At 42.1% G+C, this 144,179-nt stretch overlaps 4 protein-coding genes and 2 pseudogenes across 8 annotated transcripts in view; 2 read left to right on the forward strand and 4 right to left on the reverse strand.

The window, feature by feature from the left end:
• The window catches only part of IFIT3 (interferon induced protein with tetratricopeptide repeats 3), a 10,123-nt gene extending 7,457 nt beyond the window's left edge, over positions 1–2,666 (reverse strand). The window contains exon 1 of the mRNA XM_043476966.1: positions 2,507–2,666. The gene's annotated coding sequence lies outside the window, so the exon portion shown is untranslated. The remainder of the gene's footprint in view (positions 1–2,506) is intronic.
• A 7,896-nt stretch (positions 2,667–10,562) lies between these two features.
• On the reverse strand, positions 10,563–18,015 carry IFIT2 (interferon induced protein with tetratricopeptide repeats 2). The gene is made up of 2 exons (XM_043477104.1): positions 17,795–18,015; positions 10,563–13,035 (listed from the first exon to the last, which is right to left on the reverse strand). The coding sequence occupies exons 1-2, from the start codon at positions 17,797–17,799 to the stop codon at positions 11,667–11,669; spliced, it is 1,374 nt and encodes a 457-aa protein (XP_043333039.1). The 5' UTR covers positions 17,800–18,015; the 3' UTR covers positions 10,563–11,666.
• A 7,170-nt stretch (positions 18,016–25,185) lies between these two features.
• On the reverse strand, positions 25,186–34,607 carry LOC122446783 (annotated as a pseudogene).
• A 16,064-nt stretch (positions 34,608–50,671) lies between these two features.
• Positions 50,672–88,797, forward strand: LIPA (lipase A, lysosomal acid type). 4 transcript variants are annotated; one of them, XM_043476062.1, is made up of 10 exons: positions 50,672–50,877; positions 54,592–54,703; positions 57,651–57,768; positions 71,072–71,270; positions 72,423–72,532; positions 75,080–75,216; positions 77,306–77,452; positions 78,319–78,390; positions 86,360–86,431; positions 87,299–88,797. In XM_043476062.1, the coding sequence occupies exons 2-10, from the start codon at positions 54,593–54,595 to the stop codon at positions 87,530–87,532; spliced, it is 1,200 nt and encodes a 399-aa protein (XP_043331997.1). In that variant the 5' UTR covers positions 50,672–50,877; position 54,592; the 3' UTR covers positions 87,533–88,797. The 4 variants fall into 4 exon arrangements, with proteins under 4 accessions (XP_043331997.1, XP_043332000.1, XP_043331999.1 ...); XM_043476064.1 differs by lacking the exon at positions 50,672–50,877 and adding an exon at positions 51,209–51,231; XM_043476063.1 differs by lacking the exon at positions 50,672–50,877 and adding an exon at positions 53,971–54,221.
• On the reverse strand, positions 53,415–54,089 carry LOC122446178 (annotated as a pseudogene).
• A 5,570-nt stretch (positions 88,798–94,367) lies between the features above and the next one.
• Positions 94,368–96,824, forward strand: CH25H (cholesterol 25-hydroxylase). Of its 2 annotated transcripts, none has more exons than XM_043476068.1 (2): positions 94,368–94,922; positions 95,336–96,824. In XM_043476068.1, exon 2 carries the CDS (start codon positions 95,453–95,455, stop codon positions 96,263–96,265), a length of 813 nt encoding a protein of 270 aa, XP_043332003.1. In that variant the 5' UTR covers positions 94,368–94,922; positions 95,336–95,452; the 3' UTR covers positions 96,266–96,824. The 2 variants fall into 2 exon arrangements, with proteins under 2 accessions (XP_043332003.1, XP_043332001.1); XM_043476066.1 differs by having other exon boundaries at positions 94,368–94,849.
• Positions 96,825–144,179: the final 47,355 nt, after the last annotated feature.

The raw sequence follows: 144,179 nt of genomic DNA on the forward strand, positions 1-144,179 counted from the left end.
ACCAGCTGCTGGCTCTGCTGGGAGGACGTCCTCAGCACCTGACTCTGTAGATCAGAAAGAGCCACAGAAATGAAAATGCATGAACTGGTAAGATGGATTTATTATCAAATTAAGAAATGCATATTTAATCTATTAGCAAACACCGAATCAGCATAATTATAATTTATTCCAGGCCATTTTAGAAGATATCTTCTAAATGACCTTTTTTTTCTCTTGCAACCAAATGATAGGAGACCGTGCCCTAGGGAGATCCACTTTTACTTTTATCTAAGGCATGGTTCTGAGCACTCAAAAGAATAGTCCTCCCTCTCCAACTAGTGACCCCAAGGGCCTAGACCTTCCAGTCTCTGCCCTTCCTCTCTTACATAAACATGATGAAGACATTTTGCCCTGTTGACCAGAGTCAGAAGATGCTTAGCACTGGAGTGTGGCTCCTGAATAATGACCATGCTCTGACACCTACTTTTTATGTGACCTTTTGGCCAAGTAATTTGCCCTTTGAGACCCATTTTTCTCATCTACAAAATGAGGCTAGTGAAAAATAATAGGGTTCCCTTCCTGGGGTATTGGTAGGATGATATAAGGCGTGTAGACCTCTTGACAACCACTGATCACATTAAAACTGTTACTGCCATGGTCACTGGCATATCAGTGTTTGTTATCATTTTAAGTGAATTCTGCGTGTGCAAGGGGGCCCACAGTTCCACAGTGGATTGGGCAGACGAAGGCACTCATCAGTCAGGCCACAGGTATGAGGTGTTTCCCCAGGTGGCTTCCCAGTTTGGCAATTTTTATCACAGCCTCTGGGAACAGGGTTTCCCTGGTGGCTCAGTGGTAAAGAACCCACCTGCCAAGCAAGAGACCCAGGTTCCATCCTTGGGTCGGGAAGATCCCCTGGAGAAGAAAATGACAACCCACTCCAGTATTCTTGCCTGGGAAAATTCCACAGACAGAGGAGTTTACAGGCTATAGTCTATAGTCCATGGGTCACAAAAGAGTCAGACATGACAGCAATTAAACGACAACAACTGGGAGCAGGCACGCTGATGTGGGCTTCAGTTCACCATAGTCCAGAGAGCCTCTCTCAGAATTCCTTGGGTCAGTGACTTTGGACACACCCAAGCACAGGTCACTGCCAAATTTCTCAGGCAGACAGGATACCAAGGCACAGGGCAGGGCTAGGTTTTTCTGGTCAACTCACTTATGCAGACACCGTTCACATACTCATAACTGGGAGCCCATCATGTAGGAAAGGTGATCTGGGGCATTTGGCGGTAAATTCCTCTAACCACCCATCCCCAGATATAAGCCTGCAGAGCGTCTGGGAGCCCTTGGGGCTGCTTGTACTCGCTCCCTGAATGGTCACTAGGATGCCCCCTCCCCAGTCAATCGGTTTCTCAATTCCTTCCCATTGGTGCTTGATGGGAAAGTTTTCCCTTTTTTCCGGCTCTATCTGATGGTAGAACTCAGGCAGATCTATGCATATCTTTTAAAATCAAGTTTACCAAGATTATACTTCACATATACTAAAATGTACCCACTTAAAGTGTAGTTTGATGAATTCTGACAAATGAATATACCCATGTAACCACCACCACTACCTTCTTGTAGGCTATTTGTATCATCCCTGCTGTGCCCTGCTAGTCAAGCCCAATCCCACCCTCCACCATCCCCAGGCAATCATTGCTCTGCTTTCATTCATTAGAAATTAGATCAGTACTAGGAAAGAAACTGGGAGACCTGGGTTCAATCCCTGAGTTGGGAAGAGGCCCTGGAGAAGGACATGGCAACCCACTTTAGTATTCTTGCCTGGAGAATCCCCATGGACAGAGGAGCCTGGTGGGCTATGGACATGGACACAACTGAGTGACTAAGCACACACACACAGGAAAGCAATTACGTCCTTATGTTTTGAAGAAAAATTATTTTCTGTTGCTCACAAGCTCTCATTACAGCAATAAAAATAAACTCTAAGCTTCGGGTTTGTTTTCATATAAGAAATGGAAAAAAAAGTCCATCTGTAAGGATTATTTTTCCCACTTCCCATCTTGAAGTGATCAAATTTTCAGGGTAGAATTCCCAATATGACTTGGTTTTGTACTACCAACTTCATCTTTAATAACATCTGCTGAAAAGAAATGCTTCCTTTTAGAATGACAAAAAAGAAAGCCTCTTCGTTCTTTTAAAGAAAACAACAGAAAAGCCCCCGAAAGAGTTAATTTGCTTAGATCTAAATTTGAATCTGCAAACTTAGTGCCTGACTGGATCTAATCACTCCTGCCAAGCCTCCCTCTCATCCAGCTCCCCGCTCCCAGCCCATCCCCGTGAAGCTTAGGGAGTCTGAGTGCACACACCAGAAAAAGTCACGGAAATAAAAGGTGCCCATACTGATACAGGAACTTTAGTCCACAAGCACAGGACAAACTCTGGAACCTGCCTGCACTCGAGAAGCTCGGCTTACAATTTGCATTCAACATCGAGGCTGCCTGCATCTTATCTCACTGACCTCATGATGGCGATCTGCTCTCTGTTGTTCTGAATAGCTGGGGTCCAAGCTGATTTGCTCTTCAGAAGTCTTCTGAGTCTGCCTCAAGTAAAGACTGAAGGAGCTATTAAAAGGGAAGTGGGGTGGGGAGAATGCATCAGCTGATGCTTTCTCTCAGTTTCTGAGTGACTGCCTTTATGAAACAGAAGAAGAAATGGAAAGTGAAGCTGTGTTGAAATCAAGGGGAAGAAAAGGAAACAAAGCTGAAATCTATCAAGACTCAGTAGAAGCAAATCCTTTAAAATCATGACTGAGAACTTTCCTGGCAGTCTGGTGGTTAAGACTCCCCCCTTCCACTTGGGGGAACAGAGCATCGTGGGGGTGGGGTGGTGCAGGTTCCATACCTGGTGGGGGACCTAAGACCTCACAAGCGGTGTGTTGCTGCTGCTGCTGCTGCTAAGTCACTTCAGTCATGTCCGACTCTGTGCGACCCCATAGACGGCAGCCCACCAGGCTCCGCCGTCCCTGGGATTCTCCAGGCAAGAACACTGGAGTGGGTTGCCATTTCCTTCTCCAATGCATGAAAATGAAAAGTGAAAGTAAAGTCGCTCAGTCGTGCCCGACTCTTAGCAACCCCATGGACTGCAGCCTATCAGGCTCCTCCATCCATGGGATTTTCCAGGCAAGAGTACTGGAGTGGGGTGCCATTGCCTTCTCCGCAAGCAGTGTGTAGTGGCAAATAAATAAATAAATAAAGCTCGCGATTTCAGGAATCTAACCCGAATGCTAGGGTGCGTCCCAGGAAACTGCATTATTTAATAGTATGTAGGAGAAGGGAAGGCTTCATTGGTAGCTCAACTGGTACACAATCCTCCAGCAATGCAGGGGACTCCGGCTTCATTCCAGGGTCAGGAAGATCCCCTGGAGAAGGGAATGGCAACCCACTCCAGTATTCTTGCCTGGAGAATTCCATGGACAAAGGAGTCTGGCAGGCTACAGTTCATGGTGTTGCAAAGAGTGGGACAGGACTGAGTGACTAACACTTTCACTTTTTTGGGGGAGATTCTTTTTTTTTAAGTTTTTTATTTTTTTCCATTTATTTTTATTAGTTGGAGGCTAATTACAATATTGTAGTGGTTTTTGCCATACATTGACATGGATCAGCCATGGATTTACATGTGTTCCCCATCCTGAACCCCCCTCCCACCTCCCTCCCCATCCCATACCTTTGGGTCATCCCAGTGTACCAGCCCCGAGCACTTGTCTCATGCATCCAACCTGGACTGGAGATTCTTACATAAGGGTTTCTGGAAGCACATGATGTGAAAGACTGCTCAAGAAATACTGTTGTAAAAAGTAGCTTAGACAAGTCATCTTACTTGTGGGAGCCAATTTGCACCTTGATGTGTGTGGCTCAGGCCCCACTATGGTTAGTCTCTCAGTCATGTTCGGCTCTTTGTCACCCCATGAACCATAGTCCACCAGACTCCTCTGTCCATAAGAATTCTCCAGGCAAGAATACTAGAGTGGGTTGCCATTCCCTTCTCCAGGGGATTTTCCCCACTCTTGGATCGAACCCAGGTCTCTTGCATTGCATGCAAATTCTTTATCATCTGAGCCACCTGGATTTAATTGTGTTATTTACTATCTCTGGAATTATCCGTGAATCAAATCACTGAGCCTGAGTTTTTTTGCCCCCATGCTAAATATAAGAAGCCAAGCCCTGGAATAAACGCTGGGCACTTAGGATCTCTGAAATCCAAAGCAATCATTCAGTTTTCCCAGCTATAAACTGGGAAATAGTAACACATGTAATATTGTTGGGTGAGCTGCCTAGCTGATAAATTTAGGTATTTATGCTTTGCGTTCTGAAGGAGTGATAATACCCTGAGAGATTTTTTTTAAAAATAGAATTTCCTATGATGTAAATATCCATGAAAATAGAGGGAGGATAGTTCTCAAGGCTGATTTGAAGATCAAGGAATGTCAGTTGCCTAGGAGAAAGACTCCGTCTATTCTGAAGCTGCAGAAAGCAAACAAGACTGACACTTGTTTGTTTTTTCCCAACAAAGGGAGCATCATAGAATACTTCAAGTTCAGAGATTGTATTATGTTCAGCGAAAGTAACCTGTACCTGGGAAAGTATGTAATTTTGTTGGTTGTCTTACTTAACAATATGTTACACTGGTAGTGATAAAGTAACATACCTTTATATCTTTTACAGTGTTATCCAGGTAAAAGGGGCTCCTGCATTTGGCCCCACACACCACAGACACATAAAATGTAAATTTTTATTTATTTGCTTTTTTGACTGCCCCACATAACTGGAGTCCTAACCACTGGACCGCCAGGAATTCCCAACAAAATGTACATTTCAAAAATAACACATGGCATCTCTGTTACTGAGAATCTGGTGCTTAATCCTGGCATAGCCAGACATGAAACCCTAAACATCCAGCCCAGGGAAAATGTGTCTCTATCTTTTGCCTTCTTTGCTCAGAGAGAAAGGAAGTTGTGTCATGACTGTTTCTGTGTTATGAGGGTGCTGATTTTAGGGATAGACACTATTTTGAAAGGCAGAAGTGATCAGAAGTGGTTAGATCAGAGAAAAGGCAATTTTATTGAACTGGCCGTAGGCTTCCTCTCATCCCAACTGCAATCTTACAGTATGAAGTTATTTTCCAGAGCAGTTGCACCAGCTGCCCATTTCTTGTTTCTCTTCTTGTTCTTATCCCTGGCTTATAAAGTGCTCATGAATAAGCATGGTATTTGCAACAGCTGCATATAGTAGTTAAATAACATTATGCCTGTTAACAAATTCATAGTGTGCTTAGATTTGTACACCTGTAGATTTAGACTTACACATTGAGTCAGATTTTCTTCTGCTTTTAAACTCTTCCTTTGTGCCAACTTGCTGATGAATGGTTCCTGAGAATGGGTGTTTAAAAATAAAATCAAGTGGGACCAGATTTTCATATCCACACCCTATCTAGAAAATAGAATATAGAATTTCTCCAACATATCTCTTGAGTGCAAAAGTAATGATGGTAGTTAAAATTCAAATAATAAGAAGGGCATGACACAGCGCCAACAAATTTAAAAATAGGTTAAAAATAGAAGGTGTTGAAAGAAAAGCTTGCCTTCCTTATGTACATTTATAACAAGGATGGCTTCCCTAGGGGCTCAGATGGTAAAAGGATCTGCCTGCAATGCAGGAGACTTGAGTTCAATCCTTGGTTTGGGAAAATCCCCTGGAGAAGGGAATGGTTACCTACTCCAGTATTATTGCCTGGAGAATCCCATGGACAGAGGAACCTGGTGGTCTACAGTCCATGGGGTCAGAAAAGAATCGGACACGACTGAGTGACTAACATTAATACTAACTAACAACAAGGATACTCATTCTTTTTTTAAACAGTCACATTGAAATATAATTCACATACCATACAATTCACCCATTTTGGAGAAGACTCTTGAGAGTCCCTTGAACTGCAAGGAGATCCAACCAGTCCATCCTAAAGGAAATCAGTCCTGGATATTCATTGGAAGGACTGATACCGAAGCTGAAACTCCCATACTTTGGCCATCTGATGTGAAGAACTGACTTATTTGAAAAGACCCTCATGCTGGGAAAGACTGAAGGCAGGAGGAGAAGGAGACAACGGAGGATAAGATGGTTGGATGGCATCACTGACTCAATGGACATGAGGTTGAGTAGACTCCGGGAGTTGGCAATGGACAGGGAGGCCTGGTGTTCTGCAGTCTCCTGGGGTTCCAAAGAGTCGGACACGACTGAGAGACTGAACTGAACTGAAACTATACAATTCAGTATTTCACAGAGCTGTACAACCACCACCATAGTCAGTTTTAGAGCATTCTCATTACCCCCAAAGGAGACCTACACTTCCTTGCTATCACCTCCAGTCCTCTTGGGCTTCCCTGATAGCTCAGATGGTAAAGACTCCACCTGCAATGTGGGATACCTGGGTTCGATCCCTGGGTTGGGAAGATCTCCTGGAGGAGGGCATTCTTGATTTCTTGCCTGGAGAATTTCCATGGACAGAGGAGACTGGTAGGCTACAGTGCATGGGGTCCCAAAGAGTCAGACATGACTGAGTGACAAAGCATAACAACCAGTCCTCCTATTCCTCGACAACCACTGATCTACTTTCTATCTCATAAATTTGCCGACTCTGGTCATTTCATATAAATGGAATCATACAATATATGACCTTTTGTGACTGGCTTCTTTCATGTTCAAATTTCATCTATGTTGTAGCATGTACAGTACTTTATTTTTTATTGATGAATAATATTTCACTGTAAAGATATACTTTACTTAATACATCAGTTCATCAGTTGATGGATCCATCAGGTGAATAACACTGATATAAACATTCATGTTCAGGTTTATGTATGAATGTATGTTTTCATTTTTTTATATACCTAGGAATAAAATGGCTAGGTCAGGTGGTGACTCTATGTTTAACCAACTGAGGGACTACTAAGCGGTTTTTCCAAAGGCACTGCACCATTTTTACAGTAAAGGTTTTAGTCAGTCCCCCTCTCTGTTGCCTCCTAAGAAGGTGTAGACTACCAGTCATGAGGCAGCTGTGCTGTAAATCATAAGGAAAATTTGCAATTAGACAAATCGAGTTACCTCCTTTCCCAAAAGAGATGATGGGAGAAGTGGTGGAGGAAGGGAGAAAACAGGAGCATATGGTCTCTAGTTGGAACCCACATTTTTCAGGTTGGCATCCCAGGTTGACTGTGCGTATAGTAGGGATCCTGACACAGTCCTGTTTGTGTTTATCTTCAGGATTCTCACACTCTGACGCTTGCAGTTGCACTGGACACACATTGTGCAGGTCAGAGGACGTGATGGGGAAAGAAAGAGGAAAGCTCTGTGAAAACGGGGGGCTGGGGACAGAGGCTGATAGATCTTTTGCTGAGAAGTAATTGGCATTACTAAGAACCCAGACCAGGATAAGAGACATTCTCCTCACTCCTTGGTATTGGAGGGGAGGGAGATACACCGAGAGATGTGGTCAAGAGCCAGGAAATTAAAGTAATTCCAATTAATGTGTTTCTGTTTCTTATTCCTGGATAGTGAGATTTCAGGAAACATGAATTATATACGTAATTTTCTTGATTGTTTTCCAATCATTTCTGTCAGCTTTAAGTCCTCAAATAAATATTAAGTGTAACATGACATATGTCTCTTCTCTACCCTTTCTTCCTTTTTTCTTTTGGGGTTTCTGTTCTAGCAAAGGTTTTGGTGGCATGACTTGCAAGGACGAGGTTACAGATACCCGGTGTGCCTTCTTTAGTACTCTACAGGTGCCAGGGTTCCTCTCTCAGGGTCAATGTGCCTGCCCTCTTACCTTCCACTAAGTACACTCCCAATTTTTCTCCCCAGGCATCAGATCTGATAATAAGTTACTCAGGCCAAGTACGCTAAAACCTTCTTTTGAAATGGATGCTTGTCCAGTCAGTAGAATGGAATGAGTTTACCTTTGCAGCTGATGTGAATTGTATTTTCCATCAGAAGCCTCTTGACAAAGAAAGACTTCACAGCTTCATGTTTCTTTCTATTCTTTACTTAACAGGAAAAATTTTCCCACATGTGTTTAGATTGCCTCCAGGATGGGGCCTAAAACAGAACTGTAGATACTTCCTCATTTCTCCTAATGAACATCAGAAAAGGAGAGAGAACATGGATGGAAGCACAAGATGTAACAAGATCTGCTTCTGTGGAGGGCAGGGGTAGGGTGTTTATGTACACAGAGGTACCTGGTGGTGGTATCAGGATGTAAGATAAAGCCCTGGACTCTGAAAGCTGTAGAAAAAAATGTTTATTCTGTTCAGTGAAAAGGTTGTTGAAAGGTTGCTGCTGGGAGCTGTGCATTACTCTGGGATTTGTGACCTCCAGAGGATTTCAATCTGGGTTCAGAGATGTGGCTTGCTACTTTGTGTAGCAAAGTTTTATTAAAATATAATAGAGCTAGGGAAAGCTTCTGACATAGACATCAGAGGGGGAAAGAAAGCGTGCCCCTTTGCTAGTTTTTAGCAAGGTGTTTTATGTCTGTTGCTGCTAAGTCACTTCAGTCGTGTCCGACTCTATGCAACCCCATGGACTGCAGCCCAGCAGGCTCCTCCATCCATGGGATTTTCCAGGCAAGAGCACTGGAGTGCAGTGCCATCGCCTTCTCCGTTTATGTCTGTTAGGGAACTATTAATCAGATAAGAGACATCAAGGCTGAGGGAGTCTCACCAGGCCCCTCTCCCCCATAATGCACTTTGAGATAGGATGTCACAGGTGTGTATCCCCTGGCCATAAAACAATTGACAGGAATACTGGTTTGCTGAGCTATTATCAGCCCAAGGTTTGAGAAGAGAAAAAAAGTCAGTCTTAGGTGGAACCATTTTGAAGAAAGGCAAATTCCAAAACAAACACATGGTTTTATTAACATAGTTTAAGAAAAACCTTTCCATAAGAAAAACGCATTGGTTAGCTCAAGGCAGAACCAAGTGTTGTCAACACAGAATTAAAACAGGCTGTGTGTGTGTGTGTGTGTGTGTGTGTGTGTGTGTGTGTGTGTGTGTGTGTGTGTGTGTGTGTGTGTGTGTGTGTGTGTGTGTGTGTGTGTGTGTGTGTGTGTGTGTGTGTGTGTGAAGGTAGCTTGCAGTTTATTTCCTCCTGTCGCTTGGCGACCTCTGGTCTTCCTGCCTGTTATCCTCTCAATGCTAGGCCAGTCTGTGTTATTTGGAACCAGTTTATGCCCAGTGTAACATTGCATTTTTCAGTAGCTGAGTCTGGAAGATTTAAGGTACAGCAAAATTTCAGAAAAACCAGAACACATATTTATGTTTGATCACATCTAAGTTATTTATTAATTAATGACTTTTTCAGGCATCCACGCTATGTATACTGATGATCTCAAATGCACACTACACTATTTTTAATACAAAAGATATTCACTATTCTGTGCATAAAATCTCCAAGTCTTATTTATCTACCTGTTTTAAGTTTATACCCTTAAACTACATCCCTCCTATTCCCCCACATCCCAGCCCCTGATAACTACCATCTGAATTTAATTCCAAGAGGCAATCATTTTGCAACCCAGAGGGTGATTGATGGTCTCTTGCTGGGTCACCTGACTGTTTTGGTTCACACAAACCTTGATATCTGTCCCTGGTCATTCAGTATTTACCCAGAAAATCCTAACTGCCCCAGGCATACCATGCCTTTTATGGTTTCCCTGAAGACTTTCAGGATTAAATGAAGTTTTATATCACCTAATACACAATATTTCTAAAGGGGGGAAACCTCCATTATTGATGACATTTCCCAGAAACGTGCACTAGGTCCTTAATGACCAAATAATTCCCCTGTCCTGCTGCTTTCCTATCATATTGAATCTGGGCTCATCAAAGCAACTGAGTTCATCAAACCGGTCTTCTCCATATAAGATTATAATCTACAATGACAAAGCGGCATTCTTCTCTCCTTCCCTTTCGCCTACTCTTTCCCTCTCCCTACTGGTAAGACGTCTTTCCATACACATTTTTTCCCCCTTTCTTTTTATTCAAACCCCCATGGGCAAATTTAAGAGTCAGAATTTTTTCTCTTTTTTATTTTATTAATTATGAAAGTATGATAACACATTTACAGGAGATTTGGAAAACATAGAACATTACATACAGAAATTACATATAGTTCCACTATATATTACAATTATTTTTCAAGCAGATAAATTAAGATATTTTTTTGGTTGGAGTGTCAATATCAAATTCTCAAAAATTAAAAGAATGAATATACAGAGAAGTAGAAGGATATAGTAGACCTGAAAAGCACTATAAACCAATTCAAGATATTTTAAAGAAAAGCATATATAACGTACAGAATCTACCTTTTTACTCTCACTTGCTGTGTTGTGGTTACAGGGAGGACAGAGAAGAGATGAAACCTCCCCACCTGCTTCCTGAAATGCTTGTACTGTGGTCACCTGACCCCACTTCTTCTAGCTATATTCCTTCCAGATTTGACCTGGTCTCTCTTTTTGTGTGTGTGTGTGTGTGTGTGTGTGTGTTTTTAAAAAACCTCTTTCCTCCCTTCAGTTAATGGGACGCTTGAACTCATGTTGTATAGAGCTTGTATAAACAGTCCTAGATTAAGACTTGTCTGGGGAGGTGGGGCAGAAGGCAGAAGGGAGGGAGGGAGGACCCCCAGGCCTCCCTAGTCTTCTATCCCCCAGCCTTTGGACGGACACAGCACATTAGTGTCTGTGCAGGGTGTTAGGAAGGGGAAATTTCTGCTTACCCTTCAGGGTTCTTCTGGCTGGTCTAATAATTAAATCGATGCAAGACAAATTAACAGGAGAAAATCTAAGTTAATTTCATACATATGCAGGTCTCCTAGTATACAGCCTAAGAAGTGACCAAAGCTGGCAGCTTTTATACCTTTTAGACAAAGAAATAATAAATTCATGAGGAACTGGCAAGGCAAAGAAACTTGGGCTTGGGTACTAATTAGTGGAGAGTCTAAGCAGAGCTGGTTTATGTAGCCTTCCCAGCCCTCAATTCCCTACCTACAGTGACAAGGACGTCTCTCTGCCTCCTGGCATAGTGAGGGTACTTTTCTCATGGGAGATTTATTTCCTGCTCTGAGAGGAGGGTCAGAGTGTTCTCCTTGCACTGGCTGTTTTCTCAAGTAATAACTTCAAAATAATCAAAATGCCATTTTGGCATATTTGAGGGAAGACTGCCCTGCACTGTATCACAGGACCAACCTGTACAGGATCTAAAATGACTCCAAAGATGGAAAAACATTGCTGAAAGGGACCACAGTGTTACAGGTGTGAGATATCGGACTACTTTATAGAAACATAGCCATGACATCACCCCACAGAGGGAATGCCAGCTGTTCCCAAGAGGTCAGTTGGGAAATAGCCCCTTTACTGAGCCCCTGGACCTGCCCCCAGTTCAGTCCCCCTCCCAGAACTCAATTTAGATCTTAACACTGGCCCAGCAGAGTTCCTCCCTAACCTTGATCAAGTACTATGTGGCCAGGGTCTAAGTCCACGCCTGTGCCAATTGTTAAGTATTTTGAATACCAACTTGGAGGGGTTTCAGCTCCCTTCTAGCAGTAGCCCTATGGGTACCACATTCCAGTTCCTCATTCCTCAGCTAAAGATGCTAAAGGGATGAGGTTTTCAGAGTTTTCCTCTGCTGGCTGCATGTCTTCATCCAGTTCCTGAAGAAACGCCAAGAGATGCAAAGCCTTAGGATCCGCTCTGTTTTTTGAGAGCTTGATTTTGGCAAATCTTTGCAGTTTGTTTTTCATTTTTTCTCCCTCCTTTGATCCCTGGTTTATTTTCACACCCTCTATGAAATGGTGGATGGCCTTGTCTTCATGTTTCCTCTGGTACAGCTGAAAGTTGCCGTATCGCAGGTGGAGCAGTTGTCTGGCTACAGGAGGAAGCTCTTTGCTGAATTCTTTTTGAAAGTAACACTCTGCTTCTTCATACTGACCGATTCGTGCATGGAGGCAGGCAAGATAGGAGCTGATACGGAAGAAATTTCCATTACTCTCATCAGCTTTCTTTAAATGATCTATAGCATGTCTTATTAGCTCCTGTAATTCCTCTCTCTCCCCACCCATTTTCTCTACTTCCAGGACTTTGGCCTTATAACAGCACCCAATATGGCAATGCAGGTAGATGTTGTTGGGCATGCATTTTAGAGCCTTTCTCAGGAGTTCTATAGCTTGGTCCAAGTCACCTTTTCTTCGATACAGCTTTGCTGCCCCTCGAATCACATCTGTGGCCAATGGGGCTTTTTCCAAAGCTTCTTCAACTAATCTCTCTCCTTCATCATTTTTATTCATCTTTTGAAGTTTCAGGGCCAGGAGGACTTTGACATACTGGTCGTCAGGATTCAGCCGAATGGCTTGCCTCAAAGGGTTAATGGGATTCTGAGATGGTGGCTGGTTATCCAGCTGGTAGCTCGCGATGGCCAGTCCAGAGGTGAACTCTGGGTTCTTGGGGTTCTTCTCCAGAGCCTTCTCAAAACACACCTTGGCCCTTTCGTTTTGGTTTCCTCCACACTTCAACCGTGTCCACCCTTCCTCACAGTCCAGCTCAGGACTCTCAATTCTGTAAGGGCTGGAAAACTTCTGGCAGACTTGTTTCACCTTGTCAACATAAAGCTGAGCTTCTGCGAATCTTCCCAGGTGATAGTAGACCCAGGCGTAGTTTCCCCAGGTGACCAGGCTTCTGACCTCTGCCTGGTCAGCGTGCTCTCGCTGGATGAGCTCTTCGGCTTGCTGTAAGCATCCGAGGGCTGCCTCATGTTGGCCTCTGCGGAGTTTTATGTAGGCCAGTATATTGCACATTGTGGCTTTGAATTCACTGTTCTGAAACTCATTCTGGTTACACACTTTGTCTTCAAAATCATCCAAAGAATGTTCTCCCTCTACCAAGTTCCAGGTGAAATGGCTCTTGAGCTGCTGTAGACTATGCTCCAAGGAGTTCTTGGTGGTCTCACTGTGAAGGAAAAACAGAAATGAACACTCTAAGACATAGCACAGGTTCACCCACGAGAAAAGGGGAGCATGACAAGTAGGATTCTCCCTCTCCTTAACAGTGTTAACTCCAATAAAAAAAAAAAAAAGAGTACCCTTTCCTTGGACTTCACTGGTGGTCCAGTGGTAAGACTCCACACTTCTATTGCAGGGGGCATCTGCAGCTAGATCCCTGGTCAGGGAACTAATCCCATGTTGTGTGTAGTGCATCCAAAAAAAAAAAAGAATATTCTTTCCTTTTTTTTTTCAGTCTTGGTATATGTGTTAAATACACAGGGAAGCAGAAATGGGGTGATCACGGGCAGCAGAAAAATTAGGAAGGGACTTCCCCAGTGGTGCAGTGGTTAAGAATCTGCCTTCCAATGCAAGGGACACAGGTTTGATCCCTGATCAGGGAACTAAGATCCCATGTACCCTGGGGCAACACAGAGCCCTCAGGTCACAATTAGAGAGAAGTCTGCTTGCTGCAGGAAGAGCCCTCCCAACACAGTCAACAGTAACATAAATAAATATTTAAAAGAAGAATTAGGGAGAGGGCAGTGGGCAGGCATCTGAGCCTGAGTCTAGTCTTTCCTGAATAAGGGAATCTTTGTTAGGAATGCTGGCTCTTGGCTTTCTGCGAGGGTCTCTATGTGCATGTGTGCATGCTAAGTCACTTTGACTCTTTGTGACCCTATGGGCCATACAGCTCACCAGACTTCTCTGTCCATGGGATTCTCAAGAAACTGGAGTGGGTTGCCATGCCCTCCTCAAGGGCATCTTCCCGACCCAGGGATTGAACCTGTGTCTATTACATCTCTTGCATTGGCAGGCAGGTTCTTTACCACTAGTGACATCTGGGAAGCCCAAGGGTCTCTACAGGAGCAGCCAGATCCTTGGTAACTGATTTCAGGTTTGATTTTTATGTAGTTTTAAAGAAGTAATGGTCAAAATAGAAAACTTCGGAAAAAGAATATAGACTGTCAAAATGATAAAAAAAAGCCAAACAAAACCAATTTGCTAAAAGCTCCAAAAGTTTGGCTAGACAAAGAAAATCAGTTAAGGATTTATGACAAGCTCACGTAATTAGACAGGAAACATGAAGTAATAAAAATAAAAAAAGACAAAGTAGGGAGAACTAAAGAATGTAAAACATCAAAGAGAAAATAGAGTTGAAGTTCAGAAGCACAATAAGGATGTCCTTATTAAAACAGTATAAAATTATACAGTTGAAATTTCAAAATACAAAAGTAAATGCTAGGTAAGAAGGAAATACAGAAACGAAGAGCCATTCAATGTGTTATTTCTTTGGCAATTCCTTTTCTTAACATGTTTCACTGAATTGATCTATTAATAATTTTGTACTTGTTTTAATTTTCCTTTGAAATTTAACTTTGACCCTCCTATGGTTTGCTTTTGAAGGAGTTTAGAACAAGTCTTCCCAAAATGTGTCATTTTGGCAAGTGGATTGTTTTGAGTGGAAAGCAGTCAAGACCCAGTAGATTCAGTGCAGGAAACATAAGAGACACAGGTTCGATCCCTGGGTCAGGAAGATCCCCTGAATGAGAGCATGGGAACCCACTCTGATATTCTTGCTTGGAGAATCCCATCATGGACAGAGGAGCCTGGTGGGTTACAGTCCACAGGATCGCGAAGAGTCAGACACTACTGAAGCAACTATGCACAGACACACACTTTCATAAAAGAGAGCAAGCAAGGGGCTAAAGGGCAGCTAACATCTTTCATTATGAGAAATGCTCTTTCTCCTTGAGGGTGCCTTTGCAACTCTTCTGGAAAGATTTTTTTTTTATTCCTTTGTGTTAGTCCACTAAATAAACAAACAAGTAAATAAATAAGCAAAAACCAATCAACAGAAAAGCAATCAAATAAAACCCCTATCTTGAATAAATTTGGTAAAGAGTAGGTTAAAAATCATTCATTACCTAAAATTGTTTTCAATATTGTCTATGTATTAGGGTCCCTTAAATGTTGTTTATTCTCACTTAAAATTTTTTTCCATGATATACATTAATCAGTTTTCTTATCAGAAGCTGATATTCTATATATTATGGATTCTGACATAGACAACCAGTAGAAGTCTGGTAAGTCTTGTTATGTGGCAAGGATCACTTTTGAAATAATTGTCTAAATGGAAGATTATATTCCTTCATTTTTTCCTACTCTCTATCTTTCACTCTTTATACCTCCCCTCAATTTGATTAGACCAGGGCCAGGTACCCAGATTCAAGTGGAAGCTGGAAATGGAACTGAGAGGGAGTCAGTGAGTCTTCATGAGTCTTCATATGCTAAGAAGAGTGCTGTGCCCGCTGGGGTTAGATGGTGGACATGTCCTGTCTGACCTGCTGCAGAGAGAGTGACCCAGATACACATGGAGAAGACTCAGTGACTGGGTCCCCCAAGCTCACCAGTGTCCTGTTCTAGTCCTCCTGGGGTCATCAGCATCCTGTGCAGGAGTTCTGTGGGACATTCTAGGAGCTTTAAATCAGTTCCTGCTCATTTCTGTTACTTGTAACAAATGGAGCTATAATTACCCAAGTAGAATAAACAAAAAATAGGAGGGAAAATGGGTAGGGGTTTCTGCTTAGGGAAAAACTCTTCTCTTTTCAAAGCCTTCTGTCCATGGGTTTCTCCAGGCAAGAATACTGGAGTAGGTTGCCATGCCCTCCTCCAGGGGATCTTCTCGAACCACGGATCAGGAAGATCTGAATGAAGATCAAGGTTGTCTGAGGCTCTTGACGTAACACAGAGGATGTGGGCCAGGAGAGAGCCTCACTTTTGCTATCTGACCTTGTAATGACACCAGCCTCTCCTTGAAAAGTTTATGTCCAGTCTGGTCTCTCTTCCTTCTTAGTGAGGTTATGGGAAGATTCTCTTACTTAGCTCATGGGTTCTTTAGCTCCTTTCTGATTGTGTACAAGAGCAGAGACAGTGAATACAGTTGAGATTATCTCTCACATACAATACATATAGTCAACTCTACATTTGCAAGATAAGTACATTTAATATATACATGTATGTTAAATTCTTTTGAGTAGTTATTCAAAAGGCTTCCAATTTTACTGTGTGGTTTTGAGTTTTTATTTCTACTGGTAAATCAGAAGCTGGTCCCAGATCCTTGCGTCCTGAACTTAGACTTGTGAGATTTGTGCTCCTGATGCCCCTAGAAATTCCAAGTATTTACACAGCAAACAATTTCTCCCCTTGCTTCTTGTCTGGATGAAAGCCACAATCCCACTGTCTGCCAGGCTCAGAGCCAGTGCTGCCCCCGCATTGTCTTAGAGCAGTACCAGCACCACCAGGGTGGGGTTGGGGGTGGGGGAGCCTATTAGAAATGCACAGGCTTGGATCCCAAGCCAGACCTACCAAATCAGTCTTGAGATTTGGGGAGGTTAGTATTTGAGCTCAAATATCAGTCTTTAACAAGCTCTCTGTGACTCTTACTGAAGTTTGAGGACCATTCTCTTAGGCCACAGGAGCAATGCCCAATGACAATCCCTATAGCTAAAGAATCAAAGGAAATGAGAAGATGAACTGGTGGGTCAGTATTATTATGGGAAAGATTCTAAGAGAAGGACATGCTAAAATTCTAAGAAACAGGAAGGTTTCTAAAGATTCTGAGTTACTATAGAAACAGACATCTGGAGGTATCTCAAATTATTATTTTCTTCCTATCAGGCAGAGGTGCAAACTAGCAGAAAAAATATATTATATTTCCTCTAGGAAGTAAGTACCAGGGGTGGTATTCCTAGATTCTGGAGCTCCTAGGACTGAGGCTTAGCTATATAGTCTGACTTCTTGACCCTTAAACTGGAGAAAATAGAATAGAAAGCTTTCTTCCTATTCATTGCGTGAACTCTTCCTCCCCAGGGAAATCTGATGTTTCTGGGATATGAGAAGATTTTAGAGGTGGGGACTGTTTTCTCCAAGCAGTTCATCTCCAGTTCTTATGTCAGGTAGGAGGATGCTAGCCAGTCAGTAGAATTTGGGGGTGAAAATATTTGTTATTTTGCCAGCCTTAATGCAAATCTGAGATGCATGAACACATTAAAAATGTTCCACCTTAGCATGACGTGAGGTTGCTACCCTGAGTACATTTTTAACAACATCTGCTAAAAAGAGACATGTCTCACTGTGGTTATATATATTTTTTCTTTTCCCTTATATGTCTTCTGATTTTTGCTGCATGTATCTTTGTTTCTTTATTGTTAGGTGTCTAATGGTTTATGATTATCTATCTTCTTTGTGAATTGTACCTTTTATCATTAAAAATATTCATTTTTGTTTCATTTAAAATAAATGAAAAATATTTAGATCATAAAAAAACTATTATTAAAAGCCCCTCACTTATTCCTTTGGATAAGAAACCCAGGGCAGTCTACAGGAGCAATGTCTCTAGATCCACCTTTAAGTGAAGCACCTGCCTGCTTTAATCTCTCCCCTTCTGCCCCTCCCTTCCTGCCTCATTGTTCTCCAGCCTCAATTCTCAGCTTCCCGTGAGAGATCCCTGTAGGAAACGACAGTGTGAGGCAGAAATAACTTAGGAGTAAACAAGCCAAAATCCTAAAGACCTACAGAAGATAGATGAGTCATAAGGCTATAATCAAACACTAAAGCAAAACAACCTAGAAATTTGCCTTTTAGGGGCATGGCTATTGACAATTCAGTTTCCACAACAAGAAGGATTAGGCCTTTTCAACCACAGTCAGAGAAGAGTCTTTTACCTCATGATCGCCGTGCACTTCTCAGCTGTTCTGAAAGGCTGCAGTTCGGGCTACTGCGCTCTTCAGAAATCTTCCTCCTCTGCCTCAGTGGAGTGCTGAGAGACCTATATATGAACGCATCACCAGATTCCTTTGCCTAAGTAGACTTCAGGAAAGAGAAAATGAAACTGGAAACTGAAATTGACAGGACTCGCAGAGGAAATGAATCTTGAGTGCTAAGTGAGAGCCAAACTGGTAGGGTGCCTTCCTCCCCCTCCCGCTACAGTGAGTCAGTTCTTTGTGAATTGTTTTGATGTCTTAACATCAGCTGCCATCAACGGAGCCCAGCTCCGGGAAGGATACAGTTACCAAGCTCTCTGCCTCATTGTTGGAATGTTAACCCATCTTCACTCTGTCCACTATTAACAGCAAGATGACCTGCTGGCCCCTGTGCATGCTGGGTGTGTGCTAAGTCGTTTCAGCTGACTCTTTGCAACCCCATGGACTATAGCCCGCCAGGCTCCTCTGTCTATGGGGATTCTTCAGGCAAGAATACTGGAGTGGCTTGCCATGCCCTCCTCTAGGACATCTTCCCGACCCAGGGACCAAACCCGTGTCTCTTATGTCTCCTGCACTGACAGGAGGGTTCTTTACCACTAGCGCCACTTGGGAAGTCCTGCTGTCCCTGTGATGAACAGTTATGTTACTTGCACAGGGGAGGGGTTTCCTTCTGTTTTACTCAGTACTGAATCTCCGGTTCCTCCAGTCACACCTGGCACATGGCAGGCATTCACAAAGTAGTAGCTGAATGAATGAATATGTGATTGGAACTGTGGGCTCTGATGTCAAGTCTATCTGCATTGGAAACCAGGCTTCATTTATATGTGGTGACACTGGAAATTACTGAATGTCTCTGTGCTTTAGTTTCTTCTCCTGTGAAATGAAGATACTACCACTACCTTGTGGTGTTTGTTGTGAGGATCAAATGGCTTAATACATTAGAATAATGCCTGGAACATAATAAGTAAGTGTCAGTGTTTATTATAATTAATAACTAAACTCATGAACCAAAGAGACCAGCAAGGAAACTTCTGATGTTTGCCTTTTCCAGAGCCTCAGTTTGACATTCCACGATCCATCATGGAGTGAATCATTAACCAAAGAAAAACAATTCCTAGCATCTCTACACATTCTTGGCTTTCCTGAGCTCCACATTTTGAATCCCTGTGAGTCATCTTAGAATTTAGCATCTGCACACTACAATTTGCAGCCAGAGTGGTTTGTTATAACAGAGGAAATGTGCTTTATCCTTATGCCTATCCCTAATCATAAAGGAATTACGATGTACATAGACCCAAGAGGGAAAAGGTAACCACACCAACTGTCTTTGAGGTCAGTAAATTACACAGAGAACAGGTGAAACATTCCCAGTGAAACTGAGGTTGCTGAGGCAGGTTTTTCAGTTTTGGGGAAAGCATTATTTATAGTGGATTTTTCTGCCTAGGGTAAGGTAGAAGCAGAACCTATGCTTCTTGGAAATTCCCTACCATTTCATTAGGATTACAGCTAAGCTGGTAACCCTTACTTGTAGGTCTCACTCAAGAGTTACAAGTTCTAGTTCTATGTACAAGTTCTATGATGTATTTCTAGAAATGCAGGTCAGATGTACAAGAAATGCTGATTAGGGAACTAGAACACTATGGCTTTTTTTTTGGTTTTTGAATTTGCATTCAAGAAAACTATAGGATAGAAATGTGTAAGTCTTGTTAATAAAGGCCCTGGTTGGGGAGAGGCACAGAGAAAGTAAATGTTCATTGTGTTTCAAAGTGTAGAGGTGCTGGTTTATTCTTTAGAAATCTGTGTGGCCAGTGCCTGTGTATAATGCTTTCACAATAGGAATGCATCAGGGGCTGTATCAGCTACAAAGTGGTGTAATGCCTTAGTTTGAACACTGTCATCAACCACCAGCTGTATCAGCATCACCTGGGGCCCTGCTAGAAATGCGAATTCTCAGGCTCCAGTCCAGACCAAATGAATCAGAAATTCTCAGGTGGAATTCATGGACCAGCAATTCGGTGACCAATTAAATGTAAGGGAACGCTAGAAAAATGTAGTTTCAAACTGGGGACCGCTTTTACCAGTGACAACTTCATACTGGGCAAGTAGGAGCCCTAATTTGGGTGGACCATGAGTATCTTGCTCTGGTCCTAAATACCCAAGATGTATCCTTCTTTCCAAACATACTCAGACCTTTCCAAGGGAGTCAGCCCTTGGGAATCAAGGCAGTCATTGCACCCAGCTCATGATCAGGGATCTGTGGGTGATTTCCTGTTCTCCCCAATGATCTGGGTGTGACTCCTTTCAGTCTGATGATTAAAAAACCCAAAAGACTAGATAAGATTAGATAATTCATGTGTACCACATGCAATGGTGGGGCATGGTAACTGTAATAAATACTCTCAGTTGAAAAAAGGGAACATGGAGAAATCTCAGAAGGCGGAAGTCTATAGCAATGATGACATTCTGATGGGTAAGTATTCTGAAGATCCTCTATCCTGGCAGTGGTGGAAGTTTCTTAGTTAGACCCTGATTCTGCTCTCTGATAGGAACAATTTTGCCATTGTTCTGCATATCCCTGACTCCAACCTCTGGGAGTTCATTCATTTTCTCTGTTATTCTCACCTCTCCTGTCTGACCTAGACACCTCTCCTGTCTGTTTTCACTTTGTTGGTCCCAGAGACTCCTATACTCACACAAAACTTTTGTTGATAGCTTTCCAAAGGAGAACATTTATTCATAATATCAATACTCTCAAAGAATGCCTCAGATATTTGTCAATGTTTGGTTCTGAGCATAAAGAGAGTTTGAAAAATACATAATCTCATGGTAGCATTGGTAGGTAAAAGAGAGATGAAAAAGACCACTTAAAGGTACAAGAGACAGCGAGAGTAATCAGAGGAAATGTGTGGATTGAGTGTCCTCTGCGTGGATATGAATTCTTGAAGAAAGTTTTTGAAATTAGTGGCAGGAGCAGTTTGACCTCTCTTGCCAGCTGCCTCCCCCAGTCTGGGCAAAGCTTCAGGGGTCCTTCACAGATTCCAGCCCATCTGTGCACCTACTTTTAGACTCCTTTTGTGCTTACTGCAGCGCTGTAGGCAGAGACCCCAAGATTCACGTGAGGCCCAAGCAATACCAGCTAAAATTGCCCCTCAAAGTCAGGGAAGGTAAGTATCACTATGAAATAAAAAGCCTGGTTCCTGCCTTTCTGGAGTTTACAATCTGATTGCAAGATGAAACTTTCACACATCTGATGACAGAGAGGTGAGCCCTTCAAAACCGAAAAGCATATGGAATGGACGAAGCTAATATTGGGAAATAACATTAGCATTCTGTACACACTTTTCTGCACTTTCACTTTCTTATTTTTTAAATATATCTTAGCTATAATGTTCTGTATTATTATATTTAGAACTCTTTTCTTAAAAATATGGACATGCTGTTTCATGTTATGCAATGTTAATATTGAATAAGTAAGGCCCCTAATGATGGTAGTTATTTTCAGTCCTTTGTTATTATAAACAAAGCTTCATGAACATCCATGTACACATCTTTGCACACATATGCAAATACAGAGTAAATTATTGAGTGAAATTGCTGCGGAAAGATCCACAAACACTTAATAACCATCAACAAATTCCCTCTACCTATACAATTTCTAATCTCAATGGCAGTGCATGATACAGCCTGTATCCAAGTCCTTTTTAGCATACGCTTAGGAAAGGCGTTTTCTTTGTTGACCTGAGACAGTCTCCCTTGTAGTGTTGGTGTACTTTGCTCTTAACAAAAGTGATAGTGATATCATTTTACATGTTTACAAGCTTTCTTCATTTCCTGTCTGTTCCTGACCTTTGTTCATTTTCCCACTGAGTTTTTCCTTATTGATTAACAGAAACTATTTCAGCATTAAGGAAATTAGTCCTTTACCTAGTTATGTGTTGAGATAGTATTTTTGTTTGTTGTTTATCTTTTGACTTTCTGAAGGTATCTCTTCTATGAAATGTTTTTAATGTATATGTATTAATATTTTATGCCCTTTTGTGTTTTTTCATACTTATACCTTCTAGACCCCATGATTACAAATATCTCAAGCACTTTGGTAGTAATTTTATGATTTCTATTTTTTAAACATTTAAAACTTTGATGTACATGGAATTTATTTTGGAGTTTAAAGAGTGAGGAAAGAGGACCAGCCTAGAGTGATGTTCTAGTCACTCATTCAGTCAGCGAATGTTGAGTGTATGCTGTGTGTCAGGCCATGTGCAAGTCACTGAGTGAGTGAGAGCTGGGAAATCCGGATGACACAAACAGAATAAGCTGGGATCATATAGTCCAAAGCAAGTCCTTTCCCTCAAAGCAGCATTTGTTCAAAATATCTGTGAAAGTGAAAGTGTTAGTTGCCCAGTCATATCTGACTCTTTGCACCCTATGAACTGTAGCCAGCCAGGCTCCTCTGTTCATGGAATTCTCCAGGCAAGAGTACTGGGATGGGTTTCCATTCCCTTCTCCAGGGGATCTTCCCGACCCAGGGATTGAACCTGGGTCTCCCGCGTTGCAGGCAGATTCTCTATCTTCTGAGCCACCAGAGAAGCCCCCAAAATATCTATATAGCAGAGGAAATGTGATTCCAAATTTCCAGATTTGGATGAGAGAATTTTCAGAACCAGGAAAAAGCAACAGCGAAATGAAATGTCCCGTCATTCAGCTGCACTCCTGTGAGGTTTCGGATTCTCTGTCTCCCCTATTAACCTCCCCTTCGTGCCCACCATGCCAGGCCTCTCTTGCTCTCCCTGCTCTCTCTGTGAAGCCCAGAGGCACGTTTATGGCCTCTCTAGGGCTTCTTGCTTTTCTGAATCGTGGGCCCACCTGCACCCTCTACCATTTCCTTGCTGCCCTTCTCAGTCAGAGATGAGAAGACAAATCTGCCAGGGTTGGAGGCTGGATGGTCCAACAGCCATCAGCTCTTGGGTGCCCTTTTCTAGTCACTTCAGGAAGGAATCTGGAGACTCGCCAGCCCACAATGTCTGAGGCGTTTTCAGAGTCTAGCAAGTCTTCTTAGGTCTAGGATCAGTTTTTCCTTCTCAGTTTTAACTTGCTGTTGTGGTGCAGCCCTCTGGGTAACGGCAGATGGTGGTGTCTTTGCACATCTGCTGGCCTCTGAGAGTGGTCATGGTGCAGGTGAGCACTTGTCTCTCCACTGGAGAGAGATCCTTACTGGATTCTTTTGGGAAGCAATACTCTGCCTCACCATACCGATCTGATGTGTAGAGGCAGGCAAGGTCTGAGCAGGTACAGGGGGGTTAATATTCAACTGAACAACTTTCTTAAAATGATTCACAGCGCTTTTCCTAATTTCCTGTGGTTCTCCATCCTAATTTGTTGAACATTTATTTGGTTTCTGTATTCATCTGATTTTTGCTCTGTAGCAGCATCCAACCTAGAGATGTTAATCAATGCTGTTTGGCACTGATTCTAAGGCCCTTTTAAGTATCAGTGATTCTATGACTGTGTCCAGAGTGCCTTTATTTCAGTATATTGGGCTGCACTGCAGAGTATGTCTGTTGGGCTTGGTGTTTTCATCTACTAGGTTGTCTCCTGCTTCTTTCTTGATCGGTTGAAGAGTCAGAGCCAGGAGAATGTTAGGTACCAGTTATCTGGCTCCAGCTTGGTGGCCTGCCTCAGAAGGTGAATGGTGTTCTCTGCTGGCGCTTTGTCATGCAGACGATACAGTGTGATGAGCAGTCCCAGGGAGAATTCTGGGTTGCTGGGTTTCTTTTCCAGAGCCTCTCAAAACATTGCATAGCCTGTTCATAGTACTTTTCTCCCCATTTTAGAAGTGCCTCTCCCTCTTCACCGTCAGTCTCAGGGCATTCAATTCTATAGGAATTTGTGCACTTCTTGCAAAGATTTCCCACCCTATGAATGTGTCTCCAGTATTCTTGCCTGGAGAATTCCTTGGATAGAGGAGCCTAGTGTGCTACAGTCCATAGGGTCACAAAGAGTCAGACATGACTGAAGTGACTTACCATGCACGCATGCACAGAAGTAAGCGTGTGCTTCTAGAAGCCTTCCCAGGTGATAGAAGACCCAGGCATAGTTTCCCCAGGTGACCAGATGTCCAGTTTTGCCTTGGTGATCCCGTCTGTGCATGATAAAGTCCTCTGCTTGTTCTAAGTATTCCAGAGCCACCTGGTGTTGGCCTCTGCAGTGTTTAATACAGGCAAACAGATTGTATGTGATTGCTTTGAATTCTGTGTTTAGAAACTCTACCTGATCATATCCTCTGTCTTCTAAATCATCTAAGGAGCTTTCTTCACCACATACATTCCAGGTAAAATGGCATTTCAGTTGTAGAAAGATATTTTCTAAGGAATGTGTGGTGATTTCACAGTAGCTAAGGAAAGTGAACATTTAGGAATGTGAGTAAGCAGATGTACAAAGTAACAGGTTTAAGGTGTAGGCATTGGGCCACTTCTGAGAAGAGGTTAAATATACAGAAGATGTACCAGTTGATAGTCTTTTAGCTACCTTCACACAGTAGTAAGGTGAACCATGCACCTTGTGGTTTCTTTTGCAGGCTGTTTCAACTTGTCTTGGAGGAGACAGTGTTAAGGTATTACCCGATACACCAGACATGGAAGAAGGATAAATTCTTGTACTAATTAGGGAGCTGGCATTCATTTCAGACAACAGTGGCTAAAAATTAGCTCAACAGTCCTTCCCAGATCAATCCATGTGCGAGAGACCATTTTATTCACCAAGATTTGATTCATTCCTAGATTTGATTGAATTCTTTCCATTAGTCTTTCTAAATGCATGCATGTCAGTCTGGGGACAAGAGAGAGAAAGAGAGAGAAAGGAAGACAAACTCATATCTACAGAGTCAGGAAGAGGGGAAGCAAAGGGGGAGAGGGGGAGAGAAAAGCGTTTGCTTTGTCAAGTGACCATCCAAGGGAGACAAGCACATTTTTTTTTTTTGACAAGCACATTTATCAGGAAAGAGGACAAGCTTACAAATTCACTCTGTGCCCAAAGAATGATCTTTATTTTGAATGTTATGGTGGTGGCTTAGTTGCTAAGTCATGTCCAACTCTTGCGACCCCATGGACAGAGAAGCCTGACAGGCTACAGTTCATGGGATTCTCCAGGCAAGAATACTGGAGTGGGTTGCCATTTCCTTCTCCAGGGGATCTTCCCAACCCAGGAACTGAACCCAGGTCTCCTGCATTGTAGGCAGATTCTTTACTAACTGAGCTACAAGGGAAGCTTTGCACATAATAGTAGGTAAATTGGCAGCTATGAGTCAGGGTTTGCAGAGGTGAAAAAACCCCGATACAAGTGTCTCCCTGCAAAGGTCAGGGTCCCTGGTGCTCGTCCACTTCCAGATCCTCACTAGATAAACTCAGCTCTGGGGCAGGTTTCTCCTTCGGTGTTAAGAGGATCTGGGTTGCAGGTGTAACTTCAGAGGAGCTCTCTCTAACACCCGTGTCAACCACGTCCCTCTTGTCCCTGAGATCAGCTCTGGACTCTTGCTGCTTCAACAAGATGCCACTTTCCTTCTCCAAAGCCTGGAGATAAAGTTCCAGGAGCTGCGTGGACTGACAGGCTTCCTCTTTCTGGTCAAGCACCTGCTGGAAGGTGTTCTGGAGCCCCTGGACTGCCACTTGACTTTGGCTGAGTTCCTGAGTCAGCTCTAAACACAGGACATTAATGGGCATCTGGAGCTCCTCCTCTGACAGCAGGATGATGCTGGATAGGTCTTCCTTCAGCTGCCTGGCCACGTTCTTCCACTTCAACCCTGCCCTCCTGTCTATTTCATCTCTGTTGAAGGACTCTTGGGTAATCCAAGCTGTGCCTCCATCTGAATTGTGTGTCCACTTCTCACTCCCAGCCAAGCCACAAACTTAGTATTGGCAGGAAGACACAGGAAGTAATCATCATCATCCACTATGGTGATATTCTCTGCCAGGCAGGGTGACTTGTGCCAGGGACTTATCAATGGCCAGAATGTCACAAGCCTTGTTCCTTAGCTCCTCGAGGCAAGAGGCTGCCACGCCGTGCTGTTCCTGGCTGTTGTTGCGGCGCAGCAGACACTGCTTTAAAGAGCCTGGATTTTTAATGTTATACTCAAATCTAATTTATTTTATACTGATTTTGAATTCTTTCACCTCCTAAAGTTTCACAGTGTACCTTCTTCACACCAAGACAGGTGGCGTTTCAAGAATATTAAACATGCAGACGTGCATTAACTGGTGTGAGGAAATGGTCAAAGTCCATGACTAAAACAAATGCAGGATATCATGTGTTCTATTGTATGTAAAATATAATAGAACTTTGAGAAAGAAGATAGATAATGATAACGAAAATAAGAGCTAACATCTGTTGATCACTAATTATATGCCAGGTACTGTTCTAGGGACTTCACTTGTATTAATTCATGTAATCCTCAGAACTCTGTAGGGAAGGAGCTACTATCTACAGATGGGGCATTAAATAACTTGTTCAAGGTCATATAGTTTATTAACTGGTAGAGGTAGAATTTGATCTAGGCAGTCTAGCTTGAAAGACCACGTTTTTGGGGGGTAATTAATATTGTGTTAGTTACAGGTATACAGCAAAGGGATTCAGTTATATATATAATATATGTATATATGATATTATTTTTCATTAATAGGTTATTGCAAGATACTGAATATAGTTCCCTATGTTATATGGTAACATCAGATAATCAGGATGGTGTGATCACTCACCTAGAGCCAGACATCCTGGAATGTGAAGTCAAGTGGGCCTTAGGAAGCATCACTACGAACAAAGCTAGTGGAGATGATGGAATTCCAGTTGAGCTACCTCAAATCCTAAAAGATGATGCTGTGAAAGTGCTGCACTCAATATGCCAGGAAATTTGGAAAACTCATCAGTGGCCACGGGACTGGAAATGGTCAGTTTTCATTCCAGTCCCAAAGAAAGGCAATGCCAAAGTATGCTCAAACTACCACACAATTGCACTTATCTCACATGCTAGTAAAGTAATGCTCAAAATTCTCCAAGCCAGGCTTCAACAATACGTGGACTGTGAACTTCCAGATGTTCAAGCTGGTTTTAGAAAAGGCAGAGGAACCAGAGATCAAATTGCCAACATCCGCTGGATCATCGAAAAGCAAGAGAGTTCCAGAAAAACATCTATTTCTGCTTTATTGACTATGCCAAAGCCTTTGACTGTGTGGATCACAATAAACTGTGGAGAATTCTGAAAGAGATGGGAATACCAGACCACCTGACCTGCCTCCTGAGAAACCTGTATGCAGGTCAGGAAGCAACAGTTAGAACTGGACATGGAACAACAGACTGGTTCCAAATAGGAAAAGGAGTACGTCAAGGCTGTATATTGTCACCCTGCTTGTTTAACTTCTATGCAGAGTACATCATGAGAAATGCTGGGCTGGATGAAGCACAAGCTGGAATCAAGATTGCAGGGAGAAATATCAATAACCTCAGATATGCAGATGATACCACCCTTATGGCAGAAAGTGAAGAAGAACTAAAGAGCCTCTTGGTGAAAGTGAAAGAGGAGAGTGAAAAAGTTGGCTTAAAGCTCAACATTTAGAAAACTAAGATGATGGCATCTTGTCCCATCACTTCATGGCAAATAGATGGGGAAACAATGGAAACAGTGGCAGGCTTTATTTTTGGGGGCTCCAAAATCACTACAGATGGTGACTGGAGCCATGAAATTAAAAGACACTTACTTCTTGGGAGAAAAGTTATGACCAACCTAGACAGCATACTAAAAAGCAGAGATGCTACTTTGTCAACAAAGGTTCATCTAGTCTAGGTTATGGTCTTTCCAGTAGTCATGTATAGATGTGAGAGTTGGACTACAAAGAATGTTGAGCCCTGAAGAATTAATGCTTTTGAACTGTGGTGTTGGAGAAGACTCTTGAGAGTCCCTTGGACTGCAAAGACATCCAACCAGTCTATCCTAGAGGAAATCAGTCCTGAATATTCATTGGAAGGACTGATGTTGAAGCTGAAATTCCAATACTTTGGCCACCTGATGTGAAGAGCTGACTCATTGGAAGAGACCCTGATGCTAGGAAAGATTGAGGGCAAGAGGAGAAGGGGATGGCAGAGGATGAGATGGTTGGATGGCATCACTGACTCAATGGACATGAGTTTGAGTAAACTCTGGGAGTTGGTGATGGACAGGGAGGCCTGGCGTGCTGCAGTCCATGGGGTCGCAAAGAGTCAGACATGACTGAGCGACTGAGCTGAACTGAACTGATGTTATATGGTATAAGGTAAAAAGAGAAATTGGGATTATAGTGAGTTTTTGACCTGGGTAACTTGATGGGCCCTTATAACATTGAGATGAAGACAACAGGAATAGCAGATTTATGGGAGAAGAGTAGACTTTGGGAGTAGATTTTAGAGTTCTGTTTTGAAATCATCAAATTGAGATGTCTAGTGGATATCCAAGTGGAACTATTAAGGCAATAGCTAGATATTTGAGAGAAGTCTTCAAAGGTCCAGGCTGGAGTGATAAATCTGGAATTCCTGAGCATGTGGGTACTTCTGAAAGCCTTGGGTCTGCAAGCCATTACCTATAGAAAGACTGTAGAGGTAGAGGAGAGGGCTGGCCCAGATGGAGACTTGGTACACAGTGACAGTCAGAGAAATTGGATAGAGGATGAAAAACTGCAGAAGAGGTAAGGAGTGGCCAGTGAAGAGGGAAGAAAACCTGAAGGTGATGCTGCTGTAAGAACCAGTTTAAGAAAAGAAGTTCCAAAGAGAAAGTTTCAGAATTAGTTCTTGAGAAAGAACCACAACAAGGACAGAAAGGTGGCATCACATTGGTCATTGGTAAATCAAGAGTGATGAAGCAAATGCTTGTTTGGAATGAGTAAATGAGAAAACAAGAAGTAAGGAGACAATTCTAAGTTTCACTGTAAAAGCAGAAACTTGGGTGGGTAAAACTGGAGAGGACTTGAGGGGAGATTGTTTTTGAATTGGGTGATACTAATGAATGTATATGTGCTGATCAGAGAGATGGAAAACTGGGATACCAAAGAGCTGATAATTGCTGGAGAGGAGTCCTTAAGTAGGTGAAATGGGATGTGAACTAGAACAAAATTATGATGCTTGACTTAAAAAAAAACACCAGGGATAATTCATCCAAATTATGAAAGGGAAGGCAGGCTGAAGGCACAGATTTACACAGGCAGAAGATTTGATGGTGATACATGAGGGTGATTCTCTAAGTCTGCTTCTTAGAGAAGGTCTACACCAAAATGCTCCCTGGTGATTCAACTGATAAAGAATCTGCCTGCAGTGCTGGAGACCTGGGTTCAATCCCTCGGTTGGGAAGATCCCCTGGAGAAGACAACAGCTACCCACTCCAGTATTCTGGCCTGGAGAATTCCATGGACATGGGGTTGCAAAGGGTCGGACATGAGTGAGTGACTTTCACTTCACACCAAAATATACTTTTGGTGAAATACTTTGATGAAAGTATTTGATGAAGATACTTTTCATCTTTATTTACTTCACTGTGTTTTTCTCCTCCACCTTTAAGTTTTTGCTTTTAAGTATGCATTTCTGAAAACTAAGTAATGTAGGTCTCATGAGTCCATGGAATTGGAACATGATAGTTTCTACTTGCCCCTACAGCTCCACTCTGCATCCTTCTCCACCTGACTGTCACCGTCAGACAAGGAGCTCTACGGTCTCTGGCTTCCCAATGGGTTTGGCCAAAGGGAGGCACAACAAGATCTCAGAGAGAGGGAATGGTATCCTCGAGTGTTTACTTCTGGGGCTTCCACACTGCAGAACTTTCCTCTCCTGAAGCCCACAGATGACATCAGTTTACAATTCTCTTTTTCAGTTCAGTTCAGCCATTCAGTTGTGTCTGGCTCTTTGAAACCCCATGGACTGCAGCACGCCAGGCCTCCCTGTCCATCACCAACTCCCAGAGTTTACTGGGAGTTGAAAACGTCTTTCAATTTCAACCCACTGAGTTGGTGATGCCATCCAACCATTTCATCCTCTGTCATCCCCTTCTCCTCCTGCCTTCAATCTTTCCCAGCATCAGGGTCTTTTCAAAGAGTCAGCTCTTCACATCAGGTCGCCAAAGTATTGGAATTTCAGCTTCAACATCAGTCCTTCCAATGAATATTCAGGACTGGTTTCCTCTAGGATAGACTGGTTGGATCTCCTTGCAGTCCAAGGGACTCTCAAGAGTCTTCTCCAACACCACAGTTTAAAAGCATCAATTCTTCGGGGCTCAACTTTCTTTATAGTCCAACCCTCACATCCATACATGACTACTGGAAAAACCATAACCTAGACTAGATGAACCTTTGTTGGCAAAGTAATGTCTCTGCTTTTTAGTATGCTATCTAGGTTGGTCATAACTTTTCTCCCAAGGAGTAAATGTCTTTTAATTTCATGGCTCCAGTCACCATCTGTAGTGATTTTGGAGCCCCCAAAAATAAAGCCTGCCACTGTTTCCACTGTTTCCCCATCTATTTGCCATGAAATGATGGGACAAGATGCCATCATCTTAGTTTTCTAAATGTTGAGCTTTAAGCCAACTTTTTCACTCTCCTCTTTCACTTTCACCAAGAGGCTCTTTAGTTCTTCTTCACTTTCTGCCATAAGGGTGGTATCATCTGCATATCTGAGGTTATTGATATTTCTCCCTGCAATCTTGATTCCAGCTTGTGCTTCATCCAGCCCAGCATTTCTCATGATGTACTCTGCATAGAAGTTAAACAAGCAGGGTGACAATATACAGCCTTGACGTACTCCTTTTCCTATTTGGAACCAGTCTGTTGTTCCATGTCCAGTTCTAACTGTTGCTTCCTGACCTGCATACAGGTTTCTCAGGAGGCAGGTCAGGTGGTCTGGTATTCCCATCTCTTTCAGAATTCTCCACAGTTTATTGTGATCCACACAGTCAAAGGCTTTGGCATAGTCAATAAAGCAGAAATAGATGTTTTTCTGGAACTCTCTTGCTTTTTTTGATGATCCAGCGGATGTTGGCAATTTGATCTCTGGTTCCTCTGCCTTTTCTAAAACCAGCTTGAACATCTGGAAGTTCACAGTCCACGTATTGTTGAAGCCTGGCTTGGAGAATTTTGAGCATTACTTTACTAGCATGTGAGATAAGTGCAATTGTGTGGTAGTTTGAGCATACTTTGGCATTGCCTTTCTTTGGGACTGGAATGAAAACTGACCATTTCCAGTCCCGTGGCCACTGATGAGTTTTCCAAATTTCCTGGCATATTGAGTGCAGCACTTTCACAGCATCATCTTTTAGGATTTGAGGTAGCTCAACTGGAATTCCATCATCTCCACTAGCTTTGTTCGTAGTGATGCTTCCTAAGGCCCACTTGACTTCACATTCCAGGATGTCTGGCTCTAGGTGAGTGATCACATCATCGTGATTATCTGAGTTGTGAAGATCTTTTTTCTTCTGTATATTCTTGCCACCTCTTCTTAATATCTTCTGCTTTTGTTAGGTCCAAACCATCTCTGTCCTTTATTGAGCCATTTTTGCATGAAATGTTCCCTTGGTAGCTCTAATTTTCTTGAAGAAATCTCTAGTCTTTCCCATTCTATTGTTTTCCTCTATTTCTTTAGGCTCCTATAACTTCTCCTTTCTCTTGACCCTCTGGGGTGGGGCTTAGTTTGTTAGTAGCCCTAGGGTATTATGTCACCTCTTCTTATCTCTAAATCCAACCCACTTCTTTATTCAGTTCAGTGGCTAAGTTGTGTCCAACTCTTTATGACCCCAGGGCCTGCAGCATGCCAGGCTTTCTTGTCCATCACCAAATCCTGGAACTTACTCAAACTCATGTCCATTGAGTCGGTGATGCCATCCAACCATCTCCTCTGTCGTCCCCTTCTCCTCCTGCTTTCAATCATTCCCAGCATCAGGGTCTTTTCTAATGAGTCAGTTCTTCCCATCAGGTGGCCAAAGTATTGGGGTTTCAGCTTCAGCATCCATCCTTCCAATGAATATTCAGGACTGATTTCCTTCAGAATGGACTGGTTGGATCTGCTTGCAGTCCAAGGGACTCTCAACGGACTTCCTTATTCAGCTTTCTTTAATGACTCAGCTTGAGTTTGTCAGTTTCATGCCAGGAATCTGACTTAGAAAAAGGAAGGAAACTTTAAAAGTCAGGACTCAGAACCTGAGAACTAATTGGCAGATGAAATTACATGAAATTTTCGTGACCTTGTGCAAGTTGTTTAGCCTTTCTTAGCTTAGATTTCTCATCTCTTTTGTGAGGATGAGATGAGATACATAAAAAGTGCCTGTAACATTGTCTGGCACATAGAAAGCATCTGAAAATGTTATTTATTAGTATTGTTATCTCTATGGGTAACAATAAATTATGTTAATCAAATGAGGCCATACACAGGGCTCATCTTACTTAATATTCACAGCAGCCCCAGGAGGTAGGTGGTCAGTATCCCCATTTTCAGATGTGAAACTGAAAGAACTAGTTGCTTACACAATATCACAAAGCAACTACACTGCCATTTCAATCAATCGAATGTGTATGTGTGTGTAGGGATGAACTGAAGCTAAGAATAGGAGGACTGATGAAAAGTTTAAGAAGAATCTATACCCAAAGACTCTCCCTCTAGTCTTTGCATCTCCCACTCCCCAATTTATGTAGAAGATGGTAAGTTTATTCTAGATAGAAGATAAAATGAAGGGGCCTGGACTGGGGTTATAGGCACTGAAACTCTGGGATACTATACTGAAAACAAGAGTGCTAAATATATGTTTGCATATCGAATTTTGAGACCACATCTTCTTCCCGAGTCAGATGTTGCATCCAGACTTATTCCCTCTAGGCAAGAGATTAGAAGACAGTTATGGAGGATGAGATGGTTGGACGGCATCACCAACTTGATGGACATGAGTTTGAGCAGGCTCCGGGAGTTGGTGATGGACAGGGAAGCCTGGTGTGCTGCAGCCCATGGGGTCACAAGGAGTCGGACACAACTGAGCAACTAAACTGAAACAATGAAGGAAATCAGTGAAGTCCAGGGAAAAAGCCTAAAGATCATGGTCTCAGTGTGACCTCAGTAAAAAGGCACAGTGGGATCACCTCATAAGGAAGCCCAGTCATCTAGCCCACACACATGCTTTTGGCCAGTTTGTTAGTGTCCACTCTTAATTCTGAATTGGAATCAAAGGATCCCCAGATATTTTAAGAAAGCCTCGAACATAGAGGACAGTGGCCAAGCACAAGCGATTTGAAGGGAGAAGAGTTAAGGCAGCAACAACAAACTACCATCAAATTCAGATATTGGAGAAGACATTGCATCCATAAAATAAAATCGAATGCTATGAAAAAAGTCGAACATTTAAAGAACTTGGAGGGACTCTTGGAAATTAAAGCAACAATTAAGTGGAAAAACTCAAAAGAAAGATTAGAACAAAACAGAAAAAATTTATTTCAAATAGAAAAACAGACTAAAAAAGGAAAATAGCATATATAAAATTTAAAAATTAGAGAATCAGACTATGAGGACCATCATCTAACCAAAAAGAGTTCTAGGAAGAGAGGACAAAGAAAATGAAAGGAAGAAAAATTTTTCAAGAAAAATCCAATTAAATTTCCCTGAGCTGAGCGATATGTTTCCACATGGATAAAAATGAATCGTTCCCAACTATGCGATTGTAAACTTTTAGAACATACTGGTGACAAGGAGAATTCTACAAGTTCTAGGGGAAAAAGGATTAATGTGAGCAAGTATCCACATGTTATTGGACCTCTCAACAACAACTACTAAAAGCTAGAAGACAATGGAGAAATGCCTTCAGAAATACTGTGGGAAAATAGTTTCTAACTTAGAATTCTAAACATAGCCAAATAATTATTTAAATATAAGGAAAAAATATACTTTTATACATGTAAATAAAAATTTTCTTTCCATGCCCTCTTCTTCAGGAAGCTGAGAGGAATTGTCCCATCAAAATTAGGAGTAAACCCAAGTGAATAAAGAAATAGAATTTAGGAGACACAGGACCCAGTGTGAGAGAATGTTCATACAATAAGAATCCACCCTACGATGCAGAGGATGTGGGTTTGGTCCCTGGTCGGGGAACTAAGATCCTGCATGCTCCGGGGCAACTAAGCCTAGGCACTGCAACTAGAGAGTCAATGTGCCGCAAAGAAAGACCCACAGGACACAGCTAAATAAATAAGTATAAATAAATATTTTAAATACTTAAATATTTGATGCAGTCAAATAAATATTTTTTAAAACCTTAATTAAGGGAGGTGGAGGGAGAACCCTGGATGGAGGGGAAGGGACAGAAATATCTGCTACTTTGCAGCCACCTGGAAAGCAATGTGTAGAGAGGAGTGGGTCCTGTGAGTGATTTCCGCAGAAATGTGAAAATGACAGCTTACCTAATGTTTGAACATATGGAGAGGATCTGCCCCTGAGAAGGTGATAAGAAACCTAAGGAAAAGAAAGTCGTTTTTCTCTTTGAACTTCAGAAAAAAAGTGAAACAAAATATAGGGAAAGAAAGGTCCCTGTTGAGCAGTGGGATGATGAAAAGAAATCGTAGCACCAGACGCCTCTTCTAATGACAGCCGTAGCACCAACAAATGCAATCATTGTGCATCTGTGTGGGTTCTGAGAGGAAGAAAACTCCAGGGAAGTCTGTCCTCAATGAAGTCACTTACCTTCCATCAGACATAGAAGTGACAGTTCCTCCTGGGAGCCCTGGTCCCCACGCTTATCCATAGTCTCTTATTATGGTCCAGGGATCAGGGGGAATATTCATATTGCCAGATTTCAGTAGCATAAACAGTATTGTTGGATGAGTCAGTGAATGCAAGATCTAGGATGCTAAGGGGCAGACATCAATCAAAGAAAAAAAATTTTTTAATCCCTCTTTTCCTAATCAAGATAGTATAGACAATGACCTGCTCTGGTTTCTTAGCTGTTCAATGCAGAGGTCTCTCTTTTTAATTTGTGAGCTGCTTTTGAGGACTGAGCAGAGCAGAGACTTGAACATCCCCCCTTTTAAGAGGACCAACACCAAAGGCTGTCTGGACTCAGGTACCATGAATGTATCCTATGTCCATGAATATGGTCCTTTCCCTCAAGGTCACATCCACTTCTCTTAATTATCCCCAAATGACTGACAATGACTATATCCATATATAAGTTTCTCATTTTCATTTGGGTTTTCATTCTCTTGTCTCTAACAAAGACAATTCAAAGCAACAAATGTGTAAAAATATTCTTACAGTAGAGTGCAAGACCAGGGATAATCCCTTGCTCTATTTTAGATTATTGTTATTACTTAAATTATATCTCATGGAAAGCATTGAAACATTTCAAATAGCCAAAAAAATACCTCAGTGAGTGCCTGTATTTTGTCCAGGGATTACTAGCACACCATCAGCAGTTTCTACCATATGGCGAGTCTCAAGGATCCCAGAAATGGGAATCACAGCTATAATAATATTCTCTAGCAGAGATTTCTAACTTTTTTAAAGGGCCGGGTGGTAAATATTTTCAGCATTGTGGGCAACACAGTCTCTGCCTCAACTCCTTAACTCTGTTGTTAAGGTGCAAAGACAGTCATAGACAATATATGTTCCAGTAAAACTTGTTTACGTAAGCAAGTGGCTGACTATACTGAGTCCACTAGCTGTTGGGAGTTGGTCCTTGCTCTGTGGCCCAATATGTTCTTCATAGTCACAGAGCATCTTGAGGAAATGGCACCTAGTGTACCTCAGTGGTAAAGAATCTTCCTGCCAGTGCAGGAGACGCATGGAACATGGGTTAGCTCCCTGGGTTGGGAAGATCCCCAGAGAAGTAAATGGCAACCCACTCCAGCATTCTTGCCTGTGAAATTCCACAGACAGAGAAGCCTGGCTGGCTATGGTCCATGGGGTCGCCAAGAGTCAAACACAGCTGAGTACAGCACGGCAGCAGTTACCCACTCTATCTCCTTTGGCTTCAAATTTCTGTTATTACTACAAATGACCTACAGCTCAGGAAAATGTCATTGAACATTCCAGACATACCATCTCCATCTATACATTGGCTAAATCTTTCGACCAAGTGATCAATATAGTCCTGACGATTGTGACCTGAGCCTCTCCTTAGCAGGCTCCTCGCTGCTCCCCACTTTACAATATTTTTCCTAGCAGACCTCCTTCCTGGGTGTCAAAAATGTATTAGTTGTCAGCTCTGTTTTTTAGCATTTTTGTTGATACTTAGGTAAATTGGGGCAGACGTGGTTTCTTATATAGAAACAAAAAGCATTAACCAAGGAAGAAATCTTGGTGGCAAAACACTAGCGTTTACTGAAAGGTGTGGAGTGCTGTCAATATTTAAATGATGTGATCACATAAAATTCTGTGAGACCTAAATGGTTAGAAGACTTTGCTGCAAACGCAGCTCTTAAATGCTGGCTGAAGGATTCTGGAATGTTATTGAGATGGGAGCAATGCTGGAGACTTCCAAAGACTTACACAGTAATACAAGAACTGTATTGGGCACCAGAAAGCATTCCATTTGATGGCATGTCATTGTTTAGAGCTAGAGAGAAAAGTTGGAGGCAAATGTGGGAAGCCTTGAATCATCCATCAAAGGCATTGTAAGAGAACTGGCCTCAATAGAATGTATATTATGGCTAAGCCAAGCTGAGCAGAAAATTTCATCTTGAGCGTCAACTCCCATGAACTGGTAGCAAGGGACTAGAATGGTTTGCTGGGAAGGATTCTGAGCTCGTGTCTGCACAAGGGGAGAAAACACTGCAGCCAACTAGTGCTGTCTCTCACGGTCACAGGAAGGAATCGTGGTGTGTTTATATAATAACAGCATGATCCCAAATAAAATAATAGCATGAACCTAATACTGTATTTCTAGCATGACACTGAATAACTCAACTGGATGTGTTCCTTCCCCAAATGTCGGGTACAGTGACTCACACCTGTCAGTTTTCCATGGAGGGTAGAAGTCCAAACGCCCTGCCCCAGATTTCTGCAGCTTCACATGGGCTTCTGTGCTCATGGCCTCTGGAGTCCCCACTTCCAGGATGCCACGTTCATAGCGTTTATACTGTTTGTTTTGATCTAGATGTGAAATTATCACCTCCACACAGCACCCCTAAAATATCCATTCACACGATTCAACACTTTTTGCATTTGGTGCAATAAAAGCCAGGTCATCAAACTCCCACCTCTGAATGAATCCCCTTTGTCAGAGGACACCCAGCCCCCACACCCCATCTCTCTCCTTCCTTTACCCAGGGACACAGATGTCCTCCCACCTGCATTCAGAAAATGTGCCAGTTTATTTTTCTCAAAAAAAGAAAAAGGAACCCCGCAGCTAAGAAGGATTGTGATGCCAGTTGTTACTTTAAAAAAGAAAATTCAACTCATTCCACACTAAAATGCTACTGGAATCCCCGTGTCCTGAGACTGTGGATAATTTTTATTTCTATGTTTTTCTTTGTTTTTCTATATTTTCTTAATTTTCTGAGTATGCATTTTCTTTTTCTGAGTATGCATTTTCAAGTAAGAATTACAGAAGAAAAATGGTGATGTTTTTCAAGTACTTGCCTCTGAAAAGGGCGTGTGGAATCCTTTGTGGGGAAAGATGGACCGGCCGTCACAGCCCAGCTCACAAGGCTCCAGTGAGTCAACCAAGCCCGCCCCCTAGTGGGGAAACCGGACAGCGCCCTCGACCCCTCTAGCGTCTCTTAAAATTTTCCTTGCAGAAAAAGCTCCTTGACATCTGTCTTAACAATGATTTTTTGGAAATGACACCAGAAGCACAAGCACTAAAAGCAAAAGTAAACAACTGAGACTACATCAGAACATACACACTACCTGACATTGTCCTTCTGTTTTCTTCTCTCCTTTTTTTCTTTTTTAAATTTATTTGGCTTCATCAGGCCTTAGTTGTGGCATGCAGGTTTAGTTGCCCTGTGGTATGTGGGATCTTAGTTCCCTGACCAGGGATCGAACCAGCATCCCCTGCATTGGAAGGTGGATTATTAAAGACTGGCTCACCGGGGATGCCCCTCTCTTCCTTTATAATTTCAGTGTGTGTTCTTTCTCCCCAAATACTCCTAAAGGTGGAAGGTGGTGTGTGGAGACATAGAGTTCCCCACTCTGCCTAGCACAGCGCCTTGATCATGGTAACTACAGCACTTGATGGAAAAGCCAGAACATTTCCTCACAATTCATGGTGACCCAGTGAGAGTCCCTGATCCCCAGGATTCCCAGCTGCTCTTCTGCAAGCAACTGCTAGGTCATTGGAGGCCTGGGATGCCGAAATGTTTCCAGATACTGGACACCTTCTAATAGGTCTGAGATGGCTGAGAGAGACAGGAGGGACAGAGGAGGGCCACATGACCGCAAGGTTATGATGGAAATAGAAGAAAGTATATGATGTCCGTCATGGGTTCTAATCCTGGGGGTTTTGTAACTCAAGTTACAACAAAACCTCACATCTATACAAGGTGGATTATTTGTATTGATCAATTTCATTAAATTATAACAACTCTTACAAGTTCTTTTTGTTGGCTTTGTGAAATAGGCTTGTTTTCAATGAGTTTCATCAATGACAGGCTTTCAGTAAATGTAACTGGTTTCAGACTCCTACTGTCACCAGAGTCTAAGAAAGTGACGGGAGCAAATGAGGTGGGGGAGGGAGCCACATGGATCTCTGAGAATGTTTCAGGAAGAGGTAGGAGCTAGTGCAGAGTCTTGAGGTTGGACGGTGGGAAAAGAGAAATGTACTTCAAAGAAAATGGGCAGATCTGTGAAGAAGAAATTAAACTGTCTGCTAGCTTCCCCCTGGCTTTAGAGATACTAACAATGTTCTGTATTGTGTCTGATGCACTTCATACAGCATCACATGTGTTTCATACAGTTTCATAATGTCACTTAAGTTGTGATGTTATTTTGAGCCCAGTCATTCAGAATTTAAAGGAAAATGAATATTTTAAGTGTAGACCTTTATGAGGCTTTCAAACGCCAAAAATAATCCCACCTTTCCAAACTAGAAAAGGCCACTGACGTATCCTACACGTTTCAGTTTCTAATAAGGTAATGTCACTTTAACCCAGGTAGAAAGCTCTCCGAGGTCCTTAATATTTAATAATAAGGAGGTTTTGAAATCGAACAGTGAGATAATCACAATGGATTATGCCCAGCCTTGTTGATAGATTCATGTCCTTCCATAACCTCATATGAAACTATTGTTTTGGAGTTCCTAGCACTTGTCTAAGTCTCTGGCTGGGCCTAAGTTGTCAGTCCTCTGGCTCAGGTAGTTGCTTCTCAGTCACCTGAGAGACTTTGACCAAAGGTACCCTGTTTCTTCTTTGGCATTTTTGTCTGTTTCTTTTTTTTTTTTTTTCTTATCATTTTTTCTTTTTTCTTTATTCTTTTACTTCTGTTCCCATTTTTCTTTTTTCTTTTTTAATTTTTTTAAAAAATTAAACTGTACCAAGTCTTAGTTGCAGCATGTGGGATCTAGTTCCCTGACCAGGGATCGAACCTGGGCCCCCTGCATTAGGAACAGAGTCTTAGCCACTGGACCTCCCATTTTTCTTATTTTATTCTTGTCTGGCATTGTGCTTTGACTCATCATGAAGACCAGTTCATGGGGTGAATTTTGAACTGATTTTGTTTTGATTTAGACCAGGTGTCTCACCACTTCTTCCCAAATATAAGTTGATGTTAGGACTGACTCCAAGCACAGCAGTGAGTCCACCACGCCAAGGGCCCTTTGAGCCTTCTCTGCTGAGGAGACACTCAGATTCACATGGTCTCCTCCAGGCCCTCAAGACTGTCGGCAAGGGAGACTGGGCTCCAGTAAAGCTGGCCAGCATGTCCTAGATGGGAAAGCAACAGCCATAAAGATCACTGATCTCGGCAGAACTCTCCAGCCTCTGCTGACTGTGCCACAAAGCAGGAATCATGAAGGCTTGGATCATCCCAACATAGTGAAATCTTTGAAGTGACAGAGGTGGAGGAAACTCCCTGCCTTCAGAGGATGCTAGTGGAGGAGAGGTGTGTGAGCACCCGTGGCTCAGGGCAGTAGGAAAGCAGAGAGGCTGAAGGCAGCGTCCACCGGTAAAGTGCTCTGTGTGACTGGTCACCAGGAGGGTGCTACAGAGACTTACAAGCAGAAAACCTGCTCTTGGATGTGAACACAAGCATCATGCTTTGGCTTCAGCAGCAAATTCACCTTTTACAACAAACTGGACACCTTCTGGGGTGGTCCCCCTCATGCTGCCCCAGAACTTTCTCAGGGAAGAACCATAGGAAGTCATCCTGTCTACACCGGCAAGAGATTCCCTGCCTTTAGAAGTATGGAAACTCAAGGAGCTATGGACGCAGGGTCTGAGCAGAGCATATCACATTCCATTCTTGTCAATGGAATGAGGAAATATGCTGGGGAAATTTCTCATTCTCCATCCCAACTAGAGAGGCACTTTAAAGCAGATTGTGAAGGATCCGAGGATTATTGTGGGTCATGGATATGAGGAACTAAAGCTTTACATGGAGCCACAGGACTGGGCAGACTGACTTCTTGGCATCCACAGTTTCACGAGGAGTTGGAGATCCAGGACTCACTGATAGGCCAGAAATAAGAGGTAATGTTCCAGTATCGCTCCCAGGTTATAAGAGATCTGAGGCCAGAGGGCTGCCCCATCACCCTGAAGCCTCAGCCATCAGCCAATCTAAACAACAGCAGCCCTCCTTGCTGCCGCCCCCTCCGCCGCCCCCAATTCCCCAGGTGCAGCACAGGGTCCCTGCCAACTGCAAGCACCACATCCCCACCTCTAACTGCTACCAAGAGCACTTGGAGGAGGAAGGCAGATCTGGGGGAGGATCAGGGGACAGGGCGGAGGACCACAGACAGCCAGCTGCCTGCAGGGAAGAAGACCACCCCTGCCCCCTTTTGATTTCCGACCAGAATTCTGGCTCCTAAGCCTAAGCCCATGTCCTTACATCATAAGATCTCGGTAATTCTGTAATCATATTCAGTTGCCATCACATATTGGACCTGCAGATTCATTACTGCTACTGCTGCTGTGAAGTCGCTTCAGTTGTGTCCGACTCTGTGCGACCCCATAGACGGCAGCCCACCAGGCTCCCCCATCCCTGGGATTCTCCAGGCAAGAACACTGGAGTGGGTTGCCATTTCCTTCTCCAGATTCATTACAAGGACTTCTCAATTTTTGGTAAAGAAAATTTTAAAAATTCACCTTCTTTCCAATATGAAATATTAAGAGATTGTAAAAGTAGGTGCCCAAAATATGATACAATCCTTCAATAACTGACTGATCTCTGATGGATGTTTGAATCATGACCGGCTTCCCAGCCGGTGGTTGGGTAACGAATCAACATCCTTAACGGCCCAGACCACGCGAGCAGCCGAGCGTGTACTGCCCTCTGGCATCACCCCGGGTCCGCCGGCCGCGGCTTGAGCCTCAGTTCCAGGGACTCGGACAGCAGAGCCCGGCAGAGCTCGGGAGGTGCTGAAGCGCCAGGAGAGACTGTGACCACGACAAATTCAGGTACAAGTTGCCCACTGAGGGTGGGAAGAGCTTCGACTCTGGCCAAACTGCAGAAGGCGAGGAGCTCGGAGGAAGAGCGAAGGGTGTCACTCCGGAGACGGTGCGTCAAGGCGAGAGCCATTGAGGGGGAGGATGTGGACACGTAGAAGGCCCAGGGTGCTGACTCTGAGACATTTTGTGACAGTTTCTGGTTGTTCCTCTGCAGGTAACAGCAGGTCGTCTAAAACAACCTCACACAACAGGGCTGCAGGTCCCCTTCACAAGCTATGGAGACAGTTCAGAGGCGAGTCCCCGAGGGCGAGCGCGGACCTTCCTGCTGCAGAGCCCAGGCGCCTCCCTCGTCTGAAGCCGGTGAGCACCTCCCTCAGCATTCACCTTCAAGTGAAGCGGAAGTGACTCCAGCTCTGATAGCCCCTGTATTGATGGGTTACAAAGGATCATGAGGTGACCATCACCAGGCAGAAAGCACAAGTACTCTACCTTGACTGTACTCTACCTTCATAGTGGGACCCAGAAGAAGCCTCATCCCTGGAAGTTCTAGGAATTTGAACCCCAAATGCAATGCCCCCTCCGCATACGTTTAAATCAAATATATTAACCTTTTGCCATTATGCGAGAAGGGGCACTCCTGTTTCCTTTGAGGAAGAAGGGCACAGGGAGAAGCATCATCTTGATGGCATCGCAGCAGCCGGATTTGTAACACTTCACCACACACCTGCTCAGCTGCTTTTCTAGAAGGATCTTTGGCACTTCGGAAAGAGCAAAAATATTTATGTGGAGATGAGAAGCAAGCTCACAGGACAAAGATTAGCTGAAAGATCGGATATTAAAATGCAGACCTGTAATTGGACTGTGGGGGAAATCCCAAGAAGGGATGAAGATGGTGATCAGTTCTCTTGTTACCAAATCACAAGTCCGAGTGCCTGATGCACTGTGAGGCAAATCAAAACTAGAACATTGGAGTCTGGACCAGAGAAAGGTTTTATTACAGGTTCATACAAGGAGATGGGTGGCTCATGCACTAAGAACCCCAATGTTACAGAAAGCTTTCAGCAATCCCCGCTAAAAGCAAAACGTGAGGGAGGGGCGTGGTTGTTGCAAACTTCTTGATGCCAGATCTTTTGCTCTTGAGTCATTGCATGGTCAGGTAATGTTCCCATAAATCTCTACTAAAGGAATGTTATTCTTTGTCTTGACAAGAAAGGGCAAGGTCCCAAGACACAACTTTCACCCTCCAAGGTCCCTGTCCTGGCTAAGAGGAGGCAGATTTCAGTTGACAGCTCCTTCAGGGCCAGGTTCCCACATGCTGCTCACCTGCCATCCCTGAGGGAGCCACGCACCCAACACAACTGGCCCTCAGTCTCCTCAGGCCCACCCAAATGGCGAGACCAGGTCTCATAGACTGCAACCCATGCAGACAGCCATTGCTACTCATTGCTACTAGATCACAGAGACAGGGATGGGGGAGAGGTTCACCGCTACCTCAAGGGCTGGGCTATGGCTAGTAGAAGGCCTTAGTGAGGGCTCTGGAACCCTGCAGGAGATAGTGTCCAGCCTGTTCCCTGGGCCCTCCTGCTCACCTGCTGGCCCAAACCTGGGTGAGCTGGAGGGCTTCCCAGAAAAGGCCTGAATCTGCCTCTTACCTTACTTTCCACCTGATGACCACTACACCACTGTCCCTTGGTTCAGTCGCTTTCCTAATGGTCCATCATTGATTGTTCCTTGTGGACAGAGCCCACTGTGGCGCTGACCAATAGCTGAGCAGGACAACTAACAGGGTGTCTCATTGATAGTTGGTTGCTTGTGGGCGGGGCCCACTGAGGCACTGATCGATGGCTTAGCTAGACCTGTTGCCTAGTGACAGATGGGGGTGGGGGCAGCAATGGCTGCCTGCTAAGGACTGTGCTCGTCCTGCTCTGTTACACTCTGATGATGCATTCAGAAGATGGGCTTTAGGATAATCTCCTAAATCACTGCAGAGATGTATCTTAGACTTTTCAACAAGTATCAAGATCGGTGTCAGATACTTTTGAAAGTAAGAATTTTATAAGGTTACACTAAGGAAACTTGAAAAAAATTCCCAGTTCATCTGTCAGAAGATGACTTTCATGTACTTAAGTAGTGTATTAAAGTTTTGTGCTATATCATGCATTGGTCTGAATACTGCTTTTTAAAAAATAATTTTACTTATTAGTTTTTTTAGTGTATTGGCTGTGCTGGGTCTTTGTTGCTGTGTGGGCTTTTCTCTAGTTGCAGCAAGCAGGGGCTACTCTGTAGTCGTGTGTGGCTTCTCTTGCTGCTGAGTACAGGCTCTGGGGTGCACAGGCTTCAGTAGTTTCAGAGAAAAGGCTCGGTAGTTGCAGTTCCTGGGCTCCAGAGCACAGGCTCAATAGTTGCAGTGCACAGGCTTAGTTGTTCCGTGGCATGTGGACTCTTCCCTGATCAAGGATTGAACCTGTGTCTCCTGCATTAGTAGGCAGATTCTTTACCACTGAGCCACCAGGGAAGTCCTGAGTACTGCTTTTAATAGAGTATTTTCTTTTTTACTGTAAGCCAAATGAAAGCAAGTAAGTCCAATACTTGCTACTTACCTTTCAGTAAAATACTTAGTTGTGCCATGTGTTACCCAAGCTGAATTAGAAAGATAGCATCCTTCTTTTCTGCATAAAGCAGTGAGCAGTCTAGAGAATTGTATGCATATTTGCAAGGGGTTATTGAAATACTGGATGTGAGGTACTTAGGAAGACACTCATAAGACATGCTTAACAAATATGCCTTCCCTTAGGAAGAATGTCATCTTGCATCTTGTTGGGAATAAGGAGTATTTCCAATAGGAGCTAGAGGTGAAGGATCATTCTAGGTGATCATATTTTTCTAAAGCGGCCAGGGGTATAGGAAAAGTCTTAGATGGTGAATGGAGGTGAAGGGAATACCTAAGCTTGTATTTTTCCTGTGTTAAGTTCTTTGATCTAACAGGGAATATGTTCATTTACTGGATATTAACATTTGGCAAGAAAATATTTTCAAAAGCTACAGTTGAACTGTCATCTTGCCAATATATCATTTTAAATTTTCCCCAAAGAGGGGGACACATCTAGGCTACAGAAACTTCAGTCTCACTTATACACACTTTCATGTCATCTTAATGGATTGTATGGCTGTCTCCAGAGACGGTAACACTTATGTTACCAAAGATTTCTTTATCTAATATATCAGCACCTTTGAACAATGTTAAAAGAATTGTAAAATATTAATTAGAATAAGAAAAATTCTTAAAGGAGAGCTTATGTTAGACCTACAAGTTTTATTTCAGAGACTTTATCCTAATGGAATTACCATGGATAAGTAGGTGATATTGGTTTTTAAAAATAACTTAAACATACAACAAAGGAGATTTGTTAGTAAATTATTGTGACTCCAAATAACAGTATCATACATGGAGCCATTAAACATGATTTTTAAATTGTTGAATGACATAGAAAGATTGTCAATATTAAGTGGGAATAAAGCAGACAAATAATATATGTGGTCTGAGCCCAGTTTTGTAAAATTATGTATGCAGAGGAGAATAGGGTTAGATGTATACACACAAGTGGAAATATATTGAACCTATATGATAACTAAAAGCCATTAATAATAAGATAAATTGAATTTATAGAAAGGAATTTACTGTAAGAAAAAAATTAAAAAAAAATTAACCAGCATTTATTGAGTGCTATATGCCAGACCGATTATAACTGCTTTACACATATTATCCTGTCTAAACTTTGAAATAGTCTTAGACCCTTCTAATTTTATTTTGCAGGTGAGAAAACTGAGAAAAAGAAGTTAAAAATCTTGCCCAATTTTGCACAGCTAACAAATTGTCGATATTGGCTTGAACTTGAGTGGTCTGACCCCTGAGTCTGCACTCCTGACCACAATTCCGGACTTCCTCTTACTTTGCCAACATAGAATGTAGAAAGATCATGTGAACATTATCTTGAATTTCCCTCTCTGACTCCACTTTTCATCCTTTTCCATCCAGACTTGTAAAGTGGAAAGATTATGGGATGAACTATATTAACAGGTTCCACGATCCTCCAGCTGCTGGCTGGGTTTTGTCAATGGGGAATGCTTTGCAGAAGACTGAAGGGAGGGAGATAGTGATGGCACAGGGTTTATTTCTCTCCCTACTGAGAGGCTAAGGCCTGTATCATTCTGAAGAAGGATTCTGTTCCTTTCACAGGGGCTTCTATGAGACTCTTTCCTTCCATTTTCTAGTAACTATCTCATCTCTTTGGGCCTAGGGATGGCTAACAGCTGTTCTATCTTGTGATTCCCCTACCAACCACAGTTAAATTGTCCCTTTGTAAATCAGCTCTCTCAATCCCATTTTAAGTGTCCTAGTTAGAATCCAAACTGATACAGGGTGTGATCCCTGTTTTTAAAAAGCTGACATAGGGCACTTGGGGCATATACCTCAGGAACAGGAAAGCTGAAGACTGTATAAAAAGAGATCATCTGTAGGAGTAAGGTTGATGGTTACAAACTAAGGTGTTTTAAGTTGCATATTCCTGGCCACCTGCATCTTATTCTCCATTCTTATTTTCCACTTTTAGACAGATTAGCTGTAGAGATGTCTGTAAAGCATGCTGCATGGTGATCAAGATGCGCTTTGAAATTTTGCAATCTCGGTGTCAGAAGTAATTATATCAAAGTAATTCTCACAGTGGTTTTCAGAGCAATTTACAGAGCTTGTGACACACATGGACACTGAGTCATAGAGCATTTTATAGACAGCTCTTCATCTGAACCAGATTTACAAGGTCATTAGATAGGATCTCTCTAGAAACAGAAACAGAAAATGGAAGCTGAGACAGATTTGAGTCAAAATGTTTTATGGACTTATCTTCTACTCAAGATAACATAAAGCTATACTAACACAGTTCCTTCCCTGCTTTCTCAGTCCTCTAATGTTGAGGCCTTTCTCATTAACTACTGAACTCTTACAAGTCTGAGCAGAACAGATGTTCGAGGACTCGCAACTTGTGAGACATCAATAGCCAAACACCACAAGTCATGACCTGGTCACTCTTCCACTCCCTTGAGGCATCTGCCTTCTTTTGTAACCAACATGATTGATGGTGAAAATATACAAAAGTTTTATCTCTCTCTCTCTCTATATATATATATATATTTTTTTTTTTTTTTCAAAATTTGAGGCAAGGACACAGCTGAGTTCTGACTCACACAGGAAAGGGTTGGAGGAGGAGGTGGAGAGTAAGAGATTCTAGAAAGTCGCTTACACAAATAAGGAAAAAGCCAGCAGATCATCTCTTAAAGCTAACGCTGCATCTGCTAGTTCTGTCTGTAGTTGCTTCCTTAACTATATTCAGATCTGTGCTTTCTATAAAATGCAAATAAATTCTGCAATACTTGAAAAGACAAATTTCATGAGTGTAATTGTGAGATTGGCTTGTCTGGAACTGATTGGCACTTAGAATTGACACTGATTTCCATATTCCCACGGTTTACCGCTAACCAGAATCTTGTGGAAGAATCCAGGACTCCTGACCACTGTAACCTTTACCCAGGTCTCAGTCTGCTCCATTTCACTCTTTTTCTCCTGAAGATCCCAGGGATTTGGCCTGGTTCTTCTCTTGTTTGGAAGATTCTTTCCCTATAATGAAATGAATGGTACAGACAAAAAATGTAGTTGCCTACTGCCCCTCTACTTTAATATTGCCTTTTTTCATTTGCCTGGTTTTTGTTTGGAACCATGAATCATTTTAAAAATAATATGTTACAGAACTCCAACAGAAATTTGTGGATTATACTGTGACAGGGGTATTGAAGAAGCTGCAGACAAATTGTTAAAGACATAAACACAATTTCATTGCTTAAAAATATCATGTGTTTTATAGAACAACTGCAAACTCAATAATAACCAATATTAAAACAACAAGAACATTTTCAGATTCATAAAAGCCAAAGTTCTCACAAGGATTTATGTGACCATACATACATAAGGTTTCCCTGTTCATCACCAACTCCCGGAGCTTGCTCAACTCATGTCCATCAAGTCAGTGATGCCATCCTCTGTCATCCCCATCTCCTCCTACCTTCAATCTTTCCCAGCATCAGGGTCTTTTCCAATGAATCAGTTCTTCACAGAGATGGGAATCAATCTTCAAGAGGTGGGAACACCAGACCACCGTACCTGCTTCCTGAGAAAGCTTTACGCACGTCAAGAAGCAACAGTTAGAACCGGACATGGAACAACAGACTGTTTCCAAATTGGGAAAGGAGTACGTCAAGGCTGTATATTCCCATGGGAATACAATCTTCCCTCATAGCTCAGTTGGTATAAGAATTTGCCTGCAATGCAGGAGACCCTGGAGAAGGGATAGGCTACCCACTCCAGTATTCTTGGGCTCAGCTGGTAAAGAATCTGCCTGCAATGTGGGATACCTGGGTTTGATCCCTGGGTTGGGAAGATCCCCTGGAGAGGGGAAAGGCTACCCACTCCAGTAATCTGACCTGGAGAATTCCATGGACTATATAGTCCATGGGGTCACAAAGAGTCAGACATGACTGAGCGACTTTCACTTCACTTCACTTCACATACATAAATGATGGGCTCCCCCATCCTCACCCCCATCACTACCATCCTCTGACTCTCTACCTGGTATGCACCGCTGCTCTGATATTGACAGGGAAAGCACCCTATTTCCTTCAGCTTGACTCAACCGTCCCCTTCTTTGTAATAAAGTGAAAAACGGCCTGCTTAAGAGTTAAACTATTAAGAGGAAATGGAATAGGGAGACCAGAAATAAACCCACAGACCTATGGCCAATTAATTTATGACAAAGCAAGAACATACAATGGATAAAAGACAGTTTCTTCAATATGTGGTGCTGAGAAAACTGAACAGTTACAGCCAAAACAATGAGATTAGGACATTTCCTTCATATCATATACAAAAATAAACCAAAGTGGTTAAAGACCTAAATGTAAGACCTGAAACCATAAACTCCTAGAAGAGAACATAGGTAGAAGATTCTTTGACATAAAATCACAGCAATATATAGATGTATAATACATAACATTATATTTTATATATATGATCTGTCTCCTGAAGCAAAGGAAACAAAAATTTAAAAATGGGACCTTATTAAACTTAAAAGCTTTTGCGCGGCAAAGGACATAACTGACAAAATAAAAGGACAATCTATGGAACAGGTGGCAATAGTTACAAACTATATGGCCAACAAAGTTATGTTGCTTTTTCCTGAACACCTTCCAATGGCTTCTCTTCTTGGTAAGAAGTAATAGAGTCATTACAATTGGTCCCCAAGGCCTCCAATTACCTCTAGGACATCACGGTATACCACTTTCCACCTCGCCTTTCTGTTCCAGCCACACTGACCAAATTCCACTTATTAGACACTACTAAGAATATTCGAGATGGGCATACCAGACCACATGACCTGCCTCTTGAGAAACCTATATGCAGGTCAGGAAGCAACAGTTAGAACTAGACATTGAACAACAGACTAGTTCCAAATAGGGAAAGGAGTACATCAAGGCTATATATTGTCACCCTGCTTATTTAACTTATGTGCAGAGTACATCATGAGAAATGCTAGGCTGGAAGAAGCACAAGCTGGAATCAAGATTGCCGGGAGAAATATCAATAACCTCAGATATGCAGATGACACCACCCTTATGGCAGAAAGTGAAGAGGAACTAAAAAGCCTCTTGATTAAAGTGAAAGAAGAGAGTGAAAAAGTTGGCTTAAAGCTCAACATTCAGAAAACTAAGATCATGGCATCTGGTCCCATTATTTCATGGGAATAGATGTGGAGACAGTAGAAGCACTGTCAGACTTTATTTTGGGGGGCTTCAAAATCACTGCAGATGGTGATTACAGCCATGAAATTAAAAGATGCTTACTCCTTGGAAGGAAAGTTATGACCAACCCAGATAGCATATTAAAAAGCAGAGACATTACTTTGTCAACAAAGGTCTGTCTAGTCAAGGCTATGGTTTTTCCAGTGGTCATGTATGGATGTGAGAGTTGGACTGTGAAGAAAGCTGAGTGCTGAAAAATTGATGTTTTTGAACTGTGGTGTTGGAGAAGACTCTTGAGAGTCGCTTGGACTGCAAGGAGATGCAACCAGTCCATCCTAAAGGAGATCAGCCCTGGGTGTTCATTGGAAGGACTGATGCTGAAGCTGAAACTCCAATACTTTGGCCACCTCAAGCGAAGAGTTGACTCATTGGAAAAGACCCTGATGCTGGGAGGGATTGGGGGCAGGAGGAGAAGGGGACGACGAAGGATGAAATGGCTGGATGGCATCACTGACTCGATGGACATGAGTTTGAGTAAACTCCGGGAGTTGGTGATGGACAGGGAGGCCTGGCATGCTGCGATTCATGGGGTCGCAAGGAGTCAGACACGACTGAGAGACTGAACTGAACTGAACTGAAGAATATTCCTGCCTCAGGACCTTTGCACTTGCTATCCTCTCATCTCAGAATGCTCCTTCCCAGTATCCACATGGTTTGAAATCACCTTCTTTTTGTTTGTGCTCGAAGTGTCATCAGAGGGTACTTTCCTGGTTACTTTAAACATAGCACCCACCTTCATTATCCCTTTATTGTTCATCATGGCACTTTTCACTACTTTGTCTTTATTCATGGTGTCTCTTCCCATTAGAAAGTAAGCAGGAGAAGAAGGCTCTTGTTTGGCTGCTATACCCCTAGTATCTTCAAAAGTCAAAGTGTCAGTCACTCAGTCGTGTCGGACTCTTTGTGACCCCCTGGACTGTAGCCCACCAGGCTCCTCTGTCCATGGAATTCTCCAGGCAAGAATACTGGAGTGGGTTGCCATTATCCTGCTCCAGGGGTTCTCCCCAAGTCAGGGATCGAACACGGTTCTTCCGCACTGCAGGCAAACTCTTTACCCACTTAATGCTAGGCATTTTAGTAATAAAAATAAAATGTACAGCAAGATTGCCTTGCCTCAGGCACACCGCTGAGGGATTCATAAGTAGCATATAATTACATCTACAGAGCCCACGTTCTCTGTTTCAGGCGCGGAGTTTAGCGGCTCTGCAGGAGCTCCTGCGGTGGAGCCCGCGCAGCCTATGAGATCCGGCCGGCGCGGCCTGTGGGTGGAGCTGCTGATCCGCTCCGCCCGGGAGCCGGCGGCTGGACGCGGCACCGCTCGAGCGCCCCCAAGGCGCATGCTCCGCGGGAGCCGAGAGCCCGCTCGGAAGCGAAGGAATCTACGCTGCACGGCCCGGCGGCAGGCGGATCTGATTGGGAGCGCTAGATTGCCTGAGCCTGGCGCCGGCGCGGGCGCAGGCCCCGGGTCCAGCTGGCTCCGCCCCATCCAGGCTCCCTGCGGCCGCCCCAGCCTCTCGAGCCGGCGCTGCAGCTCTGGACAGCGGCCCGGGAGGACGGCTGCAGGTGAGTGCCGGCCCTGCTGCACTGTTGGGGTGAGGGCGCCGCAGCATCGGCCTTCCTCCGCGGGCTCCGAGGCCAGGGCCCCGCGCCCTCCCGGGTGCTCAGTCACACCGCCTGTGATCCTCTGCAGGATCCCTCTGCGCTGGTTCCCGGAGCACCCGAGGGCACCCGGGAGTTGAGGGCTCTCTTGACGTTGCTCATCTTTCCCTGGGCTGCAGCGACACCCAGGATTTCTGATTCCCAGCTCCCCCACTTTCTCCTCGTCCTTTACTCGCATTAGCTCCGCCAGGCAGCCCCCAAACCTCGCTTACTTTTTAACCAAAGGCGTGGTCAAGGACCGGCTTGATACCTGTCCTGGTGAGTATCCCGGCAATACTATTTAACCACTGGACATTTTACTTCCAGTAATAAACCTGGGTGAGCCTGAGTTTCCTGGAAAAAGAATTTAACGGTACTGCAGAGAGTTGTTGGAGGCTTAATGAACATAGTAGGACCGAAGCACACTGCCTGCGAAATCTGGAGCATAGCAAAAGCTTAAATGGGAGTCAAAATTATTAGTGGTGTTGTTATTATTAGGTAGATAACAAGCTGCTTTGGAGCTTATCTTTTCTTCAGCTACTGAACTCTGGACTGCCCAATCCTGTTTTTCAGAATCTGTTGTGTGTCCACGCTTTGCTGGGTCCTTGGGGGGCGGGGGGGCGGTTTCAGAGTTGACCCAGAGACTGGCTCTGCCCTCAGGCTGGTGTAAAATGAAGACAGAAAAGTACTTCGTTGGGTTGTTAACAGTACCTAAAGAATTGAGATAAAGTTGCAGAGCCCACTGAATCCATCTTGGAGGAGACTTTTTCTCCTTGAACTTCTTAGTCGTGTTTGGCTATTGCCTATAGAACTGTTATGAACATCTTTATACAAGTCTTTGTATTGGGATACACTCATCCATATCTTTTTCAAAAATTAATTTATTTTAATTGGAGGATACTTGCTTTACAATATTGTGATGGTTTTTGCCATACATAGACATGAACCAGCCATGGGTGCACGTGTGTCCCCCCATCATGAATCCCCCTCCCACCTCCCTCCGTACCCCATCCCTCTGGGTTGTCCCAGAACACTGGCTTTGAGTGCCCTGCTTCATGCATCTAACTTGCACTGGTCTTACATATGGTAATATACATGTTTCTATGTTATTCTCTCAAATCATCCCACTCTCTCTGTCTCCCACATAGTCCAAAAGTCTGTTCTTTACATCTGTGCCACTTTTTCTGTCTTGCATATAGGGTCGCTGTTACCGTCTTTCTAAATTCCATATTTATGCATTAATATACAGTATTGGTGTTTCTCTTTCTGATTTACTTTGGCCTGTATGGGCTTCCCTGGTGACTCAGACGGTAAAGCGTCTGCCTACAATGCGGGAGACCCGGGTTTGATCCCTGGGTCGGGAAGATCCCCTGGAGAAGGAAATGGTAACCCACTCCAGTACTCTTGCCTGGAAAATCCCATGGACTGAGGATCCTGGTAGGCTACAGTCCATGCGGTCGCAGAGAGTTGGACATGACTGAGCGACTTTACTTTGGTCAGTATAACAGGCTCCAGTTTCGTTCACCTCATTAGAACTGACTCACACGTGTTCCTTTTTATAGCTGAGTAATATTCCATTGTGTATATGTGCCACAGCTTCCTTGTCCATTCGTCTGCCATCATTCATATCTTTAAGGGACTATATTTATTTTAAAATATGTGGGAGGCTGGGACTGTAGTCCCACTTTTGCCTCTAAACCATTGGCGTGTCCTTGGAAGAGTCACTTCATTTTGCCTTTAATATCCATCCCCGAGGTCTTTGCTGTGCGGTGATTTTGTGCCATCACTGTTAGAACTATATGGTCTGTGTTGATCCCTGGAGAGGGTCTCAGACGCAGAGAGGGGCAATCTTCTTTCCTTCTGTTTCTTGTGCAAGCTCTCTTATCTTTTTCATTTCACTTTTTTCCCCTTGGGTGACAAATTCAAATCCTAACGTGTAACTTTGTGCAAAAAGGGAAGTGAATAACTAGCGAGAATAGGAGCTGATATCAGCTGAACTTCAGAACATTTATTATTTTTTTTTCTTTTATAACTGAGATTTTATTGGTTGTTTTGAGGATCACTACACAGACATTTCAGTTTGTACACAATTCTTCACATACATACCAGAAATCTAAAATATCATGTAGTTGTGATTCTTAACAGTTATTCCAGTGACTTCCCAGCTTAAAATTTGGAGCAAACTTTCCTTAACAGGATATCAAGTACCAATATCTTCAAATATTGATATGTTGTTACATCATAAGTCCCACTGATTCACAATTTAGTATCATATACACTACATACCCAAACTGTCAATCGTTCACAGTACATTAACCAAGTTACTAGGAAAACTGGACTACCACGACCAAAGATGTTATAGTATAGTGCACAAAATTCTGACCAGGAGAGCCAAGATCAAAAAGTGGTTTGCTGTAGGAAATAATTCTACCAAAACAATATGGGAAGAGAAGTAATTTAAAGTGTTCAAGACATTAAATGCACAACTGACTCCAAACTGCCATTTAGTATGCTTTTGTATTATAGGATATAAAAGCTACCCCCCATCTATGGAATGTTAAGCTGACACCCAAGACAATCAAAGCCTCCCATATCCAATATCCCACTATTTCATGGTTGTACCAAAAAATAAACAACCAGCAAATGATTTCACCTCTTTACAAAAAGCATTTACACTTAAAAAATGGGATGAGGTGGGATTCCCTCCTTTTTAAAAATGTTTCTAGAGCTACTAAAAAACTTGCATTTACAAAATAGTTGATAAAAATATTCCTCTGGATTGTACAAGAAGGGAAACAGGAACCACTGACAGGACTGAGTGTGTGGTTATTAATCAGATTTGGCTTCTTTCTGTTCTGCTTCATCAGAGGCTGGGCTCTCCTCGTTTTTAGTCTCTCCATTTTCTGCAGGCAAGTCTTCTTTAGTCTCTTGGTTGGCCACTTCCGCCTGTTTTCCCTTTGCTCCTCTTTTCCCTTTTGTTTGCACTTTTTTATCTGAAGATTTATCCTTTCCCGCCGCCTTTTTTGGCTTCGTTTCCACTTTTGCAGGAGCCGGTTTAGCTGACAGCCTCGCCGATCTCCTCTCGGGCCCTCCGCCGCCGCCGCCGCCTCGGCGGAGCTGACCTTCCTTTTGGGCATCGAGGCGGCGGGGCGGGCGAGAGCCGGGCGCCCGAGGGCCGCGGCGCGCCGAGAGCCTTCGCGAAGCGACTGCTGCCGCTCCTCCCGCCGCCTGAACTTCAGAACATTTAAATCACAGTTAGAGAGGAAAAGGTGGGAGGTTACCAGGCTCTGGAATTTTGGTGATCTTCCCTTTTCTCAACGTATTTTCTTCTGAGTCCTCTCTTCCGCTCTTGTTGCAGGAACATTACGTTTAACTTTGTGGTGAGGAGGTGGGTGGGTGTAGTGGGCTCCATGTGTCACAAATTAACTGAGGGTGGTGTGTGGGAGGTTTCCTAGTTAAAAAGAATTCCTGAATTTTTTCTTTGAGGTGTGGCTTGAGTCATTTGTTCCGTATTTGTCCTTTGCCTAACTTTTACCTGACGTAAACTGGTTAAGAACCTTGTATGGAAGCATTATTTACCAATGTAATTTTGTGTAGTAAAATTGGTGTAGGCAAATAACAACAGACTGTTTTATACAGAATGAAAATGTGGCTCTGGGGTTTGCTGGTCGGTTTGGTCCTTGGGACCCTGCCTTCCCAGGCATCTGGATGGAAGCAGACACCTGTGGATCCCGAAACAAATATGAACGTGGTAAGTTTCTTAAAGGCATCTCCTTCTTAAAACACATCTGTGATCAATGTTATTTTCTGAAATCCAATTACATAGCTACATGAAGCTACAAACTGCATTCTCTTTATATCTCATTATGTTTTTCATGTTCTCTGACTCTCCAGTTCAGTTAGCTGGACTTTACCCACTAGGTAATGTGTATTTTACAAACCTCTTTTTACTGATGAAATCAGTGCTTAATCATAAGTAGTTAATCATACTTAATAGGATAAGTGGTATTTTTAGACATTCATTTCATTTTTAAATCTCACTGAATTTGTCTAAACAACAATAAAAAAGTGTTAAAACTTCCGAAGAATGTTAATACTGAATGTTTTGAACAAGGACAGATTACAGTGTTCGTAGTTCAGTCCAAAAATCAAAGTATCTGAAAACAATTTTATTAGAACGAATAAGCAAAAATAATCCCTCAAGTAATGAAAACATTTCAAAGTTATTAATCTTAAGCAGACAATTAAATCGGGAGATACTTTATTTAGGCATAAAATATCATGAAATTATAGATTGCTACAGAAAACAGCAGGTTTAAAACAGTGACACAACTGAAGAATCAGGCAGCTTTGGAGATTTTGATAAATTTATAGTCAGTCAAGAGAGTGCAACCTATTATCAGGGTTCTTAAGGTTACGTTTTATCTCTTGTTCCTAATTTTTTCTTTTTAAGGTTTTTTAAAATTAAAAACATTTTTCCTTTTTAATTTTTTACTGTAAGAATGATAAACTTAAATCCTTTCAAGTATTTGTGGTAGAGAGAATCACGAGCACTTATTTACATTGTCTTCTGGATAACTGAGTTAGCTGTATGCCACTGAGCTCCTAATTAACAATTGCCCAATGGATTAAGTGGTACAAACTGCTATATGTAAAATAAAGAAGCTTCAAGGATATATTGTACAGCACAGGGAATATAGACAATATTTTATAAAAACTATAAATGGAATTTAACCTTTAAAAATTATGAATCACTGTGTTGTATACCTGAAACTTATATTAAACATCTACTATCATTTCAGTTCAGTCACTCAGTCGTGTCCGACTCTTTGCGACCCCATGGACTGCAGCACGCCAGGCCTCCCTGTCCAGCACCAACTCCCTGAGTTTATTCAAACTCATGTCCATTGAGTCGGTGATGCCATCCAGCTATCTCATCCTCTGTCGTCCCCTTCTCCTTCCACCTTCAATCTTTCCCAGCATCAAGGTCTTTTCCAATAAGTCAGTTCTTCCCATCAGGTGGCCAAAGTATTGGAGTTTCAGCTTCAGCATCAGTCCTTCCAATGAATATTCAGGACTGATTTCCTTTATGATGGACTGGTTGGATCTCCTTGCAGTCCAATGGACTCGCAAGAGTCTTCAACACCATAGTTCAAAAGCATCAGTTCTTTGGCACTCAGCTTTCTTTGTAGTCCAACCCTCACATCCATACATGACTACTGGAAAAACCATAGCTTAAACTAGGTGGACCTTTGTCGGCAAGGTAATGTCTCTCTCTGCTTTTTAATATGCTAAGTTGGTCATAACTTTTCTTCCAGAGAGTAAGCATCTTTTAATTTCATGGCTGCAGTCACCAATTGCAGTGATTTTGGAGCCCCCCAAAATAAAGTCAGTCACTGTTTCCACTGTTTCCCCATCTATTTGCCATGAAGTGATGGGACCAGATGCCGTGATCTTCGTTTTCTGAATGTTGAGCTTTAAGCCAACTTTTTCACTCTCCTCTTTCACTTTCATCAAGAGGCTTTTTAGTTCTTCTTCACTTTCTGCCATAAGGGCGGTGTCATCTGCATATCTGAGGTTATTGATAGTTCTCCCGGCAATCTTGATCCCAGCTTGTGCTTCATCCAGTCTGGTGTTTCTCATGATGTACTCTGCATATAAGTTAAATAAGCAGGGTGACAATATACAGCCTTGACATACTCCTTTCCCTATTTGGAACTAGTCTGTTGTTCAATGTCTAGTTCTAACTGTTGCTTCTTGACCTGCATACAGATTTCTCAGGAGGCAGGTCAGATGGTCTGATAGTCCCATCTCTTTCAGAATTTTCCACAGTTTATTGTGATTCACACAGTCAAAGGCTTTGGCATAGTCAATAAAGCATAAGTAGATGTTTTTCTGAAACTCTTTTGCTTTTTCGATGATCCCGTGGATGTTGGCAATTTGATCTCTGGTTCCTCTGCCTTTTCTAAACCCAGCTTGAACATCTAAACCCAGTTCATAGTTCATGTACTGCTGGAGCCTGGCTTGGAGAATTTTGAGCATTACTTTGCTAGTGTGTGAGATGAGTGCAATTGTGCAGTAGTTTGAGCATCCCCTTGATAAAAAAAGAAAGGAAACCTAATTGCCCCATGGATCTTTCCTTATGTGAATTTGATCATTATTCCTTTTCATCTTTCCCCCTGGTTTTATTGAGATGTAATGGACATATAGCATTGCATTAGTTTAAGATGTATAAGATAGTGATTTGCTCTGGGTCTGTATCATTTTGTCTTGTTCAACTCTGCCTTGACATTCTAGTGTAGATTCATTGTTCCATTGATTAAAAACAGATTAATGCTTTTTATCCTTCATTTCCCAGGATGGGGTCTCTTAAAACAAGGAAAATTGTAGATTACAGAATTAACTGGCATATTTAGAAAGAAAGAAAGACGTGCTTATTTGTGCCTGGGAGCCAGGATGGAACCAAAGAAGCCCAAAGCTATGGTAAAATAAGGCACGCTTGGTGCAGAACATGTTAGAATGGTGAAACCAAGGTTTAACTAAGCATCTCTGAGTAGAATGCAGGGGTAAAACAAGTGGAGGATTTACTCTTGTGATGGAGATTGGCTACTAGATTGAGCAGACTAAAATTTCAGTAATGATTGGTTTCTTAAATAAAACTTGGTCATTGACTTTTTGTCTTCTCCTTTGCTCCACAGAGTGAAATTATCTTGCGCTGGGGATACCCTAGTGAGGAACATCAGGTTGTGACAGCAGATGGGTATATTCTTTGTGTTAATCGAATTCCCCATGGGAGGAAAAACCGTTCGGACAAAGGTATGGGTGTTTTCAGTGGTGAGATAGGAAAGTTCTGAAATTTTAATTGCTTTGCTGAAATTTGGCTGGTTTTTATATCAGTCACAAATTCAGATTTAACTTGAAAACATTGAAATGGGATTGTCTTTTAGACCAAAGTATGCAACATATTACATTTATGCAAGGTATATTAAAACACTTCTTTTAAAGAAGCAAGGACAAGAATCATCTAATTTCATTTTCACTTAAGGATTCAAAGGTCAGGTTTGCTTGAGAATATGCTAAAATATCTCATTGTTATAACAAAGCATTTTATTTAATAAAGTGATTTGAACATTAAGTAGATAGCTCTTGCTATTTGAAAATTACTTAATTTTTTGAGTAGGTAATGTCACATAGTTCAAAAATTGAAGAGAATAAAAAGCTCATAGTAAAATACCTCCCTCCTATTTCATTCTTCACCTTCCCAGTTTTTTTATGTATCCTTCCAAAATTTCTTTATTTTAAATTTCTTTATCTCTAAAAAAGTGTCTTTAGAAACAAACATAAATGAGTATTTTCCCTGCTTGCCTTTTAATTTAGAATGTGGCATATAACGCACATTTTTGTTTCTTGAATTTTTTTTGTTTAAAGTTTTGAATATTTTTCATACAGTACAAAGAGCACTTTATCATTCATCTCTACTAATACATAGTATTCCACTGTATAACTGTCATGATTTATTTAGCAAGTGTTCTCTTAGTGGCATTTGGACTATTTCTACTCTTCTATTAACAAATACTACTGCTGTAAATAACCTTGTTTGTGTGCAAGTTTATTATAAGACACTTTCAGAAATAGAATTTTTGGGTCAGAGGATAATATGTGGATTTGTGATTTTGACGTGTGTGTGTTAGTCACTCAGTCATGTCCGACTCTTTGTGACCCCATGGACTGTAGCCCTCAGCGCTCCTCTGTCCATGGAATTCTCCAGGCAAGAATACTGGAGTGGGTTACCATTCCCTTCTCCAAGGGATCTTCCCAACCCAGAGATCAAATCCAAGTCTTCTTGCATTGGCAGGCAGACTCTTTACCATCAGAACCACCAGGGAGGACCCAGATATTGTTAAATTACTTTCCATGTGGTCTTATTCTGGTAACTATGCTTATTAGGAATACTTGAAAGTTCTTATAACTTTGGCTTAAAATATATGTGTATTTTTTCTGTGTCTCAAGCAAAACTGTGGTTTCCAGTACAGATTGAGGAATTTCTAGATAGACTTCTTGAAATCACTGAATGGACATCAGAATAAGGATCTGATCCTTAGTCAATTGTCTCTGTAGATACAGATATTTTTTAAAACACTTTTTGTGTTTAGAAACTTTCCTTAGGCTACTAAGGTGAGATTAAGGTAAATGAATAACTGTGTCTTCTTCAAAATTTTATGTGAGTAGAAAATTTTTATTCAAAGTGAATTTAAAAGCCCTCTGTGTTAATTGAGCTTTATATTATTGTCTATTTTTCTCTTAATAAAATCTGATTCATCTATGTTTTTCTCCCATAAATTCTAGCCGTAATGAGTCTTTTGATGATGCTACCTGGTGAAGACAGCCAGTGCTCTTTTTGAAATTTAATTTCTGACTCTTGAGAGTTTTATGATTTATAGATCCTCTTAAATGTATGTTACAAAATGAGAAATGAGTTACAACAAGGTCTTCTATTTTTCTTCTGCTCAAAACACACAAAACATTTCAGAGTGAACATATGATCTTGCTTTCCTTCCTCTTTTTTATTTTTAAAGTGAACCTCCTATACAGATTTCAGATTCAATATAAAGAAAGATATGTATTGATACTGTTTCTCTTAAAAGTGGCTAGTTGGCTAATATAATTAGTAATGTGAGCCATTGTTTAAAGATACAGGAAACCTCAGTGAAAACAAGCTTAGAGAATGTGCCTCCTTTTTCCATATCCACCTCCAGGCTTTTCTCTCCTATAGCAATTAAAGCAAATAGTGCCAGGTACCTTCCTATGGTATTTATCTCAACCACTGCAGGTGAAATTGCTGTACCCTAGGAGGTGAGCATCCTTCTTGACTTGCTCTCAGGTGATAGGAAGAAGAGATGGGGGAATTCTGCCTGCCCATAAGTACTTTTGTGCTTTCACCTCTGTAGGTCTTGGGTTCTTCGTTTTTAAAAACAGTCGATTGCCTGAGATGATCTCAAAGTTCCCCATTAGTCTTTATTTCTCCTTAGTTGTATGGGTTAGATTCCTTTTTTTTTTTTGCAGGGATATGTGGATTGGGGCAGTGGATATCTTTGGTCTTCAGAATGGGGAACAGATTGAAGGCACTTTAAGTCTGGTCGTAGCATCAAGCCCCCACCCTTCTGCTCTTCTTTGCAGAGGCCTCCCTGTAGAGGATCAGTGATGTGTATGTAACACCTGCTGTGAGCTAAGCTCAGAGACAAGTCTGGAAGCAAGCTATGAAGGTGGTCAGTTATCTAAAGGAGTTTGTGATTCTCCTCAGAAGGGCATCGGTGCTTCTCTGACGGTCTGCGTTTCCATGGTCCAAGGCTGAGCACAGAGCTGAGGTTCTGCCTGTCCTTCACTCCCGTCCTGGAGCAGCGTTGTCAGTGGTGCTAGTTTGGCTTATTTAAGCCAGATAGACAGAAAGAATACATAAAATCCTTCACACCCAACTTGGAAGCTGGCTCATCCATGCCTCTTCCTCTCCTGACTTCCTCTTCTGTTAATAACACCCTCATTATCCTAATGACCAGGACCAGAAACTGCAGTCACTCTTGACTCCCATCCTCCAGGAGCTGACAAGTCCTCTCTAGGCTCCCACGTTCCATGGCTTCCATTTAGCCTTTTCCTCTCTGCCAGGCCACGACCCTGCCTTAAGCTCTTGTGACTGCTTACGTGGCCATCTGAAATAAATAAACTCAGAATCTGAGAGAGAGAAAGAATTTCAAAACAAGGATAGGGCAGTTCATTCTGCTTATCTTTTAAGAAATTAATGTTCTTAATGCATAATAAAATAATGCCATATATCTGTACTATTTATAAGTCATTACATGATCCTTTAAAACATAAATTCGTTTATCGAGAATGAAGTGAAGCTGCTCTCCCCACTCTTCTTTTTTTAAAAAATAATTCTTTTAAAATTTATTTTTGACCGTCTTGGGTCTTTGTTACTGTGTGGGCTTTTATCTAGTTGTGATGAGGAGGGGCTGCTCTCTAGTTGTGGTTCGCAGGCTTCTCATTGCAGTGGCTTGTGGGCTTCCGTCATAGCTCAGTGGGTGAAGAATCCACCTGCAATGCAGGAGACCCTGGAGAAGGGATAGGCTACCTACTCCAGTATTCTTGGGCTTCCCTTGTAGCTCAGCTGGTAAAGAGTCTGCCTGCAATGTGGGAGATGTGAGTTCGATCCCAGGGTGGGGAAGATCCCTTGGAGAAAGGAAAGGCTACCCACTACAGTATTCTGGCCTGGAGAATTCCATGGACTGTATAGTCCATGCTGTCACAAAGAGTCAGACACGACTGAGTGGCCTTCACTTTCACTTTTTTGCTGAGCACAGGCTCAGGGGGGCAGGCTTCGGTATTTGTGGCGAGTGGGCTCAGTAGTTGGGGCTTGAGGGCTCTAGAGCACAGGCTCAGTAGTGGTGTCAGACGGGCTTAGTTGCTCTGCCTGCCGAATGTGGGATATTCCCTGATCAGAGATTGAACCTGCATGACATGCAGATTCTCTACCACTGACCCACCAGGGAAGCCCCTGCCCTTCTTAGTGTAGTTTTTTTTTTTTATTTCCAGTTTTTGTGTTCTGTTGTGATGCTACAGCCTTACCCCTACGTTCAGGGATGCTAACAACCCTTCTATAGATGGTTGCAAAGTTGGAGTTTCTGTGAGGGGACTAGGGTTGTACTGTGCCGCACTTAATCGCTCAGCCGTGTCTGACTCTGCAACCTCATGGACTGTAGCCCGCCAGGCTCCTCTGTCCATGGGGATTCTCCAGGCAAGAATTCTGGAGTGGGTTGCTATGCCCTCCTCCAGGGGATTTTCCCAACTCAGGGATCAAATCCAGGTCTCCTGCATTGCAGGTGGATTCTTTACTTTCTGAGCCACCAGGGAAGCCCAAGAATCCTGGAGTGGGGAGCCTGTCCCTTCTCCATCTTGCCAATGTCACCTCCATTACTTATTTATAGATACCACGTTCCTTGTGGAACCTTCGTTAAAGCTGCGTGGTGAGCGTGTTTCAGTCCTGCCTCAGTGGCCCCCTCCGATTATATGTAGAGCCTCACTTGGGGATCATCAGAAGATTTTTGTCACAGGCCTTGACTGCATGGCTCTTCTACCATGTCAACTGCTTTCCTTTCTACCAACCTCCTCGCTCTCATCCATCTTATGTAGTTCTGCAGGATTAAGCTTCTTAGAGCCCAAGTATAATTATATGATACTGGCATTCAACAATCTTCATGAGTATGATAAATAAAGATAGCACCATTCCTTAATGTTGTGTCCTGGCTGATGTCTGTACTATTCACCCTCATTTTGTATAGCAGTGGAGTTTTGAAGTTCACCTTGGGTATGTGCAGAGAACTTCATGATTCCCCAAGTTAGTGATTACAGTCATAGGATAGGATGTCTATGGTGTCTTATTCGGTAGAATGGGATAGACTATCTCTTTCATCTGGTTTATGAGGAGTGCTTGAGAACCATTGATGTTTACACATCATCTAAGAAACATTTCTCATTTCTCATTGGCACAGATTTAAATTGGCACCATAGCCAAATTGCAAATGGTATCGTTGAAGTTGTATCAGTTCATAAGTATTAAAGAGCCACTCTTTCACACTCTCAAATCCAAACGAGTTATTCCCCTTTTGCTAATTTCTGGCTGGGCCTCAGACTCAATCCACTGGAATGGTGATGAACGTGCCTACCATCTTCATTTCTACACATCCTTAAAAACACTTTTTTTCTCCCACGCTTGCAGCCCCACCCAGCTTAACTGCCCACTGTCCCTGGTTGCTTGAGCAGGAAGGAGACCACTTCCCAAACGTCTTGCTGACAACCCTCTTGAGGTCCTTTCCTCACTGTTGTGGGGTTGACTTAGGTGTGTACTCCTCCCTACCCCGCCCCCCAGTCCCTCCCGCATCCGCTTTTTGAAGGCGGCGGCTGTGTCTTTGTCACCTTTGTGTTCTTCACAGCAACCAGCATGGCCATATTGTCTGTGTGGCTGGCCTCATTCAGATTGTGTCTGGCAGTCATCAGAACTGGGATTCTGGAGGAGATGAACGCAACAGATCCTCTCTCAAGTAAAATAAAATAGACACTTGTGCACACACAGGTTTTATATTCGGATGCAGAGAGTTTATGGACCCAGTGGAGAATCCCCTGATTTAGACCATCATTTACCTGTCTAGTCAGACCTCTATGAATTAGGCGGCTTGAAATGTGTATTTAGAAAGCTCTTGGTGACCCGTAGAGCATGTGTGGGCTGTTTCTCTGTGTTACACAACCTTCTCCCTCAAGTGTTGAGCTCCCCCTCCTTTACACTAATACTATAAGGGAATTGAAATTCAGAAATTCATCCTTCATAGGGAAGTGATTATATTTTCATCTGCTGAACCTTATTTCAGAAAGTCATGGGATGCTGGCACTGGAAGGATCTCAGAGTCCTGCCTGAACCGAGGATTTAGAGCTTGCATTTTTAACATAACTCCCTAGTGGATTCCAAGGTAAAATCTTAGGGTTTGGGAACCCAGGTTCTCGAGCAGCGCACCCTCATTTTACTGGGCAAGACAGTTAGGTTCAATGAGGGAAAGGAATTTGCTTTACATCAAAGGCTAGTGGCCCAGCCAGTCTGACTCCAGGTTCAGTGTTCCTTGAACCGGTGTGTGACCTTATGTATTTAATAAGCATTGAGCAAGTTGAATCTATGGGAGTCAAAATATTTATTTTATTTGGCTAAAACACAGGAATAAAGGCCTTGTCCCAAATAGGTAAAACAGCAACAATTATCAGTGAGGCAGACTTACTTCCTGCTTAATTGCGAAATAAACTATAAACTAAAGCGGTCACCAGATAAAGCACCAATAGTGGAATTTTGAGTTATAATTGAAAATTCACAACCTGACTTGTGAGTTAGGTTTTTCAGGAAAAGGCCATCAGCCTGTGGGTTTTTTTTTTTTAAATTAATTTTGATTATATGTTTTAGGATTCCAGCCAATTTCTGAATTTTCTGTTCTTATATGTGATTCCTAAGGAAACCGTTTCCAAAATGCAGTGCCCTCCCAAGCTAAACAGAGGCCTTGATCAACTGGGATGCAATTCCTCCCCCCCGGGGTGGCACTGGACACACGTAGGGCCATTAGTCAGTGCCTGGACTTGTTGACTCTGGCTCTCTGAGCTCATGCCCTTGGGCCTTGATGACGCGCTGGGTGTGGGGCTATGTTCAGACCCTCTGCCTAACTGAGTGCTGCGAGGCAGTGTTAGCTGCACGGCAGTTTCTTTTGAATTTGCAGATTGGGGCCAGGAGCAGAGTCAGAGTGAAAAGAGGAGATGCTTGGCTCAGCACCCCTCCTTCCTCTATAGAGGAAGCCCTTAGCCCTTGCCTAAGACAGCAAGCCCTGTCTTGCTCCTGTTTGACCTCAGTGTTGTATCAGGGAGGAATTCCCCGGCCACTCACACCCAGTCAGGCCTCTGGCCACACATTCCCATAGCTCTGTGTGTTTCCCTTACAGCAGTTAAGACAATAAATAGTAGTGTATTATGTGGGTGATGATGCTTATAATCTCAGGCTTCCGCACTAGACTATGAGCTCTCGGAGGGCCCAGACCTTTTCGGATTACTTGATAATCTCTCCAGTCCAGGGTTTTCGTCTGCCTGCTAGTGCAGTCCTGGTCCTCCTGGGGCCTGGGTTGACCAAAGTATCTACACTTTATGATGACCACAGCCGGGTAGGATCATCCGGAGCTCAGAGGCACGGCACCTCTGTTAAGGCAGGCTGTGGTAACAGAGAAGGGTGTGGAAAGCAGAAAGGCAGTTTGGCATGGAGGTAATGGGCACTTTAATGTCACGTGATCACACGGTTCCCAGCTCCACCATATACTAATTGTATCTGCATCCTGGGGCAAATTATTTCTTTTTTTCTATGCCTCAGAGACCCCATCTATAATGTGGGAAGAGTAACATAAATGGTCTAGTGCCTTCGTGGGTACATAGTAAGCTCTAATTAAGGCTGTGCCCTGGGAAATGCACATGGTGTATCTGTGTGTGTGTCGATTTGTTGTTGTTGTTCAGTTGTTAAACTGTGTCTGACTCTTTGCTACCTCATAGACTGTAGCATGCCAGGCTTCCCTGTCCTCCACTATCTCCTGGAGTTTGCTCAAATTCATGTTCATTGAGTTGGTGATGCTGTCTAACCATCTCATCCTCTGTCACCCTTTTCTCCTCCTGCCTTCAGTTATTCCCACCATCAGGGTCTTTTCCAATGAGTTGGCTCTTCGCTTCAGGTGGCCAAAGTATTGGCACTCCGGCTCCAGTCCTTCCAGTTAACATTCCGGGTTGATTTCATTTAGGATTGACCAGTTTGATCTCCTTGCAGTCCAAAAGAATATCAAGAGTCTTCTCCAGCACCACAATTCGAAAGCATCATTTCTTCAGAGCTCAGCCTTCTTTATGTTCCAGCTGTCACATCCGTATGTGACTACTGGAAAATCCGTAGCTTTGAGTATGCACTGTTATTTTTTTCTTTCCTTTCCGTTCTTCATTCCTTCACTATTGCATTTATTTATCCAATTTACCTGCAGTGATGCAGGCAGACTCAGCATCAGGTGCCACAGATGCTGCAGTGAATGAGACAGAATGGTTGCTGCCTTCTTGTTGCTTAGCAATCGTCGTGACCATGGCTACTGTTGGGGAGAAAGGTGCCCTGAGGACGGGGTATTTCTCTTCCCTGCTCTGTAATCCCAGTACTGTTGTGTTCCTTCCTGCTGAGGGTCATGAGCTTTCTAGCAGGGTGACTGTGAAATGTGAGTGCAGTGATCTGGACTTCCCTAGTGGCTCAGACTTTAAAGAATCTGCCTGTAATGCAGGAGATCTGGGTTCAGTCCCTGGGTTGGGAAGATCCCCTGGAGGAGGGAATGGCAACCCACTCCAGTATTCTTGCCTGGAAAACCCCGTGGAGAGAGGAGCCTGGCGGGCTACAGTCCATGGGGTTGCAGAGCGTCCTGATCTAGGATTGCCAGTTGTGTAACTCTGCACAGATGACTTAGCTACACTGTACCTCAGAGTCCTTATCTGAAAAATGAGGGTAAAAGCTAGCACCCAACTATTCCCTTAATTTCCTATTGCTGCTATAACAAAACACCACAAACTTAGTGGCTTAAAACAGCACAGATTTTTTTATCTTACTGTTCTGCAGGTCAGAAGTCCCATGATTAAGGTAGGGCTGCCTGCTGGAGGCACTTGGGAAAGATCCCTTTTCTTGCCTTTTCCAGCATCTGGAAGCTACCCACCTTACCTGCCCCCTTCTCTATCCTCAAAGCCAGTAGCATTTTCCAGTTTCTTTCTCATTCTGACCTTTGTCATTACAGGGACCCATGTGGTTACATTGGGCCTACTGAATAACCTAGGATGATACCCCATCTTAAGATTCTTAATCACATCTGCAAAGTTCCTTTTGCCATATAAGGTAACATGTTCACAGGTTCCAGGAACTAGGAATGGGTTTCCCCAGTGGCTCAGTGGTAAGGAATCCACCTGCCAGTTCAGGAGATTTGGGTTCGATCCCTGGGTTGGGAAGATCCCCTGGAGAAGGAAATGGCAACCCACTCCAGCATTTTTGCCTAGAAAATCCCATGGACAGAGGAGCCTGGCCGACTACAGTCCATGGGATCTCAAAGAGTCAGATACAACTTAGCGACTAAACAATACAACATCTTTGATGGGCCACTGTTTAGCCTACTGCCCCAACTCAGCGAGATGTGTGGTTTCTTATCTGAGATGGTGCATGTAGAGTGTTTAGCATGGTACGTGACACAGTCAACACTTAGTGCTCTTACTGTAACTGAGATTATATTACCGGGGCTAAAGAATGCCTGTTTATGTCGTCTTTCTTCACAGAGCTGTTCTAATAATAATTAATTACTCTAGTAACTTTATTATTATTATTGTGAGTCACTGTTATTTATCAACCACTGTGTCATCCCCCACTTTAGATAAGAACATCTATATTCCAGAGAGGCTGAGTAAATCCTATAGGGTTTCATACCCAGTAAGAACCAAAGACTGTTTCATGCCAATGTCCTGATCTTTGTGATCTGCTCCTCCACCTCCTCCTTTCGGTTCTTCGTTGGACCTCAGCTGAGTTCTCACAGTGCTTTCCAGTGTGATGGAGGCCCGTCCGGGCACTGCCCTGGTGGAGAAGGCCAGTGCCTTGGGAGGTGGGAGGAACTTCCGTAGGCAGCCGGTCATCTTCCTCTTGTGTGGCTGTGGGCTCAGCAGATTCATTTTTGAAGCCTGAGTAATCCCTTCCTGGCTCCCACCCATGTTTGGCCCTGTTAGGGCCATCACGGGATTGTATCTCTTTGCTGGCTTTGCGCTGACTACATAGGCAACTGATAAAGTCACTCACCTTCTCTGGGCTAAAGGTGCCCATAGGCCTTTTCCTCATCCTGCAGCCTTCATACAGCCAGTTTGGACAAACTCACAGTAGGGCTTTTCAGGAAAGATAGCCCTGGTCCCATTGTGTTGGTCTGTTTCTCAGACAGACCAGGCTGCAGGTGCTGGCATGCGTGGACTAGGCTGGTCCTTGGGACAGTCGCCTGTGTACACAGGGGTGCACGGTAATAGCTAGCTATTACTTCAATCAGCTTCTCTCAGCAGGATGAAGAGAAATCTGATTAAAGTAATTCACTGGAAGATGTGAATGACAGTAGGCTTAACCCTCCTAGAGAGAAACTTCTTTTTCCAAAGTGGAATATTGTGGTTCTGCCTCCCATGCTGTCTCCTCTGTCCATCCACTAGAGATTTCTTTCTTCAAAGCACCTGGTCTGAGTCCTTCCAGAATAACTTCCCTCTTCTGCGTGTCGTTGCCTGAGGGCCTCCGTGTGTTGTAGAATGACTGTCTGTTGTTAGCCTTTCCCGTAGCAAAACAGTTTAAGAGTACAAACCCTGGCATTAGTTTATGTGGGTTCAAATCCCAGCTCCCCCACTTACTAACTCTGATCCAGTCTTGGGCAAATGACTTGACTTCTCTTAGCCATAATTTCTTGTTCTACTAAATGGAAATAGTAGTGACTTCATAGGATTTTCATCACAGTGCCTTAGAACACAGGGGTGCACAGTAATAGCTAGCTATTACTTCAGTCAGTTTTTCTCAGCAGGATGAAGAGAAATATGATTAAAATAATTCACTGGAAGATGTGAATGACAGTAGGCTTAACCCTCCTAGAGAGAAACTTCTTTTTCCAGCAGATCCTTTACTGGTGGCAGGTTGGGAGAGATGACATAGTGCCTTCCTTCCTCCCCCTGTCCCATCTCATGGGAGCCAGGTAGAAGCAGGTAGGAGAAGCTGGCAGACTGTCCCAGTGCCCTTGTCTATTCTGCTACCATTTTGCATTCACTAAATGTCAGAGGGAAGGGACAAGCAGTTTAGCACCCATTTTCCACCCCAGGCCTGGATTTGTTAGTATTTTCATTTTGTTGGTGGCCCATCATGTCTCACGGAGTCACGGGCATGGGAAGCTGAGTGGGTTATATTCTGTGTGGCTTCTTCCTCAGAGGCCCCTTTCATTCTGGGAGGAAGGGGAGCTGGCCCCACTTGCAAGGATGTGTGCCCCTGAAGGAAGTCCTTCATATCCCCTCTGTGCCTAGATGAGACAAGGAACTCCCTGCCGGGAGTTCCCCAAACCACTCTGCGTCAGAGCTTCTACAGTGCCCTCTGGGGTCCCGTCTGGCTGAGGCGCGGGATGCAGCGCCAGGTTACTGCAGAGCGAGGCTGCCAAGCCCTTTGTGGGGAGTCTGTCTGTCACTTGAGATTTGTCTCAACCCTTCCTCTCCTGGCTGAGTGAACTTTCTCTTTCCTCTGAGTTTTACTGTGTGGTGGTCTAGCCCTTTCCACACGGAGCTGGAAAGTAATCGTGTCTGTCTCCTTGACTAGAATGAAGCTCCATGGGGAGCACTGCTTACCCACTTTCTTATCCCTGAATCTGGCTCAGTGACTGACACGGAGTATGTACCAGGACGGGTTTACAGAAAATGTAATGTGTGTTTCGAATCATTTGATTATTATTATTATTATTTTTTAAACTTCCAGTGCTTTGCTTAGTATCCAGTGAAGCTCTCAGTGAACATTCCTCCGATGGTTGAATTGGACGGAGCTGAGAGGCTTGAGGTTGCTGTCAGGCGGAGCCGTTTCTCAGCCATGTGCTTCTCTGCCAGCCCCTTTCCTCACCTGCTGGGATTTCCCAGGAGAAAGCCATGGGGTCTGCCCTCCCCTTTGCAGTTCTTGGCCCAGATCCTCCAGATTTGAAAACACCTGACTTTGGAAGACCAGATTCACTCCTTTCTTCCTGTCTGGTGTCACCTTTTATATCTGTGGTTCATTGAGCTTTTGGATCCAGCTTGAAGTGAGGGGTGGGGGAACCCCAACAAACAAAAAGAGAATTAGAAAAAAAAACGTGACTTTGATCCACTCCCATCCCCTATGACTGGTGTCTTAACAAGTCACTGAATTTTCTCTACCCTACCCTGCCCTGCTTAAAAGGATCACTACTGCAATCCAGGCAGGTAGTTTGTTTCATTTTGAAACACTTTTCTTTGTTTCTTTTTCTGTTACACACAGACTCTTTTTAACCATGGATTGCAATAGAGGTTGTTTTAGGCAAAGCCAAGTCCATGGAAATTCAACATGTAGGATAAATACAGGAGCGTAAATACAAACCAAATAAAGGTTTGGGAAACCCTTCCATGGATTATAGAGCAAGGGGTCTGGGAATGTTTTAAGCCTCATGCAGGGGTAAATGGCAGGTTCCGGGTTCAGTAGAGGTATTTGCAGATGTTGTTGAAAGCCCCTTAGCTGCCGTAATTGGCCCCTCAGCCCACCGTGTGTGGTGGGCACACGCCTGAGTTGGCCGCCTGCACTTTCCTGGGCTTCATGCTCACCTCTTGCAAAAGCGTCCGTGGCTCCTAATTGCTTGTGGGAATCCAGAAGTTATTTACTGGTGGTGTTTAAAGAGTTTCCTGGTATATCTTCAACCTGCCAACTCCCACGTTTCTCCTTTGAACCTTCTGGGGGGATAGGGAGGGAAGTGTAGAGAGATTTCAGAGGCATTTGAAATATTCCCTCAAGAAAAGGTAGGGAGCTGACTCCTGGTCCCCACAAACTGGCACCTGCCTCCCCTTCCCGCTCAGTCCTGGCTGCCCCACCCTTTATCCTGCTGTCCCCTCCTTGGCTCTCCCATCCCCCCTGGAACCCGTCCTCCTTTCTCAAGACTCTGCCCTGCAAAGTTGGCTATTACACAGCCTCAGGTTTTCCATTAAGTGTCTGAAGAGGCACAGGTTGGAACCAGCAGCTAGGAGTTTCGCTTCCTGTGTGCTAACCTCCTGCCTTTGCTTAACCCTCTCCAGCGGACACCACCGAGCACAGACGCGCCTTCTGTTAGTGAGGACCAGCCCCAGAGCCTCTTGGAGCAAGGCATTCCTGCCCCACTGGTCCCCTAAGGTCTTTCCTTGGTCAGCCTGACTTCCTGGTCTTTTAATGTCCAATCATCTTTCCTATGAGCTTCCGTGATAGCTCAGTTGGTAAGGAATCCGCCTGCAATGCAGGAGACCCTGGTTCGATTCCTGGGTCAGGAAGATCCACTGGAGAAGGGATAGGCTACTCATTCTTGGGTTCCCTTGTGGCTCAGCTGGTAAAGAATCCGCCTGCAATGTGGGAGACCTGGGTTCGATCCCTGGGTTGGGAAGATCCCCTGGAGAAGGAAAAGGCTACCCACTCTGGTAGTCTGGCCTGGAGAATTCCATGGAGTGTATAGTCCAAGGGGTCGCAAAGAGTTGGACACGACTGAGCAACTTCCACTTTCACGTTTCCCATGGCCCAGTCCCAAAACACCATTGATGGGTGAGAAGTGTCTTCATGTGCCCAAGAAAAACAGCTCCCATGCTCTCTTCACACATTATGTGCAGTACAGTTACCCCTGAATGGTAACACCACCTCAGTGTTTTGTTTCTGTTTCATCATTTGCTTTGTGATCTTTTGCGACTTCTCTGGTTAGCATGATATCATGTCAGTTTTGATGCTTTGTGCTGCTAACTCCTAAACATGATTGCCTTCCAGGTCCCAAACCAGTGGTGTTCCTGCAGCATGGCTTGCTGGCAGACTCTAGTAACTGGGTCTCAAACCTGCCCAACAACAGCCTGGGCTTCATCCTGGCAGATGCTGGTTTTGACGTGTGGATGGGGAACAGCAGGGGAAACACCTGGTCTCGGAAACACAAGACTCTTTCAGTTTCTCAGGATGAGTTCTGGGCCTTCAGGTATCTTTTGAGTCGATTATGGCAGGGATCTATTTCCTTGGTACCCTCAGTGTAAATATTGGGGAGGCAAATAGATGGGGAATTCAAGATCATATGACATGAAAGCAATGGTTTATGGAAGGTTTCTACACCTTAACCTTCTCCCTTCCTTCATAAACATGTAGTCCAAATGTTAGGAATTTAATAAATAGCAGTAAGGTAAATTATAAATAAATGGTTACATTGAAGGATTAGAGTCAATAAGGAATTTTTAGTTATTTTGGCATTCCTGGTGGTGTGGGTTCTGCTGAGTAAATTGTGTCCCATAACCTTCTCCTTTCCTTCATAAACATGTCCTCCACATGTTCACTTTTCTTATTTCCAGAAGGTCTCTTCTCTCTCTTAATTCCAGCTGGACCAGTTAATCACTGCATGACATTAAGGATGCATGTGGCAGAAGCCCTCTGTGTCTGTAAAATGGGGATAATGAATACCTGCCTCGTAAGGTCACTGGGGACTTAACAGAGAGGATGCAAGCTGGAAAGAGGCTGGCAGAGAGCCTGACACGTTGGGAGTGGTGTTAATAGCACACGTGTACGCGGGCTCAGGGCTGTGTCCCTGCTCCAGGCCCTGGAGAAAGTCAGCACCGGGGACTCCTTCGGGCTTGCTTCCCGTTTGTAATTCCAGAACCCACCCAAGGCCATAAAACACAAGAAGGAGAGCTTTTACCAAAGGCCTGGCCAGGAATATATTTGTTGTTACATTATTTGTAATAGCAAAAAGTTGGAAACTCCCAAATGCCCATCAGCAGTGAATGGGCAAATAAAGTGTGATGTATTGACACAGTAACCAACTGGCAGCTATATGCAAGGGCAGAGACTGAAGTCTCATGCAGGAAGATACGCACTGTTTGATCCCATTCATAGAAAATTTAAAAAATGGATCACACTGTTTTATGAAAAATGAGGAAAGTGGTTCTTTCAGGAGGCATGGTTATCAAGAAGCCCAGAGAAGCTTCTGCAATCCTGGTAATGTTGTTTCCTGTACTCAGGACTGGTGTACCCAGCTGTGTTCAGCGTGCAATGACTTATCAGACCCACACACTTGATATTTGTATGCTGTTGTATTTGTATGCAATGTCTCCATGGAAAGTTTCCTTTTTTTGGATTACAGTTTTGATGAGATGGCAAATTATGACCTACCAGATTCAGTTAACTTCATTCTGAATAAAACTGGCCAAGAACAACTGTATTATGTGGGTCATTCTCAAGGCACCACAATAGGTATGTATATAGTAAAAATGGAAGGTTGATAAAATGTCTTGTTACAGAATTTGTGTTTGCCCTTAAAAGTGAAATATTAAAAAATGTTAGTTCAGATGGAGTTTTGTGTTTGTTTTTTAATGCCAAGCAGAAATAATGAAAAGGGCAAAGAATTTTTATAAAATTGAGTCTTCTCTGGAAATTCAGACTTAAATAGGTAAACATGCTCTATATGGTTCCCATGATTGAAGGAATTAATGTAAGCCACAGCCTATTACGGGGCTTCCCAGGTCGCACTAGTGGTAAAGAATCTAACTGCCATTGCAGGAGAAACAGGAGATACAAGAGATGTGGGTTCAATCCCTGAGACAGGAAGATCCCCTGGAGTAGGAAATGGCAACCCCCTCCAGTATTCTTGCCTAGAAAATTCCATGACAGAGGAGCCTGGCGGGCTACAGTCCAGGGAGCCACTAAGAGTAGGACACGACTGAGCATGCACACACACACAGCCTGTTACATATCTTCCTAGTTAAATACTATGGGGATATGAGAGGGTAGATAGATGATAAGAAGTTTTATAAATGTAGGGACTTTTATAAAGAAAACAAGGAAATGTGCTGATTTTTTTAAGTGAAATAGACTAAAGCTAATTTTAAGGATGCCATAATATACTTTATTTACAGTTTTTAAAACTCACAAGTATTTTTAATTTATGCTGATGATAAAAGTAATATGTGTTCATTGTAATAGAAACAAAATTTAGCAAAGTTTCAAGAAAAAAAAAATTGCCCATAATTTGAGCAAACGAGTTCCCCTGAATAGGGACTAGAGACCTGTGTCATAATTGGTTTAATTCCCCCTTTAAGGGTAAGCTATGACTAATATCTTTGTGTTCCTATCACACAATCTCCTTAGAATACTTTCCTAGACGGAAACTATGATATGAAAGGTAAAAATGCTTTAAAGTGTCTCCAGATATGTGGTCAAGTAGCGTTGCTCTCATTACCAGCCCTCCCCTCTCTGCCAGCTTGAGAGCCTTCAAGCAAAAAGTGACACGGACATAATTGCCCTTCTTATTAATGGACTTAACCACTTTTTAATCTATATTCCTTCTTCCTTGACTTGTTTATTTGTGTCCTTTGCCCCACTGCTTTCAAAATTGACATTCTGGGGCCACGTTTAAGGCAAGAAGTGACCCAAGAGGAAGCTAAAAGATATTTTAGAGCTGCTGCTGCTGCTAAATCGCTTCAGTCGTGTCTGACTCTGTGCAGCCCCATAGACGGCAGCCCACCAGGCTCTCCCGTCCCTGGGATTCTCCAGGCAAGAACATTGGAGTGGGTTTTAGAGCCAGAGGATTCTAAATGTGTAAGTTCCTTTTGAGTCCATGGTGATTGCTTTGAATACCTTTGTACATCGTTCTTAGTGATGAAGGCATGGAGACCGTGGAGTGGAGCTATTAGGAATACAGTCCTCAGTCTCTGGCTTACATCATAAAGGAATGGGAAACGTCTCCTGGTTCTAGCAACTTGGATTTCTTCCAGTGTATATCTGGGTTGAAAATTGAAACAAGCACTTAACAAATACTTGATTTACTAATTTAACCAAACTCAGTGTGTGCACACATAGGCGTTCTGTGTGTGCATGTGTGCTCAGTCGTGTCCAAATCTTAGCAACCCCATGGACTATAAGCCCTCCAGGCTCCTCTGACCATGGAATTTTCCAGGCTGGAATACTGGAAAATTCCGTTCTCCAAGAGATCTTCCCAACCCAGGGATCAAACCCGTGTCTCTTGAGTCTCTTGCGTTGGCAGGCAGATTCTTTACCCCTGTGCCACCTGGGAAAGCTACATAGGCATTCAGAGGCCCTCATTTCTAGTTTTGCTTCCTGGCATCGCTTGCATAGATAATCAACAAGGACCTACTGTATAGCATAGGGAACTGTACTCAATATCTAGTAAAAGTGAAAGTCACTCAGTCGTGTCCGACTCTTTGCGACCCCATGGACCATTCAGTCCAAGGGATTCTCCAGGCCAGAATACTGGAGTGGGTAGCCGTTCCCTTCTCCAGGGTATCTTCCCAGCCCAGGGATCAAATCCAGCTATCTCGCATTGCAGGCAGATTCTTTACCAGCTGAGCCACCAGGGAAGTCCATTAATACTGGAGCGGGCAGCCTATCCCTTCTCCGGCAGATCTTCCCGACCCAGGAATTGAACCGGGCTCTCCTGCATTTCAGGTGGATTCTTTACCAGCTGAGCTACCAGGGAAGCCCAATGTGGGAGACCTGGGTTTGGTCCCTGAGTTGGGAAGATCCTCGGAGAAGGGATTGGCTACCCGCTCCAGTATTCTGGCCTGTATTCCGGCCATGAGAATTCCATGGACTGTATAGTCCGTGGGGTGGCAGAGTCAGGCACAACTAAACCTAAACGACTTTCATATTGTTTGCGTGGTTTTCCAGTTGCCACTAGAGGGCGACATGCACCCACCCCCCACCCCCCACCCCCAGCCACCTTGCCTTTGCGGAGGGAAGTCCTGAAGATGGAATTCTGTTCTTTTCCTTTTGTTCTCACAGGTTTTATAGCGTTTTCACGGATCCCTGAGCTGGCCAAAAAGATTAAAATGTTTTTTGCCCTGGCTCCTGTGGCTTCAGCTGAGTTCATGACTAGTCCTCTAGTTAAATTAGCACGAATTCCAGATCTTGCTTTCAAGGTATTTGGACCCACCCCACCCCCACTCCCTTCCTTCACAGATGTCCTTTGGTGCTGAAGAATTGGCCTTTAGTAGAAGAATGCGTGCCTTCCTCCCCTACCAATGGAGTAGTGAGTTTCCTTCTTTCCATGATTTTTCTTCCCTGCTTCACCCCTACTTCCAGATCCTGGGGAGTCAGTGAAGGTATCCGTAACTCTACACTGGAGCCTTCTGTTCTCATGGTTAACACATCAGTGCAGCGCCCCGCCTGCCAAGAAAGAGCGCACGAGGAAGGCCAGGAGAAAGGCAGCTTAAACCTCCTTGAAGTTGCCCTTTATTCTGTAGGATGGGCCTGTGCATAGAGGAGTAGGCAGGAGATGGGAGACAGGAGCTTCCCCGTGCCCGACCTTGGCCACACTGATGGTGATCTAAAGACACAGTTACTATTATATTTTATTATATGACCCCTAAGCACAGGCTGATAACGTCATCAGAGATCAATGTGTGAAGCCCCCAGGCTGTACTCAAGGAGGCAGTAATTTTTATGAGAAGTTGAGAACCAGCTGAGGCCAGATGCACTATCTATATTCTGGGCATGATACATTTATACACACACATTGGAAACCCCATACAGGAATATATACTTAATGTATACATATCTCTTGGTCATTTAAGAAATATATTCACAGGATGTACAGACCCTTCTCTGACCTCAGAATCCAGATTCTCGGTACCACTGGTCAGACAGGCAGATAAGATATGGGCCCCTCTAACCAGATTTATTTTAAATACCTTGGGTAATAGAAGCTTCAGTTTTCATTATAAACAATTAGAGATTACAAACAAAGTACCTTCAACTACCAAGGCTTCTCCTAGTACCTTCCTCATGGTGCTCAGTTTGGGGTCTTTTTCTATGGACCTTGTGGGTGATTTTACATACCTGTATAGGTCCAGAGAGAAACATATTTTTTTAATGTAGACAGTATCCAACTGTGTAACTTGAGTACCTTGATAAAGACCCTATTTCTAAATATGTCACATAGGGAGATAAAGAGAATGTCTTTTGAGGAAGGGACACAATTCAACCCATAAAACTGCCTTTGGAAGCATTTGAATTTTTCATTCTGCTTATCCTTGTGGATAAGTGTAGCAAAAGTGTAGCAAAAGTGTAAATTATAAGGAGATAATTTGAGTTCACTATAAGGAAGATCTTTTTCCTGTTTCATATTATGTACATACGTGAAGATCTGCCTGGAAGGCAAGGTGATTACCCCAGAAATACTTGAGCACAGGTCCAGGGGCCATTGATCAGGTCTGGTGTACACAAGGAGTCAGCAAACATTTTCTGTAAATATTTTTGGCTTTATGGGTCACGTCATTGCCATTGCAACCACTGAACTCTGCCATTATCATGTGAGGACATCAAGAGACTATGTGTAAAGAGATAAGCTCAGCTGTGTTCTAATAAAACTTTATAAAAACGGCAAGCTGACAGAGGAGGCATCGTTCTTTATTGCTTAATGGGTACAGAGTTTCAGTCTGAGACACTGAAAGAGTTCTGAAGACCGATAGATAGTGGTGATGGTCACACAACAGTGTGAATATACTGATGCTGAACTGAACACTGAAAAATGGTTCAAATGGTAAATTTTATATCAAATATTAAAAAGCCCCAAAAAGGAGTGGGCAGGATTTGGCACACTGGCCAGTAGAATTGGATTAGACATATGTGTTCTAAGGAGACACATTGCTGACCAATTACAGTTTCAACTCTTTCTCAGAAGTCACTAGCCATCTATCAATGTCAGATGAAACCTTTTGGGGATGGCCCTGGGATGAGGGATCATTCAGGCCCTTTCCCACTGTAAAAGCCTTCTGTGGACTTATTTGATTTGCTGCCTTCATTTTTGCATTTGAGACTTTAACATCTGTGACATCTGCTATAGCCTTAGTAAGCATATCACACATGTATCCTGGTTTGAATGACTGCTGGTTGCCCTTGCTCATCTGAGTCCCTCTGTGGAGGTGGGTGACTGTGTCTGCTTGTGAGGCGGGACATGGAGGCCAGTACATCATAATGAAATGCTGAGAGAGTCTTTTTATTTTATAGGATTTATTTGGGGTCAAAGAATTTTTTCCACAGAGTGCGTTTTTGAAGTGGCTGAGTACACATATTTGCACTCATGTCATTCTGAAGGAGCTTTGCGGAAATATCTTTTTTGTTCTGTGTGGATTTAATGAGAGAAATTTGAATATGGTATGTATGTTTACAATAACACTTGCTTTAAACTTTCAGTGATTTTATTTTATCTGTGAATATGTGTCTTTGTGCTGGAGGATGTGGGAGAGGCAGGAGTGACCTCAGTAGAGCTCTCAAGAATCTCATTTCAGAGGCACAAGAATCCACCTTGGCAAGTGCCTGAAACACCATCTGTGGCTAGCCTCTGGCCAGCACTTGTCAGTTTCCTACATTGCACCTGTGTGAAAACTATGCAGTGAGGAGATGGGTCATCACTTAAATTCTGATATTTATATTTTTTCAGGAACTTTTTCTTTAAAATAATAGACACATTTAGGTGTGTTTAAATTTTGGAATGTCCATTGACACACAAACACCCATTTAGATACATTTACTTATTTATTTTATAAAATGTAAACCCTTGGCCAGCAATGTACTAATGTATGGTAATTACCAATTACATTTGTAATTTGTTGTGTTATAGTTTGAAAATAAGTTTTAAAATTCTGAAATGAAGGCTCTAGGAAATTTTTAAGGGATGTTGATTTTTCTTGTTTCTGATGAAGAAAAAGCAAGGTGTGATTGTCATAGAAAACTTTGGAAATTCAGAAAAACATGCAGGAGAAAATAGAAATGACCGGTAATCTCAGCTGGTACAGCCCCACAGTTACTGTGTTACTGTATTTCCTTTGTGTGTGTGTGGTTATACATATTTTTATAGGATGTATTAACATTTGTGGTCAAAGAATATTTTCCGGCTCTCAAGCTCATGTATTTGAGGTTATGGCTCTGTAGTTTTAATGCTTCCCAGTGTAAACTATGTTTATTATCAATGCCTCCTTCATGCTATTTTCATTCTTTATTCCCACATATTTATTTTGCAGTCTAGAGTGCCTGTGTATGCAACACACAATCCTGCCGGAACTTCTGTGCAAAACATGATACACTGGAGCCAGGTAGGCATTTCAGGAGCGTGGTGGGAGGTTGTAGAAAATCAGCATTGGAAAGTTCTGTGCATTCCAAGAAACAGAAAATCTGCTCACACATCTGGGCTGCCTTCCTTCCAGTGCCCTGGGCTCTTGTCACTGTTGTCTGTGTTATCCTTCCTTGGGCTGACTGCATTACATGCAGATTCACTAAACAGCTATTGAGGGCTTCCCTGGTGGCTCAGTGGTAAAGAATCCACCTGCTGTTGCAGGAGACACAGGTTCGATCCCTGAGTTGGGAAGATCCCCTGGAGGAGGGCATGGCAACCCACTTCAGTATTCTTGCCTGTAGGACCCCCATGGACAGACAAGCCTGCTGGGCTACAGTCCCCTGGGTCACAAAGAGTCGGACACGACTGAGCGACTAAGCAGACGGAGCATTTCAGCATTAACCCATGAACACAGTTTATCTGAAACATCAGTGGATGAGCAGCTAAATCAGTCATGGATATAAATGAGTCACTGAGTTTTAATATAGAGTTTTGATTGTATGATCACATATCACAAAAATATGCATGTTTATTCTAGAAAATATAAATTACATATGGCTATAATAATAAAGTTTCTTTTAAGGTGAAAGATAATATCGTTCTGTAATCCCCCACAGAGAAAATGTGCATGCAGGGGTATGAAATGTCTCTGCATTGTACTGTTTCTGGCTGCATATCATTTCAGAAAGTAGTAAAGATATAGATAGAAATCATAATTATAGAAATAGATTGATTTATTTTCTTCTTACTCTCTTATAGCTTGATTTTTTTTTTTCCACCTGACAATATGCCAAGGACTTATTTCTACCTTGGGGCATGTTTTTTTGTACAGTTTTTCCCCCAGACTCTTTTTAAATATGAAATAACTCACCATTTAAGTACCAAACCAAGATGCAGTGGGTGTCTTGGATAGCAGTTTCCAAATATCTGGCAGTCACTGTCTGCATCAGAATCATGTGAGTTGCCTTTAAAAATACACGTTTTAATAGAATACTGTTTTTAAAAAGTAAGGTGGATTGGGTTTGTTGTAGAGCTATTGGATTAGCTGGGTTTACCAGGTGGCTCAGTGGTGAAGAATTCACCTGCTAATGTGGGAGACATAGATTCGATCCCTGGGTAGGGAAGATCCCCTGGAGAAATGAATGGCAACCCACTGCAGTGTTATTGCCTATAGAATCCCATGGACAGAGGAGCCTGGCAGGCCACAGTGCATGGGGTCACAAAGAGTTGGACATGACAGATCACACTTGGACATTGGGTTAACTACAATCCAGGCTTTTGAACTTGTACTCATTTCACATCCTAGCAAGGTAATGCTCAAAATTCTTCAAGCTAGGCTTCATTAATACATGAATCAAGAACTTCCAGATGTACAAGCTAAATTTAGAAAAGGCAGAGGAACCAGAGATCAAATTGCTGGCATCTACTGGATCATAGAAAAATCAAGGGAATTCCAGAAAAACATCTACTTCTACTTCATTGACTGCACTAAAGTGACTGTGTGACTGTGTGGATCACAACAAACTGGAAAATTCTTCAAGAGATGGGAACACCATACCACCTTACCTGCCTCCTGAGAAACCTGTATGCAGGTCCAGAAGCAACAGTTAGAGTCGGACATGGAACAACAGACTGGTTCCAAATTGGGAAAGGAGTACGATAAGGCTGTATATTGTCTGCTTGTTTAACTTATATGCAGAGTACATCATGCAAAATGCCAGATTGGATGAATCACAAGCTGAAATTAAGATTGCTGGGAGAAATATCAACATCAGATATGCAGATGATACCACTCTAATGGCAGAAAGTGAAGAGGAACTAAAGAGCCTTTTGAGGAAGGTGAAAGGAGAGAGTGAAAAAGCCAGCTTAGAACTCAGCTTTCAAAAAATTAAGATCCTGGCATCCAGTCCCATCACTTCATGGCAAACAGATAGGGAAAAAGTGGAAACAGTGGCAGATTTTATTTTCCTGGGCTCCAGAATCACTGCTGTGGATGGTGACTACAGCCACGAAATTAAGAGATACTTGCTCCTTAGAAAAAAAGCTATGACCAACCTAGACAGTATATTAAAAAACAGAGACATCACTTTGCTAACAATGGTTCATCTAGTCAAAGCTATGATTTTTCCAGTAGTCATGTACGGATGTGAGAGTGGGACCATAAAGAAGGCTGACTGCCGAAGAATTGATGCTTTGAACTGTGGTGCTGGAGAAAACTCTACGAGTCCCTTGGACAGCAAGAAGATCAAGCCAGTCAGTCATAAAGGAAATCAACCTTGAACATTCATTGGAAGGACTAATGCTGAAGCTCCAGTACTTTGGCCACCTGATGTGAAGAGCCAGTTCATTGAAAAAGACCCTGATGCTGGGAAAGATTGAAGGCAGGAGGAGAAGTGGGTAACAGAGGATAAAATGGTTGGATGGCATCACCAATTCAGTGGACATGAGCTTGAACAAAGTCCGGGAGATAGTGAAGGACAGGGAAGCCTGATATGCTGCATTCTATGTGGTTGCAAAGAGTTGGACCTGACTTAATGACAACAACACTAACAATGCTTTAAAGCACAAGACTCCTGTGTCCCGTCCCTAGAGATTCCAGTTCATTTGGACTGGAAAGCCTAAACTTTTGTTTTTAAAAAACAACTTTATTGAGGTATAAGTGATATACAATATTTAAACTGTACAATGTAGTCTGTTTTGCCATATACACCTGCAAATGTATCACCACAGTCAAGACAATAAACATATCCATCAGCCCCAGAGGCCCCTGTTAACACCCACTCCCGGAGCCTACTCAAACTCATGTCCGTTGAGTTGGTGATGCCATCCAACCATCCCATCCTCTGTCATCCCCTTCTCCTCCTGCCTTTAATTTTTCCCAGCATCAGGGTCTTTTCCAATGAGTCAGGTCTTCGCATGGGGTGGTTAAAGTATTGGAGTTTCAGCTTGAGCATCAGTCCTTCCAATGAATATTCAGGGTTGATTTCCTTTAGGATGGACTGCCTCTGGTGCCGAGTGGTGAGAATTTAAATATTGTTTAAAAATTCTGCCCATTAGATTCTACTATTCAAGAGGATTTGGGACCCGTTGCTTCAGGACATTACTGGCACATTCATGTCCCAGGAACCCTGGCTGTTGGGAGTGCCATGGGTCACTGCCCCCTGGGCTTGTCCCTACAAACCAGGCAGGATGGGGTGTGAGGCTTTTAGCACCATGGTGACTATGAGGCCCAGTGCTAAGCATCAGTGACTCGGTGTCAGAGTCTGGCTTAGAAGAGAGGCATCTGCAAGGCAGGGAGCTTGTGACAGGCAGAAGAGCACACACTCACCTCTGAAGTAATGTCTTACAACCTTCAAAAGTCCTCAAATGTTCACTGCTAAGTGTCCATTCAGGCCCCTGCTTTTCTCCTCAACCACGTCTCTGTTTAGTAGGTGGTTTTCTTTGTATACCCTGCCATCAACATATGCTGATCTGCGTGAGTGTTTCTACCCTCAACCCTAATGGACATTATTCAGGAAGGCCCAGCTTTTGTCATCTCAGAGGTCAATGCTCCCTTGTGCAGGGGATGACTGAGCTGAGCTCAAAGCGTGGCAGCCACGGCTGGCAGTTTCCCCCGTTTCCGCCCCCAGGTTGGCATTCCTTCATGCTGCATGCCTCCCCTGTGTGCTGGGTTTGCCTGGAGCTCTTGGACTGGCTGTAAGCCAGGCTCCTGCTCTCGTCTAGCCCTTTTCTCAAACAGCTGGTGGGAGTCAGAGGCTGCCGGCTGTGGATATGAGCAACGCTCTCAGGTCCGGGGGTGACCATGTGGTTTTAGGTCCTGGCTGCATTGGAATGTGCCCCAAGAATCTTTCTGAAGTCTGGATTCCCTGCAGAAGGTGGCCCTGCCCTTTGCTCTTCTGTTCCCCCTGTCATCCCCTTGTCAAGAAGATAGTTGCTTTTTTTGGCCCTTAAGGGCCATTGTATTCATAGTACCTTTTGAAATGAATCTTTTGTTTAAGTAATTAGCATTCGCTTCTCAATCATTCTAAATGTAGTTCTTTACTGGATTTTTAAATTGAGCTTAAAATCTTATCCTCTTGTATAAGCCTCATGTGTTTCAGATTTCTTCCAAAATCTCTAATCTCCTTGGTGGCTGTGCTCAGAGCCCAGGTCCTCGCCCCTCTCTGAAGAAGGCAGGTCCTAATGTATCTTTTCAGTGCTGTCCAGAATTACTTGTGTGTGTATTAGTTGCTGAGTCATATCCGACTCTTCGCGACCCAGTGGGCTGTAGCCCACCAGGCTCCTCCGTCTATGGCATTATCCAGGCCAGAATACTGGAGTGGGTAGCCTTTCCCTTCTCCAAGGGATCTTTCTGACCCAGGGATTGAACCCAGGTCTCCTGCATTGCAGGCAGATTCTTTACCATCTGAGCCACCCTGGAAGCCCTCAGAATTACTTAGGGCACTCTAAGATAACTTGGGTCTATCCAAGACTTGTTGGGAATCAGAATTCCTGAGGGTATGGCCCTGGGATCTGCTTTTTAGTAAGTACCTTGTAAGATCTGATGTTCTCTATTGTTTGAAACCTGCTGCTTAAGAAATATGCATTAGTTAGGCTCCTCAAAACACTGTAGGAGACATTTAGCAATTTGTTATTACATTTATATGTTCATTATGAAATTTTCAAAAATATGTGAGTACAAAGAAGAAAATACATCACCCGTATGTCTACCACCCATGATAACTACTACTAGTATTTGGGTATTATAGGGGAGGTATAATTTTTCCTTTACCCTCTTAGAGTTTCTGACTGGGACTGCTGTGGGACAGATTAACAGGGGTAAAACATATGGATTTTTTCTGTGTTCATGGGAGCCCTCACAAGAAAAATAAAGACCCAAAGAAGTAACTGCTGAAGTGCTAATATACTAGGTTGAACAAAGAGTAGCAGTTGTGGAAAAGTAAACTATCTGAAGAGACTGACAAGATATGCGAGTTATTTTTACAAGGTCTGTTTGTATAGATTCCCACAGCCTCCTCTCTTAGGCTCTGGTGTTGCACATGCTTCTTCCCCCTGATATAGGGAGGGCTTCTTTCACATGCAAGTTTTGTTGTCTCCTTTTAGAAAGAAAAAAGGTCAGTGTCCTCCTTGGCATCTGCTGTTTTTCAAGTGCCTTTAACTCCAAATTATCATTATGCCAAAGCGGCCTGTTTTGGGTTGGCGTGTCCTGAATTCTTTCAGTGTAGTCTTACAATTTTTTTGTATAGTTGTTTCCATTACAAAAGAAGAATTATGCTACGTGCACTTTTTAATTATTTTTATTGAATTAAGTAGCATTGTATTTCTTAGGTACAGGCTAAGTTGCTGTATCAGAGACTCTAAAATACAGCAACTAAATAGTTTTCTTCCTCAGAATCCAGTCCAGACATCAGTGGCACGTGATTGTGGAGGCGGGGGCATGACTGCTCCAGGCAGTCCTGCGGGGACCCAGTGCCCCCTGCAAGTGTTGCTCCCCATCTCCGGGGCACTGGCCTCTTCTGTCTGGTTGAAACTGGGTCACGTTCATGGCAGTTTCAGCCCACAGAAAGGAAGCCCATGAGGGATATCGTTCCTACTCTGGCAGCTAGGTGCTTAGCAAAAAAACCTAGAAATTTTATTACTGAAAGGAAGAAGGCAAGGATGGGTCCTGGGGGGACAAATAACAGTCTGTGCCATAGTCAAAAATACTTCTCCAGGTCAATAACTGCACTTAGAAATATTTGTAACTGAGAACAGCTTTTTATTGCTTGAATTTATTATTATTTTTATTATTACAATGATAGTGTTTTTTGGGCAATAAAACATCCTCGGATAAGAATTCTTGAATTAGAGATCTGTCCTTATACCTTAGGGAGATGAGTTTCTTAGGATATGGTCTTAGTAGACTTAATGATCAGAAGATAAGTATATGTTTAAGACATAGATATGTATGGTACTTTAGAAAGGTTGACCCTAAGTATAACCATAGTGCATGTTCAATTTTATTTTCTGACTTTTCTCCACTTAATATTGTTTATAAACAGTTTTCTCTTTCTATTTTATTATATATACATTCACAACAGTAGCATACTATGTGTAGATTGTAATATAATATATTTAACTGTCATTGAATGTTAGCTTATTAACAGATTTTTGTTATTATAAATAATCTTCTTCACATTTCCCATCTTCTGAAATGCCCTTTCAAGACACATGTGAGAAAGGGACAAACTGATGTCTGTCTCCAGGGGCAGAACAACTTGCATTCATATATTTTCACTGACAATTAGAGTTGGGGAGCAGATGCACTAACAGGTGCTGTAAATTCATATCTTATTCTCCTTGTTAAATGTGCTTCAGATATTAATATCTGTCATATATCATGACAAAAGCAGATGCTAAATATTTCCCCTGTAGTGCCTCATCTCACGTTGTTTTCTGTTGCATGAAACAGTAGAATTTTATGCAGTTGAGAAGAGCTAAAAACTTCTCCTGGGGTTTCCCTGGTGGCTCAGATGGTAAAGAACCTGCCTGTAATGCAGGAGACCCAGGTTCAATTCCTGGGTCAGGAAGATCCCCTGCAGAAGGGAATGGCTACTCACTCTAGTATTCTCATAAATCAAAAGCAGTTCGGCAGAAATCTTTAGATTTTTTTCCATTTGCTAGGCATCACCCTCTGGCCAAAACGTGAACAGTTTCTAATTCATTTAGTTCGCCCATTTTGAATTTGTTTCTCCACATATTTTTAATTGGGGGATATAGAGGAAGTATGACTTTGCATTATTTCAAAATTTATGAATAAGTGACTTTTTGTTAATATTTTCATATCATGCTATTCAAAATAAGTATACGTTTAAATTTCATATACAACGTCATTTCACGGCTCCAGTCTCAAGTGGTTAGAAATGTTCTGGTGTGCAGTATAGTTTGGTGGTTATACTGGTACTGGTACTCAAGAAAAATATTAAATAAAATTATTAAAATGTTAAGTAATATGACTAATCAAATAGAATGGATATAGGAAATATGATGGAGATTGTATGTGATTATATATAAATATATTAACATATATTAATATAAGTATATAGTGTTAATATTAGGCTATATATGTTTGCTAATAAAATTAATATATTTACATACTAATATAAATATATTTATCCATATACTGCTAAGTCGCTTCAGTCGTGTCCGACTCTGTGTGACCCCATAGACGGCAGCCCACCAGGCTCCACCGTCCCTGGGATTCTCCAGGCAAGAACACTGGAGTGGGTTGCCATTTCCTTCTCCAGTGCATGAAAGTGAAAAGTGAAAGTGAAGTTAGTTGTGTCCGACTCCCAGCGACCCCATGGACTGCAGCCTACTAGGCTCTCCCGTCCATGGGACTTTGCAGGCAAGAGTACTGGAGTGGGGTCCATTGCCTTCTCTGATTACCCATATAAATATACATTAATCATGTATAAATGTATATTAATCTATATATTATTTGTAATATGTATTCCTTTCCCAAGTAAGATAGTTAACTCTTTAGAAAAGTTTAAGATTCAAATTTCAATAAGAACATCATCATAAAGTTCATCCAGTGGATGCACTGTTGATCCAGTATTGTTCACAGCACGTAAGTGTAGCTGCTTTATTGTGTCATGTAATAGCTACTTTCCAATCATACAGTATGAAATTGAGTCATTTAGGAATGGAGAGAAAAATAATGCCATTTTATTTTAAATCAGTTTGGAAATGAACCTGGGTTTCAGTATAAACTTGGGAGTTGGTGATGGACAGGGAAGCCTAGCATGCTGCAGTCCATGGGGTTGCAGAGTTGGACTTGACTGAGAGACTGAACTGAACTAATAAATTTGGTATCTGGGGAGGTGGCTAACTCTTGCAACCTATGATGTTAAATCAAATTTCTGTGTTAGATAACTCTCCCCCACCCCCAATTATTTTCTGTCTAGGTTGTTAAATTGCAAAAGTTTCAAGCCTTTGACTTTGGAAGCAGTGCCAAGAATTATTTTCATTACAACCAGGTAAAGTCTTCAAAGTCTTTAGAATTTAAATGGGCCCTGAAAACTCATCAAAGAAGCCAGCCTGAGTTATGAGAATTTTGGCTGGGCTCAGGTGCTGGGGAAATGTCCAAGAGGGTTGACTAGGTAGCCTTTGTTTTCCCCTAGTCAATTCTAGAACAGCCTAAGCTTCCTGGTTCATTCTTTGGACATTGTCCTTTCTCTGGCTTTATATGTGCAACCGTCTTTCTCATATGTCATGGATAGTGATCAGGCACAGATATTAGAGTCAGACAAATCTAGGACTGTTAGCTGGTGGCTGGTGGCGGTGGGGGTATTTGGCCAAATTACATTGCCTAAACCTTTTCTTCCATATACAAATAAATTGACCTGTTTTTTTGAGTGCTAAGGAGTCTACAGTGTGAGGCCCTATGCCCATGTTTTTCTTACTTAATTCTCAGAATATCTGTGTGATATAGATGTCATTATTATTATTAAAGTGAAAGAAACTGAGACTTAGAGAATTTCTATGACTGTGTCACACCCCAGAGGGAGGAGAGGTTTGGGGTATGACTCCAAAACCCCTTCCAAACCACTTGGTTTGGTTTTGCGGTTTGGCATAAACCACCTGGGAGAATGATGCCTTCCTCCCAGGGATGTTACCAGCACAGGGTAACAATTCGATAGCCAGCAGTCATTATAGTATTCTTTCCTTCTGGGTTAGGCTTCTTTTTTGATCTGGCAGTAGCCAGTTAAAAAGTAACCTGAGAGCAGTTTTAAAAATTTAGTCTTTTATTCTTGGATCAGATTTTCTAATCAGTGTTTTCAGGGGATTGTGTTTTTGTCAATTAAAACAACAGAGACAGAGCTTTCTGTGGGTTTTCGTTACAGAGTTTCCCTCCCCTTTACAATGTGAAAGACATGTTGGTGCAGACTGCTGTCTGGAGCGGAGGTCGGGACTGGCTCGCGGACGACAAGGACGTCACCCTCTTACAGGTGCAGATCTCCAACCTGGTGTACCACAAGCGCATTCCTGAGTGGGATCATCTTGACTTTATCTGGGGCTTGGATGCCCCGTGGAAACTCTATAATGAAATTATAAATCTAATCAGGAAGTACCATTGAACACCAGACTGGAGACATTTACTGTCAAGTCATGTTAAGTGTGTTCGCTTAATTTCTCTAAAATACTCGTTTTCCTTTCCCAGGCCTTTTATATTTTTATAACCAAGGAAATTATGCTGTTGAAGATGCCTGATTCTCTCCAGTTAGGATCAGAAATGCTTTTGCTTTTTTCATTTAATCATGGCCAAATACAAAGCTGGTGCCTCAACCAGTCTTAAAAATGACACTGATTGATAAACGATCATGACCATTCCATTTATCCTTACAATTTAGAATATACTGTATTGCCTTTTTACTCTCAACACAGGACCCATTGACCCATGTTGGAATTTTCAAGATGCCTTGTTCATCAGTAAATAATCTGACACAGACTTGAAAGAAGCTCAGTGTATAAGTACCCAGTTCTTACCTGCTTGCCTTAAAGGGCTCTCGATCGAATGGCCTTATATTTAGAGATCTAAGTGACACCTCCTCATGTTCTCATGTAGTAGGTATGAAATCAACTTCAGTGATACCTCAGTAGTGCCGGTTATAATGATCCTATGATGAATTTTATCAAGCCTAATTGCGAGAGCTGCTATTTAGCAAATGTTTAAATTGCTCAGACTGAGGGAAATAATTTTCTGGAGTCTTCAAAAATAAATTACATTCATAAAAAAAATACATTCATCATCATCAACAACAACAACAACCACTATACTTTAAGTAACTTGACTGATAGATTCAACCACTGATATGCATGAACTCTTCATTGTGTGGCAGGCAATAAATCCACTTGTTTCAGAAGAAAAGTCCTGTGAAGACACGATAGCACTGTTTTTCCAGAAATTACATTGTTCACTTCACTAGCTGCTGAAGCCTGGCCATGGCATGTGTAGAGTAGAAGCCCTGAGGCCACTCAGGAGGAGTGCCTACTTTATTTACACACAAAAGAAATGTGAATGTGAACATGGTTGTTTTCAGATTAAAACTCAGGGATTTTTTTTTTTTCTTTTGTATGTGTTCAGATTTTTAATACTCCTGATTTGCATCCCTATGTCAGGACACCCACATTCACCTGCTTTTCTTGCAGCCCTGTTTCCTTACAGTGCTGTCAGATGAACAGTGACCATTGCTCTGGTTTTCTGATAGAGTTGCTTGGCAATAATAAACAATACTTGGTATTGGTTAATCTGTGCAGACAACGTGAGACTGCTTTATAACATTCAAATGATCTTATTTCAACTTGTTAATAAAACTCAGCCTCCCAGGCCTGAAGCATTGTGTGCAGGTGTGAGTTCGCCTTTATTTAATAGTCATTCTGGACTTCCTTCTTTCAGCAGGACTTATGTTTTCTTTCTTGTCTTTCCCCTCGCTCCTCCCTCCTCCTCGTAAACCTCATTGATACTGCCCGTGAACCTTTGGTCCTCTCCCATAGGGAGGAGCGTGGTCTTAAACCCAAGGAGTGGGGGATGGTTTGGAAATCTTCAGGGTCTGCTGAGCGAGGCTGTGAGTGGGGACTAAACCCTGATTAACCCCGTCTGCAGGTAGTGGCTGCAGACGGGACCCTAGATTTAAGCTCTGTTCATCAACCTTTCTCCTTAAACAAATGAAGCAACTGAAGCTAGCAGAGGCAACGTCACAGGGCTCCCAAAACAGAATTGGGGGTCTAATGTGATCTCTCCCACTATGTGAGCTTTAAGATCTTACCTCTGTATACCTAGAATCTGACACACAGCCTAGACTATTAGTGAGTCAATAAATATATGTGGACTGACAGAATGTGTGAAAAATGGCAGACTTTGTCATTGAGCTGAATGAAATTAGATGCACAAGTAACACCTGGGAGGGTCTGAAGTGAAATCTGATTTTTCATGGCAAATAAAGTAAAATTGTACAGAAAAGAGTAAAATTGTGTTAGATGTGAAGGATATATGACCCCCGGGGGATGACACTCTTCCTGCTGGCCTTATGTTCCCCTAAAGAAAGAAAACTTCTTTTTCCTTTTATCAAGGCAAACTGGTTTGCCAACCAGGTACAAGATCCTTAAGTATAGGGCCAGAAATAGCATGACTATTTTTGTTGTTTCCCACCAGTAGTGAGAGAGAGCTGGCCAGAGAATGGTTTCCGGGTTTTAGATGATTTGGTTTCCCTTCTTTGGTTGCTATAATGGAGGTCTCCCGGTGAACTTGTGGGGAGTAAATCTGCCACTGCCCGGAACATGGGAGTGAATGAACAGGGCCTAAGTTCTGTAGAGTCCACCTTTCATCGTTTTGCTCTTCACCTCCTTGCCAAAGTTTTCTTTGGGGATTTTTCATCAGTACATGGGCCAAGCCAGAGGTAGAGATGTTGCATGGTCATTCTTACTACAGCTGAGTTACAGCAGGGTTGCTAACCCCCTAGGCCACAGACTGGTACCATCTATGGCCTGTTAGGAACCTGGCCACACAGCAGAGGTGAGCAGTAGGTGAGTTAGCCAAAGCCTCATCTGTAATTAGAGCTGTTTTCCACCACTTGCATTACCGGCTGAGCTCCGCCTCCTATCAAATCTAGGAGATCCAACCGTTCTGGGAATTGTGCATGCGAGCGATCTAGGTTTCGTCACTCATGAGAATCTAATGCCCGCTGCTGATCTGAGGTGGAGCCGAGGTGGTGATGCCAATGCTGGAGGGGGCGGCTGCCACTGTCTCCCATCACCCCCAGATTGGACTGTAGTTGCAGGAAAACAAGCTCCGGGCTCCCACTGATTCTGTGTTATGGTGAGTTGTATAATTATTTTATTATATATCACAATGTAATAATGCTAGAAATAAAATGCACAATAAATGAAAGGCGTTTGAATCATCCTGAAACCATCCCCTCACCCCCAGTCTATGGAAAAATGGTCTTCCATAAAACCAGTCCCAGTGCCAGAAAGACTGGGGGCCACAGTGCATTTGCCTTTGTTGTTGGCCTCTTCCTCCTGATGCAGTCGTATAGGCTCTTATATCGTTACAGCCCTACTGTATTCATGTAGCTTTGTTTCACCGTTGGCTGAGAGTACAGAACAAGGTTGGACCTTGCCTTGAGAAGTCCTGTAATAGGTTGGGAGGAGTTCTGACTCTGTTGTTTCCCATTGTGTTTGATACATATTCTTCTGAGAAGAACACAAAGATCTCCAGAAACCTCTAGGGCAAGGAAAAGACTAGTTAATATTCTGTCAGCTTGGATCTCCAAGATCTTGTGTGTGCTTGGGCAAAGCCCATGTGCATGTGCATGAAGTCACAGTTGAGAATGAAGTCTTGTTTTGTTGTCTTTTTTTTTTTTTGGTTCATTCGCCATAAGGGGGCACTCTTGCCTTTGCTTCCTCACCTTTTCTGGACTAGGCAGAGAACTGTGGATTTAGGAGCCAGTTGTTAACCTGAGGACTGGTTATTAACGATCAACCATGTTTGTGGTCATTTCTGTCCAAGATCACAACTAATTCTTGCCTAATGCATAACATATGAAAAATTTTCTCAAAGAATAACTGTCCCAAATGGGACATGAAAATAAAAACTTGACAAATAGTTAAGAGTAGTCAGAGACTCAGACAGGAGGGAAGAAGTGCGGAAGGTTTTAATGGAGGCTTCACACTTAATAAGACTGTTGGTATTCAAGCAATGATTATTTTGTGTTTGTGGGTATGAAAGGTGTTAACTTGTTAAATGTAAACATTTAAATTACCCTATAATTGTAACTCATTTTTAATATATGGAGAGATTTTCAAAATGTGACTCCTGAAAGACATCAGGTTATAATAATACTGATTTTTAAGAAGTTTGTTAGTGATTTATTCAAGAGTATTTATTGAGTATTTATTGTACTGTGCAAGTTTCAAGGTCTGTTTCAAACTAAGCAAGTAAAAGTCTTTCTCTGTGAACTTGTTTTAATAGTATTAAAACAAATACCTTGTATTTTTACCCTTTGCCTTCCTGGGTTTTGAAGCCTTCTCATAAGGCTTTGATTTTTACAACAACCCATTTGATAGATGAGGGGAGCATTCTCTCTGCTTTATAGGCAATGGTATGCCTCTTAAAGAGATGGTTTTGTATGCTTTTATATTTCAAACAGGTCGATAAGAGTTCCAATAATCTCAATAGAAGCACTCATTTACACATGACACAGATGGATTGAAATATAAAGTGTTTAAAACTGAATATGCATTAGCATCTATGTCAAATAGGGTGTCAAGGAATCTCTTAGGGGAGTTAACACTGCCCCCCCCTCCATGTCCATCATCAGCATCCCCTACTGTTTGGGTGCTGGTAATTAAGCTGTTTGGTTTTCAGAGTCTTTTGTAAACTGCCCTATAAATGCATCTTCCATGTCCCATTCCAAAACTAAACTCCTCCTGTAGAGGTGTCAACCTTGAAATCGACACTGCCAGGGTTCTGCTCTCAGTTTAGCTGTGACCTTCTATTGAACCCTAGCTAGTCTTGACTTTTCTGAGACTGAGTCTTCATTTTTACAATGAGGGGTTAGATTTTGATCTTTATCTTCACCTTCTATAAATTTTATGGATTACAGCTGTAAGATGTTACAACATGTCTCATCTCTGATATCTAAGAGTAATCAGTTACATAGTTGCCAAGACAGTCTTACCTAATTTTGGAAAGAAAAAAAACATAAAGGTCACTCATAAAAAGAAATGGTGTCATTGGTAAAAGGTTTTTCCAATTACATGTTCTATATTTTCTGGGAGATGGTGCTTTACACAATCTTGCGGTGAGTTGGTACCAAACAGCTTTGAGATTGTGTTAAATATGTACACACCTAGTGGGTGTATTCTCAGCAAAGTGATTTGATCTCTAGGATAGCTAGGGAAGAAAGAATTCCTATCCTCCAATTCTGTCAGAAAGACCATGCCAAGACAAAAATACACAGGAAATCAAAACTAGAGAAGCAGAAGAAATAATGTGGCCAAAATCTTAATACCATCAGAAATCAGGAAATACTTCTTTCTATGGAAAAACCATCCCAGTAAGTAAGTAGACCTAAATGACATCACCCGGTGCCCCAGAAAAAATGATTCCTTTTTAACACTTAAAGTCAATATATCCTAAAATGAGCATTGAGCCCACAAATATTTTTGAACCTTATTATGTGCAAGGTATAATGCTTGACATCATGGAAAAAAAATCCTAGGAGATGGACTCTGTGCCCCAAAAAGACCTATTCATCTAGCAAGTAATTAAATACATTTTGTGTAAATTAGAAGTGTTTAAAGGTACACGTTTAGGAAAGGTACATACCCGTTTAGGAAATGGCACTACCTAAGAGTAAATAGGGCTCAGTTATATTTGAGTCAATTGAGTGATACTAGTCAAAATGTTGTGCCTACCTTTTCAGCATTCTCCATGACAGAGTGGACAACTGATGAGAATTTAACTGACTGCTTTCCCTGAGACAACTGCATTTGTATATAGGAGGACTTGGGCAGCTTTGTGGGCTGGAAAGGCAGAGAAGCTGGTAGCTATTCTTCAAAGTGCTGCAAGTTAGAGGGGAGAGCCTGGGCCAAGCAGACTGAGGCTGTGGTTTCCAGGTCTTGCTGCTCAGTTTTACAGAGCATATTCTAACAGGTTTAGGGAGAGAGGGACAGAAGAACCAAGTAAGGAAAAGGACGGGTTGGTTGAGGCTGGGGACTCAAAGGAGGCAGTCCTGATAGCAATCTATTAGTGAAGTCCAAATTAAGCCACCCACTTATAAAAATCTGTGAGAGAATCCAAAGCATTCCAGCAAAAAGCTGAAACCACAAGAAAAGAACAGCATGTGCTGAACTGAAAGTTGAAGGTTGACTTAATTGTTGTAGATGGCAAATGTGAGTGATATTTTGCTTCTGAGCAGAATTCATTTGTAAGTCTGAGACTTACATATGGATATATTATATATTGTGAATTGAACTATTATATATCATTCATTTCGGGTCTATATATTGGTCTGTATTTTTGTTGTACTTATTATTTCCTTGTAGTATAACATATGGCGTTATATCTTTTATTTTTTGTTATATGACTTTGATTTTAATTGCAAGCTTCCTCAATTACTCCTTAGGTAAAATGTGGAGTATGCATTTAAAATAATAGATGTTTCATTCTATAACTGGGCTCCAGGCACTATATTTTCCCTTCTGTTAAGATTATGGCAAAAATAATCTTGGCAGCTGGCAAACCCAGCTCTTCCAAGGACTGCATTTAATCACTTCAAGTAAAACATTTAGCTAATGTCTAGCATACAGTACACGGTAACTTTAACAACAGTATTACTATTTTCTCATTCAATGTCTAGCAGACATTACACAGTAACTTTAACAATATTATTATTACTATTTTCTCATTTAATGCTTGCAGTAGCCTCATGAGATGGGTATGATTGTTATTTCCCTTTGGAAAGGGGGGTTAAGATAAAGCAGAACTTCCTGGAGTGAGGCGCTGGTCCCAACGTCATAGACACAAGAATGGGCAAAGCTAGGATTAGGAGTGACCCTTGGCTTCCGTTTCCATCCCAAACTTCTACCCTCTAGATGTCTCTTTCGGCAGGCCCCCGGGTCAACCGCGGAGGTTGTGCTTTTCTTGTAAGTCGCAGGCTCACACAGACCCCACCCCCGCTCCCGGCCCAGCCATGACCCATCTGAGCTCTCCTAATTACGACTTTCTCAGTCTCAATCCCGGCCAGTTGACCACAGCTGATGGCGGAGAAACGCAGCGGTGGGGGTGACCTCGCCGTTGGGCTCGCAGCACCAGGGATGGTTTGGGGGATGGCGGCGTCAAGGACGTGGGGCAAGTTGGCGTCGCGGAGCCAGCAGAGGGAAGGGCTAGGAGGGCGCGACATCATCTGTTCAATCAACAGCCTCCCCGTAAGCTTCAGGGAACGCAAAAATATTCCCTTTTTCCCTCCAAGTGGGTGGTTTACTGATTGCACTGTTTTCCTCCCTAATGAGATGCAGCGGCTTTTAGCCAGATTTGGATGGGCAGGCTCTGGATGTTAAATCCAGCCCTTGACTTTTTTTTTTTTTTTTTTTTTTTTTTTGGTAACGCGAAAGATAAAAGTCTCTGTCCCCTCTCTCGCCGCAGTACCTCCCGGTTCCCGTCGCTGCTTTGGGCGACTCGGGCGCACCGCGAAGGGACGACCCTCCGGCCGCGTTTGGGGGGCTCCTCCGAGGGAGGCTGCGTGCGGTAGGGTCTGGAGCTTTCCTCCAGCCGGCCGGGGAAAGATATGGGAACTGGAGGAGGTTCCCAACCTGCTACCCTTCCAGGCTGATTTCCTGCGCAGATCGCCACCGCTCGCGGCCAGCGACCCGCGCGGTTCCGTCTAAGAAAGGTTAGTTTGCGGATTGCTGCCAGTTAGATCAATAGAGCGCGCCAGCAGAAAGAAAAGACTCGAAATAGGAAAGGTATGTCGCTTTTTAGAGGTTTTTTTTTTTTTTTTTTTTTTTAAATACAGTCACATTTGTGTCTTTATTAAAACACTCAGACGCAATAATGTATTATTAAAAAAACACAAGTAATTCTGTCTTGATTGCAAAGGAGTTGTTTCTGGTGATGATGGAAATATTCTCTCTTGTTTGGGGATGGTGATAACCCATAAACTGAGTTGTCAAAACTCGTAGAAACTCTGCACTGAAGCTCTGTGCATTGTATCGTGTATAAATTTTACGTCCCTTAAAACATCAGAACGTAATCCTGTAGGCGTAGTAATTACTACGGGGCATTGCGTAATTGCATATCTGAATGCCATTGAACGCAGCCCTACTTGAGTATTTATAGCAACTAAGCGCAATTCTCTTGGATTATTTATTTTTGCAAGCTCCGCGAAGACGGGAAAGGGAGGACAAACGGCGGCTGACATCACGGGGGGGCGGGTCGAAAGCCCTAAGAAAAGCCTTAGGATCCGAGCCCCAGCGCTGCTCGCCACAGCCTCATCATGAACAGCTACAACCGCTCCGAGCTCCACGTCCTCTGCAGCTCTGGCCAGCTGCTCCTGCAGCCCCTCTGGGACCGCCTGAGGACCTGGGAGGCTCTCATGCAGTCGCCCTTCTTTCCTGTCTTCTTCTCCATCACCACCTACGTGGGCTTCTGCCTGCCCTTCGTGGTGCTGGACGTGCTGTGCCCCTGGGTGCCCGCGCTGCGGCGCTACAAGATCCACCCGGACTTCTCGCCGTCGGCGCGGCAGCTGCTGCCTTGCCTCGGGCAGACGCTCTTCCAGCACGTGGTGTTCGTGTTCCCCATGACGCTGCTGCACTGGGCTGTGAGCCCGGCCCTCCTGCCCGTCGAGGCCCCCGCGCTGTCCCAGCTGGTGTGCCACGTGGTACTCTGCCTGCTGCTCTTCGACACCGAGTTCTTCGTGTGGCATCTGCTGCATCACAGGGTGCCCTGGCTGTACCGGACCTTCCACAAGATGCACCATCAGAATTCGTCGCCCTTCGCGCTGGCCACGCAGTACATGAGCGTCGGGGAGCTCTTTTCCTTGGGTTTCTTTGACATGGTGAACATCTTGCTGCTGCGCTGCCACCCTCTCACCACCCTGACCTTCCACGTGGTCAACATCTGGCTGTCGGTGGAGGACCACTCCGGCTACGACTTCCCCTGGTCCACGCACAGACTGGTACCTTTCGGGTGGTTTGGGGGCGTGGCGCACCACGACCTGCATCACTCCCAGTTTAATTGCAACTTCGCACCTTACTTCACACACTGGGACAAAATACTGGGAACTCTGAGGTCTGCTCACGCCAAGTAATGTGCACCGTACCCCTCCCGGCAGAGTGCGTGGTGGGTGCACCTCAGACCTGGGGCATTTCACACTTGAATCAGGACAGACACACTTGAGGTGGACTTGAGGTGGTTTTGTTTTGTTGTTTCTTTTTCCGATGGGTAACTTATTATCTGCTAGAAACTTGCAGAGAAAATCTGATGTATTTTTCACAATCTAATACGGTAATTTATTGTAATGTTTGTATATAAGCAGTTGTATTCTTGATGTGGAATTCTAACTCACTTCAATACCCTTGATTTCTGGGTATAAAAGATCCAAAATCACTGGCATATGTAAATAATCTCTAAAAAGATTTGTTTGTAGAACAAGGAATTTTACTATGTTTGAAGGTGTCCTAGAACTAGGCTAAAAGAATATATTTTTATGGAGCATCTGATCTCTGACTGTAAAAATGAAGCATGGTCCTGCTGGACAGTGACTCAGATTATTGTACTTTTAAAAAATATTTTTTTAGACTTGTATATTTATATTGAAATAAATGTTATTTGTGCTTGAAAAAGAGTAAAGCACCTAAACTCAACAAGTACTGGCTTCTGTCATTTTCACTAGTAGTTTGGCTGATAGAAACTGGAATGGAAGAAGGGAAGTGGGGTGGTAGAAGCTCATGAGTCTGCATCAGCCCAGCTGTGGAAAGAGAGGAGTCCAGTGGTGATGTCTGAAGGAAAGAAGGCAGTAGGAGAAGGGGTCTGTGTGTTGGTCTTGGTCTAGAGATTTCACAGAGGGGAAAACACCATTGTTCTGGGTGTGTTTCAGCTGATTTCTGCATAACAGGGAACTAATGAGACTTACTCTATAAAATTTTACAGAGAGTAAATTTTAAAAGTTTCATTTTGGGGGGAGAAGGGCTGTCTTGGGGGATGAATAGAATTAGTGAAGTCCTTTGCTTTGCAAAACTGTTAAGTGTCTGCTTTAAAGTGGCTCCAGGTGGCGCAGTGGTAAAAAAGTCCTCTTGCCAAGGCAGGACTTGCAGTTTCTATCCCTGGGTGAAGAAGATCGCCTCGAGTAGGAAATGGGAAGCCACTCCAGTATTCTTGCCTGGAAAATTTCATGGACAGAGGAGACTGGCGGGCTGCAGTCCATGGGATCGCAGAGTCAGACACAACTGAGCTTGCATGCAGATAGGGAAGGGATTATATGAATGAGCACCCCCTCCCCCCACCCCAACAACCTTTCATAAAGCTATCTAATACAAATGACCATCATACAGGTTGTCTCTGCAATTTGAAATTTTTGTATGTTCACTTTTCTTTATGAAGCCATGCATGCAAACTGCATACTCCTTTCTCAAAAAAAGAAAAAGTGAAATTTGGCCCTGGATCCCTAGTTTCTCACCTGCAAAGGAGATTGATTGTGGCCCAGATGTTTTCATAGATTACAGTAAATGTGCCTACAACTGACCACACACCAGTCACCCATCATATACCCCATTATACTGCTGCCTAATTGTTTTAACTTTATCTTTGGAACATAGTTTAGATAGAAAGGGTAAAGTTAAAAAAAAATCAAGACGATTTAAAAATCTGAAGGACAGCTGCTTTGCATGGAACTCTAGGCTCATTATATATGCACCAAACTGTCTTGTTTAAAGATGAAAAAAATCCATCTGAAGACTTGATAGCCACACTCTGTACCAGTGCTCCAAACATTTGGCAAAATATAATCAGATTGCCTGGCTGCCTGGCGCTGATTTTCTAACGTTCCCTTCCAATGGCTATGCCTTACTGGCTTCTGGCAGTAGTCACCTCCTTGATCACCTGCAGCAGGACCATGCTGGGACTTAAAGACTATGTCGATGAATAGAAGTGAAATTCACAGAAGCAGATAGTGAGGGAAAAAGGCTGCACTGGAGTTAGTGTATTAATATCATGATCTACATGGTGAATGGAGAAAGAAAAGGAGGATGAACAGACTGGTGTAGAATATATAGTATTAGTTGTTTTGAGCAGCTTTAGGCATCCAAAAACAGCCTGCAAATCTTAGATAATGACAGTTAATTAAAGCTCGCTTCCAGAGAAATTTTGAAATGGGTCATCCTGTCTCACTGTGTAAGGGAATTTCCCACTTAGGGCAAATTGTACACATGGAAGTTACTTGGGTTTGGAAACACTTTCCCAGAGCTGGATGTCTTACCAGTTTTTAATACCTCTGGAAGTGGAATGGGGAAGTGGAGAAAATGAGCAATTTCTCAGTTTTGAGAGAATAATAATAATAATGAAATAGTGCACATTTGCTTGAACTTTCTCACATCTTTTCACTTGCTCCTCACAACTGCACTCTATGGGATGTAGAATAATTTATTATTATTTTCCTATGTTATGAATGGAAAATTTGTACCTGCACCAGTTAAGTGACTTGTTCCAGATTATAAAATACTTGGAGTTGGAGGCAGTTCTTGAACTTAGGTCTCATAGTGTGTACTGTAACTGTCTTGGGATGATGCTTACGATAATATTCACAACTGGCAATTGAGCTGCAAACTCTGCAATACCAATAAATGGGCTCCCTCTGCTATTCCTCCCCCATCAAACACAGCTTCCACCCCAAATTCAAAGCCTCTGCTTGGCAGGGGAGAAAGCCAGGTCAGTCTTAGCAGGACTTGGGAAAGCATGAAGCATGTCAAAGGCTCTATATTCTGCATCTCTCATTGCACATCAGATTGCCTGGGAGAGGCAAGGGGACTTGACTTGGGACTTAACTAGCTGAGCAACTCTGGACAAGTTACTTAACCTGTCTGTGCTTGGCTTCTTCATCTGTAAAATGTAGATAATTATAGAACCTACCTCCCAGACCTGTTGTGAGAGATTTTGGGCTTCTATATGTATGTATAACCCTTCTATAAGGGTTAGAGGTCTTGAGTGTGTTTGTGTTTGCTGCAAATGATGCTTCACAATGTGAGCCCTGGGACAGTACCAGAATCATAACTTTCTGTCCACACACATGGTTGACCTTTCCCATCTACAGAGAACCAAAAAAAAAAAAAAGCCAAGTTTTTGATCCTGTTTTTATCAAAGCTGCTTCTCTCATCATCCTTTCAAAGCCAAAGTGTTGGAAAGAGACAGAAGTCTGTGTTTGTCTGATTCTGCTTCCTCATCACTGAGTCATCCCCCCACCTCTTCCTGAGGCTTTCACTCCCTACTCACTGCTACCTTCCTATTGATAAAATCCAGTGGTTTCCCACCCCTTGATTTTCCACCTCCCCAGCTTTGTTTTAAAGGTGTTTATGTCTGCTCACCAACCTTTAGAATATGGTGCTTACTTGGTTTTAGTGAACTTTCTCTAAGCTGTTTTCCTTCTTAATTCTCCAGCTCTTTCTTCTTCCTTCTCTCTCCTCACTCTCCTTTGTAGAGAGACAGCCTCAAGCTTCTCCTCGTTTTATTAAAAAACATCCATGTTGTGTGTACTGGCTATCCTTCCTACCGTCTTCTGCTGTACCCTCTAAATCTCCACTCACATTGCATTCTAGTGAACACACAGGCACTAAACATGCATAGGCCATCTGAGTGTGCATATATGCACATCATATGTGTACACACTATACATGTACCTATCACACACAGACTATATGTCCACTTACTGTTATACAGACACAGACATGTATTTGCGCACTAAAGAAGTGTGCATGAACATACATGATATATGTATGAACACTATATAGATACAAACATACTTTATAACCCTATTCATGTATATATTGTTGTTGTTTAGTCACTAAGTCGTTTCCAACTCTTTTGCAACCCCCATGGACTGTAACCCACCAGGCTCCTCTGTCTGTGGGAGTCTCCAGGCAAGAATACTGGAATGGGTTGCCATTTCCTTCTCTAGGAGATATTCCTGACCCAGGGATTGAACTTGTATCTCCTGCATTAGCAGGTGGATTCTTTACCACTGAGCCACAAGGGAAGCCCATACACATATATATGTACCCACAATATGAATATGTATATATATACTTATATATATGTACAAATGTGACATATATATGTGTATGTATTATATATATACACACACAGAGAGACACTGTATATGTACATCCACCATATATATACACACACATGTGTATGTATATATATATATATATATATATATACACTCCTTCTCTAAATACACACACATGCTACCATTTCTGTCCTGTTTATCAGTTATCTGTGCCCCTAGTACTAGTCTCATTCTTGATAAATATTGGTTCAGTGTTGCATGAATCCTGGAAGCAGTGGAAACACAGATTTGTCATTAACCATGTTTTTCTTCATTCATTCTCTCCTCCATCAATTTCCGCTTCCTGACTAAGGCCATGCTCACAACCCATGTCCTAGAGAAGGTCACAATCTACTAGGAAAAAGAATCAGGCAAGCAGGTGCATCTAATCTAATGTAGTTTGTGCTATAGTGCGGAGAGGGTGTTGACAGATTGGTACGGGTGCCCAAAGAAAGACCGGTCATTTGAACACGAGAAATCATGAAGGATTTGTGTGCATTCACTGGGTGGGGTAAAGGACATACCTGGAAGAAGAAACAGCACTGTCAATCAGAGAGAGATGAGATAACAGAAACAGAAACAGATCATCAGTGCTCTGAGCACTGGGTGAACAAGGAAGGAACATCAAGGCATATTGTCTTGCCGCTTGACAAGCCGTTGAAGCTGCCTAGAACTTCTTGCTCATTTGCTCTTGTCACAGGGACTTGGGAAATTGTATGGAAAATTGCTTTGAAAAGAAAGTTAGGCCTTGCTATTAACTTGTTGGTTTATGATGAGTCCTGGGTGAATTGAAAACTGCACTCGGAAATGATATGCTAGGCAATGGTTCGTGAGTGGGATATGAGTGAGGGTCCCACAGATCTTAAGCAAAGGGGTGATATAATCAGATCTGGTGGAAGAAGGTAACTGGCAGCAGAGAATGGTAGTGGTGATCCTAGCTAGGACTGTTGCAGGTTCTGCCTGGATTCCAATCCTTCCTCCACTGTTTTTGAACTTGTGTGTTTGAACAGATTACTTCATTTAAGGCTCAGTTTCCTCATCTGGAAAAAGAAGGCAGTAATACCTATTCAAAGAATTATGGTGAGGAATAAGGAAGATACTTAGAGAACTTAGCACTCTGCTCCACCTAGAGCAAACTATAAATAGTAGCTCCTTTGTTAGAAGTTGTTACAGAAGGGTTATGATTTCAGGTGAGAGATGATAATTGTGTTGCAAAAGAAGTTGAGAGAGGTGGAGAGGAAGACATGGATTTCTGTCTTAACATAAAAGTAATACGGCTCATCGTGTCCCTTGTGACTCAGTGGTAAAGAATCCACCTGCCAATGCAGAAGATACAGGTTTGATCCCTGAGTTGGGAAGATCCCCTAGAGAAGTAAATGGCTACCCACTCCAGTCTTCTTGCCTGGGAAATCCCATGGACAGATGAGTCTGGCCAGCTACCATCCATGGGGTCTCAAAAGAGTCAGACATGACTTAGTAACTAATCAACAATACATGCTCATAGAAAAATGTCAAACCTAGAATACAGTGTAAGGTAAAAAGTAACATCCATCTCCATTTAATGAACTTACTTCCACCCCAGATATAATCACAGTTAACCCTTTTTTAGATGCCAATCCCAAAGTCAGTCATTCAGTGTCTTTTTCTCTCTCTCCCTATCAGCTGGGATGCATTCAATGGTTTGCATTAAATCAATGCATAAAAGGAAGTTGTGAACAGAAATTCTTTGGACAAAGGCCCAAGAGCATTTCCTCTCTTTAAATATCTTTTGCTTATTTCTTTTTTCTGTTCCTTTTGATCATTACTCAAAACAAGAAGAGAAACTCGAGTTGTCTCTCATCCACAGGTCGCATGGTGTCCCTGAACTCTCCGGCCCAGAGGAAAAGCAAAGTTTTCCTCGCTTCCCCTTCTCATGCCTGCAGTGCTTCTTTGGCACCTCTTACAGTGGGGTTTCTATGAGTCTGACATGATTTAGAGACTGAAAAACAACAACAGTGACTTTACCCTCCGCCTTCTAGCGAAGCAACTGCCTTCTCTCCCAGGAGAAAAAGGTTTCTGAAAGAAGCCGTCCTGTCTTATAGATCTTTGATCCCTGCAGGGATCTTATATTTGAAAAAAGGTCAATAAATGTCTCTGGTATGGAGGTTCAAGGGCTTGGAATCTGAAATGCCTGGGGTTGAGCTGCCTGATTTTCTGCTTTGGGAGAACTCATTGGATCACTCTGAGCATGAGTTTTTCTCTTTCTGCTTCCCTGCGAATTGGGTAGAGTTTGGGGTAATAACTGACCTTGCCTACGTCCTCAGGCTGCTTTGATTCTCCAATGAGATAGAGCAGCAAGTTGCTGAGTGGCTGTGGGACGATGTGGACCTTCGGCACCTATGGAGGCATGAAGGCTACACGGTCGCCGTCTCCTTCCGTTTCTGCCGTGACCACACTCCTCCATGGATGGAGGGCTCCCTCATCAAGCTCCTGCCTCCAGGGCTCCAGACTTGCCTTTACTTGTATTCTTCTCTGCACGCCCTGGCTCTTGCTGCCCTACTGAATGAATCTCAGGAGACAATAGGAGGAGCAGGGAGCCTCACAGAGTCCAGAAGTACAAGAAGCGGGCCCCGGGACAGCACAGTTTGTAGAGTCAGCCAGAGTGGTAGTGTTTGTCCCAGAGTCAGAAGTAGTGACTGAGACACGCCAGGAGAGGGCTCTTCTTTCTGTCCTAAGGACAGGCTCCAAGCCAGGTGCTGCAGCCTGCTGGATAGGTAGAAAAGGCTTTTAAAAGAAGAAACCTCTTGGAATTGGACAGTAACTGCAAAGAAGTCGCCCTCCACTCAGCAGTTTGAATTCCCTGTTAGGACGCAAAAAGGAAGAGTGGCCCATGCTTGGCCGTGGGTTTGATCTGTCTGAGATCGAAGGATCTCACCAAGGGACGATAGCTCACGTGCTGACATTGTCAAGCTCGGAGATTCTACAAATGCTTAGGCTGAGACACCACAGTCCAGTTTCCCTATTTTATGTATAAGGAAACTGAGGTTCAGAGATGGGAAGTGATGTTCCCGGGGTCACACAGCTGGGTTAGAACTCAAAGACCCATGCTCTCCCTGCTTTTCCCTGCTGCTTCCCTCCCATCTCCTGGGTCCTGGGGACTATCTCTTGCTGAGTAGCAGAAGTGCGGTTATGGGACACTGCTTAGAAATTGTTGCAATCTTTATTCTTCATTAATCATTTGCATAAACACACCATAAACAACTTTGCCGATTTGTGGGAACTTGAGTGAAGTGTTCATTTCAAGTTTTGCTGAGATCTAGTTTGCTTTCCCTCATGGGTAGCTGGTATAAACCTTTATTCCTGTGAACTCTGAAAATCTTGTTTTAGAAAATGTCTAAGAGCATCTGTGGAATGAAATACAACTCAACAATAAGCAAAAATGAACTATTGATGCATACAAAAACAAAGATGAATCTCAAAATAATTATGCTAGGGAAACCAGACAAAAAAAGTGTGTACTATATGATTCCATATATATTCCTGGGCTTCCTAGTTGGCATTAGTGGTAAAAAAAAAAAAAAAAAAAACACCTGCCTGCCAATGCAGGAGATGTGGGGTTTGATCTCCAGGTTGGGATAATCCCCTGGAGAAGGAAATGGCAACCCATTCCAGTATCCTTGCCTGGAAAGTTCCAGGGACAGAGGAGAATGGCAGGCTGCAGTCCATAGGGTCACACAGAGCCGGACATGACTAAAGCAACTTAGCATGTAGCATATGGCTCCGTGTATATAAAATTCCAGAAAATGTCAATGAATTCAGAGGACAGAAATTTGTATGACTGTAGTAGCCTGGGGGAAGGAGAGTGGCTGCAAAGGTGGATCACTAAAGGGCATGAGAAAGTTTTAGAAATGATGACTGTTCAGTATCTTTGATTGTGGGTTTGATTTCACAGGTGTATACATATGTCAAAATTTATTAAATCATGTACTTTAAATATGTGTAGTTTATTGTGTATCAATTGTAGTAGATGATAATGATGACAGTGATGATAAGTTAATCCAGGACCTTATATTTTAATTTTAGTTTTGAAGCTATTTTGCCATGGAAAAAATATGGCAGGAGGCTTAATGATAACATCATAGACACAAATGCACACACATAGGCAGTCTAAGAATCGTCCTTTGCTTATCTGCATTCCTGACCTGTAAGACTTAGCCTCAGGTCGATAAAGACCTGTTTAAGAACCTGAAAAATCCAGATTGCTTTCTCTAAGGATCTCCCCCAACATGCCTCTCTAACCTCTCCCTGGAGTTCAGGAGCAGCCATATTTGACTCTCTGATCCTCTGTTGTGGCCACAGCTTTCTGGACCTGGGTTGGAATCTGATCCACATAGGGATATTATGATTATTTCCCAAGAATTTAGGAACTAAGCAAGTCTACTGCCCTGTGCCATGTGCATGGAAATGCAGAGGAAGATCATCCACAGAACAACGGGAGGATGGGCAGATTTCCAAGGAGGAGAGATGAGACACACACAGCCTGGGAAGGAGAGTGGGGGAGAGAGAGTAGTAAGGGCAATCAGCCATTTTGGTTTCTCCAAAATGGAGACTCCACAGTCTCCATGTGGAACCTTTGGGAACTCCACAGGTTCCAGAGAGTAAGCCCTGCTGTACTTCGTGCCTGTTCCATGACTTTCCAATACATTCCTCTTCTTGACTATTTAAATGGCTTTCTGGTTCTTGTCAAAGAGAACACTGATGAAAGCACGAGGGTTCTGTGCTGTCTTCCTGACTTTAGGTTGAAGGAGGCGATCTCTTTGGTGTAATCAGTCTAGGGGTTATGGATGGTTTCCTTCAGTGACCAATGAATAGGCACATCATATGTGATGGCCAGAGGCTGTGTAGGTCCACAGCCCAGATGGACAAACTGATCCGGTGTGGTTCTTAGGAGAATGGGAAGCACACATTGTTTTAACATTATGTATTGATTGTTGTTGCTTTTTAGTTGCTCAGTTGTGTCTGACTCTTTGTGACTCCATGGACTGCAGCATGCCAGGCTTCCCTGTCCTTCCCTGTCCATCTCCCAGAGTTTGCTCAAACTCATGTCCATTGCGTCAATGATGCTATGCAACCATCTCATCCTCTGTCACCCCTTCTTCTCCTGTCCTCAATCTTTCCCAGCATCAGGGTCTTTTCCAGTGAGTTGGCTCTTTGCATCAGGGGGCCAAAGTAATGGAGCTTCAGCTTTAGCATCAGTTCTTCCAGTAAATATTCAGGGTTGATTTCCTTTAGGATTGACTGGTTTGTTCTTCTTGCAGTCCAAGGGACTCTCAAGAGTCTTCTCCAGCACCACAATTTGAAAACATTTGTTCTTTGGTACTCAGCCTTCTTTATGGGCCATCTCTCACATCTGTACATGGCTAGTGGAAAAACCATAACTTTGACTAGATGGATCTTTGTCAGTAAAGTGACATCTCTGATTTTTAATAAACTGTCTAGGTTTGTCATAGCTTTTCTTCCAAGGAGCAAGGGTCCTTTAATTTCATGGCTGCTGTCAGCATCTGCAGTGATTTTGGAGCCCAAGAAAATAAAGTCTGTCACTGTTTATTGATAGTAGCAATAAATCTCATCTTGACCTTCTGTTGCCTGAGGTGGGCAAGCAATGCTGTTTTATAACTGCAGATCAAATTTGTACTAAGACATCCTAAGTCCCATCAAAGAGACTTTGAATCAGAGCCTGTTTGGAAACCCACACCCACCCAAGTCTGCTTTCCCCACAGAGGACATATCTCTACATCCTACAAGGCCCAACAGTGGCACATTGGAGTCTCCATGGGTATGAGGTCTCTGCTGATGTTAGCAGCTTGCTAACCCATAGCCCAACTTCCTCTGCTGGCCTAATTTTCCATTGATGAATCTTGGTGTTTTCCTTGTCTCTGTCTCCTGTTGTGTCTTTATTGTTGCCATTTTCTTTCATTTTTGTTTTGTTTCATTCTCCAGTTAATGTTTATCAAATGTGTACTGTGTGCCAGCCTCTATTTGACTCATTGTACATATGGTAACTCATTTAATTTCTCACAGCAACCCCAAGAGTGAAAGAGAGGTGAAAAAACTTACCCCTTATCACTCAGCTAGTATGCACAGAGCTGGGACACATACCAGACCAACTGGTTCCAGAACCCACACTAGTTGTCATTCTTCCTCAGTAGTTCACTTTTACTTTGTCATGTCAAATTCTCATGCTCTTGCAGAAAAATGAGTCAAAAGTTGTTTGTGTGCGTGTGTTAGTTGCTCAGTCATGTCTGACTCTTTGCAACCCCATGGACTATTGCTCACGAGGCTCCTCTGTCCCTGGAATTCTCCAGGAAAGAATACTGGAGTGGGTAGCCATTCTCTTCTCTAGGGAATCTTCCCAGCCCAGAGATAGAACCCGGGTCTCCCACATTGCAGGCAGATTCTTTACCATCTGAACCACCAGGGAAGCCCAAAATTTGCTTAGAAGAGTTTGTATTTGGTTTTTCCTTTGTGACCCTGTTCCTCTATCTGCAAGAAAAAGATGGCTTCCTACAAGCAGGGCTTATACTGTCATCAAGGGAGACTGGAAGATGAACTCATTAAGGAGGACATTTCCAGAGGCAGCTTTTCCCTGTATTACCCACAATTGGGCTTACTCAGCAAGATGTTTTAAGACTGGATTGGAGGACCAACACTGTCAGTTCAGTTCAATTCAGTCGCTCAGGCATATCTGACTCTTTGTGACCCTATGGACTGCAGCATGCCAGGCCTCCCTGTCCATCACCAACTCCCAGAGTTTACTCAAACTCATGTCCATTGAGTCGATTATGCCATCCAACCATCTCATCCTCTGTTGTTCCCTTCTCCTCCCACCTTCATCCTTCCCAGCTTCAGGGTCTTTTCAAATGAGTCAGTGCTTCACATCAGGTGGCCAAAATACTGGAGTTTCAGCTTTAGCATCAACCCTTCCAATGAATATTCAGGACTGTTTTCCTTTAGGATGGACTGGTTGGATCTCCTTGCAGTCCAAGGGACTCTCAAGAGTCTTTTCCAACACCACAGTACAAAAGCATCAATTCTTTAGCACTCAGCTTACTTTATAGTACAACTCTCACATCTATACATGACTACTGGAAAAACCATAGCTTTGACTAGATGGACCTTTGTCAGCAATGTAATGTCTCTGCTTTTTAATACGCTGCCTAGGTTGGTCATAACTTTTCTTCCAAGGAGTAAGCATCTTCTAATTTCATGGCTGTAGTCACCATCTGCAGTGATTTTGGAGTACCACCCCCCAACCCGGAATAAAGTCTGTCACTGTTTCCACTGTTTCCCCATCTATTTGCCATGAAGTCATGGGACCAGATGCCATGATCTTAGTTTTCTGAATGTTGAGCTTTAAGCCAACTTTTTCACTCTCCTCTTTCACTTTCATCAAGAGGCTCTTTAGTTCTTTTCCACTTTCTGCCTTAAGGGTGGTGTCATCTGCATATCTGAGGTTATTGATATTTCTCCTGGCAATCTTGATTCCAGCTTGTGCTTCATCCAGCCCAGCGCTTCTCATGATGTACTCTGCATGTAAGTTAAATAAGCAGGGTGATAATATACAGCTTTGACATCCTCCTTTCCCTGTTTGGAACCAGTCTGTTGTTCCATGTCCAGTTCTAACCATTGCTTCCTGACCTGCATACAGGTTTCTCAAGAGGCAGGTCAGGTGGTCTGGTATTCCCATCTCTTTCAGAATTTTCCAGTTTGTGGTGATCCACACACAGGCTTATAGTCAAAGCCTTTGGCATAGTCTATAAAGCAGAAATAGATATTTTTCTGGAACTCTCTTGCTTTTTCAATGATCCAGCAGATGTTGGCAATTTGATCTCTAGTTTCTCTGCCTTTTCTAAAATCAGCTTGAACATCTGGAAGTTCACAGTTCATATACTGCTGAAGCCTGGCTTGGAGAATTTTGAGCATTACTTTACTAGCATGTGAAATGAGTACAATTGTGTGGTAGTTTGAGCATTCTTTGGCATTGCCTTTCTTTGGGATTGGAATGAAAATGGATCTTTTCCAGTCCTGTGGCCTCTGCTGAGTTTTCCAAATTTCCTGGCATATTGAGTGCAGCACTTTCACAGCATCATCTTTTAGGATTTGAAACAGCTCAACTGGAATTCCATCACCTCTACTAGCTTTGTTCATAGTGATGCTTCCTAAGGCCCACTTGACTTCACATTCCAGGATGTCTGGCTCTAGGTGAGTGATCACACCATCATGATTATCTGGGCCTTGAAGATCTTTTTTGTACAGTTCTGTGTATTCTTGCCACCTCTTCTTAATATCTTCTGCTTCTGTTAGGTCCCTACCATTTCTGTCCTTTATTGAGCCCATCTTTGCAAGAAATGTTCCCTTGGTATCTCTAATTTTCTTGAAGAGATCTCTAGTCTTTCCCATTCTATAATTACCTCCCAAAAGCTCAACTCCAAATACCATTGCATTGAGGGTTAGAATTTCAATTTATGAATATAGGAGGTAGGGATTCATTCAGTCTATAACAACACTTGAAAAGAGTATTTGTTCTAGTGTGGTGAGTGTTCTGTAATAGTCAATTGCATCAAGTTGATTAAGTGTTATCCAAGTCCCTTATATATTTATTTTCTTTCTACTTGTTTTGTCAGTTTTTGAAAGTGAGTTTTTGAAGTTTCTGCTTTATAATTGTGAATGTGTCTATTTCTCATTTTGTTTCTATCAGTTTTTGCTTCATGTACTCTGAACTCTATTGTATAAGGAGCAGAAACCTTTACAGCTATTAGGCACTTCTAGTTTATTGAGCACCAACTATGTGATGTTGACTAAAAAAGATGTACCACTTGAGAGTTGCAAGTTAAGTTTTATTTGGGGCAAAAGGAGGACTGCAGCCTGGGAGGCAGCATCTCAGATAGCTCTGAGAGACTGCTCCAAAGCAGCAGTGGGGGAAGGTCAATATATAAGGTTTCAGTGATTGAGGAGTTCAGTACCTCAAGCACTCATTTTACAAAAGGGTTTTTTGATATCATGAGGCTCTGATGTCACCAAGAAGGGATTTAGTGCTTCTCTAGATATGAGGAGATGCAAGGACTGAGATCATAAAATCTGTTCCTGAAAACATCCAACTGTCTAAAGACCTGTCCAACCAGATTCCCTGGAGCAGAGTGCCTCACTCCATCCACCCTGAACTCTATCAAGGGTTGTTGAAAGTCAACAGCTATAAGGCATAGGGTTCAGTCTCCGCAGAGGTAGATTGATGCCTTAATTGTTCAGTCACTGGCAATGCTCTTGGTAAGTGCCAATTTGTAGTTGACAGTGACAAGCATTCTCTAACCAAGTTTCTTTACATTAACTGTATTGGTTTTTATTATTTATTTATTTATTTTTGGCTATGCTGGGTCTTCCTTGGTGCATGTGGGCTCCCTTTAGTTGTGGTGACTGGGGGTTACTCTCTGGCTATACTGAGCAGGCTTCTCATTGTGGAGGCTTCTCTGTTGCCATGTGTGGACTGAGTCACACTGCAGCACGCAGAATCCTCTTAGACCAGGCACCGAACCTGTGTCTCCTGCATTGGCAGATGAACTCCCAACTACTGGACCATCAGGGAAGTCCTCCTTTGTTGTTAAAAATGCATCCAAATATCAGTATCTGAGTTTTAGAGGGGAGAAGAATACTGACACAAAGTGGTGAAGAACTTTGCACAAAGTTTTACATAGTAGGATAAAAACCCAGCCAGTTAGATCCCAGAGTCCTCAGTTTTAACTATTATGTTGTTTTAGGTGTGGAGTGGGAATTGGAACTTTGGGCTAGGTCAGGGTAAGGAATATGATTGTACTGTAGCCTCCCTCAATATTTTGGCCTTTTGTTGTAGTTGTTGATCTAGCTCAAATCTTGGCATATCATGCACACCTGTTATCAGATGAGAGCCATTTCCTACCAGAACAGAAGTAATTTATGTTGGAGCCAACTTTCAAATTCCACCTGTTTCTATTCCTGTCTCTTTGTTTGTCTCTGTGGCCTGAAAGCTGATTTCTCTCTTTGTTCCTGGATTGTACAAAAGCAGTCTGAAAACGGCCAATGAAAAAAGATGGAGGCACCTTAAATAGACTTGGGCAAGTCCATGAAACCTGTTGACAATGGCTCTCAGTAGCCAACCTCACTTTCTCAGTAGAGCTTCCTTCAAGTGCTTCCTATAACCCCCTTTTTTTCTGCTTTAATCACTATGAGACAGGGAAATTAGACTTTTAAAGAAAAGAATGGATTTGAGTCTTGGCTTTTCCACTTACTAACTTTGTGTCTTTGGGAAAATGACTTAACTAATTTGTAAAATGGGTCTACTTATAGTACATCATATTTTGATAGTAATACATAAAACACTACTTAACTGTGGGTCATTATTATTATAATTATCTCTCTCTATAAGCAAAGGAGGCCTATTTCCTCCAGTATCTGCTTGACAGTCTGAGTCAGTACTAATAGTTGTTAGTAACTGAGTCTCTTCTATGAATCAGGCACTTTAATCTACACGATCTTATCTCATTAACCAAACAACTTTGTAGAATCTTTTTGTTTTCAGATTTTTCAGAGGAGGAAATCAAGACTCAGAGAGGTTACATTACTTGCCCATGATTGGGCCCAGAGTGTATGTGGAAATTGGATACACATTCAGTCTGTAAGCCTCTTTCTTCCCCATATTTCTCCTCTCCTCTCTTCCTCAAATGAGAGAGGGGCTCTCCTAGGTCATCCATGTACTATCATGCAGGTTGTGTACTGAACAAGTTCGGAGAGTGTCTTTTTCATAGATATCAGCGTGAATGGTGCCCTCCTCCCCAAGGTATGCAGACAGGTATGAGGAACCCCTGGAGCAGCTAATGGGTTTTATTCAGTATAGAGAGAAGATTTTGCTTATAACCACCCATGCATTCCTCCTCCAAATCATTCTTGGAGGTGCTTCCCATGCTTTTTTGATTCTGAGTAAATGACCTGAAGGTACTTGATCATACTACCTCTTACCATGTGGTGTGATTTCTCAATACGATGGTGATGGATATGCCTGGATCATATCCTTCGAGTATTTACTTTCCACATGACCCTACATGTCTGCTACCTTCCAAAAAATTGCTGTGAAAGAAACTGCCTGGCTACATTTGGCAGTGTGTGCTAAAATATAAGCATGAGTAAGCTATTTTCTATGAGTTCACCTTAGATTTATTTCATGTATGTGTGTGTGCTAAAGCCACTAGAAGTCTGAGAGGCAGTCTTTCATGAAATAAACCCTTTCAAGTCTCATTTTCCAGAAAATTGCTCTGTTCTTTTGGCTGTGAGATGTGCCTCTATCCACAAATCAGCGACGTCTCAGTTTAGAGATAAGTTAAAGGAAGAACAGCTTTCACTGGAGCATGTTTTCTTCTTCTCTAGGCCAACTTCTTAAATACTATGGTCCCCAGAGATATTTCCCTTGAAGCAAAGCTTTAACAATGATGTTTACATTCAGGACAGCCGGAGGCAGTGTAAACACTATCTTTCAGTGGATCTGAGAAGGGTCTGCAACCTGGGCTGGGCCCAGTGAATTATTTCATTTAATTACCTCAATAATAGTTACAAAAAGAATATTTCTTACATTTTGTTTGTACTCAGTCATTTCCAACTCTTTGTGACACTATGGACTGTAGCCTGTCAGAATTCTCTGTCCTTGGGGTTTTTTCAAGAGAGAATACTGGAGTGGGTTGCCATTTCCTCCACCAGGGGATCTTCCCAACCTAGGGATCAAACTTGTGTAACTGCGTCTCCTACATTGCAGGTAAATTCTCTACCTCTGAGCCACAGGGGAAGCCTCCCTTACATTTATATAGGGTTTAATAGAGAGCTTTCACAGTCAGAAACTATAACCAGTGTTATAGCCTTGTAAAGCTGGAGAGAGAACTTTTTGTCTCATAAAAGAGGAAACAGGAATAAGAGGCTAGAGATGTCAAACAAAAGGTCCAAGTTCACAAATCAATTAAGGCTCTGGCCCCTGTTTGAGCTTTCCTTCTAAGGATGGCTATAGCAATCACTGAACCCATTCAAGGTCACAGAGACCTAGAGCCTTTGCTTTTCTCAATTCACAAACCCAAAGATTCACCGCAACAATGTGGAGAACATTAAAGTGAGTGATTAACTCACTAACAAGTTATAGTGATTTTAAACTAGAGTTGAGTGAGTATTCTAGTAGAATAAATCCTTGTTTTTATAAATTTTCTCATCCAGAAATATCCCTTTACATAATCCTTTATCTCATCTACAAGGGCAGAATTGTAGTTGTTGTCTATTAAGAATTGCTTCAACAAGAACTGCCCCAAGGCCAGCAGTACTCATACCCAAAAGTAAAGTGTGGTCCCTGTTGTCCTACAGTCGGAGGGAGGTGGAGTGTGGACAGCCCAGCCGACTGAATAGGATGCTCTGTTCTTCTCAAGGACTTAAAAATAACTTTATTCTCTAAGAAATCTGTGCTTACACCCCTCAAGTGCTCCCCTGTATTACTTTGTCTTCAAATAAGGTCTCCAACGGACAGAAGTCATTTGTGTCTATATGTGTATGTTGGTGGAAACACATGCATTAATGTACATCAACTGATGACTGAAAACGAAGTTCTTGTTTACTTTCAACATCTGATTTCTTGGGACTAATTGAACAAACTTAGTAGGATCTTGATGTGAATGGCAAATTTTCTGCAAAGTGGAAATATCTTTTGATTCAGTAGAAGTCGTTGCTGATCCACAGCTCGGGGTGGAGTTTAGCCAGGAGATTAGCCTAGATAAAGATTAGAGTAAGTTGGAATGAGAGAGAAAACTGAGAAAATGGAAGTTAAGTTTTGTGATTCCAAATTTCCTTGTATTTACTTGACAGAGTTCCAAAAACTTCCTCTTCCAAGTGAAATACCAAAGCCGTAGTTCTACTGAAAGTTAGTATTTCTAACTACCTCCGGCTCCCTTGAGGGCAAACATTTTTTATCAAGTCTTAGCTGGTGGGGAAAGAGCTAATGACATGTAACACAGGTAGATGTGTTCCCTCTGACTAACCAGAAACATCAAAAAAGACAAGAAGGGCAGAATATAACTGTTAGAAACTCTTTGTTAGAGAGAAATCTTTGACAACCTGTGTATTCTAGGGTGATTTGTTACAAATTTTCTTTCTTGTCTTAACTGAAATTTCATGTGGACATGTAATACAAAAAATGTAGAGAAAACTGGAGCTGTTATGGTTGAATGGGAGACAGTTATGTGGAGCCTACTTGATATGCCACCTACACATATCCTCTGGGGAACAACTGAGGGACTTCAGGTCTCTAAGGAACACAGTGAAAAACCAGTGGACTGGGGAATTTCTAGAATTTCTTTGTGGGAAATGAAGTGGTTGTTCTGTAGTAACTGCTAGAGAAAGCCAGGAAGAAAAGATTGGACTCTGAACTCTTTGTCAGGAAGGATCCTAACTTACTCATTTTTATATCGTTGATGACAAGCACAAGGCCTGGTTCATGGCAGGTGCTAAGTAAATTTACAATTTGTTAAATAAATGGCTCTATTTTAAGAAATCTGTATTTGAGCAACAAAAGTACTGTATCTAAAACCAAGTGAGATCAAGAAAGTAAATGAATGTGGGTCTTACGTGCCTTGATGTCCTCATAATTACCTATGTGGGGAGGTACCTCTTCCTATTTTTTCATAATGAGGAATGAAATACATCACACCAACAAATCTCCCAGCTTAATGAAACTTTACACTGATATATTATCAGATCTAGTTCATATACATCCTAGAAGTCAGATTTAAGAGCCTGAAAACTATAGCTCTTAAATTTTAGAATGCATGAAATTCTCTCCAGGAAACTAAAAACATAGATTCCTTGGTTGAACTTATAGCAGAGCAAAACTTATCCCCTTAAATTGTCTCTTTGGTATGTGGATTATTCCATACTGAAAACAATCAAGGCCCAAAAGATACAGGAAGATACAGGAAGATACTTTACCCTCCCCCCTAAAGGTCTAAAGAAATTTAGAAGTCCTGTTACAGGAATAGAGCTATTTCCAGAGATATTTGCTAGAATATGGACTGGATGTGGTGGGGTGGAGGGGAACAGAACCTGGAGATCACAGCCCACTCTGTGTCCCAGTATCTCTGCAAACACTTGTTTTCCAAACATTTGCCTTTTCATCTCCATGTGAATTGCCTGATGTCCCAAACCACTACCTCAGCAACCTCTTTGCTCTTTAGCAGAAGATGATATTTAAGGCGAGCAATTCAGCCATTTTAGTGAGTACTCGGTTCTCACAATTCTCTTCCATGTGTACATTTTATTAAATTTTTGTTAGATTTTCTTCTGTTAATCTGTCTCAGGTCAATTGAATTCTTAGATCAGCCAGAAGAACCTACATGGGCAGAGGAAAAATCTTCCTCCCAGACACGCTCTAAGCATTCTGATTCAGCAGGTCCAGGGTAAGGACTAAGAGTCCTTGTACAAGTGGCTCACAGGGCACATTTTAAGATACCCTGACTGCCCTGGATGAAAGGAGCAGGAGATGAAAGGTAGCTGCTTGCTTCTGGGGGTGACAGCTACATTTCTAGGTTTACTGAGTTCTAGGCAAACTAAGAATCCCAACACACCTCTTGAAGGCAGCCCTAAGATCAGCCCCATTTCTCCTGGGGCTCCCAGAGTGATAACTTTCACCTTGCAGATGGTCCAGCTCACCACCTGCTATGGAACAACAAGGGCAGAGGCCTGGAAGATGATCCCAGCTGTGGCTGTAGCCTGGATTTGCTCATTTGACACATCTCTATTAAAAGCCTGGAAGAGTCCCAAAAGTATCAAGTGGTTGTCAGGATGTGTTCAAAATAATGTGAAAAGAATAATAGCAGAGTACAACGCACATCTCTATAACCACATTCTTTCAAAGAAAGCCATCTTATTAGTTGAGTCTATTGAAATCTACTGGCAGGACAGAATGGAAAAACCAAATTCCTTAGTGATTATGGTATTTTCTGAATTGATAAATATTATGACTCTAAAGGCCTGGCTTTTAGATCTTGAGAACAACTGACATTTTTATATAATGCACAAGTACAGAGGGTTATTCTAATCAGCTAGTCTGTAAGGAAGCCTAGAGAGTTTGGTACAGCTGATTTGACTTTAGAATATTAATTTTTAAAATAAAGAAACATCATCTTTTAAAATTATTATAGACTTTTTTATTATTATTTTATTTTTAATTGGAGCATTGTACAAGGCCATATACAGTGGGGTAGGATGACATCACCTTAAAGGTAGGGAACCATCACTTTAAATAATATCAGTTCCATAATTAGTTCCAATGTCAAAAAAATTTTTTAATACCTTAGGGGATGATTGAAATTCTTTGTAGCAGATAAAAGCCTCTGAGGGCAGGTTACAAACAGACCATTGTACTCTCCACCCTCTATCCCTCAACTTCCAGAATGTTTGAAGCAAGCTGTATCTTCCCAGGAAATGTAAATTAGCCCTATCATGTGTCATTGATTTGTTCTGTAGCCTTGTTTCAACAAAATACTGAGCAGTCAGTCTTTTACAGTTAAAGTATCTCTGGATATTGATGAGATCTGTCATCCCAGCTACCTCTCAACCTTGTCAGCTTTACTCAGAAATAGCTGAATGGAAATACAACAAAATTCATTAAAATATGTAAACACAACTTGCAAACATTTCTGAGGGAAGTGAGGATGGCTACCAAGAAGACTTTTAACACATAATTAGAGTTCTCTTACTGAAACAATGCTTTTCAGATTTTTTGGAACATTTGTCTCACTTTTAATTAACATTAAAAATCTTCAAATTTCTTCTTGCCTCCCTTCTTCCTTTGAGAATCTCTTTTTCATGGATGGGATCGTCTATTAATGGAATACTTAAAAAATAATCTTCTGTAAATGTTATTCATGAAGAATAAATAATATATTTTAATTTAATAAAGCTGTGTGGTAAAGAGCTTTGGAATAGAAGTTAAAAAATGATGGGTTTTATTCATCCCATGACCCTATCCCACAATATATAGCCTTGTACAATGTACCTTCCTCTTTGGCCCTTTCCATTTTTCATTTATAAACCTCAATCTCTAACTCTATTCAAGCTCTGACATTTTATAATATGCCATCAGAAATATGACAGAGTTATGAATTGTGATCACAACTGATGGAACATATAAAGTAGCTGGGTTGTTTCTCAAACAGGTAAATTTTCTCAGATGGGACTCTGAAGAGCAAGAGCACTGCTTGTGTTCAAAATGTGTTCTGAACATTGTCTGTTAAGAATTGCTTCAACAAGAACTACCCCAAGGCCAGCAGTACTCATACCTGAAAGTAAAGTGTGGTCCTTGTTGTCCTACAGAGTCAGAGGGAGGTGAAGTGTGGACAGCCCAGCTGACTGAATGGGATGCTTTGTTCTTCTCAAGGACTTAAAAATAACTTTATTCTCTAAGAAATCTGTGCTTACACCCCTCAAGTGGTCCCCTGTATTACTTTGTCTTCAAATAAGGTCTCCAAAGGACAGAAGTCATTTGTGTCTATATGTGTATGCTGGTGGAAAGGAAGGGAGAAAGTATCAAGTCATAATCAGTGCTCTTCTATTATCCACATATGATCTGAGAAGGAAAACATGGATGTAAGTGTCAGGGAGGAAGAAATTTCCCTCTACCATTGTAGATTCTTCTGGCTGGTTTAAGAATTAAATTGACAAGAGACAGATTAACAGGAGAAAATCAAGAGTTTAATAACATGTACACATGGGAGAGACCCAGAAAACCTGAGTAATTCACCAAACAGACTGAAACCTTGACCTTACATATCAGCTTCAGCTAAAGACAAGAGGTTGTTGGGATAGTGGCTTGGGATGTCAAAGTTAGGCCCATAAGGTGCAAGTAATCAGGTATTTAATAAGAGGCATTACTAAGGAGACAAAAGAAAAACAAAGGTAAATGATTAAAGCAAATTATAAACCCAGTGTCTGAGTCCTGAGAGCTACCAGCAGAGATGATTTCTAGATGTTCAGGTCAAAATATCCTTTGTACTTTGAAATGTCTCTGATGGTGTCATCAGGTTTTCAGGTAAACTTTTTGAGTTGCTTACACTCCTAGTGACCCTGTGGACTGTAGCCCACCAGGCTCCTCTGTCCATGGATTCTTTAGGCAAAAATACAGGACAGGGTTGCCATGCCATTCCTCCAGAGGAATCTTCCCAACCTAGGGATTGAAGCCACGTCTCCTATGTCTCCATCATTGGCGAACGGTTCTTTACCACTAGCGAGTCAGCAGGCACAAGTACTGTCTAAATGTCAGCTATTGTGATGTTTTCTAAGATTATATCATGTTGTTCAGTTTCAGTTTTTAGGGTTTCAGAAAAAGGACAGCTTTAGTCCTTAATGATTCCAAGTCAAGAGTGGAAGAAAAATTGGAAATGTTATCTTGAAGAGTTGTAGCCAGCTTTTTGAGGAAACTAGAAAAATTCAGGATCCAGTCTATTTTACAAGTGGAAAAGCAAAACTTCAAAGGCAATAAAGAGAACTAGAATCTAATCTACAACTAGTATTCTAGTTTCTATGGAAATACATTTTTTCTTTTAAAATCACTCATTTCTATTGAAGATAGCCAAGTTGAGACTAATTTATTTGCAAAATAAGTAGTTCCATTAAACTTGGCTTGATTATTTACATAAGTCCAGCAAGAATAACAATTGACCATTTAGCCTTTAAAAAAAAATATGCTTTGTTGGAACTTTTCATAAGGAATCTCTAGATTGAACTTTTCTACTTTCATTTTTTTCCTTTCAATTTTGAGATCTAACTGACATACAACAATGTAGAAGTTTAAGGTGCATAATTTGACTTACCTATATCATGAAATGACTATCAAAATAAGTTTAGTGAACATGCATCATCTCATATAGACACAAACGTAAAGAAATGAAAAATAGGTAGTTAATGGGAAGTTGTTGCATAACACTAGGAGCTCGACAAGGTACTCTGTGACAACCTAGAGAGATGGGATGGGATGGGGAGTGGTGGGAAGGTTCGAGAGGGAGGGAACATAGGTATACTTATGGCTGATTCTTGTTGTATGGCCCAAGCCAAGACAATACTATAAAGCAATTATCCTTTGATTAAAAAATAAGTTAAGAAAAAAAGAAATAGAAACATTTCTTTTTCCTCTGTGATGTGAACTCTTTACTCGTTGGTATGATTTGAAAGTTGTCAGAGACCTCTATTTGTCAAAAAGTTCTTTCTATGACTCTTCTTGAAGATGAAGCATTTTTTTTTTAAAAGGCATCAGAGTAAAGCAGTAACTGTCTATAAATGACAAAAGATTAAAATGGCATGGTTAAAGGTCTGATTACAGTGCAAGGACAAAGAAATTCGGTTATCTCTGTGACACACAACACTTTAAGATAATAACTGGAATTATGACTGATAACCTTATACTAGAACATATCCAAATTTTGGTAATTTCCTATAATTTCTAGAACTTATAGGACATTTCCTGTAAGTTCCAGAATATAAATGTTATTTATAACATTTACCTACACATTATAACCTAAGGTTTTTAATCACTCATTTAACAATGCTTCCCATGTAATTTAACATACCAAATAAGCCTAATTATTTAACATCTCTCTTTGAGACATTTCAGGGACCCTTGGAAATATCCCAAAATTAACAAGAGAGCAAAAAGACTTCATTTAGAATTTTATTTGGGAAGTTTGTCAAAGATATCAAAAGATTTAAAAACTCTTGGTCAAATAGGATTATACGTAACTGTGAAAGAATATTTACTTAACCTAAATGACAATAAAAGACTTCAGAGGTAAATATAGAAAGTTAGAAGAGATTACTTATAAGGTAGAGAAACTTTATAATCTGTTATTAAAACAGATCTATATTTTGAGAATACTTCATCCTATAAACAGAGAAACAATGTTTCAAGTTATCAAAAGGATTTGAAGAAATTTAAAAATAAGTAGGCATATCATAAAACATAATTATTCTTAAAGAGTTTACCTAAAAAATCTTAGCCTGCACTATTTACAATAGCTAGAACATAGAAGCAACCTAGATGTCCATCAACATGAATGGATAAAGAAACTGGTACATATATATGATGGAAATTACTCAGCTGTAAAAAGGAACACGTGTTATATGAATCAGTTCTAATGAGGTGGAAGAACTTACAGCCTATTATACAGAGTGAAGTAAGTCAGAAAGAGAAAAACAAATATAGTATATTAGCACATATATATGGAATCTAGAGGGGGCTCCCCAATTGCTCAGCAGTAAAGAATCTTCCTGCAATATAGGAGACACGGGTTTGATCCCTGGGTTGGGAAGATCCCTTGGAAGAGGGCATGGCAACACACTCCAGGATTCTTACTGGGAAAATTCCATGGACAGAGGAGCCTGGCAGGCTGTGGTTCATGGGTTCACAAAGAGTTGGACATGACTGAAGCAATTAAGCAGGCATATATGCAATCTAGAAAGATGGTACTGATGAACCTGTTTGTAGAATAGTGAAGGAGATGCAGACATAGAGAACAGACTTGTGGACACAGTGAGGGAAGGAAAGGGTAGGACAATTTGAGAGAGTTGCATTGAAACATACATATTACCATTTGTAAATGAGATAGCCGGTGGGAATTTGCTAAATGATGCAGAGAGCTCAAATCCAGTGCTCTGTGACAACCTAGAGGGGTGGAATGGGGTGTGAGGTGGGAGGGAGGGGGGATATGTATATCTATCGTTGGTTCATGTGGAGGTATGGCAGAAACCAACGCAATATTGTAAAGTAATTATCCTACAATTAAAAAATTTTAAAATACAAAAGAAGTCTAAGCTTATTTATATCTAACTTGATCACTTGTTCCTAACAATTATGTTTAGATTACCCATGAAAACTTTGTGAGAAATTAAACAAAATCCATCATCCAAAGCTATTTTTCTTGCTGACAAATTTTGTAAGAATTAAGATGATCTTATTTGACCAAATATGTTAGTTGCTCAGTCATGTCCAACTCTGTGACCCCATGGACTGTAGCCCACCAGGCTCCTCTGTCCATGGAATTCTCCAGGCAAGAATACTGGGGTGAGTTGCCATTCCCTTCTCCAAGGGACCTTCCCAACCCAGTGGATGAACCCAGATCTCCTGCATTGCAGGCAGATTCTTGACAGTCTGAGCCATCAGGGAAGCCCTTATTTGACTAAAAAAAAGTTAGTCACTTAGTCGTGTCTGACTCTTTGTGACCCATGGACTCTAGCCCACCAGACACCTCTGTCCATGGAATTTCCCAGGCAAGAATACTGGAGTGGGTTGCCATTTCCTTCTCCAGGGGATCTTCCCAACTCAGGGATCGAACCCAGGTCTCCCGCATGCAGGTGGACTCTTTACCAACTGAGCCACCAGAGAAGCCTAAATTAGTTTATTTGACTAAACCTAGGTACAATAAAAGCATTTGATTTAATGTCAATAACCCTAATGACGTGCCTGTATTAATTAAACCATAACTTTAAAATTGCTAAAGATCAATCCTAGATCACAAGAACTTGAAAAACATTTGGATTCATTTCTATTATGTTTAGAAATATTTAGCTCATAAGTGCATACTTATAAGCCCATGAAATAGAGCTCTTATAAATTAATTTTGGTAATATTTTCCAGAGATGGAAAGATGTATCTGTATATATACCTATATAACTAGAGACCTCATCATGTTTACTGTAAAACTTAAATCATGAATCAGGTATAATAATATAAAACTTACTAGTTTTTATAAATAACAAGTTTATCAGCTCAGATGGCTAAGGCTTTTTGCTATTTGTGAGAAAGATTTTAAGATTTGTGTTTGACAAATCCTTAAGGAATCTGTGAATTAGATGTTGAGTGAGGGCACATTTCCAGCAGTTTGTGCTTTAAAAAGGACTCTCTCTTTCTCTTTTTACCCCCCTTTAGTTTCAGGTTCTACCTGACTGAGTCATCTTGGCTCAGTCTTAGCCCATTGTGGACTGTTTTCATTTCTGACTTTGGAGAGATTTGTAAGACAAGGACAGCTGGAACTGGACTGCTGCCAAAACTGCACCCAAAAGCTGATCTGCTCATCCAACCAGATTATCCTTAATTTGCTTCTTGTATCAGCAAGGAAATTTTCAACTAAAATGGAAACTGAAAGATTTCTATGTTCTAGAAGTTCAGGGTTCAGTGTATCATGCCCTCAAAAAATGTTCTTACTGAGGACACAGGTCAACCCCAGTATCTACTCACCTTTGCGGAAAAAGGCCTCTTTTGGAGACGGAAATGGCAACCCACTCCAGTATTCTTGCCTGGAAAATCCCATGGACTGAGGATCCTGGTAGGCTACCGTGCATGGGGTCTCAAAGAGTCAGACATGACTGAGCGACTTCACTTCACTTCCTTGCTCCTATTGGCCCCTGAACATCAGCCAGGTGTTTTTACCTCCATTGTATGGGTTCAGGCAGGCCTACTGGCTTTCATTAGCATATTCAATTAACATTGCCTGAAGGGTGGTGTATTGCTCAGCCTGTTCAAGACGCCAATTGTCTCGCAATATCTCACTGTCCTCACTGTTCCCTGAACTTAGACTAGGCAAGGTTTGCACTAAGAGGCTGGGAGGAGACTCGAGGAGCTGTAGGAACTGCAGACACGTTTATTCTCTCCTGGCTGATGCAGCCAGTCGCAGCAGACATAGCATAACCTGACACAACACAACCTCTCTCCTGGCTGGCACAGCGGCCATAACAGGATTCTCTCTGGGCTGACGCAGCAGCCGTAGTAGCAGACATGCTATATTCTCTCTTCTCGTGGCGGACCCAACGGACATAGCTGCGACACAGCAGCAATGCTGCCGCTTTCTAGGTGGAACTCATACAGGCCTACCACACAAAGTAACCTGTGACCAAGCAAGTACCTTGTGAGGCCCATGCACAGTTCTAGAAGTGATCTCACCTGTTAGATTATCCTTACTTACAAAACGTGGGGCAAGAGCGCGAGGCCGTGAGGTGAGAGAGCCTGAACCCGCCATCTTGGCTAATTTGTCTCTCCCCATAGGTGGGTTGACAGGCCTGGTCTTACAATCCCAGGCTGGGGAAGTATTCCCCAGTGAGACAGTGATGGCCATCCTCATAATACAATCAGGTAAAGGAGATGCAGCCATCTCATGTAAATACAGTTCAAATACACCAATTTTAAACTTTCACCTCAATTCTATCAACTCTTATACCTTTACCTTCAGTCACCACTAGGACCTCATCGACAAATGTCAGTCTTACAAGGAGCCCAGAAATTTTTCTATTCCCTGCCATTTAAACTCGTACCTTAGAAACCATCTTCAGCTGAAGTCAAAAGAGGATGTTCCAGATAGTGATTGGGGACTTCAAAAGGGAGAAAGAAATTCACATGGAGATGGAAAAGCAAATGTTTGTTTGGTAAACAAATGTTTGCTGAGCCATGCAGTGCAATGGGCCAGAGAGTGAACTCTGATCTCCAGGTCTTGCTGAGTTTTTCCAACCACACTCAGCCTATAATCTTTGCAGATATCTTCGATGATAGCTGTGTTGTGGGCATAGACTCTCTACCTAAAAAAATTTTTAGCAGTCAGGGGATAGGTCAAAATCTCTTCCTGAGTCATTAGGCCTTGATTGTTTTTAGCTTGAAATAATTCACATGCCAGAGATATTTTGGGGTGGCAAGTTTTGCTCCCCTACATAAGCATATCTAAATGACTATAAATTAGCCCAAGAAGAAAATGACTATTCCTCTGGAAGACTGAGCTCTGCTCAAATAACTGCTAACAAACACATCCGTGATGGAGGAGCCCCTGTGATGGGAAGGGCCTGGAAGTGTTTTCTTTCCCTGGCACGTAGGTTGCGGCAGTTTGCAGCAGTTCTCTGGCAGAAAATGGGTGTGTGGGTATTTTGACAAGGATTGAGTGATCCTTGCCCTTTTGAGAATGTTAACTGGACTCTAATCCTGCCACTGTCTGATATGATAAATTGGAATTAGATAGTGACAGGATTGGTTGAGGGCCCTGTGGAGATAGAAAAGCAACTAAATGAGTCATAAGGCTAGAAGTTCTTTCTAGATGTTTGTTGGCATTTGTATGAAATGTCCGACTCTTTGAGACCCCATGAACTATAAGTCCGTGGAATTCTCCAGGGCAGAATACTGGAGTGGGTAGCTGTTCCCTTCTCCAGGGGATCTCCCCAACCCAGGGACTGAAGCCAGGTCTCCCACATTGCAGGCAGATTCTTTACCAGCTGAGCCATCAGGGAAGCCCAAGAAAAAGGATATATTTTGTAATATATCAAGTCTAAAGTATATGTATCAAATTTTTAAAAGATGTAATCTCTGAGTGATAAGATTATAATGGTTTTTTCTACATTCTTTTCTTTTAAATTTTTAAAAACATAAGCATATATTATTTATACATTAAGAGAAATATAAATATTACTCAAAATCAGTGTAATCATAACTGCTACAATTCTGGAGACTATTCTCGAGGCTAGGTGCTGAAGCTCAGTACTTGGCATGCATTCATTGCTTGCTCTAATTCCCCCAATAACCTTTGAGAGTGGAGCTTGCATTCTCCGCATTTAACCAATTCAGAAGCAGGCTTATCAAGGTTCAGTGACTTACCCAAGTTCATATGGGTAAGTACATGGCAAAACCAGGATTTAAACCCAGGTGTTTTGTGACTCTAGGGCCTTTGGCCTAAACTTCATTAGTAAAATCAAGACACCTCTTCAACTTCCGATTGCTGTCAAATTCATGTACTTTCTCGACAGGATCTAACCACTAAAGCTAATCCTTCTAACATGGTCAATTTTGGGTTCTTATCTCAACAATGAAATCTGTTTTCTTCACTTCTCACCATTTAACTCTCTCTCCTTTTTAAACTTAGAATCCCAGGAAAATTACTATTTTGAACAAACCACAAGAAACATGATTCTGAAACTCAATCTTATTAGTTGGGCCTCTAGATGGCCTAAGAGGCTGGCTGAAAATTCATGGATGTCAGAAAATTAATTGTTTTTGCAAACTCTTTTAATTTTATCATGAGTTGTCCCCACCCCCCAACCCACACCATTTAAGAAAGGAGTCTCACAGTGTTCATTGAATAAAAGTTATTCTGATGAATTCTGCTTAATGGGGAACTTGTTACATTCCCTGGGGGAAAGCACAGGCACCAACCCATAAGAGTAGGTGTCTTCCTGCTATGGAGACTCCTGCTGAGCCTTCAGCTAATAGGTAATGGGGACGTCTAAAAAGGCAGGCTAGGTGGGAGGAGGACTGGGCAGCCAAGGCAACAGGCAGACACTCAGGGGTGTAGGACAAGTAGCTATTTACTAGAGAATATGGAAGTACACTTGCTTCTCACTCTTTGTGGGAGTTATGTGCTATAAAGTTGCTATGATCTCTGAACTGAGAATACTGAACCATTTGGTCCTGTTTTGTTGCAAGTCTCCTGCTCCCTTCTCAGTACACAAAGCTAGAACCTCAGTCTCCACATTCATAATGTAGCTATCAGAAAAAGCATCACTTTGCCCACAAAGGTCCGTCTAGTCAAAGCTATGGTTTTTCCAGTAGTTATGTACAGATTTGAGAGCTGGACCACAAAGAAGGCTGGGCACCAAAGAATTGATACTTTTGAACTACCGTGCTGGAGAAGACTCTTGAGAGTCCCTTGGACTGCAAGGAGATCAAACCAATTACTTCTAAGGAAACCCACCCTGAATATTCACTGAAAGGACTAATGCTGAAGCTGGAGCTCCAATACTTTGGCTACTTGATGCGAAGAGCCAACTCATTGGCAAAGACCCTGATGCTGGGAAAAATTGAGGGAAAGAGAAAAAGGGGGCAACAGAGGATGAGATGGTTGCATGGCATCATTGACACAATGGATATGAGTTTGAGCAAGCTCTGGGAGAGAGTGGAGGACAGAGGAGCCTGGCATGCTGCAGTCCATGGGGTTGCAAAGAGTCAAACATGACTTAGTAACTGAACAACAATAATAACAACAACATAAAAAGCTTGAAGGATTCAAGATCCAGAGGCTTTATAATGAGTAGAGGGAAAAAAAAATTTACAGAGGTTGTACAGTTGTTCAATTACCGCAATTTTCTCTGTCAAATATGTATAAAATAATAACAAAACCTCAAAATATCTTAAAAATGATGTTCCTCCAAAATGTGAATCATGTACTGCAAACCAACCTAAAGAAAAATGGATTTCTGACCAAGTTGTCCCAGAATTATAGAGATGCCAAAGAAGACTGGCCTGCTTCCAGATCTTCTGCTACTTGTTGCAAAATGTGACAAATGCTCTCAAAACACTCCCAATTTTGGGACATTGTGAGAATGAATTATAGACAGCTCCTAAGGACAGCCAAATAACACAGTCTGGAGTGAGCAAGCCAGTGCTGCCAGTGGCCACCTCCTTTCTCCCTGTGTGGTCAGCAGCCTGGAGCAGACAAGATCAGCATCTGGATCCTTCTATCTCCCTTCGTGTGTCCTCTCCTTTCTTCTTCCCGTGTACATTCTCGCTGTGTGGGTGACTCCTTATGGTCTCCCAGTGGACACTGGCTCCCAAAACAGTTTAGTTGGATCTGAACCAGGCTCTCCACCCCTATCAACAGCCCCCTCTATTGAGAAATTAAGATGCGTGCTCAGCGGAGGCAAGCTGTGGGAGGTGTCATGTAACCCTGCCAAGGATCATAATGCTAACTGCTCTCAACAAACTTTCCTGTGTTCTGATTAGAGCTTTCTTCTCTGAGATATGAGGTTTCTTCTCCTGGGTGTTCAGGACGATTCTCTTGTTTGATTGGCTACTACATTTCCTTCCACTCAACAGACCTTAGTTGGTGTGTGCGTGTGTACACAAGCACTCCTATCTGACCCAAAGCTTGGGAATCAAGAGCTGAAAGCTTTCCCTGTGTCCTCTTCATGTTCTTTCTCCTGGGGAAACAAAAGGACAAATCTGAAACTGAAGAATGAACCAGGATCCTCTCATGCCTCGTTTCTTTCTGGCAGTGTCTTATTCCATTCAGGCTGCTAAAAACCACAACTGCATGTCTTATGTACACCAATGGCTGATTCATGTGAATATATGGCAAAAACCACCACAATATTGTAAAGTAATTAGCTTCCAATTAAAATTTTTTTAAAAAATTGAAAAAAAAAAAAGAAATGTCTCTCTCATAGTTCTGGAGGTTAGAAAGTCCAAGATTGAGGTACCAGCATGGTTGGATGAGAGCCTTATTCCTGGTTTACAGTCTGTGACCTCTCGCTGTATCTCCACATGGTGGAAAGGCCCAGGATTCTCTGTGAGGTCTTTTTCATGAGAACACTAATCTCATTCATGAGGGTTCACAGCCTAAGAACTGCTGAAAGGCTTCATCTCCTAATACCATCATCTTCAGGGAGTTATTATTTCAACATGTGAATTTGGGGAGGATGCACACATTCAGATCATAGCAGGAAGCATTTAACCTAAAGTTTTTGGTTTGTCCTTGGAGTCAATCTGAGGTTTTGGGTAGAGTTGAGTTGTCTTCCACATTCCTTACCCCAAAGCATCTTAGAATGAATTTAGCAGAGTAGCAACATTGATTTGCCTTCTTTTAGTCTTATTTTTAAGGAAAGATATGTAAAGAAAATAGTTCCAAATACATAGAAATGTAAGAGGGAATTTTGGCCTTAAAGTGTTCCTTAAATGTTGCTGAGAGCATCTGACTGAGTGTTGACCAGGGATTCCCCATGAGGAATTCCTAGGCCCCTTTTATCAATTTGCTTAATTAATTAAATTCAGTTCAGTTCAGTCATTCAGTCATGTCCAACTCTTTGTGACCCTATGAATCACAGCACGCCAGGCCTCCCTGTCCATCACAAACTCCCGGAGTTTACTCAAACTCATGTCCATCGAGTCGGTGATGCTATCCAGCCATCTCATCCTCTGTCGTCCCCTTCTCCTCCTGCCCCCAATCCCTCCCAGCATCAGGGTCTTTTCCAATGAGTCAGCTCTTCGCATCAGGTGGCCAAAGTACTGGAGTTTCAGCTTCAAAATCAGTCCTACCAATGAACACCCAGGACTGATCTCCTTTAGGATGGACTGGTTGGATCTCCTTGCAGTCCAAGGGACTCTCAAGAGTCTTCTCCAACACCACAGTTCAAAAGCATCAATTCTTCGGTGCTGAGCTTTCTTCACCATCCAACTCTCACATTCATACATGACTACTGGAAAAACCATAGCCTTGACTAGATAGACCTTTGTTGGCAAAGTAATGTCTCTGCTTTAATTAACACCAATTTTATCAATAACTATGCAGTAAAAACGAAAGTGAAAGAGTAGAGTGAAAAAGTTGGCTTAAAGCTCAACATTCAGAAAACTAAGATCATGGCATCTGGTCCCATCACTTCATGGCAAATAGATGGGGAGACAGTGGAAACAGTGTCAGACTTTATTTTCCTGGGCTCCAAAATCACTGCAGATGGTGATTGCAGCCATGAAATTAAAAGACACTTACTCCTTGGAAGGAAAGATGACCAACTTAGATAGCATATTAAAAAGCAGAGACATTACTTTGCCAACAAAGGTCCGTCTAGTCAAGGCTATGGTTTTTCCAGTGGTCATGTATGAATGTGAGAGTTGGATGGTGAAGAAAGCTGAGCACCAAAGAATTGATGCTTTTGAACTGTGGTGTTGGAGAAGACTCTTGAGAGTCCCTTGGACTGCAAGGAGATCCAACCAGTCCATCCTAAAGGAGATCAGTCCTGGGTGTTCATTGGTAGGACTGATTTTGAAGCTGAAACTCCAGTACTTTGGCCACCTGATGCGAAGAGCTGACTCATTGGAAAAGACCCTGATGCTGGGAGGGATTGGGGGCAGGAGGAGAAGGGGACGACAGAGGATGAGATGGCTGGATAGCATCACCGACTCGATGGACATGAGTTTGAGTAAACTCCGGGAGTTTGTGATGGACAGGGAGGCCTGGCGTGCTGCGATTCACGGGGTCGCAAAAAGTCAGACACGAATGAGCGACTGAACTGAACTGAACTGAAAACAACTCTAGCATGTATTTGCCATGAATAAGGCACAGACCTCATTCATGATAAATGAACCAATGTGTGATTCCATCACACTTGGCGTTCCTCAGGCTAATGCAAACATTTCATTACTTGTTGAAATGACTGTGACTTTTCTTCTTCCAGAATTGATTCCAGCTGGTTTCCACATGAAAGAGTTGCACTGGCTGACTTTAAAGCTCCTGATATCTTTTGAGAACTAATAAAAATAGCTAATATTTATTCAACACTCTCTATGCACTAGGGAGAGTGCCAAACACTTTAGTGTAGCACATTATAATATTTAATCTTGACAGTTTTTAGGGGAAGTTACTGTTAATATCATCTTTGTTTTGGAAGTGAAGAAAACCAAAGCTTGAGAATATTATTTAGCTCATTCAATGCCACATGGCTAATAAGGTGTCAGAACTGACCTTTAAATCCACATGTACTACATTCTAGCCAATTTACCTATATTCTCAACTGTTGTTATATGGTTTGTTGTTTTCAACAGAAGTTACCTTTTTTTTTTTTCCTTTTTGGCCATGCCACACGGTATATAGGATCTTATTTCCCTGACCTGGGATCAAAACTGCATCCCTCGCAGTGGAAACACAGAGTCTTAACCACGGGACTGCCAGGGAATTCTGAGGTTACTCTTAATATAGTTTGTTATGAATGGATTTGGGAGTCAAACCAGCTGTAAACCGGAGACAGTATTACTTAACATAGGTCACACATAGAAAAAAATCTCACCTTTAACTTTCAAAGTGGCAGTTGCTAGATTTCAACCTTTGCTGAGGAAAAACTATGCTCTAGCCAGTCATACATAATTAGGTGTCTGGAGGTCATAAAGATCTAAGACGAATAAGACAGAGTCCTTGTAGGATAACATATAGTCTGCAAACATACTGAATCACTATGCCCTCCCTACACCCAAAACTAACATAATTTTGGAAATCAACTATATTTCAATTAAGAAAGACAGAGTACTTGTATTCTTTGTTTATAATCATGTGTGAAAGAAAGAAAAGTAAACTGTAGAAGGTAATTCTCTCTTGTGTATGTGTGTGGTTTGATGTGTTTGTGCCTGTGGGTAGTGTTTTCTGCGTGTGTTGTGCACATGTGTAGTGTTCCTCCGTGGGAATGTTTCGCGTCTGTGTATGGTGCATGTAGAGGGTTCTACTTGCATTTGTGTGTGATAGGTGTGTGGTGTGTGGGTATGAGAGTGTGTGCTCAGGCAAATGGGCATACTCAGATGAATCTCTGTGTGTTGGAGAGTTGTTCTGATGGTGGCAGAGTGCAGTTATTCCATGGAACGATCTTGGATTAGGTCCTCCTCAACCTTCAGGCTAAGCTTAAATTTTTAACATGACATATGCTGTCAATAATAGAGAAAATAAAAGCTGTCTTCAAGGAAATGATTGTCATAAAAGAATTTAAGGAAACATATGTGATTAAAACTCACTAGTTTTGCAGAGAAAGCAGTGGGGGAGTCACATGGTTTGCAAGGAAAGCTTAGCTCACAAGGAAAGTTCTGAGGTCCAAAAAGGTCCTTAGCTTTGGTATATAATCCAAGAGGAATCTGAGGTTATTTCTCTTATTGGTAAAGCGCAAAAAATTGACCTCTGCCGTTCATTTGGCTGTGTGTTCAGTGATGGCTTCTCCCCAGATTTTGAGGGTGGTAAACTGGATTACAAAGAACGGGGGTCCCGAGCCCCCTGGGCCATGGACTGATACCAGTACCTGTCTGTGGCCTGTTAGGAATCAGGAGGTAAGTGGCAGGCGAAAAGGAAATGTTCCCCTTCTCCCCTGGGGCTGCATGGAAAAATTGTCTTTCATGAAACCGGTCCCTGGTGTCAATGAGGTTGTGGACCGCTGACATAGAGGGCTTAAATTTTTGTATGTGATAAATGGATTTCCAAACTCTCCTCTCAGAGATATTAGCAATCCATCGCAACATTCCTTCCTGCCCCGTCAGGAGCTGTCTGCTGATTTCTGAACACGTGGGTCCTTGGCCTCAACTTCAGTTTCAGCCCTGAGTTTTCAGATGTGCTGCTTTTTGTTGTGCATCCTGACATGTGGACACTGGCCATCTTCCATGCTCTGTCTTTACCCTTTTGTCTAAGCATCTTCTATTTTCTCACGTCGTGTTTGTGCTCTAAACCAGGAACTGAAAGAAACATCATACATTTTTCAGTTGGGGTCAGTTTGGGTGAACCCTGGCTTTTGCAGTATTTGCAGACCTGGCTCATCACATATATGTTCGGTTTTGTCTTACCCTCCCGTCTACATTGGTAAATCTCAAAGGCTGGAGTGAGACTTCATGGTGCTTTGATTTCTCAACCCAGATCCTGTCTTACAGGCATTTGTGTTCTTCACAGTGACTGGCAGAAGGAGCAGTACATCTATTCACCTGCAGATTCTTCCATGCAGGTACTCAGTGGCTGCCCAGTAAATGTTAGTTCCTTTCTAGTTCCCTGGATAGTACCCTTACCACCTGGCTGACTTTGCATGTTTAAGACCCGTTCGATTGCTGTTCCTTGAATACTCAGGGTTTACCACTTTAACCCTTTCCCTCTCTCCTGAATAATTGTTCTGTATTTTCCCTCTGCAAGATCAGACTCCTCCTGCCTTCTTCTAATGTGATGAGATACTCATTCAGCTCAAAGGTGTATTGAGTATCACTGAGTATTAGATACTCAGCTTGACACCACATGACAAGACACTTTGTTTACCACTCAGAAATTTACAGTCTAGTAGATCAGTCAATAGAGTGTCTAAGTGGGACTTGGCAGGAGATTGGGAACTAGGAACATGATGGAAATAGCAATAGAAATGATGACTCTTAGCAGATTTATGATGTTACCTATTATGTAAAGGAGAAAATAAGGATATATATATATATATTTGTATATAGTTAGTTGCTCAGTTGTGTCCAACTCTGGGACCCCATGGACTATAGCCAGCCAGGCTCCTCTGTCCATGGAATTCTCCAGGCAAGAATACTGGAGTGGGTAGACATTCCCTTCTCCAGGGCATCTTCTCGACCCAGAGATTGAACCCAGGTCTCCTGCACTGTTTCTTCACCATCTGAGCCACAAGGGAGCTCAGAGGTAGTGTAACTATGTATATATATAATATGTGTATACTGTATATGTAATATATGTTTATATACATATATATATATACACACACACACACATGTATATACATATTCCTATTTGCCTACACATGTATAAAGAGACTCTGGAAAGATTCACAAGAAAATAATAACAGTAATTATGGAAGTGCCAAGGGTAGGGAATGGTCTGATGGGGACAGCAATGGGTAGAAGATTTTATTGTATTTGTTATTAAATATTTTTAAATCATACAAGTGTAATATTGACTCAGAAATTAAATGAGAAAACAAAATGCAATACATTTAATGTAAACACTCTGAAGGAATTTAGGATATGAAAAAAAAGAAAACATTTTCTGAACTCAGCATTCTAATGCAACCTATGTTAATTCTTCAGTGTATTTTCTCTCTCTTTTTATTAGTAATGAGATTTTAAACACAAATTCCCTTAAGATAAACTGTGAATGGAGGATAGTGGGTAAGTCAGAAGAGATTTTTCGTACATCAACATTGGGTCTAGGGCTATTTTATTATTATAGGAACTCCAGATTGGAAGATACCTTTGGGCATGTCACCAAATACTTATCCACTTTCCTTTGTAATTTTCTTTAAAGTCTTCAGCACTTTCCACTTAGGATTTCATATAGCCTCTTAAATTCATATCAGTGTAAGTTAAAGATATAAATTCATTTTTTCTTAGATACCTAAACAACTATTTTCTCCATATTATTAACAGACTATTTCTTCTGTTGATTTTAACCAGTAGTCAAGGTTCAAAGTCTGCCCAAGGCTAAGTGTAAATCTCTGCATTTGTAATTTTGATAAATCATGCCAATTGCTTTCCACAATGGTTTATCAACTTGAACTGTCACAAGCAATGTAGAGAAATACTTGTTTTCCAACAAACTCACAGATAAAGAGGTAAGATCTGTGGTTACCAGAAACATGGGCAAGGCTAGGGGTACTGGAGAGAGGGAATTGAATGAAGGTAGTCAAAAGGAACAAATTTTCAGTTATAAGATGAAAAATATTGTAAGGATGTAATATACAACACGATGAATAGAATTAACACTGCTGTAGTTATATATGAAAGTTGTTAAGAGTAAATCCTAAGAGTCCTCATCATAAGGAAAACAAAATTTTCTTTAGTGAAAAATATTGTAAGGATGTAATATACAACACGATGAATAGAATTAACACTGCTGTAGTTATATATGAAAGTTGTTAAGAGTAAATCCTAAGAGTCCTCATCATAAGGAAAACAAAATTTTCTTTCTTTTCCTATTTTGTATCCATATGAGATGATGGATATTCACTAACTTATTGTGATAGTCATTTTATGATGTCTATAAGTCAAATCATCATACTGTACACCTTAAACTTAGTGCTGTATATCAGTTACATCTCAACAAAACTGGAAGAAAAAAAAAGAAATGAAACCAAGCCAGATTCTGTGGGGCTTTCCTGGGTGCAAAAGCCTTCCCGGATCCTCCATTCCTTATTGGTAGGGGAAAGTCTTCAGCTGACTAGATCTTTGCTGAGCTCCAAAGGGCAGATGCAAACAGATGCTAACTAGGGAAGTAAGAGAGTGCAGAAACAACAGGAAAGTGGTCAAGAAACAACAGGGCAGCGAAAAAGCAGAGTCCTAGCTCTCCTCAAGAGATGTGCATAGCACTCTGATACATATCTCTGAGTTCTTCTAAAGGGACTAAGGCTCCCCAGCCCCCATGAAGGATGATGGATGAAGCGCAACATGCTTCATTCAGGTTGAGCACAAGCATGAGGACCATAGACTTGTTGGAACCAGAAAGCTAAGCACTGAGATTGCTCAAACAACCACTCTGTTAGTTCATCACCAACCAATCAGAAGATCACACACCCTGAAGCTCTCACCTCAGACTAGCCTATAAACAGTCTTCCCTGCAACCCATCAGAGATTTTGGGTCTTTTGAGTACCAGCAATCTGTTCTCCTTGCTTGGCCTGCACAATAACTATTTCTCTGCTCCACACTCATAAGTTTCAGGCTATAATGAATTGGTAATAGCTTTCCAAGCTTGTTAATTTATATTTTTGATTTATTTATGGTGAATTTTACCCAAGCAAAGTCATTTATTTATTTATTTTTAGTAGAATTGAACTTCTTGATTTTTTAATGGTTTCTTGATTTTGAGTCAAACTATAAATGTCTTCTCCACTACTCTCAAGATTATGAAGAAATCTTGTTTTTTTTTTGGCCATTTGTGGTTTAATATTTTATAACATATACATACATATAATATTTTATATACATACAAAGGGTACATATACATATACACATATACATATTTATACATATAAATAATATGTGTTATTTCATAGGTATACATATGTATACACACATACATATACATTAGAGGGTCAAAGCCAATTTTATTTATTTTCAAATAGCAATGGAGTTATCTTGACTCCACTTATTGAATTCATTACTTCTTTTTCTGTCAGCCTATTTAATACCTGTTAGTTATTGTAACTAGATAATATGTTTTACCTGGTAGGACTAGTCACCTCTTATTGCTACTCTTTTTTTTTTTCCCCCCAAAATTTTAATCAGTCTTGTTTATCTTTCTTTTAAAACTTTCAAATGATTTGTTTTGGGTCCTTTCAATCTCAAACTGCATTGGTTTTATTTACTGCTACTACAACAGATCTATAAATTAGCATAATTAGAACAAATATATATGTATATATACATATTACAGTGGCCACTAGTGCTACTTAGACTTAATTTATTTTTAAATTAATTTTTATTGGAGTACAATTGCTTTACAATGTTGTGTTAGTTTTTACTGTACAGCAAAATTAATCATTAACCGTTTAGCAGTCACCTTCTACTGAGATGTGTGCTTTATTGCATGTACCCCTTCACTAAAATCACATTCATACTGGTTTGCCTTTTACATCTTCAGAATAGTTCTCAGAGCTGAGAGACTGTCTTCTGGGTTACACTCCTCAGGTTTGCTCAAATAAAAATTTTCATTCCTTTCTTAGATTGACTACCGATTATTTTGTCTGTCGATCATATACAATTTTAATATATACCTAAGTATTTTGCCGTTTCTTTTGTTATTGTTAATGCTTTCCCCCCCTCTCTTTATATCTTTCCATGTAGTCTTGTTTGTTTTGGTGAAAGATACTGATTTTTAAACAAATGCATGCCCATCACTGTACCAAATTTTTATTGTATTCATTTGCTTTCAGTTTATTCTCTTAGGCTTTTTATATTTACAATGATATTATCTGCAAGTAATTATAGTTTTACCTCCTGTTTTCCAATTATATCTGTAATTTCTTCCTTGTATAATAGACTTGCTGGTACCTCCACCAAATGTTAAACAATAGTAGTGAAGGAAGACATTCTTGTCCACTTCCTGACTCTTGTAGGAACTTCTTCAGTGTTTTCCTTACAAGAAGTGTGATATTAGTTGGGCCCGAGATAGATTTTGTTTTATCATATGAGGAATGATTCATCTTTTCCCATTTTAGCATTATTATTATTTTTAATAAAGAAAGGTTATTGTTTTGTCAAATACCCTTTAGTGTCTACAGAGATGATATAACCTATTAATGTGATCTATTGTTAAAAACCCTTCATTACTGTGTCTCATAGTCTGATAAATTAAACGAATAGATTTCATCATATTGAACTATTCTTACATAGCTGGAATAAAAACTATTTTGGTGCTATCGGTATTATTCTTGCAGTATGCTGCTGGATTTGCTATGCCAAGACTGTTTTAGAATTCTTCTCCAATATTCATTACTGACTTTGAAACTGTGGTGTGGGTCTATGTAGGAATGGGGAGGAGAGGATCATAAGAATAGAGAAAGAGGTGGGAGGGAGAAATAAAGACGAAGGAGGTAGAGGGGAAGGCTAGTCAGTTGGTGTTTATCAAGTTTTTGAATTGATGTTACATTCATTTCATATAAAGAATATGAGAGCTTTCCTTCTTTCTCTGTGCTCTAAGGCAAGTAACATTGAAATGCTGTCCTTGTCTCAATTGTTGAACTCTATAAAATGTCTGATCCTGGCATATTTTTGGGTGAAAGAGCAGTTCTTCTCTGCTTGCTCTATGCATATCTATCAATTTCCTAAGTTATATTTTAAATTACATTTAAATTAACATTTTTCTGGAAAATCACTCAGTTCAGCCATGTTTGCGAATTTATTTGTATTAAGTTCAGCAAAGTAGTTTTTCATGATTGTCTTATTTCACTACTCATTCTTTCTGACTTTGTGTATTAAACACATTTTCCTAATTTGAAGGATAGTTTGAACGGATATGAAAGTTTTGGTTCCCATTTTCTTTCCTTCTTTTTGAAACTTTAAACTTTGTGTGTGTGTGTGTGTTAGGGGATAGCTGATTAATAATGCTGTGGTGGCTCCAGGTGAACACTGAAGGGACTCAGCCATGCATATACATGTATCCATTCTCCCCCCAAGGCCCTCCCATCCAGGCTGCCATGTAACATTGAGCAGAATTACATGTGCTATACAATAGGCCCTTGCTGGTTATCCATTTTAAATATAGTAGTGTGCATATGATCTTCCCAGATTCCATAACTATCCCTTCCCTCTGGCAACCCGCAGTTCATTTTCTAAGTCTGTGAGTCTCTTTCTGTTTTGTAAGTAAGTTCAATCCATTTTCTTGAATATTTTGCCATCTTGCTCTACCTTCTTCAGGAGTTGAGTTTTGCTAAGGACAAATCTAAGGCCAAACCAATATTTTTCCCCTCTTAGGAGCTTGATCTTCTGACTTGGATGTCTGAAGGAATATTTCTTTATCTATAATGTGCAGTAACTTTACTAGGATGTGTCTTCATATCCAAATAAATTGGGCCATTTTCCAGGACATATGGTATTCTTTCAACAGGAAGATTTAGGACTTCTTTTATTTCAGAAAAAAATGTTAAAAATGATAATTTTTATAATATATCTTTGTAAATACTCTGTTCCATCATTCCTGTTTTCTTTCAATGTCCTTTTTCTATTCCTGTAGCTATCCCTCAAATCTTATTGACAACAAAGGATATAGCGTCTGCCTTTCATAGTGAACTCTTCTCCTTTAGGAAGAGTTCTAAGATCTGCCACTGCTCAGCCCTCCTACAATTCTTTATGCTTCCTTTTGTGTGACTTCTTCCCAATTTCATCTACATTTCAAGACCCTACACAGATGGAGTGTGTTTTTTTTTAATTGAAGTATAATTGCTTTATAATGTTGTGTTGGTTTCTGCTGTACATCGATATGAATCAACCATATATGTACACATATCCCCTCCCTCTGGACCCCTCCCTCCTCCCTATCCTGCCCCTCTAGTCATCACAGAGCACTGAACTGAGCTCCCTATGTTATAGAGCAGCTTCCCACTATCTATCTATTTTACACATGGTCATGTATACATGTCAATGCTACGGAGTATTTTAAAATCTTAGTTCTACTGAATATATACTTCAGTTGTTGCTTGATTGTTGTTTTTTCTCTTCCTCTTCTTCTTCCTCTTCTGCTTCCTTCTGCAAGATTTCAGGAGTGAAAAAAATGCTGCCTTATCAATCCAATTTAAATCTTCTAGGGCTACTTGTTGATAATGAAGTGTCCCTTATATTGTGGCCTCTAACTTCACAAATTTCTCTTTGCTCTTCTTCTTTCCCGCCTCCCCTTCCTCTTCTTCCTTCTTCTAAATCTTGTGTTTATTTCATGCCTGCCCTTCCACCACTGGAATCTTGACTTTGGAGTAAGACAGACCTGGGTTATAGTGCAAGTGCTGGCAACCCTGGCCCCTTACTCATTGTCTCTGCCCTTCTTACCTCCTCCCCGCTCTCCCTTGTCAAATGTACCACAGTAGACAAGCCATGTGGTTATCACTTTTTTGGGCCCCAAACAGTCATTCCCATTCCTGTTGGTTTTGTGTGTACCTCTTGTGTGTGTTTAGTCACTCAGTCATGGCCAACTCTTTGTGACCCCATGGACTGTAGCCCTCCAGGCTCCTCTGTCCATGGGGTTTTCCAGGCAAGAATACTGGAGTGGGTTGCCATTCCCTTCTCCAGGGGAATCTTCCTGACCCAGGGATCGAACCAGGGTCTCATGCATTGCAGGTGGATTCTCTATTATCTGATCCACCAGGGAAGCCCTGCACACCTCTTACTATGAAGTTAAAAAAAATCTAGGTGTTCACCTCTCTCTCTCTCTCTCTCTTTCTCTCTCGACTGCTATAAGTTGTTTTCCTAATAAACTGACCATGCCAGACATGGAAACCCTCTGACTTTTCCAGTTACTGTTTCAATTTAAATCAAAACTTTGAGAAAATATGCAACCATGTATGACTTCAATTTACCTTACTCTTCCAATCCTTATTTTTTATTGGCAAGCAATGGGTGTTATTCCTCTTCTTTTTGTATAGTAATTACTTGAGAAACTCTGCTCTAGTCAGTGTTGAGTTCAGAGAAAGAGAAGGATATGAGCCCCATGATTTAAAAAATCAGAGTTAATCCATTTCCTCTGGAATCACCCACCAGCAAACTTCCAGCAAATCATCAATCACCATCAGGGCTTTGCTTTCAAACCAGCCAGATATCCTGGAATGCGAAGTCAAGAAGTCCTTAGGAAGCATCACTACGAACAAAGCTAGTGGAGGTGATGGAATTCCAGTGGAGCTATTTCAAATCCTAAGAGATGATGCTGTGAAAGTGCTGCACTCAATATGTCAGCAAATTTGGAAAACTCAGCAGAGGCCACAGGACTGGAAAAGGTCAGTTTTCATTCCAATCCCAAAGAAAGGCAATGCCAAAGAATGCTCAAACTACTGCACAATTGTACTCATCTCACATGCTAGTAAAGTAATGCTCAAAATTCTCCAAGCCAGGCATCACAGTATGTAAACCGTGAACTTCCAGATGTTCAAGCTGGTTTTAGAAAAGGCAGAGGAACCAGAGATCAAATTGCCAACCTCTTCTGGATCATTGAAAAAGCAAGAGAGTTCTAGAAAAACATCTACTTCTGCTTTATAGACTATGCCAATAAAGGCTTTGACTGTGTGGATCACCACAAACTGGAAAATTCTGAAAGAGATGGGAATACCAGACCACCTGACCTGCCTCTTGAGAAACCTATATGCAGGTCAGGAAGCAACAGTTAGAACTGGACATGGAACAACAGACTGTTTCCAAATAGGAAAAGGAGTACGTCAAGGCTGTATATTGTCACCCTGCTTATTTAACTTATATGCAGAGTACATCATGAGAAACACTGGGCTGGATGAAGCACAGGAATCAAGATTGCCAGGAGAAATATCAATAACCTCAGATATGCAGATGACACCAGCTTATGGCAGAAAGTGAAGAAGAACTAAAGAGCCTCTTGATGAAAGTGAAAGAGGAGAGTGAAAAAGTTGGCTTAAAGCTCAACATTCAGAGAACTAAGATCATGGCATCTGGTCCCATGACTTCATGGCAAATAGATGGGGAGACAGTGGAAACAATGACACACTTTATTTTTTTAGGCTCCAAGATAACAGCAGATGGTGACTGCAGCCATGAAATTAGAAGATGCTTACTCCTTGGAAGAAAAGTTATGACCAACCTAGACAGCATATTAAAAAGAAGAGACATTGCTTTGCCAACAAAGGTCTGTCTAGTCAAGACTATGGTTTTTCCAGTAGTCATGTATGGATGTGAGAGCAGGACTATAAAGAAAGCTGAGCACTGAAGAATTGGTGCTTTTGAACTGTGGTGTTAGAGAAGACCCTTGAGAGTCTCTTGGACTGCAAGGAGATCCAAGCAGTCCATCCTAAAGGAAATCAGTCCTGAATATTCATTGGAAGGACTGATGCTGAAGCTGAAACTCCAATATTTTGGCCACCTGATGCAAAGAACTGACTCATTTGAAAAGACACTGATGCTGGGAAAGATTGAAGGTGGGAGGAGAGGGGGACAACAGAGGATGAGATGGTTGGATGGCATCACCGACTCAATGGACATGAGTTTGAGTAAACTCCGGGAGTTGGTGATGGACAGGGAGGCCTGGCGTGCTCCAGTCCATGGTGGCACAAAGAGTCAGACACGACTGAGTGACTGAACTGAACTGAGGAAACAAAGTAAAAAGACTATTAAATCCTTGCAAATGTCCCCTAGAATGGCAAGCTTCAGGCAGGGGAATGTGTTAGTTTTACTTCCTCACAGTCTTTCAAGGGGGCGGGGCGAGGGGTGTTGCTTAGGTTCTCTCCCTGAGCCAGGCAGTTATGTATGTTTATAATAACAGAAAAGGGTTAAAGTCACAGAAGCAGTTACAGTGTAAATTTAAAATCAACACTTTCGGGTTACACAAGGGGTGTCCTAAGATAATGGAGGGGGAAAGGCCAGAGTAGAAGTTTACTCTGCTTTTCTCCAGTTGTCTCGTAGTGCTAGACACCCTCTACCCAAGGCTGTAGTCGTCACTCAGCATTGGCCAACACACACACACACACACACACACACACACACACACCAGTTCAAAACATACTTCCATCTCCCCTAGGATTTCTTCTCTCCTGCTCTCCTCCTTCCCCTTTCATCACCTCTTCTGCCTTCCTTTCTTCCTCCTCTACTCCCCTGCCTCCTCCCTTTTCCTCTTCCCAGTATTTTTTCATCTCTTCTTCTGTTTTAGCCTCTTTTTTTTTCTTCTCTTTAATTCCTAAAGTCTGTATATTCTTCTATAGTTTCTTTGGGTCTGATTTTGTTGAGGGAGCCAGCATCCTATGAAAATTTACTATCTTTGGTGGCATCCTGGCTATTATGGTGACAGCAATAATTAGGCTGGCTATTTTGAGTGTTGTTTATTTCAGTGAATATCATGCAATCAATCCCTTGAAGAGCAGCAGTCTTGAGTAGTGTTTCTGCAAACAGTAAAAGGATAACTTTGTTCTTTTTTTTTTTTTTTCTGGCTAACTTCTCTTGCTTCATTTTACTGAAAAAGTCCCTGAAGTTTACTTGACTTTGTTTGGAACTATTGCTGAGAAGCAGAAAGCAATACTTTAACAAAAGGCTTCAGTTAAGTCACACAAAATGCTTTGGTTACTTAAGAGGTTGTGCAAATTAACTTTATATGTCAGCTTGGTTAGGCTATGGTGTCCAACTGTTTGGTCAAAAACAACTCATCTAGCTGTTGCTGGGTGTTTTGAAGATGTGATTATTACAAGCAGTTGACTTTAGGTAAAGGAGATTTCTCTCTATAATGTGGGTGGGCCTCATCCAATCAGCAGAAAGCTTCAAAAGCAAAAACAGATTTCTCAGAGAAGGAAGTCTCCATGGCACTGGAACATAGAAATCTTTCCTTACACATTTAAAACTTGGCAGTGTCTACAATCACGTCAACCAATTCCTTAAAAATAAAGCTCTCTATAAATACACATATACAGCTTTTCAAAAGTTTGCTTTATGCCACTTTGCTTTTATTTATGAAACTTCCCTTGTGGCTCAACTGGTAAAGAATCCCCCTGCAACGCGGGAGACCTGGGTTCCATCTCTGGCTTGGGAAGATCCCCTGGAGAAGGAAACGGCTACCCCGTCTAGTACCTGGCCTGGAGAATTCCATGGACTGTATAGTCCATGGGGTTGCAAAGAGCCGGACACGACTGAGCGACTTTCACTTCACTTTATATTAACACCTGTTTTCACTAGCTGACAACCAAAATGTTTTGCTTTTCAGAAAAAAGGCAAAAAGTGAAAATGGTGTTCAGCGTTAGTTGAGCAGTTGGAGAGGCGGTGCGTGTGCAGGGCGATGAGTGTAGCGCCGCCAAGCTCCTTGCCAGGGAACTACACCCAGCATCTCAGCATCCCTCCGCAGTAGCTTTGAACTCTGTTGAGGATCCGTGCTTCAGCATCCATTAGCAAGATGTGTCCTAAGGTAATTGTTTCTTCACTGTACGCCATTTTGACTCGTAAAAGGTTTCAGAGGAATCTGCTATTGGGCAGCGGGGGTGGGGGTGGGGGGGGGAACAACTGTATCTTATTGATTCTCTGTCTCTGGAGCACCCTGACTGATGCAGAGATCTTATCGCATTTTCTCTGGAAAGTGAAAAAGGCTTTTAAATCCAAGTGGGCTAGATAAATTTCTCAGGTGTCAGTTTACGGAGGGTAAGTAGAAGCAGGTGGTAGCTGATGCTTGATTAGACCTGCCAGAGACACGGTAGAATAACTTCCTTTGGGGAGAACAAAAACCCAAATTTACCCAAGGTAAATGAACACTTTGATGAGAGATAATGAGGTAATCAAATGTGTTTCCCCAGAAATATATATATATATACATAATATATATATATATATTTCCCCCCCAAAGTGAACACTTGAAGCAGAGCCAGCAGCCCTTCAGACCCTGCACATCTTCAGCTGTGCTCATTAATTCCTACATTCATTCATGCTTGTAGAGAAGGCAATGGCACCCACTCCAGTGCTCTTGCCTGGAAAATCCCATGGACGGAGGAGCCTGGTGGGCTGCAGTCCATGGAGTCGCTAAGAGTTGGACACCACTGAGCGACTTCACTTTCACGCATTGGAGAAGGAAATGGCAACCCACTCCAGTGTTCTTGCCTGGAGAATCCCAGGGACGGGGGAGCCTGGTGGGCTGCCGTCTGTGGGGTCGCACAGAGTCGGACACGACCGAAGCGACTTAGCAGCAGCAGCAGCATTCATGCTTGAACCATTTTTTGAATAGGACAGGAACTTCCTCTGTCCTGTTCACCTCTGTATCACCAGCATGTAACATTGTGCCTGGGATGTGGCAAATAATCATTGAGCTTTTGTTGAATCAATGCTATAGATCTTACATTGCCTGTTTGTGTGTCAGTTGAATGGATAATTAAACTAGAATATCTGTAGAGGGTTTTCAGCTTCTTGTGTACACGCATGCTGAGTTGCTTCAGTTGTGTCCACCTCTTTGGGACCCTATGGACTGCAGCCCACCAGGCTCCTCTGTCCCTGGGATTCTCCAGGCAAGAATACTGGAGTGGGTTGCTATGCCCTGCTCCAGGGGATCTTCCCAACCCAGGGATCAAACCCGCATTTCCTCCTTTGCTGGCATTGGCAGGTGGGTTCTTCACCGTTAGTGCCACCTGGGAAGCCCTTTTCAGCTTGTTAGTTTGCTTCAGGTTAACCTTCTGTTGTAAGTGTTCATGGTCACCTGCCTTGTTTCTGGCTCCCACACTAGAAACCCTGCAAGTCAAAGGCACTGGGGTCCTATCTACTGACTAAGCCTGACTCCAGACCCAAGCCTGGAGAAGACGGGTAGAGGATAGAAAGGAGGATAGGTCTTAGTAATAGGACAAGTCTTAATGATAAGTCTCCCCAATTCTCCTACCATCTGTAGAGCAGCTGTTCCCTCCCAGTTCATTCTTAAATCCCAAGAAGGTTTGAAAGGTGGGGTTTAAGAAGGCTTAGTTCAGCAGTTTGTTCCTGTGCATGCCCGCCCTTGTACTTCTGTGCCTGTGAGGGGACACTTGAAGTCCACTTGGTTAGGACATGCTTCTTCTTTTTACCACTGATGGTTAAGGCCATGGTAGATCCCTCCGCTCCACAAAGGCAGGGGTGGTGCAGTATAAGGTTGTGAGCTTTGGGCTCCCTGGGATGTGGGTTCAAATTTAAGTCCTGCCTTGAGTCCTGGTTTCCTCATCTGAAGAAAGGCAGTGATAAGGCCCCTCTTGCGGAACTGTTGTTCCCAGCATGCTTTACATTAAAAAGCACGTAGGAAATACTCAATAAATGTTGATGCCTTCCTCATTCTGGGATCTATGTCTGTCTTGCTTTTCCTTGTGCTGACAGTGAATGTCACGACATGGCAAGTCAGTGTACTTCTGTGAGGAAACATTTTCTCACTGTCCAAAAAAAAAGTTGAAACTGGATATTATATTCCAAACAGGAAACAACAGATGTTGTTTCAACAATTTATTCACAAACAGTGTTAAATTTGTGCCAGATACTTCAGTGCACTAGGGAATTAATGATGAACAGGAAGAAAATTTTATGCTAGCCTGGACCTTATGTAGTTTAAGGATTCTGAAGGAAGAGCTTGCTTAGAAGGAAGAGGATTCTAGGCAAAAAAGAATCATTCCTTTAACATCCTAAAATATATTGGTGTGATTAAAGAACCGAATGAAAGCCACTATGTGTCAAGTATAATGACTGAAGGAAGAGCTTCAGTGTACTCATGTGAAATGTGAGTGTTCAAAGGGGTGATTTAGTTTGCAATATTTCTCAAGTTTATTGGACCAGAACCCATTTTGCATAGGGTATCTATTAACATTTCTTGGCTAATAATGTTCCTACACCAGTTTCTGATTTATTTCTGCTTCTAGATGTCCCTGCTCTTGGTCCAGTCACAATTCCAGCTGAGCAGTATTTGGAGAGAAGTCATGTAATGCTGGGCAGTTTTCCTACCTGAGTATTCTGAGATTCTGGTCTGGTCCAATCGGGAGTCATTATAGGCTCCTTCCACACGTGCAATGAGAAGGCATCCTTTCTTCAGTGACAGCAGCCTGCCAAGTATTTCTTTCCAAGTAGAGAGTGCTGTCTGTATCTGACGCCTGTGGTTAATGTGAGAGATGCATAGGGAAGGTCTTTGAGTTGAGAGAGGTTTGCTTGAGTCCCTCTTT

Source organism: Cervus canadensis, chromosome 8, assembly GCF_019320065.1.
Source record: "Cervus canadensis isolate Bull #8, Minnesota chromosome 8, ASM1932006v1, whole genome shotgun sequence".
Lineage (NCBI taxonomy): Eukaryota > Metazoa > Chordata > Mammalia > Artiodactyla > Cervidae > Cervus > Cervus canadensis.

What these genes read in the sequence shown, in the direction of transcription:
- CH25H (XM_043476068.1), top strand. Translation starts at nt 95,453, where the DNA reads ATGAACAGCTACAACCGCTCCGAGCTCCACGTCCTCTGCAGCTCTGGC.
- LIPA (XM_043476062.1), top strand. Translation starts at nt 54,593, where the DNA reads ATGAAAATGTGGCTCTGGGGTTTGCTGGTCGGTTTGGTCCTTGGGACC. An exon ending in TTCTCAAGGCACCACAATAG is followed by an intron (nt 72,533 to 75,079) that starts GTATGTATATAG and finishes TTGTTCTCACAG; the next exon opens with GTTTTATAGCGTTTTCACGG. An exon ending in TTCCAGATCTTGCTTTCAAG is followed by an intron (nt 75,217 to 77,305) that starts GTATTTGGACCC and finishes TTTATTTTATAG; the next exon opens with GATTTATTTGGGGTCAAAGA.